This window comes from Plecotus auritus (genome assembly GCF_963455305.1).
Source record: "Plecotus auritus genome assembly, chromosome: 5".
Lineage (NCBI taxonomy): Eukaryota > Metazoa > Chordata > Mammalia > Chiroptera > Vespertilionidae > Plecotus > Plecotus auritus.
This window is the reverse complement of record NC_137776.1, coordinates 35916706-36060884: the sequence shown is the minus strand read 5'-3', so window position 1 is coordinate 36060884 and position 144179 is coordinate 35916706. Positions and strand designations below refer to the sequence as shown.

At 47.3% G+C, this 144179-nt stretch overlaps 2 protein-coding genes across 2 annotated transcripts; both read left to right on the top strand.

Annotated features, from left to right (window-relative positions):
• Window positions 1-25537: 25537 nt before the first annotated feature.
• DRC11 (dynein regulatory complex subunit 11) lies at window positions 25538-136375 on the top strand (the record flags this gene model as incomplete). The annotated part of the gene is made up of 18 exons (XM_080670388.1): window positions 25538-25861; window positions 28842-28961; window positions 32304-32495; window positions 34142-34213; window positions 46223-46428; window positions 72204-72288; window positions 82441-82560; window positions 86362-86437; window positions 92528-92634; window positions 92783-92884; window positions 95235-95290; window positions 96952-97034; window positions 104502-104609; window positions 108658-108857; window positions 119781-119867; window positions 125085-125262; window positions 130928-131166; window positions 136116-136375. 18 exons carry the CDS (start codon window positions 25538-25540, stop codon window positions 136236-136238), a joined length of 2478 nt encoding a protein of 825 aa, XP_080526514.1. The 3' UTR covers window positions 136239-136375.
• LOC308248148 (protein FAM136A-like) lies at window positions 100270-100717 on the top strand (the record flags this gene model as incomplete). Its single annotated transcript, XM_080668171.1, has 1 exon — window positions 100270-100717. Exon 1 carries the CDS (start codon window positions 100301-100303, stop codon window positions 100715-100717), a length of 417 nt encoding a protein of 138 aa, XP_080524297.1. The 5' UTR covers window positions 100270-100300.
• Window positions 136376-144179: the final 7804 nt, after the last annotated feature.

The following is a 144179-nucleotide window of genomic DNA, read 5'->3' as shown; positions in this document are numbered from 1 at the left end:
AAAAAGCTGTTGTACTGAGACTGAGGTCCAACCAGAATTCCCCATCCCCTGCTCGCTGCTGAAGACAAAAGTCTCGATGAGGGGAAGCGAGGGGGCCACCAGGCCCAGCTGAACTTCCTGACCTTGACTGGTTTGAACTGCATTCAAGAGAAAGTGATTGTGTTGGCTTGCCAGCTTCTCTTTCTGACAATTTGCCTGCATTCCTTTCTTCCTGGAATCCTGATATTTTGTCCATCCTCGCTGCCATATCGTGAACGTCCTTCCCGAAGGATTTATTATATGCCTGTGGCACCCTGGCTCCGTGATCAGAGGGGTAAGATGTGTAAAGTAGCCACTTGCCCTCTTTAAGCACAGCACTGAGGGAGGGATCCGGGGACCTGCAGGCGGGTGCACAAATGCTAAAGAAATATCAGATGGGAGCGCTGAGTGTTGGTGTGACCTGAGACGGTGAATAGAGCAGGAAGCATGGACGTATTCTTAGGCAGGGTGACAAGAAGAAGGGCCGTGGGTACCCAGCAGTGTGAGCATGTCAGAGCTGTGAGTGATACCATCAGCCACAGATTCCCAATTCTTGGGATGACAGAGCCCCTGAAGGTCAGTGTGTCTATCTTCTACCCTTCAGAAGCCTTAAAGTAGAAGCCCTCTCAACCTCACTTAAGCTTCCATAAAAGAAGAATGAATAGAAAGAACAGGTGTCCCATGAAACCCAGAGGAAGCAAAGACTGGCATCCTGAGGGACTGTGGTGAACAAGGAACGCCAGCCCCCTGAGATGCCAGGCTTCTTGGGGGTCATGTCCCCCCCACCCTCTGCTCCACCTGGCTCTGCTTTTCCACCACTCTCTGTAGGCCACCTTTGTCATCTTTGGGGTGAAAATCAGTGGCCCCGTTCCCGTCACTATTCTGGTCACTTTCAACCAATAAATATGCCCAGGCCAGTCAGTAATTAAAATGTTGGTGTAAGCATAATGACTTAATCAGTATATGCGATTTCACTTAAAAGCACTCCTCCTCGCCAGCCCATGCCTACTACAGGGTGGGCACCCACTTGGAGGGAGGGGCTTCATCTCTGGTCCTGCACCGTGTAGACTTAGCCATCCACGCCCTGGGGAGGGGTTGGAATGCACAGCACATCTGTAACTCTCCCTCTGCAGCCTCTCTTCTGTAGCCCCATGCGGGGGCTGAGACAGGAGTAATGAAACAGCTTTGTGGTCACCACCTTCGGCACAGTGGCCTCGATCTCCACTTTGGACTGTGACATCCATGTCTTGGGGTGTCAGTTGAAACTGAAACAACGTGCTTCTGCTTTCATACCCCGTTGTATACCATTCCCGAGTGTCCACAACACAGCAGCCCAGTCCCTGGCACCTGCCACTGCTCCAGCTCTGCCCCCTGGGAGCCCCCAAGGGCATGAGACTCTTCCTCCCACCGTCTGAGTAGCCTCCCTCTCCTATCCGCTAAGGCGGCTCCCACTCAGAGTTTTACACTCCAAATAGCACCTCCTCCAGGAAGACTCCCTGATTTCTTTCTAGGTTGAGTAAAGCATTTATCACACAGTTCTGTAATCGTTTATTCTCTCTGTCTCCCACAATCGATGTGTACCCCTAGAGAGCAAGAACTATATTCTCTGTAACGGTGTTTCAGACCTGCATGTTGTAGGCATTGGACAAATAGTCCCTAGTGGATAACTAAATGTCCCCCAAAGGGAACAGAAACCATGACGGGGAGTACTAGAATCGTAACATGCTCTGAGCATATACAAGACACCCCCACTCGCAGGGGGAAATTCCCACTGGATTCTCATGCAGGCGGGGTTTTTAATTCACTTGATTTTTAGGTTCACTTGTTGATAGGTTCACTGCTTTCCTGTAAGGTTTACACTGTGGATAAGAAATGTCACAGACCTGTTCACTTACATGCAAACTTAATTCCAACTGAAATGCAACTCTTCTTGCAATACCACAATGCTGCTCCGAACAAAATCTGAACCACTCCTCCTTAACCCGAAACACATGTAAACAGGATTACAAACTTCTTGCTGCCAATTTGCTCTGATGGCATAAAAGACCCAAGAGATAGTCCAAAGGCTCTGGCGTAATTATTGAACTACAGCTAGTGGGGAACTGTTCCAACACTTCGAGGCAGTGTGCCTCTGCATAATCAGTGCAGGGATTTTGAAAAAGGGACCCTTGTCTTTGGCGAGGGCTGGAGCAAACGAGTGGCGTGCAGGCCGACACCGTGAGGATGCACAGCCCCAGGGTGGCTCTAAGGCTGTTCTGGGGCTGGATTCATCATGGCCTGTCTGGGCCTCCTTCGCCCCGAGCTAGGGTTGTCAGGTTCACAGGACAAAAATACAGGACATTCAGTTAAGTTTCAGATAAACCACAGGGAAATTTTTCATGTCCCATACAATATTTGAGACATGCATGGCACATACATGCATGGAGCATACTTATATACCAGAAGGTATTCATTGTTCATTTGACATGGAAATTTCACTCGGCACCCTGTATTTCATCTGGCAGCCCCACACCGTGGTTTCTTGTCCCCTCTGAGAGAAGGAACAAGAGGTGCACTAGGCCTGGTCTTAACCCACAGCCATTTCCCAGAGAAGAGACAGCGAGGACTGCCTCTCCCAGTATCCCCCAACCCCCGCCGCTTCAATGCTCGGTTCCAATGTTCCCCTTGATTTCTCAAAGTGGGGAGGATGCAGGTCTTGCTGTCCTTCTAAGTTGGGGGGGAAAGTAACCCCATGGAAGGCCCTTGGATTCCCCTAGGAACCTGGAAGGAGCCAGTCCCTGGCTTGAATGGATCCTTTTGACCACATGGTCATTATTTCCAATTGGGAAAATCTGTCATTACTATGTTGCCGTTTCATTCTGGTCATTTGTGTCTGCTTTTCTGTCAGGGGGACATCGAAAGCTCTATTACTGTGCAGACATGCTCAGTCACAGTTCATCAAGTTGAGGATTACAGCCACACCGGCTATTAGCAGGCTTCTGAAAGTCGAGCCCAGGTGTGCCAGCCCCAGTGTGAGCCCCATGCAAGGAAAGGGGAGTGGGATCTGCTTGTGTTGCTCTTCACACTAGTAACAAAAAGGGCCTTTTAATCAGAACCTGTTAAGAGTTGTCTGGGGAATTATTTTTAAAAGAAGCATTTTTTTTATTTTTTTTTAGAATACCTGCTTTGAACATAAATATTTTCTTAATAGGTTTTTTCCTAGCCTGACAACAGAAAGAGGTATAATTTGCAAGTGCTGATTTCCTAAAAGCAGCACATTCACTTGCTTGAAAGAGCATGAATGTGTGTCAGTGAAAGAAAGTAAATTTGATAAGGAAATTATACCTTTTGGGGAAAGTGCAGGGAGCAATGGAGGAGGAGGAGGAAACAGTTTGATCATTAAATTACTCTGCGTTTCCCTCCCTATAGCTCTCCATGGAAAATTACTACTGCTGGCTCATAAATACTAGTAGCAAAGAGACAAAAACGTAAAAATTAAAAGCAGACCACATTTAAAAAAGAAGAAGAAGAAAGCTCGAGGAGTCAAGCCATTCTGAAGGACTGGTGAGCTGGGTCTCACTGCTTCCAGAGCAGCCACAGGGGCCCAGCACTGGTGTGTTTACCTGGGATGGCCCAGCTGAAGTGGTTGGAAAATGTTTGGGTCATGGATCATTAAGACTCTAATACAAATTATGAGCCTGTTCCCAGAAAAGACTCACAACTTTACAGACCATCTCAGGTGGTTCAGACACTGCTCCCTCCCCCGCAGATCTATTCAAGGAGCCCAGGCTAAGAATCCTTGCTGGAAGCAAAACCGAAGTCTTTAAGGTGCCTGCTTTCTCGTGGCTGAGCTCACTTAGAACTGAGGCAGGCTGCCACGGGCTGGGCCTTCCATCCTCCATTCTCCCAATCGCAGCCGGTAGTGTGGGTATCCCACTTCTAGTGTTTCTAGAATCTGGTCATGAGCCCTAGAATGCTCACCAGCTGACACCACGCTTTACCCCAGGGCCCTGGGGAGCGTTTGGGGCAGGATCGCTAAGCTCCTCTGATGTAGAGACAGGCGGGGAGGAGTCCCGCTGCACCCCTTCCCGCTGACCCAGGGGAGGGCCCTTGTCTCTGAGTTTCTGTCTCCCCATCTGTACACGGGGAAAATGAACGGTACCACCGCGGGGCTGCAGTGAGACTCTCTGATGCTATGTGTGTAAAAGTGCCTGACACGCAGCAGGCGTGCAGTGCAGAGCGCCATCTCTTCCAGGTCTCACTTCCCACGCCTCGTCACTGCTTTCTGGGATCGCCTGTCAAGCAACCTACTGGCACGAATTCCTTGTCTCAGGATCTGCCTCGGGAACCAGTCTGGGACAGAGCACAAGGAGAACATTCACTGAAATGGACGCTAGGCCACAGTTCTTGAGTGGCAAAGGCAGAAGTGATAAAACGAGGCAGGCCGGCTCAGGTGCCGCCCCAGGTGCTGGCAGCGGAAGACAAGCGGAAGGATAAATGTTCAAAAGGACATCAGACCTTGGCTTGCAGACCAGCAGGCCAAATATAGGGCTACATCACCTGGTGCGAGACCCCTTCACTGGAGTTGCCTCATGGCACCATCTACCTTTGTGGAGCCCTACCTGTTGACACAGGTGTGGCCATCTGCTCAGCTTTGATGCAGCGCCTGGGGCCCTCGGCCTGGGAAGGTGCTGATTGGTGACAGTGAGAAAGACACTGGTCAACAGACTCTCGGAAGATGACTTTCCATGAGATCAAGGTAGTGTTTACCTTGATGTTTCCTTTCCACTTATATTTAGGACTTAAGCTCCTTTGGTCGGAAGAATGGGGTCCTAGCTGGCGCAGTCCTTGTCCATAGATGGTATCTGGGCGTCTGGACAGAGCTTTGAAGGGTTTAGGAAGGGGCAGGGGGAGGAGGGAAGAAGAGCTCTCAACTTCAAAGAAAGGAGACAGTGACTGTGACGAGGCTCAGTAAGAGGCTGGGATGTGATTTGGGAGTGCTGACAGGTGACTTCTGACCTCCGCCTGGGGCAGCAGCTGGCCCTGCCCATGGTTAACCCTCCTCATGCAGCCAGGGCTGGGACACAGGTTCCTGCCCGGAGCGAATACATCAAATGGTGCAAGGAAGGCTTTTCTCCCGGTCCTATTATCTTTAAAAATGTACCTACGTGGGGAAAGAATGCACATGAGTGACTACAAAGGTTTCAGGTGCCACTATCTATGCCTAAGGGTATGCAATTTATTCTCACGCAAAGTCGACAAGCTGGTCACTAACCCCTGTCTCCCCTTCCACAGGGAATCCCGCGCCCTTTACAGTTCTCCCTGGATCGCCGGGTAGTTGTCCTGTCTTCTAAATGGAGTTCCCACAGCCCCTTTCAGCTGATGTGCCCACACCCACATCATCCTCAGGCCTGTGCCAGGGCTGGTTCCAGGAAGACTGGCCAGATTTCACTCGCTGTCCTCTCTTCTATGGGGGAGGCTTGGGGATGGCATGGTACCTAGGAACCTGGTCAGCTCCGAGCTTCTCATTGGCTTTTGTACTTTCCCTTGAAATCCTAATAGAAATGTCTTCACGTTGCCAATATCTGCAAAACTGACGGTGTGGTGGCTGCGTTAGGGCTGACAGGGCATGTTTCTGGCTGTCTCCTGACCCTGGATGTTGCTTCATTACAGAAGATAATTGGAAGATGGAATTCGTCCTCTTAGGAAATTCCCAAGAGTAAGGAAACACATGCTAATAGCCTAAATCACTTCCTGTAGGAGATGGAGCATCTAATTATGTCCTTCGATTACTCGTGGGAGTGAACATTTTTCCACCTTATTAACTAATTGCAGGTATTCTTGTGAAAATGTTTATTCATCATTCTGCCCAGTTATTCGCCAACTATGTGATGTGTTTCTTATCCATGTGTGTGGATGTCGATGTAATATGGATATGTTCTGTCATTTTTCGTGTCATCCTTCCCCTAGTGTGAGCTGGGATTACTAGGCCTGCCAGACTCTCGCCTTTCAGCTCCTTAGGGATTCATCTTCCTGCTGTGCGTTGCTTAAGAGCAGCCTATGAAGGCCCAAAGCAAGTCAAACCCATCATTTCTCAATTGAGTTCAAATGTCCTTGTCCATAGAATAGAGAAATTTGGGAGATGAAGGCTCCTGAAACTGTCTGTATCACCATCTTCTCAGATGCCCATTTGGGAACTTTCTAAATAATATCAATACTCTTTTATAGCCTTGTTTATATTTACTAATTATATTTCCTTTTAGCAAAAACAAAACAAAACCAAAAAAAAAAAAAAAAAACACATACACACACCCATAATCCACCCATTTTCCATGTGTGGGTTCAATTTAATATTCAGCATTGAGGATCAGTAATTATTCTATATACTAGTAGAAATCCTATACTGAGAAGATTATATTAGAAAAACAAATGAGCTGAGGCTTCTGAATAAAACTCGTGGCAGGCTTCTGAATAAAACTCGTGGCAATCCATATATGAAATTTGGTGTGAAAAATAATGTCACCTTGTTGAAAAATGATTAGGAATTGGAACTTCACACATAATAATCTCCCTTTGTCCAGCCTCGTGTTTTTCTTCAGTGAATAATATACTCCCATGTGAGCTGTGTTTTATCTAGGATGTGTTTAGTACTTGTGAAAAGCAGTGGATTGAGCAGCCAAGGTGAAGATTTGAAGTCTGATCAAAGAGGAGTGAGTGGAGGACAGAACAGGCCTGCGGAGGGAATGGCCCCACACACAGTGAGCTGGGGCGAGAGGGCAGCTTTGTTCCCAAGGTTTTTCTGGAACTCTGGCCCTTCTGAGGTCTAGGTAACCTAGGATTCTGGGTATATCCTGGAATCTTCTTAAGAAATCCCTCTTTTGGGGTAAATTAGTTTGCAGGCAATTCTTTTCCTCTTATCTCGTGGTTCCAGTGGGAACGTGCTATATGACTTTCTTTCTTGTCACATGAGGCACTAGAGTATGAAAGTCTCAGGGTAGGTCCTAGCCCTCTGACCTTGAGAACATTATATGACCTTCATTTACACAATGATAATTTTTTTAAAAAATCTTCCCTCATTGGTGTGAGGACTATATGGGCTATATATGAAAAGTTCTTATCTATACTAATAAAAGCCTAGGTGGCCCTCATGCCCTCACACCCTCGCATGATGCCCTCATGTCATCACAAGATGGCCACCCCCACGTCGTCGCAAGATGGCCACCACAAGGTGGGCGGTTAGGAGCCAGCAATCCCAGATTGTGAGAGGGATGTCCGAGGGGTCCCAGATTGGAGAGGGTGCAGCCAGGCTGAGGGACACACACCCCCGTCCCCCAGCCATGCACGAATTTTGTGCACCGGGCCTCTAGTAAAGTATAAAATGCTATATAAACCATTTGATATTATTTTGTCCTGAATATGACCCTGAGTGTTTTGTAAGGAAAATACTCCCCACCCAGCTATTTTCTGGACGAGGACTCAGGCGCAGAGGCAAGGCCCAGCACTGGTCCAGAGAACAATGTAGTCAGTGAGCATGGCTGAAGGAATCTGGGGCTTTCTTTCTTGAGAAAACACAAAGCTAAAGAGTAAGTTATAGGTGGGGTGCCCAAGGCCCCCATCAGATCGCTATAAGCTGAGGCTGAGACCCAGGGCGTTTCAAAAACATTCCAGTGGGCAACCTGGCCAGGTGTTTCCACTGTGTGCATTTAGTGCATTTACTGACAAGGTTTGAGTGTGCCATCTTGTTCTTTGATTTCTATTTCCTCTATTTCCTCTCTGTTGCTCTTTCCTATCTTCTTGGAGGGGTCTGAAGGTCAAGAGAAGACAATACATGGAGCTGCCACCTGCAGGAGGCCTGTCGGAACATGGGTCAGTGTGAAGGTTGGACGCACCCTCAGATTTTTATGTTTCAAAGACAGAATGCCAACCTTTCCTCCCTTTCCCACTCCAGCTGAGTTCATTGGCTAATGTGGAAGGGGTCTTCTTCACTATAGTAAAAGAATGGTTTTAGTTGAATTGGTGCTGTCAGTTCTAGTTTTCTGCTTGTGTGGAAAAATGTTATTTGGGCAAATTCTTTGAACTCATTTCATCAAACTAAATATTCCTAGAAATTCCACAAAATGAATTCTTTCCTCTTTATAAACTGGAAAGAAGCCGGCGTCCTCACCACAGATCAGATGCTGTACTGAAAACACCATGCCTCTTAAACTTGGAATGAAGCCAACACCGAGGGTTTAAAGCTGAAACCCAGGTTTTACTTGTGTATTTTAGGTTGTTGGTGCCCTTTTGCCCAGTTTGTTGCTGTGCGGTCACCACACTAACGTGTGTTAGGGACATGAGGCACGTGTGCATTGGCGGTGTGGGGGAGTCACAGGTAGAAGGTGAGGCTATTTCCTTCCGGTGAGTCAGCTCAATAAGAGATTAGAACTTTCTCCAAAAGTGCAGCAATAACGTTCAATAACACATGTACATTTGTCCGAGTTACCTACCAGTTAGCATTACTTTCGGTCATTAATATCATAAGTGGTCAGTGCACTTCCTGGGGCCCAGGAAAAATACTCGAGGGGTCAGACCTTCTGATCACATGGGGCAAGAGATGTTCATTTATAGACCGACTAAATACATAAAGTAATCCAAAGGAAAATGCTGTAGGTCTATCACTCTTTAATTATTTGACTTTGGCAGATTGTGGCCTACTTGAGCTGGGCCAGAAGAGCCTTCTATGCCCGCCGGGCCACCAGGCAGGCACTGAGACTGGCCTCGGAGAAAGAGATGTTCGTGCGCAATAGAGGACGTCTGATTGAGTTTGCAGAGACAGTGTTAACCCCCAGGCTTCCAGGTTTAGAAGCCAACAAACATCCCTTTTCCCTAAGCCAATCTGAGGTGGTTTCTCTGCCATTTACAAACCTAATAAAATAAACAACAGCCCTGCAGGAGGTAGGAGGGAGAGATTGCCCTGGGGAGCTGCTAGGAGAGACTGTGGCAAAGGTGGGCTCTTCTGGTCTTTGAAGGTAACAGAAGAATGAGGGACGTGGACAGAGAGGCGTGCAGGGGGAGAGGGAGCTCTCTTGGCTGCAAAACCAGAGGGACTGTGTATGACCCTCGTCCGTAATTTGTCAGTTAGTAAAAGGTCTCTGCTTGGTGAAGAAGAAACGGAACTACAATTTGGCTCTCTAGGAAGAAGACTTCGAGACTGAGCAAGAAAATGTGGCCCGTGCTGGTGCCTGTTTTGGTAAAGCTTTCACGAAGGAGATAAGAAACAGCCCAGGGCTGATAACAGCATAGTTTCCCGTACCCAGGGTGCTGAGAACTCATGGTATACATTTACTCCTAAGCAGGGCATCAAAACCCAACCAAGCGGGAACTTCTCTGAACTGAGAGATGGTTGAAGGCTATTACTGAAAGAATGCCCGGTGTGTTTACATTTCAGTGCAAGGTAGCCCTCTCTGAGCCTGGAGACTGAGAAAGCGATCAATAATGCCCCTTAACTTGCTACAGGTTCACACCAGGTCACCGTGTCACTAATAATTCCCTCATCGGGAGGATTTATGGTGCCCGCCACTGCCATTTGTTTTATGCCAAGAGCAATAGCCTTGCTCTGCTGATGGTATCTTCACCCCACACCCCGTGATGCGGTCAGAAGACACTGCACCGCTAGGTCTACCTGCAAACCAGCTTCCCCTCCCCCGTTTGAGGTCAGAAACTACGGGTGGTGCAGGCCACCCTGGAGGCCACTGAGAACTGTCAGTTTGTGTTCAGTTGCTTTTTCATACAGCAAAGCAAATGTAGTTCCAAATGGTCTCTGTGCCATTATGAAAGCCTCATATTAATGGCTATTCGGAGGGTATTGCTTTGTTTTAACACAGAAGCACTCTAAGAGGCAGAGACCTCGGGGAGGAGCCCACTCGGATGCCGTTTTTCCGGGTTGACCGCAGACACTCAATCAACACCTGATAAAGGGACCGGCCAAATCTGCTCTCAGGACCCTCCAGGACAGCGGCGGCCTCTCCGCTGAGTGGAGACTGCACTCGGCCCTGTCATGTGTTGCACTGAAGCCGGAATTATTTTCACTTTTGGATGACACTGAAGTGGACGCAAACATGATTGAGGTGCTCGCTCTGAATTGGGGGGAAGGGATGTAAAGAACAAGAGAAGCTGCAGGGTAAGTAGAATGCGTCAGGTTCCTTTAGGAAGCAAAGGTGCATCACGAGTGGAAAAGGTGAGGGGCTCACTTGTGGGTGGGGAAGAGGAAGCATGTGATGTGGGGTATTTTACAGCCCTTGCGGACACACACACACACAGACACACAGGCACACAATCATACACAGACACACGCAGACACACAATCACACAGGCACACACAGATACATAAACAGACACACAATCACACAGAAACACACACACCGGGACACACAGACACACACAGAGGCACACACACACAGACACACAGATACACAGGCACACAATCATACACAGACACACAATCACACAGGCACACACAGATACATAAACAGACACACAATCACACAGAAACACACACACAGACACACAGATACACACAGGGACACACTAAGGGACACACAGGCACACTCGCAGATGCATTCTCTAATTTTCTTCCATTGCAGAGCAGGCTCATTTTGCAGGAGCTTTTCGCATGCATGATCCAGTCAGTCTTGCAACAACCCACACAGGACATAGGTTGCGTACAGTTCTCCACTTTATAGAGTCTGGACTTTGAGACCTTTCTCCCCAATAATGTCCATCCATTATTTTCTTTATTAGCCAAAGTGGTTTCTTTAAACCACCTGATTTTATAGCCTATGGCAGGAAGACTTCTAAGAAGGCCCCCAAGACTCCAACGCCTTGATGGGTGGGCCCATATAAACCCCTCTCCTTGAGTGTGGACAGATGGACGGTGCCTGGGATGCGTCAGTGGCTCCTTTGATCAGGTTGCACTCTGTAAGCCTCCATCATCATGCCCATAGAGAGAGGCACTCCAGCTGGTGTGACAGGGCCACGGGGCTGAGACTTCAGGGCAGCTTCCAGGAGCTGCAGGGAAATGAATCCTGTCACCAACCTGGATGAGCATGCAAAGGACCCCGAGCCCCGCAAGGGGACCCAGAGCTCAGCAAAGGACCCGAGCCCCACAAGGGACCCCGAGCCCAGCAAGGGGACCTGAGCCCAGCAAAGGACCCAGAGCCCAGCAAGGAACCCCGAGCCCCACAAGGGATCCCGAGCCCAGCAAGGGACCCTGAGACCCACAAGGGGACCCAGAGCCCAGCAAGGGACCCCGAGCCCAGCAAGGGACCCAGAGCCCAGCAAGGGACCCCGAGCCCAGTAAGGGGGCCCTGAGCCCAGCAAGGGACCCAGAGCCCAGCAAGGGACCCCGAGCCCAGCAAGGGGACCCAGAGCTCAGCAAGGGACCCAGAGCCCAGCAAGGGGACCCCAAGCCCAGCAAGGAACCCAGAGCCCAGCAAGGGACCCCGAGCCCAGCAGGGGACCCCGAGCCCAGCAAGGGACCCAGAGCCCAGCAAGGGACCCCGAGACCCACAAGGGGACCCAGAGCCCAGCAAGGGACCCCGGGCCCAGCAAGGGGACCCTGAGCCCAGCAGGGGACCCCTAGCCCATCAAGGGACCCAGAGCCCAGCAAGGGACCCCGAGCCCAGCAAGAGCCACAGCCCAGCCCACCTCAGCTGGGCTTGTGAGACCCTGAGTAGAGAGCCCAGGTAAGCCAATCTCTGACCCTCTGACTGAAATGCTAACTGGGTGGTGCTTGAAGGCACTGAGTTTGTGATAATTGGTTGCACACAATAGAAAATGAATACAGAGGACATCTTCTATGATTTTGATCCATTTCTCTTTTTTCTTCATATCTAATCATTTGTTTTCAATTCTCCAGGTCAAATCTAGGCATTTCTTGAAACTTGTGCTCATGTCTAGTTTCCTTGTGCAGCAGTTTGGGGTCAAAATATCTAAACTTTCATCCTTTGGCTCCCTACAGAAGGGCTGCCCTTCCTGAGACTCTGGGGGTGGAGCCACCATCCACATTCCTCTAAAAAGGCACCAGGATGAATGAAAGAGCCTCAGAGGCCTGAATCCGGCTGGGACAACAGGAGGCTGGGGCAGGCCAGCAGGGGCCCTGTCTACTGCTGTTATCTCCATGTTGCCAATACAAATCGAGAGACCCACATTTCCCCAGCGGCCAGCAGAGAAGCCTGGTTTCCTCACAGTCAGGCCCAGCACACAGGCCCCATCCCCATGAGTCAGTCTAGGACAAGCATTGGCCAAATCAAATCCTTGACGTTCATCTGTGGGAAAATGCAAGGATCTCTGATGAGGATAAAATTCCATTTTCCAGACACAGAAGTCAAGTGGGCTTGCCTCTATTTCTGCTTGTGTCAAGGCCTGGATGGATTGGCCAGGCTCACCTTCCTTTGTGTGTGTGTGTGTGATTTGGAAGCTGTATTACTATTCAGTAGTACAATGAGTGCAGAATTTGGGCAAAGGCAAATGGGGAAAACAATGCTAGAGCTTAAAAAAGAAATAATTTCAAGTGTCTGATCTGGCTACGGAGCATGGCATGGCGAAATCAACAATTAGCACAATTTTAAAGCATGAAGAGGCCATCAAGAGCGCTGATGTTACTAAGGGTGTTGCTAAGGGTACATTTCATTTCCTTTTTGTTAAATTTTCATTACATAGCATGACCTTTTTGTTTTTACAGTGCTTATTTATAGCTTAAACAGTACATTAGACATGTACTGTATATAAGAAAAGTCAAAACGGAATTATTTGGGGGTCTGTAACAGATTAATTCAATTTACACTGCTTCTAATGGGGATACTAGTAAATGATTTGGTTTCCAATCACATCGCTTCTCAAACAGCCTTCGGAACACATTAAGTTCCAGAACCGAGGTTCTACTTAGCTGCTGAAGTTGAACATATGCTCACCCTCTGACCCAGCAAGGGGCATGCATGCATAGGAAAGTGCGTACAGGATCGATCACAGCCTCATTGCTCATGACAGCCCCAGCCTGGGAGCAGCCGCCCCTCAGCTGCAGAAAGGACAAGTGAACGGCAGTCTCTGAAGACCAGGGAAGACTGCCCAGCAATGAGAACAAATGTCATCTACAAGCAACAGCACCGATGAGTTTCACGCCCGTGAGCTGGCCACAGCTATACCGAAAAGAATACACACTGTGTAGTTCCTTTCCCATAGAGTCTACATGGAAGGTCTTCCTTTCTGGGGGAAAATCATCTTTGGTGTCAGGCAGGCATGATTGCCTTGGGGAAGGAGACACAGGATGAGGCTTGGAAGGTGCAGGAGAGCTTCTGGGATTCTGCTGCTCTTCTGCATCTTGATCCATGTACTTATCCCACAGGTGTTTGCAATTGGAGAACCTTCATTGAGCTGGATGCTTACGAGTTGCACACTTTTCTGCACTTATATGTTAATTAAAAGTATTTTAAAAGTTGACGCTGTCATTTTTTATCTGCATTTTCTATACTAGGACAACTAAAATGTCTGAAACAATGTTTAATGCATAAAAATTATAAGTAAACAACTCCATGGGGATGCATGAGGCAGGCACATGCCCTCAATGACCTAAGGCTCTCCCAGCACCCACAGGCCGCACTGACCATCTGAGCGGTAAGAAGCCGTGGGAAAGTCTACCAACAACCACCGTCCGTCATCTGCTGTGAGGGCCTCGGGTATGCTAGCCCTGCTACAGGGCAACACCACTTCTCAGAGGTACTGCACTTCTAGGACGAGAGTAAGCAGAGGAGGACACGCAGAAAGAAAACTGACAGACAGACAGACAGAGGAAGCCGTGTGCACGTGAAAATTCTTACTGATCTTCTGCCTGCTTTTTTAAAAACCAAGATTATATTTCTGTTATACCTGGCAGTGACCTATGGTAAATTAATAGTTTCAGCAGATATTTTCTCTGCTGTTAAAGTGCATTTTACTGATATACTCAGGGCCATAAGCAATTCAAGTCTCTAAGTAAGTCTCATGAATGTATCACTTTTGTTTCATGAACAATGCAGCTGTTATCAGCATTCTGCCCCTTGAATCAAGGACTATTGTTTTATTAGAAGCACTGTGAAAACAGCAAAAGGGGCGGGAAGTGGTATGACAAAACAACAAAAAACAGAAATTGGACGGACCCGTTAGTTATTCAGAAGTATTATCAAAATATAGGAGACACTCCTTCTCGGTGGGTGGAAGACTGAATTGATCAATGGCTGGTGGAAGCCGTGTTCATTCTGAAAGACAGCAGGTGTTAAAACAATGAGTAGTGACCTCCTTTGCACCTGGCTTACAAAAGCTGCCTCTGTGTTTGTGGAAAAAGGCAGGATAATAATAATCATCGAAAACATCCTGCCTCTGGCCAGTTCCTTTTTATTTTTTTCTCACACTGGGCAGTTTTATTTATAGATAATAAGGCCGCTTCTAAGAAACACACACACACACACACACACACACACACACACACACGCTCATTTCCCAGTGGAAGTGATGTTTATTTGACGTAAAATAGCTTTGGGGTTTGTACAATCTGTTTTCTTTGGAATTCCACCCAGAATGTGATGTACAGCTTGCTCATATCCCTTTAATTCAGTTGACTAGCATTTTCTCAATGAACTCCGTCAAATGAGACTCATTTCCCGGCCCAAGTCCCCTTTGCTGCTATTGTGATGGACTGGAGGGAAGCCAAGCTGTACAGCCACACTCCACCAGGCAGGCAGCTATCAGCTGTTGGAGCTGTTGTTGCTAAGCCGGTATCTGTGTTGTGAGCGTCCAGCTGCACATCCTGCGAGGAGCAGATCTTGGACACCTGGGGTATCTCCCAAGATTTCTCTGAACCCCCAAACTAGGAATCCTGCTAATTGAGATGTGAATTTTGAGCAGACCCCTAGGCAACCTGAGCAGCTTAGGGGACCAGCTGCCACACAATGACATGTGGGCTCTAATTTGTGCCAAGAGCTCTGCATACATTATTCATCTAATCCTATGTCAATCCTTTGAGGTGAGTGGAACTGTCCCTATTACAAATTGTAACCTGTCCTGGACATTGAGGGGTTGGTTAGAAAGACTGTGAATGTTATGTCTTTGAACACCAAAGATCTACCAATGTTCACTTTAATAATGCTGAGTTAATAAAACCCAGGCTTTATTTATTTCCAGTTATGTGTGGAAATGTAAGCAGCAGTATCTCACCCATTTGCTTTTGTAAAGACATTCACCAGACCTAAAAGGCGGGATGTTACAGCAGAGAGCTTCACATCTGGCATTTTAAAGTACACCTCTTATGTAGAGTGGTATTTTTATCCTTAGAAGCCCAGAAAATGCTTCTCACGTGTGAGTTCAGAGGAGAGGGCCTTCAAATTCTATTTGAACTGCATACCTTTTCCCTTTGATCGAGCCTGCCTTCGCTATCCACGGTGCCCCAGGCCTACCGGAGGATGGAGGAGGAACTGGATCAAAGTCCGTGCCACGTCCTTTTCAGCGTGCCTTGAAGTCCCATGAAACCTCAATGGGATCATGGCAGTCACTTCTCAGAGTCCAGTACTCACGCTTGTCAATGACCTTACCACAACCTCGTTACAGGCTAGGTAAACTCATCTTTGGAAGACTCCGCTCCTTACTGCATTCGGGGAGGAATACGAGAAAACTATCAACAGTCCTCAAGCACTGAGTTTCCAGTAAAACATTTCAGAAACTAAATCTCCCGAATACTACATACACAGGGTCATACCCTCCAGGGTTCTAGTACATGGCAACTTAAAAACCAGCCAAGGAGCCACCCCACACTTTGAGTGACAAGCAGGTGCTCTCATTGTGTAGAGATGGACTTAGGTGCAGGCATGTCACTGGAGCTGCTTCTTGTCACACTGTTAGGAAATGCACTGGTTGTCTGACAGTTCCAATCATCTGAAAGTCCATCCCTCCTAATAAAGTATCCAGTTGTTTTCCAGTGAACGACGGGCTTATAATTTGCCTGATTATGATGTAAACTAGTGCAGGGTGGCATCCAGCATCCTAAGACAGCTCCAAAAGATGGAAAGACCATCAAGATTGATGATGTCACTAAGCCACTGAAATAATCAGTTGTGAAACAGCCTCACCTCTATTCTTGCTGTTAAGAGAGATTATGAAACTTCCTTTTGTCTAAGCCCTTGGACACTGGGTTTCCTATTACTTGCATTTGAAAACATGTTGATGTATACATGAGTATTATGTTTCCTGGGGGTTTTTGTACTCTACACTTGTTTGCTTGTTTTGTACTCTAACCTTTCATCTCACTTCTTAGACTCGTGTCTTCTTTTCATCAGAATTATGGGTGAGAATTCTCGGTATTTTGTCTACTTGGTTTCTTTCCCCAGGAGGGATATTCCGGAAGGGGGTGAGATAAATGTCATTCTGTAATGCAGTGCCATTTCTGAAGGCGATGGCATGAAGTTGTACTGAATTTTTTCGTTAGGTCGCTCCTTTATTTTTCGCTGGATTTTACTTTTCTAGTCATTGCATTACTAACTGTGGAGGAGGGGCTCTGTCATCCCGATTCCGTCATTTCTACGTGGATGTTCTCACCACGCTCTTTTGGCTGCATGAGTTCTGAATGTATTCCTGTACGAACTGCAGTGTGTAAAATCTGCAAATAAACCTCTAGTCAGGGGTGGGCAAACTTTTTGATTCGAGGGCCACAATGGGTTCTTAAACTGGACCGGAGGGCCGGAACAAAAGCATGTGTGAACTAATATAAAGTCAAAGTAAAGGAGCGGAGGGGAGAGCAAGAGAACCGGATAGAACAGCCGGATCCGGCCGTGGGCCGTAGTTTGCCCACGGCTGCATCTAGATACTAAAACAGAAGAGCAAAGAAAGCATTCGGAGCGACTTGCTAATAACGAACACCCACGCAGCTTTTCACATTTACAGCGCACCTGCGCCTTCGTTTTCATTAAGCCCCTTTTCATTCAGAAGGACAGCGTCCGCATTTGTCCTGTATCCCCAGCCAAGTCTGCTCTTGGCTCAGAGCAGATGCCCGGTAACGTTCTGAACGAAGGAATGACTGTTACTCTACAGGTGGAAAGACTGAGGCAACAATCATTGGAGGCCTTGTCCAAGGCTACATATCTGAAAGTAGATGAAAACGGGATGACAAGCGAGCGGATGGGACCGCGGCTGGCTCGGATGCACCTCGCTGGGCGGGTCCTCCGCCGGTCGGCTCCTCCCTCCGGCTCCTGCGAGGCTTCGACAGCTTATCCGCTGGCTCCCGCTGGGACTACCTCCGCGTCCTTCGAGCGGTTGCCACGGAAACAGCAGAGGGCGGCGCAGGCGCATAGCGTGCGGGGGGGGGGGGGTGGACGGAAGCGCCAAGCCTAAGAGGAATGGCACTGCGCAGGCGTAGCTTCTCCGTTGCTAGGTTCTGCCTCGCGTCCAGACCGGTGGCCACAGTAAAGTTCCTTCCAGTGGCTCTGGGTCGCAGCAGGATCCATCCAATTCCCCTCTCTGTGGTTGAGCATCCCTGGCTGTCACCTTTCCTTGCCCGAAGTGAGAGGATATTCCCAGGTTCCTGCCCCTCTCTCCGGAAGGACCACCCCCTGAGCGCCTCTGGTCCACACCCCTTCAGCCAGGCCGGCCTTTAGGAGGGCGACTGAAGAGTTTCCCAGCGGGCGAGGGAAAGAGGGAAAGTAGCCAGCCATGTCGAGCGCGTAAGTAATGGGCTGCTGGGCCATAGCCAGAGGGTGGGCTTCTCCAAACCAAAAGGTGGCTTGCTCTGCTTCTTTGCTTTTTTCTTCTCCCACCCTTTCCCTGCCTTCTTTTTACATTGTAGCAAATAAAGGTTCTCCTGGGGCTAGAGTATCAGCTTCTTGTGGACAAGGAATTTCATACACATAGATCTTCCTCCTCCCCTCGCACTACCTCTTCCTGGCCCCCTGGTGTGCCCCCTAGATCCTGCTGGTGTATTTTGTAGGAAGCAGAACCTTCAGAACCTCAGTACATTGCCTGCCTTTTTGATAGTATTTCAAAGTAATATGTGGCTGCTTTGTGGAAACACCCAGGTCCCACTATTAAGTCAGGAAAGATTGTTCCCCTTGGCTTTTCACAAGGACACCAGTCAGGGATCTCTGAAGAGCACCAGCCTCCGGGGTCGCACTGCATCAGCACTTGCTCAGCGGCGACTTCCTTGGTCTTCCTACTGACCACTTCAAACGTGTATTATAGTGCTGACTCTGGGTGCTGTTCTAAATGCTTGAAATAGAATAATTTCCGATTTTCACAATACCCTGTAATGTAGGAGCTGCTACTATTACGTCCATTTCACAGATGAGGAATGTAGGCGCAAAGAGCCTAAGCATTCATATATAGAAAGTAGACCGTGCCAACCCAGGCACTGTAGCCCCAGCCTGTGCTGCTACTAACCCTTTTTCCAGGCATGGAAATAAGAGCAGAGAGATTGAGGGTGGGAGAGATCAGGAGTTCATTTTCGGACATGTTGAGTTTGAAATGCCAATTGAGCATCAAATGGAAATCAAATCGGCAGTTGAATATTTAAGTCTTGAGTTCAGGAGAGAGGTCTATGTGTGAAATATAAACTGACAGCTGTTGGTGTATGGGTGGTCTTTAACGAGGCATGGAGTGAGTGTAGACCAGGGGTGGGCAAACTTTTTGACTCGAGGGCCACAATGGGTTCTTAAACTGGACCGGAGGGCCGGAACAAAAGCATGGATGGAGTGTTTGTGTGAACTAATATAAATACAAAGTAAAGGAGCGGAGGGGAGAGCAAGAGAACCCTCCGCTCTTTCGGCTCCGCGGGCCGGATAGAACAGCCAAACGGGCCGGATGCGGCCCGCGGGCTGTAGTTTGCCCACGGCTGGTAGACAGAAGAGAAAAAGGGTCCAAGGACTAAGCTTGGTTCCTGTGATGGTAAGAGGTTGGGGACAAAAAGAGAAACTGAACACAGGGGTTAAAATCATGCTCAGTGAGGAAGAAGCGAAATCATGGTGCCTGGAAGCCAGGTGAGGGGGAAAATGTTTCCCAGAGGAGGCAGTAACAGACTTTTAAATGCTGCTGAGACAAGTCAGAGGAGAACTGGGAAATGACCATTTATTTGGCAGTGCGGAGTCCAGTGGTGACCTTGACCTTCAGTGGAGCGATGGAACAGAAAGACTCCCTAGAGCAGTAGTCGGCAAACTCATTAGTCAACAGAGCCAAATATCAACAGTACAACAATTGAAATTTCTTTTGAGAGCCAAATTTTTTAAACTTAAACTTCTTCTAATGCCACTTCTTCAAAATAGACTCGCCCAGGCCGTGGTATTTTGTGGAAGAGCCACACTCAAGGGGCCAAAGAGCTGCATTTGGCTCGCGAGCCGCAGTTTGCCGACCACTGCCCTAGAGTGAGTGCAGGAGAGAATAAGAGAAATTGTAGATAGTGAGCACAGCTAAGTTTTTAAGGAATTTTGCTGTAAGTGGGTGGCAGGGAAATAGGACCTGGAGACAGGCCTTTTTTAAAAGATATTTTTTAAAGATAGGAAACAATAGCCTATTTGTTTGTTGGAGGGAATGGCCCAGTGGTCAAGGAAATAGGATGCTATGGGAGGAGGAGGGAGAAGCGGGTGGTGTCCTGTTGGAGGGGGCACAGGACCAATCTAGGCCTTGGCTTCAGATAGAGGAGCGTTTATCATGGGAAAAGGGGCAGGGCGGAGTCTCGGTAAACAAGCAGCTCAGTGGGTGGATGCCCTGGAGGGGGCCTGGAAAGTTGGTGTAGACGGTAGACAACAGCGACACTGAGGGGCAGTGGGCAGTACCTTCTGATGAAATGAGGTTCAAAGCTGGGGAGTGTTGGGGGAGGGAGGGAGAATGGTCTGGAAGGGGCAGTAAGGAGCAAGGAAGGCCTTGACCCAGTTCCTCACCGATGGGGAAAAGGGAACCTCCCCGGGAGGGCCACTGTGTCCTTAGGGGACAGCCAGGCCTCCCTTCCAACAAAAAGCCTCAGGGAATATTCCAGAAAGAGAATTAACAACTAGATAACAGTGGAAGAATTGAAGGCTTGTCATGTGTAATATAACTTGGTGAGAAGTCCCATTTTGCAGTATTTAGATTTTCTATCCAAGTACATGGTATGCCTGAATATTCATGCCTCCTCCGCTCCGCACCCCTACTTCCAGTTTAGGAACATTGCCAGGCTATGGATATTACAATCTGGTCTTTTTCAACTGTCATATTCAGTTTCCTCCACCCGCAGTCCTCCTGACTTCAATATCTGTAACGTTTCTAGGTCATATGCTCAAGCCTGAAACCAATCATGTACTTAAACAATTCTAAGTAGTCTCCTGGATAAAATAATTCCTTCTCTTTACAAGGCGCATTTAAGATTTCCAGAACACTCCCACATCTGTTCTCCCATCCCGCAGTAATCCTTTGGGGGGTCCGGGGCAGGCGTCTGTATCCAGCTTGAGGAAGTCAAGGCAAAGGAGGTTAAGTGACCTGCCTGAGAGCAACTACTCAGGAAGCAGGTTCTGATTTTAAACTTGGAGCGCTTTTGCCTTTAAAAACCACTTTGCCATATCCAAGAGAAATAAAAACACATGTCCACGCAAAAACTGCACAGGAATGCTCATGGCAGCGTCAGTCACAGTAGCCAGAAGGCAGAATGACCCACATGCCCAGCGGCTGATGAACAGATACACAAAATGTGTCATGTCCATGCAGTGGAACATTAGTCAGCAATAAAAAGGAATAAATCACTGACACAGGCTACAGCAGTGGTCGACAAACTCATTAGTCAACAGAGCTGCAGTTTGCTTACCACTGGGCCACAGCATGGATGAACTCTGAAAACACTGTGCCAGGTCAGGCGCCAGTCACAAAGGACCACCTATCATCTGATTCCACTTACGTGTAATGTCCAGAATAGACCAGTAGAGCCAGAAATTAGATGAGTGGTTGTTAGGGGCTGAGGGAGATGGGAATGATGGCAAACAGGGAGTGACTGCTAACGGGTATAGGGTTTCTGTCTGGAGTGATAAAAATGTTCTGAAATGAGGTAAACATGATAGTTGCACGACTCTGGGAATATACTAAAAACCACTGATTTGTACACTTCAAAAGGGTGAATTTATGGTATGTGAATTATCCTATATAATAAAAGTCTAATATGCTAAGTGTCTGGTCGTCCGTTCAACCAATCAAAGCGTAATATACTAATAATATGCTAAGGCCACTCAACTGCTCTCTTTGACGTGCACTGACCACCAGGGGGCAGATGCTCTGACCTGTAGATTAGCTTACTGCTGGGGTCCTACCGATCAGGACTGAGCGAGATGGGCCAGACAGGTCCTGGAACCCTCCTACAGCCCCCTCACCCCCAGTCGGCCCCACCCCCGATGGGTCCCCACTGGGGGCGGGGCCGGCCGGACCCCACCTGTGCATGAATCCGTGCACCAGGCCTCTAGTAGCTCAATAATGCTCTTATTAAAAAGTCATCTCTCTGCATCCCTTATCCAATGTGCTCTTCATTGGTGCTGCCTGGAGGATTCTGCACCTCCGGGCAGCGAGGTGGAGTGAGGCTCAAGCCGGTCTGGGGCTGTGGGGGAAGTGGGGGCTCCATAGGCTGGCCTGGCTGAGGCCCAGTGTTCAAGCCCCTGGCAGACCAGCGAATGGAGGGATTGTGGCCACTGGACACACATGGGAAGCACTGAAGCCAAAGCCAGTCTCCAGGGTAAGGGGGTCGGCGTGCTCAATTAGCTACTTAATATTTCCCCATCAACCAGCAACCTTTGTCTGGTCTCTCCAACAAGGGTCAGTGGACAGACAGTGGGTGAGGAAGAAGGGGCTGCAGCCCAAATAGCAGGACTTGAGGGCTCAAGCCACCAGGACGGTCTTTGGCCAAAAGTTCCAGGAAGGGGTCGGCTCCGCCACGCCCTGGAGGGGTTTCTGCTTCTCTGACCCTGAGTGAATTTGGACAAGGCCCTGGCTGGGTCTGCTCCAAAGAAGCATCTAGGGCAGGCGCTCTTAAATTCTAGGAGTGTTCCATTCTGTTCATTTGGCTGTGGTTCCCCTGGTGGAAGCCTCTTCTACCCAAGATCCCTTGCTGTCGATGGGTTTGGGGCTTTGTGGGGTTCAGGTCACCCCACCAGCTTCCTATGCAGGCAGTATCCTTAGCTATTGCACAACCTTAATGCTTACCAGTGTGTTAAATGCTTTGAAGTCTGATAAGATGCCTTTTATCTTTTATCATCAACTCCACCGCCCCCCGACCCGCAGAAATTATGACTAAAATTATTTATAGAGTTTGCAGTGTATGATTACCCAATTCTTGATCATATGGAATCTGTGTGTCAGGCTCAGGAGTCTGCTTTCTTTTTATTTGGACTCTCAGGCAGGAGCAGACATTGCCTTTTGCCTGCTCTGCACTCTGCAGCTAGCATTCTGGACTATAGTTTCTTCAGCTTTGCTGTGGGTTTTAGCCACATCTTGCTACTTTGCTGTACTAATTGACTTCTTATATTTCGTTACTGATTTCCTTAAATTTTGCAGTTTACAAGCAGTTTTAAGAATCTTTTCTATGAATCCCTTTCCTATATGCCTGTCCTTTTGACTTCTGTTTTTCTGGGTGTGTTTCTCGGCCAAAATCATTTTTGGTCTCTGGACTTCAGCATGTTGACACGGTCATCGTCATCTAGTCTCTGGGGTGTGTAGATAATGCTCTTAATCGGGCGCACATCGTGAATTAAAATTTATTGGGCATCTGTAGGTATCTGTGGAAATCACCTCCGGTTTTTACTGCTCTGTCGCTGCGTTTAGTTCAGCCCTATGTTTAACGCTCCTGAGTTCCTGCGATGACCCCCTCCTTGGTCGCAGGGAATGGTTCTTTTGATCTGGCGCCATGTTCTGTTTAAGTGGAATTTCAGATCCACGTTTAAACATCATTAGCCTGTAATTTCCTTCTATAATGTCCTGACAGGTTTAGGCTCTAAACCCTATTTAGTCCACGGAACGCACGGGGCGGGTTTTCTGTTTTATGTGAACATTTGTTGAGCCCGTTGGAATGCGCAGCCCGTGGCCTCGTCAGGTTGGTGAGTGCCTTGGGCCCGCTGCCCCCTCCCCAGTGCTGGAAGTCTAGGCCTCCTTGGACCCTACACAATTCTATATTCTCCAGGCAGACGTTTGATAAGCCTCTGTTTATTCTGATCCATGATGCATCCAGTCCCTGCTCATTCTGCCTCCTCCCTCCTCTGCTGTTTGCTTGTCTTTTTAAGGCATGACAAGCAGAATTGCCAAGATGTCCCCGATGTTTTGAAGAGGCAGGTGACATGCTGTTGTTGTTACTGTTCTTTGTGGGCTTGTTTCCGGTAAACAGCACTGGTTTCTGGTCACGCGTTATGGGTGGAGTGAAACGTCCTGGGAGAAGGAGATTCTAACTTTCTGACAATCAGCTTCTCTTTCCTGACAAGTTTGCAAAGCAGAGTGCTCTTCCCTGCCATGCTTTTAAAACATTTCTAAGTTTGGAGTAATCAGGCACTTGAACCCTGTGGCGATAGTGCCAGGGGCAATATTCAGTATCCAAGCTCCCTGGGGCAGGGGCAGGGGAGGAACTGTGGGGTGTTTGGGGCCATAAATCTGAGTTTTCGTGGTGTCTGTCCCACCTAGGCAGAAATCACAGCTATGCATTAGTGGTGGCAGTGGCTCACTCATTTCTGGTAGATGCCGAGGTGGGTCACTTTGGATAGTGGTCTGAGCTTACATCACAGGGACCTGTGGTCCAACATTGGCCCCGTCACTCGGGAGCAAGCCATCTCCTTCCCCCGGCCCTGGTGGGAGTGACAGGAGTCCTCTTGGTGGCATGTCGCCAGGATGACCTGTAGGACAGAAGGTGGCATGTGGTCCGAGCTCAGTCAGTGGTGCTCACAACTCCTTACTCATAGGAAAGTGCAGAGCACGTGTGAGGAAGGGCAGTCAGCGGGGCCAGAGCAGAGCAGGTGGAGGGGATGCCTCGCAATGACCTTGGGAAGGTAGAGGGGGGGCCCCCAGTGTAAAAAGTTAGATTGAAGGAGCGTGTTTATCTCCACCTCCTCTCAAATCACCTCCAAAATGCAATAAAATATTTAATAGGCTATAAACGCATGAGGGCCAAGGGGACACTGGAGCATTTGACAAGGGATGTCAGGTCAGTGGAGGAGGAGGGAAAGGAGGCCGGATGAGAAAGGAGAGGCAGGGCAGAGACCGACAGGGACCAGCAACCAGGGAGATAGCAAGCCAGGTCTGGGCAGAGCCCTGGGAAGAGGGGAGGAGGCCGGTCCTTCTCAGCGGGGCTGGGCGGGCGGGGACTGGCTGCAGATCTGTATCAGGGACTTCAACCAGAGCAGCGCTGGGCTGCCCATCAGGCAGAGGAGGCGTGTGCAGGCGCCAGGGGACGCCAGCCATAGGAGAGGCCAGACTGAACGCAAGGCAGAGTGAGAACGCTCAGCCTCCTTGACCCACTTGCTTTGCGGGCAGATAGTCACCTGGACAGACACCAACATTCTTGGGTCCTCCTCTTCCCCAGGAAGTGGCCAGGATCCTGCCCAGCCCTTCACCCCCAGGTGAAGCCCACTGGTTGATAAGCCCCTTCCCAGACATACTGAACTTCAGTCCTGATTCTTAGATATTATAAAAGAGCCCAAATCACCCAAAATGTCTTATAAAACATTTCTGCCATGAATGGCAAAGTACCGACAGGAAGAGAATGACACAATCAGCAGCACAGGGGACTAATGAAGGGACCGGTGACAGAGGTGTGAGCTGAGTCCAGGGAAGCCAACCAGGGATGGTGTGGTGTCTTGGAGTTAGCAACGCCGACGCCCTCACCATCCTGAGCCTTTGGAGGCTCCCAACTGTGTTATCTCAACCAGCTGGAAGCTGAGGCTAGGGGGCTGCTAAGGCAGTCCTTAGAGGTCAGCCTCCAAGCCGTAGTCTGCACTGTGCTTGTCACTCTCCATTATGTTTGCAAGGTTCCTGGTTGGTGCTTACTGGTGTAAGTCACTCAGTTTTCACTGCTGTGTGATCATCTGCTGGTGAATATACTACAGCTTGAGTGCCCGTCTCTTGTTGATGGACACTTGGGTTATCTCCAGGTCTTTGCTATTATAAAGAAATGTTATTGCAGTCATTCTTGATGCAGACTTACAAGAGTTTCTCTGCAGTGTAAGAGGATCCTGAGTTACTTTCCAAAGTGGTTAGTCCAATTTATACACCACCAGCTCTATATATGGACAAATCAGTTAACTAGCTTCAACACTGGCTTTATGGGTATAGCATATTGATAAAAGGCTTCTTAAACTATTTATTTGATGATAATAATAGAAGTGGTCATATCTAAAAATCACACGTACGTCAAAACAGGACATAAATTCTCTGAAGAGCCTTGTGACTATATGCAGTGTTCTGAGCTCACACTTGACGATATTACCTTTTGTTATTCCAGATGTATGCCTGACAAAGTCATTGTTGCTTATTGCATTATCTGGACTCTCTGTCTTTTCTCAGAATGTACAATGAGATGTGGCATCAGACCCAAGAAGCCCTCAATTCTTTGCTTGATAAAGAGTCTCAGAAGACGGTAGAGCCACACAGAAATCAAGTTTTCATCTTCCAAATGTTAGCCACCTTCTACATAAAATATGTTCAGATCTTTAGAAACCTGGAGAATGTCTATGACCAGATCGTTCATCCGCAGAAACGAATACTGATCCGGAAAATACTGGACGGAGTGATGGGTCGCATCCTGGAGTTGAAAAACGAAATGGTTGAACTGGAATTAACCGAGTTTCACTATTTTGATGATATCTTACAGGATCTAAAGTTGGCTCCCGTAAGTACTCAGCTCTCTTTTCATATTAATTTCTTTCGGTTTTAAATAAGATGTGCAGTCCTGTGACCAGTATTCTCCAGGCTGTCTAGACAAATTTACTCGTTGTTTGTGGTGTTGGAAGTTGAAGCACAGCCCTTCAGTTCCACCACACTGCCGTGGGCATGGCTTGAGTTTCCTTCGTTTGGGGCACAGTCTTTGGGTCTGTTGGATACTGAGGTTATTGTCGTCTTGTCATCATGGTGTCTGTCCAGACCTGTTGGAATGGAGCAGGCTGACCCCTTCCCAGATATCCTGTAGTGCAAACCCTCCCAGTGTCCATCAGCAGTGTCTCTACTCTGTTTCCCAAGGAAGTCTCTCTCTGGCTTCTTTTCCATCATCTTCTGGATGAGCAGCCTTGGTTGCTGGTTCCCTATTCCCAGGTGGATGCATCTCCTCCATTGTTTGGGTCATTGGTGACTCAGAGGATGTGTGATTATAGATCTTCAAGCCTCGGGCACCAAAGAAGGGCTCCCTCTCCCTCTCTGAGGCCCTGGAGCTCTCCCACCTGTCACCTGTGGCCACAACGCCTTCCTATGAGCGTTCTGCCCCTGCGACTACCCTCTGACCTTTACTGCTAGATGCCAGGGTCTCTTCTGACACTGTCTGGCTGGGTCTTCCAAGGGCCGGTGGACCCCACACTTCAACTTCATGGTAAGGCTTCAGCTCAGGCTTCATTGTGAAAGGAACGATTTCCCTAAATTTACTTTATGATAAAAGGAGAAAATGTTGCATTTTCTACATGGGGTTTAATGTTTCTTCCTTTTGAAAACATTTGGGCTTCGTTAAAGGTTATGTTTCTTTCTGGGATAGACTTTCCTAGCATTAATAGTGCATTTTATCAGAATGGCCTAAAGACTGAAGATAATAACTGAAATGAATGAAAATGTTGAAGATCATTTGAAAATCTTCATGTTTATTGCATTTATTGGTAAAAGTTTGAATTAAAGCTTTTTTAGGTCATGCACTTTATTCACCCATGTGAAAATATCAAGAACAACTTAGGATAAACATGAAATAGTCATTCAATCATATTCAATGATTGAATTTATCAATTTAATTTTAAGGATATTAAATAAATATTCCTGAATTTAAGTAATAAGAAATTTGTGTAATTTACATGGCAGGTTTGTTCGGTTCATACCCTACTTTTCTTACTACTTCCATCAGTACTCTGCTGCAGCTGGTTTATCTTCTTGAAGGCCATGGCATTAAGAGGGATGCTAGAACCATTGAACATTGAGAGGGATGATGGAGCCACTGAGCATTGAGACAGATGATAGAGCCACTGGGCATTGAGAGAGATGATGGAGCCACTGAGCAGTGAGAGGAATGATGGAGTCGCTGAGCAGTTAGAGGGATGGATGATGGAGCCACTGAGCATTGAGAGAGATGAAGAATAAGTGACATCCTCCTGGAAGCCTTCATAACAGGAAACTATCAACAATGTTTTCTGCCAGTCCTGGAAGATGTGGACTGAGCCATGCGATGACACTGAAATCCAACTGAGTAGAGGGTGCATCCAACATCAGTTGCATGGACTTCATAAACAGTGCCCTGCTCAGAGAGACACACTAACCTCTGGAAATTTCTGTGGGGACTAGTCCTGTATTTCAGGGTTGAAGCCCAGACCAACCAGCATCCTCAGTATTTGGGCTTCAGTGGCTCTGTCACCTGCATAGCCTGCAGGTCCTCTGTGTTTGGGGGGCCAGCTATTTGATGGAACTTGTAGAACCGGGAGACTTTCCTAATAGGTCTCCTAGTGTAGAAAAACATGTGGGAGGGGAGAGAAGGGAGAGAGAGAGAGAGAGAGAGAGAGAGAACGAGAACACAACACTTGAGAAAAGTACAACACTTGAACATGCTTGCTAATAAATAAAATCTCGATAAAAATCACAACATAAAATAAAAATGTAATCATTCTCCCCTGACTTTCTTTTGTCCCTGGACCACACTCACCCACTGGACCCTAGAAATGCATGCTTAATGCACCCCAATACTCCATTAGCCTAAAGGTTTGGTTTTCAAAAACTTTTGCCACCTCCCAGAAATTCTGGGGATTCCATTCCACTAAGTCCTCAAAAAGACACCTTTTATGCTATAATATTTATTTAGGGGAAGGCCTATTCAAAATTCCTGGTTGGGGCAGAGAATGTGAGTTCACATCAGAATAGGGAAAAGGACAGTTAACCCTGAAAATCAGAACCTTAGCTTTCCCCAGCCAACTGGTCTACCAGAAGGCAGCCAGGAGTGTCCAAGAGTATCCAGACAGGGTTTCTCAATGGGGTTGGTCAAGGGCCCACCTAAGTCCTTTAATAATCCTTATACATTCCTGATTATTGAACTCAGACTGCTAAATACTCATGTGACCTCTACTAATTTGAAATATTAGGTAATGTGCATAGTAAAGAATAGAAGTTTATATTTCTTGTATAAAAAACAAGTTTCCTAATAATGCAAATTAATTTTGTAGGTGATTTTTGTAATAGAGTAATTTGGGTAAAAATAAAACAAGTTATTAGAAAAAAAATGTGACCATTATGTCCAAAATTTGATGATGCTAGTGATAAATTACTAGGTTTAACTCAAAGATCTCTACAGCTCAAGATTTTTCTATCCTAATTTGCATTATTATTCTAGGTAGACTGAGATGATATTACATTTCTTTAAATAAATTCATTAGTTAATGGAAGCCTAACTGATGTGAATTACTGAAATCTTACTGTAATGATTAAAACAAGGAATATGGGTACAATTTTTCCTTTTGACTTTATTTGTGTCTCCTTAGCAGTAATGAACTCTCCTCACACACCACCGGCCTCATCGTCTCTGAAATGAGGATGGGAAGTCAAGCCTGTCACGTTCTTACTGTATATTTTACATGGATTTGAGTCCTGGAATTATGACAAAAATGCTCTTTTGCTTATTTTTTCTCTTTCTCTAGCAACAATTAGATATTCCCATACCCAAGTATTTTTTGAAGGAGAAGTTGGAAGTAATAAAAGGAAGAGAGAAAATTCTTGCTCAAATATTAGCCGACACTGGATTAGACATACATGATATGGTTCGTATATCATTTTAACACACATTATTCTGTAATCTACAAAATCTGCTTTTGATGCTCCTAATTGAGAAGCAGTTAGATTATTTTTAGTGTGAGGAGAGCAGTACCTTTCTCTCCTTGTTATTCAGTATAGAAGTTTTTGGTGATTCATAACCATTATTTGTCAAGAACTTAGAAATGGAGACCAAAACATAATATGCTGTTGGTTAAATCAGCACCTCTAAGATTATGTAGATTAGCAACTTGGTTTAATTTTTTCATCTCAAATTCACCTCGCCTAAGTCAGAAGCTGAATGGTGTTCATATAAAATAATGGAGGGCTGAGATAACTTACTCAGAACTCAAAAATGACTACACTTTCTAAAAAGCTGGTTGACCTTTACAACTTCAAGTTCAAAGCCAACCAGATGCTCTTGGCAGCTATGCCACCCCTGCCAGTGCAGACCAGGGTGCCAGGATGGCTTGCATGTGCGGTCTCCCTACACACAGGCCCCGTTCGGTACTGCCAGCCCTACTTCAGGTTCATGCTGAGTGGTGATGGAGCGGGATCGCGTGCTCTGGGCTCACCAGCCTTCTACTGTCTCTCATTTTGAGTAGCTGAGCTTGCTTCCTGGGCAGAGAGGGCTCCCTCTCCTCCCTCTGTCACAGCCTATCCAAATGATACTCATTCCCTCAGGAATTCTTTCCTGACACCCCTAATTGGGGACCGACTCTCCTTCCCGTGCCTGTCCCCTAAGTGACTGACCCTCTTCCACATTGTATATTCCTAGAACTAGGTCCCAAGGCTGACTTGCCTGGGTCACCTAGCCATCCTCACCCCTGGAGCCCTGAGTCTGGCCTTCAGTTCATGCTCAGTCTGCACGAAGCCCTTCATTTAGTCACCCCCACCCCCCACCCTGAGCCCAGAGTACTGGCAAGCGAGCAGAATTGAGGTTGCACAGGGGAGCAGAGAAGGGAGATTACATTGCACATGCTACAGGAAAACCCTAAAAATTCCTCTTTGCTATTTCTCTTCCCCCTCCCCCCAGTTCCTCTTCCTCTGTGTGGGTCAGCAGCAAGGAGGCTCTTCTCTCCCTCAGCATCCAGCCCTGGCACTGCTCAGCTCTGGGTCACAGGTGCTCACTCTCAGCAAGACTCCTGGCTTCTGCCCAGCTGGTGTGGCTCAGTGGTTGAGCGTCACCTATGGACCAGGAGGTCACAGTTCAATTCCCAGTCAAGGCACATGCCCAGGTTGCAGGCTCAATCCCCAGTGTGGGGAGTGCAGGAGGCAGCCGATCAATGATTCTCTCTCATCACTGATGTTTCTATCTCTCTCTCTCTCCCTCTCCCTTCCTCTCTGAAATCAATAAGAATATATTAAAAATAAAAAAGGCTTCTGGCTTCTGGCACCAGCCCTGGGCATCTGACTGATGTCTCCATGCCCTTCGGGGTCTCACTGGACCCCCACTCTCATCTTAAGCTGTTTATTTCCGGAAAATATATGCAATATATACCCCAAGAGGAATTCTGATAAATAACAATGATTGTCCACTCCTACATTTGTAATGCTTAACATTTACTCTCGGAGCCTCTATCTTTGTTGCATCAACTACTCCATCCCTTAGAAGTAGCCAGTAAAGACTGTAATTATCTTCAGAACAACAGACAGTACGGAATCTAAAGGAAATAAATACAATAAGAGCTAATGTTTGCTGGGCACCTGCTATCTGCTTAAGTGCTTTTACATACATCTTCTGACTTACAGCCTGAATAACATTCATTCCACTCTAACGCGCACTCTTTCATTATTGAAAATGTGTGCTTGCTGCAAATGTGAAGGACGAGAGCTCACTGAACACAGAACTCTGCGGGATTATTAAGTGAATTTGCTTCCTAAGGAATCAAGCCCACACTGAGGAGTGGTGACTGCTCAGAGAAAGGAGGGGCCTCTCCTTCAAACTGGCTCCACCCCTTACTAACCAGGGAATGTGTACAAATTACTTTACTTCTTGGAACCCCAGTCTTCTTAACCCTTAAGTGGCCACTGTAACACCCGCCTTGGAGGTTGCTTTGGGGATTTGATGAGGATGTGTATGGAAAGTGTCTGGCATCTGTAGGTTCTCAGTAAATGTCCTTTTGCTCTCTTTCCTGTTCATACTCACACATGTGCACACACATGCACATAAACACCATTACACAGAGAAGTCATGGCCCCGGGGGATGAATTGGAGCAGCCACACTTGGGACCTCAGTGTCTTGCACTGTATCCTGATATCATGGCCATTGGTACCCTGAGGCCTGGACAAGGACTCAGCCTGTGCTTGGGTGTTTTTTATTCTAGTGGCCTCTCCCATCTGCCCCATCCATGTAGGAGGCCCTGCCCACGCCAGACCACATGCACAGCCTTCTCTTCCCTCCCAGGAAAACTGAAGTCCGAGGGCCAAGCCCACGCTGAATACTGTAGGCCTCTGGGTGCCTCTGCAGCCTTGCTCTTACCCCTCTTTCCTCCAAAACATCACATTCCCACATCTGACATTGCCTCCGAAGACAGCATTGTACTGCACAGGCCCATCTTGTCTGAATGTTTTGAAATGCAAACTTGTGGATACTGGAGGACATTTCATATGTAAAGTTAATACTCCTCCAGTAATTCTAGCATTAGTTATATTCACCAGATCATTCTGTAATGGATTTTAAAGTCAGCATTTTACTTCACGTGTATTTTACATATTCAATTCTCAGAGATGTGTTTTTTGTTTGTATTATGTTTTTTAAAATATGTTTTTATTGATTTTAGAGAGAGAGAGGGAGAGAGAAATAGAAACATTGATGAGAGAGAGAGACATCAATTGGCTGCCTCCTGAGCGCCCCCTACTGGAGATCAAGCCTGCAACCTGGGCATATGTCCTGACAGGAATTAAACCCGTGACCTCTTGGTGCACGGGACAATGCTCAACCCCTAAGCCACACCAGCCGAGCTAGAGATGTGTTTTTAATTCATGTTTATACTATTAAGTTAATGAACATTGATAGCCATTTCAAGTTTCATTAAATCAATTTTATTGGCATTCTTAGTATAATTTGCTGCCAACCTAAAATGTGGAGCTAATTAGTATTTTGTTTGGAATGGTAGAGGAAAGCTGAAGGGATGCTTACATGTGGGACCACGGCACCAGTATGGCATATTATCAGAATATACATAAGTCATGGGGAAGGTGGTTAGTAGTGAGCGGATGTCAGACTCCTTATCAGCAGTTTGGCAACTCTGCAGGGTTGGGCTGGCAGTAAGCCTGTGATGTTTCTGGGGTCAGTTGGTATAGTTAGCATGTTTAAATATTGATTGATCTCAAATGTTTTTTGCAGAAATCCTCTATAAAGACTATTTCCGTAGAACAGGCTGTGAAATTAATTCAGATTGCGGAGAGGGCACGGCAAGGTCGCCTGAGAGCACTGTTCATGAAGCAGATCTTCCTTCAAGAATTCAGAGCACGGCAAGCCAGGCTCCTGGGCGAGAAAATGGCAGACGTGGGGGCAGCGGCACTGCAGATCCAAAAGGTGCGATGGGATGGGGAGGGCTCTCGGCCCTAGGGATCCGGTGTCTGACATGCCAGGGATGCGTACCAGGGTGCGGTCCGCTCCGACACTCAGAATTCCAAAATCTTACCTTTAGTACAGCCAGACGAAATTCCAGAAAGATTGATTTTCTTACCCTGGGGAAACCATTAACTAAGCTTGGTCCTGTTTTTTAAATTTTATTATAAATAGGTCTAGGCATTTTCTTCAAATGTTTTTGAAATCATTGATAATTGTTGGAAAGAATGTTGCTGAAAACTCAGTGAGGATGTAAATCCTTAATGAATTTTTAAAATCCACTGACACATGGACTCATAGTGCAGGAGGTGTTGGTGCCCTGCAGCGCGCCGTTCACAGAGTCCCAGCGACCAGCGCCGTGAGAGGGACCTCGGTGCCCTTTTAGAAAGCAGGCCTTGAGGTTTCCTCCCCTCGGTCAGATTTATGCCCCGTCACTTTTCAAATACAGACCACGTTGCTTATAGGAAAATGCAAAACATGGCATGTGACAAGTTAGAAGCAGGCTGGAGAGAAAGGAAGTACAAGGGCATGAGTGGGAGCAGGGAGGTCGGACGCTTGCCCCTTATTGTGTTTGAATGGCAGCGAGGGGCAGGGGAGGGGCAGATAAGAGACCATCTTCTGTCTGGTTTCTATGCAGATATGAAGTTTTAAATAAGCATTTGAGTTCACAGCTGAGTTGTGCAATTCATCGCTGCTGTTATATTTCCCCACGTGACTGCAGAGATTTTCTTTTGAAACTATGAATTAACACCCTTAGATCTAGTCCCATGCTCCTGCAATCTAGAAGTTTCTCTGGAAGAAACCCAAGTAGGGGAATTTCCCTAAGGACAATTATAGACTATTTCTTCCCACCCCAAATACAAATGCGATGTATTTGATATAGAATATTGTGCACATTTTAAGATATATGTCATAATTGGATACACGAATATATTGTAAAACAGTGACCATAGTAAGGTTAATCCACACAGCCATCACCTCACCTAATTGCCATTTTTCCTTATAGTGAGAACATTTAAGAGCAGCCCTTTTAGCAGTTCTTAAGGGTACAATACAGTGTCATTAACTCTAGTCCTCATGCTGTATATTAGATCCCCTGAACTTTCCACTCATCTTATACCTGGAAGTTAGTACCTTTGCCCACCTTTACCCATACCCCCCACCCCAGCCCCTGGCAACTACAAATCTACTCTCTGTTACCATAGGTTCAGTATTTTTAGAACCTACGTGTAAGCAAGATCATAGAGTATTTACCTTTCTCTGTCTGACTTATCTCACTCAGCATAATGCCCTCAAGTTCATCCATGTTGTCTCAAATAGCACGTTTTCTTTCTTTTTATGGCTGAATAATATTTCATTATATTATAAACTACACTAGGGTGGGGGGGGGTGTCCCTCAGCCCAGTCTGTACCCTCTCCAATCTGGGATCCCTCTCACAATCCAGGACTGCTGGCTCCCAACCACTCACCTGCCTGCCTGCCTGATTGCCCCTAACCGCTTCTGCCTGCCAGCCTAATCACCCCCTAACCACTCCCCTGCCAGCCTGATCAACACCTAACTGCTCCCTTTTATATTTTTATATACAAAACAAGTAATTTCTTTGTTTTAGGTTTGGCGAGGTTTCCATCAAAATAAGAAAACCGAAAGAGAGAGAGAAGAGGAGATGGTGTTCCTGGGCATGGTAAGTTTGCTTACACACGCACGCAACCTGTGTCCACTTTTCTGAAAGACAATAGCACCTGTATGGTTTGAGTGTTCCTTAGCCAATCTTCCTTGAGGGGAGAGAGGAAAGAAAAATAAACAACCAGTGATTGACGAAGGTGGAATCACCTGTACTTGATAGACGCCTGCCTGGGTGGAGGGGAGCCAGGGTGTGTCCCCACACCCCACTCTGTTAGAATCTGTGGACTCCCGTAGATGTGGACGCAGATGCTGAGCTGCTAACCATATGCTGTTCCGGCTGATGTCAGCAGTGCACTCGTCTTTATTAGTATTTGTGGTGACCAGGTTGCACTGATATGCTGCCTTTGGGGGATAATGACTGAAGCAGACTTGAAAGGGTGTATTAGTTACCTACTGCTGTGTCACAAATTACCACCAACTGAGCAGCTTTCATACACAGGCGTGTTCTCTCGGTTGCCGTGGGTCAGGAGTCTGTGCTTGGCTGGATTCCTTGCCCAGCGTCTCCCAGGCTGCAGTCAAGGTGTTGGCCCGGTTGGGATCCCCTCTGAGGCTCAACAGGGAAAGGATCTGCTTCGCAGTGTGTGTGGTTGTTGGCAGGACTCAGCCCCTGTGGGCTGTCAGATGGAAGCCTCCGTTTTCCAGCACATGGTTAGCCAGACACAGCCCCGGCTCAGTGCCATGGGGCCCCTGCATGTGAGAACTTGTTCACCAAAGCCAGCAAGGGAGAGATGCTACATCTCCTGCAAACATCACAGAAGTGGCATGCCTCACCTTTTCCCCATTCAGTGGATTAGAAGCAGGTCAAGGGTCACACACACGCAGGCAGAGGGGAGGGCAGGAGGGTGTGAGCACCAGGAGGTGGGGATCATTGGACGTTTTAGAGCCTCTGTCTGTGCTGGGGTGTTTCTTCCTTGATCGGCATCCCCAACAAAGGCCTCTGAGGAGGGCAAGGTGTGTCTGTGTTTCAAGTTATAATTGTTGACAGGAATGTGAGGCAGTGCTCACACGAATACCTGATGTGTTAGAAGATCCATTCGGCCTTTCTGAACGACACTTAGCTAGCTGTGCAAGACCATTAGCATATTTACATCCTTCACCCCCAATTCTATTTCTATCTTAAGGAAGTCATCAGAAATAGAGATTTATGTGCACAGAAGTTTCCTAGTGTTCTTTTTAATAATGAAAATTGGAAATAAACAATTCTGATGTTCAGAGTAGGGATGTAGTTAAATAATTTGCGGTGAACCTACATTCATGTAGTACCATGCCACCATCAGAAACATGTTTACGACTAATTTTTGGTGGCCCAATGCTTAAAGTGAAAATACAGGATTTAGAATTATACACAACAATACAATTTCATCTAAATATATATGCACATCCACACACATGCAAAGAAAGAAAATATACCGAGTTCAGATAATGCTCATTTTTTGGGGGGGGGGGTTGTTTTTCATTAATCCTCACCCCAGGATAGTTTTTCCATTGATTTTTAGAGAGAGTGTAAGAAAGGGGGAGAGACAGAGAGAAACATTGATGTGAGAGAGACACATCGGTTGGTTGCCTCCCACACGCATGCACCAGGACCGGGCCAAGGATCAAGCCTGCAACCGAGGTGTGTGCCCTTGACAGGAATCCAACTGGCGACCCTTCAGTTCACACGGGCTAAAGCTCTAACCACTGAGCAACTGGCTGGGGCTGCTCATTTTTTAATGTGGGGACTTTGGAAGATTTTTTTGTCCATAATTGTATTTTCCAAAGTGTTTGAAATTTGCTTCATTAACTGGAAGAAAAGTACACATTTAAAAATAAAAATAAATGGCCATGGAATATTATCAACTTTTTCTCCTAAGCTCTCCAAATTGTGTGGTGTATGTGGGTAGGTAGATAGGGAATGAGCCGACGTTCCTCTACACCATCCTTGAACAGACACGCAGATATGAGACGTCATAATAAAAACAATAGATACTTCCAATTTCTACTTTAAAAATTAAACTCACAGTGAAGATTTAATCTCAGATTACCTAAGTTGAACATGAAATTTTGTGTTAGCAGCAGTTTTAATTCAACAATTTCCATTTAATTTAACCCAGCCGGCATTTGCTGACCATCTACTGCGTTCATGCACCAGAAACTTAGGGAATGGCCAAACAATATTTTTTTCATCTTGAAGCCTTAATATCTTATATTGATCCCACATAAAGATAGAATTACGTGTCTCTTATGATTTTTTCTGCTTTAGTTTGTCATTTGTATCCGCTTAGCTCAAATAAAAAATGCTTATCAATTTTTCAGCAGTGCAGAGTTTGGACAATATAAAGAGAGTAACTCATCTGTTTTCTATTAAAGGTGACTTTTCCCCCTCTGCGTGTGTGTGTATGTGTGTGTGTGTGTGTGTGTGTGGTACACATGCTTATTGAAATTTTACACCATTGTGAAATATATGGATTCAATTTATTAAGAATGGTATCTTCTCACTAGCTGATAACCATAAAAATCCATTACCCCAAATTGAAGAAATGTTTCCAACTGAATGTATTTTCCACTCTATCACTAATTAAGATACTGCCTGCTTGTTTTAAAATTTCATTTTTCTCTTATTTCACTTTGTGATATTACGCCAGTGAGGAAACCAGTGACTTATCTGATCAAAACTGTATTTGCATCTGTCAGGGAAGCTGGCATGTTTCCAGGGGTGACTATTTAGTAACTGAAACCAGAATTAGAACAAGAAGCATCATTCTGCCATCCTTCCACTCCCGGCCAAATGCTTTTCTTACCATTGTCATATAAATTTTTTTTGATATTGCCATTTTAAATATTTATATTCTAAAATCCACAAAGGAAAATAAATAGCACTCTAAAAACTCATGTGCAGTTATTTTAATTGGCAGAGGCAATGGGGTGGATCAGGTAGAGGGAAACTTAATGAATGTCATACATTTCATTCTGTGGATCCCTTTGAAATAATTGGTCCTACAGTCATGACCATCATATATTCTGTGTTAGCCTGAAGCGATCAGTGTTTGCATTATAATGAACACTGCGGGGGCGCGGAGTAAAGAGAAAGAACTGTCACCGTGAAATGCATCTGTGGGACCCTCAAAGCACCGTCAAGGCCTGCTCACTTTCACATCCTAATGCAAAACAAGCTGGGTGCTAGGTTGTTTTTAGGTCAATGAATTAGACTTATTTCTTATGAAAAAATCACCCCAAGTAGACGCTGGGGCACCCCAGCGCACTCCCTCCAAGGCTTCCTTTGGAAAGGCGGGTACAGCGCCCAGTGCTTCCCCAGCCCTCAGCACCCGTGGGCTCCTTTGTAAAGGGCTGTCAAAGCTGAAATGAGCCAAGAATCAAAATGAAACACTTTCATGGTTGCACGTTAATACCAACCAGAAGCCATGGCGTCCAGCCTGGCCATGTGCATTATGTATTACTAGAGGTCCAGTGTACAGATTCGTGCACCGGTGGGGTCCCTCAGCCTAGCCTATAGACATCCCTGGAGGTGTCCCAGATTGCGAGAGGACGCAGGCCAGGCCGAGGGACCCCACCAGTGCATGATCGGGGCCAGGGAGGGACCGCTGGGGTCCAATCTGCCAGACCCCAGCAGCAAGCTAACTCACCGGTCGGAGCATCTGCCCCCTGGTGGTCAGTGTGCATCATAGTGACTGGTCAAACGGTCAAACGAACAGTCGGACACTTAGCATATTAGGCTTTTATTATATAGGATAGTTGGCTCCAAATGACGTTTGATTGTTTCTAGAAAGAAATTTATTCTTGATGAACGGATATGCCATGATTTATGGGATTTTGTTTTGCTTTGTTTTAGATTTTTTTTAATGTCTTAAATGCAAAAGAACCATTCCCTAAATGTCCTGCGGGGAAGCCAGCATCTTAGAAATGAGTGGCCGTCTCCACCACAGGTGTTGAAGGGTTTGTTCCACCGTGTTGACAAGGAAGCAGGCATCCAGGTGGCCAGCTGGGGGCTTTGAGCGACACCCCTGCCCTCCCTGTGAGCCTCTGTCCCGTCTCCTATAAGAGCAGGACAGAAAAGCTGATGGGGCTTCATGGGGGATGGCAATGACACCCTTCCAGGAGTGGCGGCTGCTCTTGGTCATCGCGGAACATCAGTGTGTTGTCATGATAACAGAACAATGTCTACAGTGCAAAGTACCAAGAAGTGTGATAACTTTTCTGTGTTACAGAACACGAAACACTTCAAAACAAGTTGTTGCATCAAATACGCAGGCCACTGGCTTCAAAATAGGAAATACCTCGGCCTTTGTGATTCAGCCATTTGCAGTGGAGCTGGAGGGGCGCAGGCCCGAGTCTAGCGTGCAGCTGCACATCTGGCTGCCAGGGAGGTTTCCAGGGTCCCTAAGGCAGCAGGTGCCACCACACACACACACACACACACACACACACACACACACACACCCTCCGTGCCCTGTGTGTGCTGCCCGGGAACGGTCCGCAGACCAGGCTGGTGGCGATCCTGGTGCAGGTGTGTGGGTCTCCAACAGGCGGAGCCAGGCAATCAGAGGGTCAGGGGGACCCTGAGTCATCTTTGGGAACTCAAAAGCCCACCTCAAGAGCTTTTAAGAAAGGAGAAGTCACTGTTGTTTTTTCTGTTAAATGGGATTTTACAATCTAGTGACGTGAAAACCTTTAGTCTGACGTTAAGTTGTTTTTATTATTGTTCCTCTGCTCTCCTCTTGCCCGGGTCTCAGGTCATCAGCAATTCAGTGATGAAGGTATTCTCTCCTTCTTGCCTCCTGATCCCAGGATTCCTACAGGCATGTCCTCAAGCAGGACGTTTGCCCTAATCCATCTCCACTTAGGCCCGGCAGATTCCTTTCAAGGAGCATGCAGAGTGGTTGAGGCCGAGAACTCTGGAGCCGGCCCGCCTGGGCTCACATTCTGGCCCCACCACTGACCAGCTGTGTGGACTTGGGTGGTGACCTGGCTTCTCGGTGCCGAGACTTCCGCATATACAAATGGGAAATGGTCCTGGCACCTGCTCATAGGTTTGTGCTATGTACTAAAGACACTGCCCTCTGTAAGGCATTCAGAACAGTCTTGCATGCTGTACACAGTGAGCACTGGGTAAGTGCCAGCTGATGTTTTTCTTCCAGGGGCTTAGAATCATGGGTTTAGATGCTCATATCACTCATGGTTCAAAAGGCTTATTTAAAAATTGCCATTTTGCCCTGGCCGGTGTGGCTTAGTTGATTGGGTGTCGTCCCATGCACTGAGGGGTTGCTGGTTCAATTCCAGGTCATAACACATGCCCAGGTTTCCGGCTTGATCTCCAGTAGGGTGCATACAGGAAGCAGCCGATCAATGTTTCACTCTCACGTCTATGTTTCTCCCTCTCCCTCTCCCTTCCCTTCTCTCTCTAAAAGTCAATTTTTAAAAAATAAAACTAAATCTATTTTTAATTGCTGTTTTTACCTATTGAAGTTAACCTAGATCAGAAAGGTTAATGCCACAATGTTGGCAAGGTCTGAAAACACAGGCTCCATCAAACTGTCATGGGGGGAGGGACATGTCAACCTCTTTACAAGGCAGATCAGCAATAGCTACTGAAATTACAAATGCATGTTTTTTAAAAGGTCTGATTTATAGTATCCATAAAAAATATTTCAGACAAAATGTTTTAAGCTGTAAGAAACCTGTCAGTAGAGAAACACAGCAAAGCATAGAGGCTAAGAACAGAGATTCTAAAAATAGATGCCTTGAGTCAAAGCCCCAGTCTGCCACTTCCTTGCTGTGTGACTCTGGGTAAGTTCCTTGACTTCTCTGTGCTTCAGTTTCTTCATATTTAAAATGAAAATAACAATACTACCTACACATAAGGCTATTATAATAAATAAAATAGTTAATATTGGTCAGCCACTTCAAACAGTGCTTTGCAACCTGTAAGTGCCATTAAAGTGTTTATCTAAAACATTTTTAAAGAAGTAGGACACAAGAAACAGATTAAGCTTCCTCTACTAACCTAGCACAGCTCCTAATTATGCATATTTTAAAACTGCTAAGAAAGTTTTAGAAATCTAAATGGACTAGAAAAATTTTAACCTTTAATAGTTTGGCACCCACTCAAATTGGGGCATCTTCACTTAAAGACATAACATAACTGGACTTGGTGCAGAGGGCAAAGGAAACCACCAGCTCTGGGTCTCCCTGCAGTCCTGTTTCCACACCTGCTGGCTTCGTCATCATGAGAAGGCGCGTTGGTATAAACACAGGTATATAAATACAGACACATTGCTCTAAAATGGGATGATGAAACAAAATGGCTTATTTCCATAAACTAAGGAAATGGAGCAACTGCAGCGCCATTCCCTCCACAGCATGAGGCAGTCATCCCACCGGCAAAGTCAGACGGGGGCGGGGCGCCCCATGGCCCGAGGAGCTGGGCCCCAGAGCTTCCCAACGAGCAGCGCTGCCCGCTGTTCCCAGGAGGCTGGGGGTGGATTCATCTCTGGGTTGGCCACAGCACGAGACCCCACAAAACTGTCATTTGCTTCACGAGATGCCCCCTTCTCCTCACTGCTCTGGCTTCGCCTTCAGGGACAACAAAGCACCATGAAGAAGCGAACCCCCAACACCGTGGGCCTCTCCAGAAGGTTGCCCTCATCCAATCATCTATTTGCAAGTGCATTTGCGACTGATACATTGAACAGATTTTCATTTGGACAAATGTCCATTTTCTCTTACTAATTTGAACACGGATTTTTTAAGACAAAGCCCATGAAACATTAGCTAAGCATTTCAAGTTAATGGACCATGGAGTCCTATTTCCCCACAAACCCAGGAAGCGTCCCCCGATGTCCTGTTTTTACAGCAGCATCAATTATTAATATGCATATTTCTGCTGACGGAGGACCTCGCCATCAACGTAGGTTGCGTTATCCGGTTCCAGGTCATTAACTGTGGAAAGCTTGTAAATATAATGGTTTATTCACATGGGAAGCCTTCATTAAGACGCGTAATTCTACCGCTAATGTATTTCAATACATCGTATGTTATCTTGCTTCCTATTTCCCCTTAATATTCGTAATTTATTTTTAAATGAGTTGCTGTTTATGCAACGATGAGTTCTCGAATTTGAATTCCGTATGACCGGGGTTGCTGAGGAGGAAAAGATGTTTTAGCCCCAAGGAAAAGCTGCTCATTAACATGGGACCCAAAGAGATGACAACCTTTACATTCAGAAGCAACTAGAGAAAGAGGCTGCCCATGACCCCAAGTGTATGTTTGTTGGAGGACATCTATAGGGAGGAACACACCTGGACACACAGGTGAACAGCACTGCGTGGTGTAGCTGGAGGAACTCCTAGCGAAGGAGTCGGAAACCCCATGGCTTCTTCATTAATGCAGAATGACTCGGAACTCACTTAATTCTGAACCTCCGTGTCCTCATAGGTCCAATGGGATGGCCAGGTCCCCATTTCCACCCCAGAGGTGGATGTGAACATGAGTAAAGGACTCCGGTGAATGAACGTGGGGACAGAGTGCAGTCCCAGGGGAGCCGGGAGATTTCCCTGTTCTGCTCAGAGGTTTGGAGCGGGAGGAAGTCTGCCAAGCAGTACATGGAGAGCTATTGACAGGACACGCATCACAGTCACGACTCATCTCTTCGTTTTTAGGGATAAACCGGGAAAAGGCCCAGTTTAAACGACAGTTTGTATATGTACATCTGTGAAAGAAATTTGCCATAAATCACCATAAGAAGGATGTAATTGGGGGGTGAAAGCCATTCGTGTAATTCATTGATTGAGAATCATAACAGTAATGCAAGACTTCAATTTTACACATTCATCACAGACGGAAGAAATTGGGTCCTTTATAGCAGGGATCCATTTTAACATAGTCACAAAAACAATGGATTCTACAACAGTCCTTGGAGAGACGAGAGAAAAATCTGTAGAATTATAAGATGTAGGTACTAGGAATGGGAAACATTACCTGGGAGGTATAAGAATTGGCTACTTCTTTATATGATTAAGGAAAGGGAATTCCTATCTCTTTATATTGACACAAAATGTATCATATAAAGTCCTGCCTTTGAGCACCTGTACAGTGAGGCAATTTAACTTGTTTTTAAGATTGTTGTTCAAAATGGTTCTATAATTTTCGTTCTAGATTTAGATTTAAAGTAGCTTTAGCATTTTTCCTGTCATAACAGTCACACATTCTTATTATACTAAACGTAGACAATTGGCTTATTTCCTTAGACTTCCTGATGCATGTTTTTATAAACTCGTATATGTGTGATTTTCTTTTCATCTTTCTAACTTGATTTTGTGTCATTAAGTGGACGCTGAATTCCAACAACATCTGGATTGTGGTTTCAAGTTGAGAAATCACTCCCAGGGGTTCATAGGTATTTCTTGGAGGTTGTGAAGTGTGTGTGTGTGTGTGTGTGTGTGTGTGTGTGTGTGTGTGTGTACTTGTTACACTTAGCTATTTCATTCATTTGGAATTTATTTTAGTATATGACATGAATTGAGTCTTTAAGATAACCATTTTCCCACAGTAATTGATTTAAATTTATAGTTTTATCCATGGAAACAAGACCTTCAATTTTGTCATATGCGTTTCACAGCTTTCAAAATGGACTTTACTATTTTTCTCCTATCCTGGAAATTTCTCTACAAGGGAGCTTCCTAGCTTCCCTGGGTTCCATGCACTCAATGTTGGTGCCGCCGGTGCAATGACAGCAATCACACTGACCCCACAGTGAACCTGCACCAAGTACCCCCACCCATGCCAGACTCCAGACAGGGCTTTCCAGAGAGGGTCCCATTCAGTCATCACAGCCTAATGCTGCCCCCATCCTAAAGAGGGGGAGACGGAGCCTTCAGAGAGTTGGGGCCTTGTATGAAATCACACAGGTAGCAAGTGGCACAGCCCAGACTTAAACCCAGACATTCTGCCCCAAAATCCCAAATCATGGCTTTGGATCACATAAACTAGGCCTTGTTCCCTGCCTCTGCCATGTGCCAACTGTGTGCATTTGGGAACGCTAACTCGACTTTCCGGTTCCATGTCCTCATATGATAATAGTACCTGCCGGCAGGACTGTGGCAAGGACTACGAGACTGTTTCTGTAGAGGGAGCAAGCGCAGGAGAAGCTCAGGACGTGGTCCTGCTCTGCTGCATTGATCCCTTTTATAAATGTCTCCTCCTTGTCCTCCTCCTCCTCCTCTTCCTTCCTCTTCCTCATCATTTTAGGCTTTGCAGGACATACAGTCTCCGTCACAGCTGTTCAACTAGGACAATCTAAACAACAAAATAATAAAGTGATATTGGGATTATAACCCAAAGTATCAGTGAAATAACCACGAGTCCATATTGATATAAATAAATTATTGAATCATTTAATAAATGTGGGAGAAGAGACCAATCTATTATGCAGAAAAAAATTCAAATAATTTCAGGTTCTCCACCCTCAAGGAAGTGGAATGTAACTCCCACTCCTTAAGTGGGGGCTATGCACAGTGACTTCCTACCAGAGGACAGTGTGGAGGGGGTGGGGGAGGGGGCAGTGGTCTTAGAACGGGAAACCTGGAAGATACCACGTAAGCCAGGGGATCAAGGTGAGCACGTTGATAGTCTGCCCTCTTGATACGACGTGATAAAAATGGCACTTTACCCCTGTGGTCTTCTCTCAGTGACCCAGGACCCCAGTCTTGTCGTTACCAGATAGAGCTGTGTGTCAGTATAATTGGTTTCCTCTATAAATCTGTTTATTTTCTTTTTATTCGTTTGAAAACATTATTCAGAAAGACATCCCTAGGCTTTGCCAGACCAACAGAGGTCTCTGAGGCTCAGACATTGTTAAGAGCCAGTGATGGGTATGACGGATGATTAGAATTGCTAATTCCTGTGCCCCATTCCAGCTCATCTCATTGTGACCCACAGCCATGTTCCCTTCCGCTTCAGTGCCTTGGCTTATGCTGTTCTCTTTTCCAGGAAGAGAGGTTCCTTTTATGCTCTGACTCAACAGAAATCTTTTGAGCTTAGCTTTGCCCTGGATTCTGCAGGCTCTTTGACCGTCCCATACCCTATAGCCTCTTTGGGAAGGAAAGCTCACAGAAGGTGGATGGTGGGTAGGACACAGATGACTGATGAGTGGTGGGAGAACCTTCAGGAACAACGGGGTTCTCATCTTGGATGTGCCCAGTGCTTCACTGGTAACGCTTAACCGTGGCTCTCTGGGAAAAATGTATGCATATATCATTTCATTGATATAAGGTTGGGTCCATACAATTTACTACTAATAATAAAATGTATGCTCCTCTTTGTTGCAAATTTCACCTGGCCATTGATGCTCACAGAACACTTTCCTTGATTGTTACTGAGCTCTTCTGTCTGTTGTCTGGATGATAAGGTGTTGCATCTGATAAGTGAGTGTAGTTCTGATATGGACGTAGATTGTTATCTTCATGTGCCTTAATAAGATGAAAGTGAGACAGCCAAAGGATGCTGCAACTGCACTCAGCCAAAGAAGTGTCCATCATTTTTAGAAGTTGGACCCTCCTTGCTGAATCAGATTACAGTTTTGGGGCTGGAAGAATATTTCCTTAAATTCTTGTGCTAGTCACAATGTAGCTGATACAGACACGGCACATTTTTATGTTTATCTGCGTTGTTATTTTCCTATCACTTAAGTCTAGACAATTCAATCAGAACAATATCCAAAGCCCTGACGTACAGCATTTGCTGATTTCTATAGCCAGCTTCAGGCTCCTACCTGAGTGAACACAGTTGGAAAGGTACACACAGTCACCCACCATCATATGGCACTTTCAACATAGAGAAACGATGAACATGCATAATGTCAAGCACATAGATAAGAGTAAAATCCAGTGAAAACAGCTAAGAAGTGATGAGATTTTTAGTATTGATGACTTTCATTTTTAATATAACTGATTTAATTATAAGTTTATAAAATTTAGCATTCAAAAATGGCGATTTAACAGCTAGCTTGCAAAATTCCTGAAAATGCATCAATTAGATCTCATGAGCCATTATGGGCTGGCTCCAGCTCACCCCTGAATTGGCCCTTCATTTGCTAAGTGACCTGGGCTGAATCTCTGAACTCCTTGGAGCCCAGGATCTCTACCTGTAAAGGATAACTGTGTCCCAGCTCTCCAAGGTGTGATTCCTGGCACCAGGCGCTCCATGCGTGCTTTCCTTCTCCAAGTCCCTTTTAGCTCTTCCCACCCAAACCCACAACGTAGCACTTCCATAGGTTATTGGCCATTGTTCTAGCCTATGTCATGCATCACTCTTATCCCACCAACTGTATTTCTCTAGGGATTTTAAAGAATAGGCGTTAGGTCTAGACATTGTTCTGTATTTTCTCTGACCACACCCTTCAGGATGCTGGACCAGGGCTGAGCACTTGGTTGGTGTTCAGTAGCCAGGCATTTGTTGACTTGCTGATCTGCAGACTTTGGGGGAAGAACATTCTGACAATAAGATATAACATCACAGTGAATGTCTGGGTCAGCAGATAATTTTCTTTTTTTGAGGTCTCTAACAATGGAACAGAGTTTTCAGGGCTAATGTTGGATTTTCTTGAAATCAGAGCACTCACACTCTGTTCACAGTTTTTGGCTTGCTCCAAATACTTTCTTATTCTTCAGTCTTTGTTCTTCCACTAACCAAGAAGATTCAGAAAAAGTTTACTTTCTGCGGTTTGGGTGATTTTTTTTAAGGTTTACTGAATATGCATTTTTTTTTTCAAGCTAACTTACATTTCCCATTGGATTCTGTTTAATGGTATGGAGTGAGCACCATCTTTCCTCCCCAGGGCAGTGAATCACATTGACAAACGTTCCCGCCAAATCTGATTCTTGTGTTCTGCATGTATTTCTATGGGCCTTTGGTAAGACACCATTGAAAATATTGGGATAATTCCCCAGTGTCTAATATTTTCCACCAGCTTTGTAACCTTTATGATCTCAAACCTTTCTGCTTGTGTTTTCAGAATCCACCTCCTCTGTTTAATGAAGTCAGCACTACAGTAATCCAGGCTGAAAAGGTGACCCGCCTGCGGGATGAGCTGCAGGTAAAGCATGAAGAGGACTACAAGAAAGCCATGGACACCATCAAGGACCACCTGCAATTAATAGAAGGTGCAGACATCAAGGAGAACCTCCGAGACCAGATCCGGCACTGGATCATCGAATGCAGGTGAGCGTGCGTGGCGTAGAGACCACGCCTGACTGTCTCTGCCGTAGCAGTTGAGGGTCCTGTATGTTTTCAGCACAGGAGCATGTTGATGTAGATTCACGAGGGTTTTCGGCTTCATTGTAGAAAAGTGAAATGTCAAGGTTACAAATTCAGGAACTAATTTTTTTGTAATGCAATTGCTGCTCTCGTTTTCGTTAAACAGTTTCTATAATGCTTCCCTGACCCCGTGGACTTGAACATCATGTGCCCCCACCCCCATTCCTCATCCAGGCAGTGTGGAGCCTTGCTTTGGGAGAAATAGCTGAGTGACCTGTGTGGTTAGCTTCTCTGTGGGTCAGTTTCCTCATTTGGAACAGGAGGACAAGACTCATACCACATCATGAAATGCATGAGCACTTAGACCTCTCCATGTAGATCATTGTTATACTATTATATTGTGACCACCTGCTTATTCACACATCTGGCCTGAGAACGGAATGGTACATACAAGCCAGGTATTTGCAGTGAATGGTGTGGGCTACAATGTCAGTCTTTCATTCTTATCCAATTACATAATGGTGTCTGGAGGAAATAATCTTAGGATGACTTGTGGGATCATGAAAATTTAGGGAGAAAGGCATTGTTTCAAATGAATTGTCTTCCGATTAAATCTTGTGGGATTATCATTAAAACCCTCATTTTTATAGTTAATGAGGATGACATGACCAATGTTCATGAACTTCTGCCATCAGGAACTCTCCTCCCTTCTCTCGGGACTTCAGAGAATAGGTGTCCACAGAAATGTTTTCTATCAATGACATGATGCTTTACTTTTATTTAGACATTTTTTAAATTTAGCTTTCTTGTTGAAAGTATTACAGATGTCCTCCTTTCCCCCCCCCCATTGACCCTCCTCCTTCCCACTTCCTTCCCCTCCCCAGGCCTTCATCCCACTATTGTCTGTGTCCATGGGTTATTCATTTATGCATATAAGTTCTTTGGTTGATCTCTTCCCTCCCCCTCCCCATTCCCTCTGAGGATCCTCAGTCTATTGCACACTTCTATGTCTCTAGATCAATTTTGTTTGTCAGTTTATTTGTTCATTGGATTCCACATATTACTTGTCTTTCTCTGAGCAACTTATTTCACTTCGCATGATACTCTCCAGGTCCCTTCAGGCTGTCTCAAAGGGTAAAAGATCCTTCTCTCCTTTTTTTTTTTTTTTTTTTTTATAGTAGTGTAGTATTCCATTGTGTAAATGTACCACAGTTTTTTTTTTTATCTACTCATATACTGGTGGGCACTTGGGCTGTCTCCAGACCTTAGCTATTGTAAATAACACTGCTATAAACATAGGGTTTCATATACACTGAGTGGCCAGATTATTATGATCTCTGAACGCATAATAATCTGGCCACTCAGTGTATATCCTATATAATAAAAGGCTAATATGCAAATTGTCCCCTCGACCAGGAGTTCGACCAGCAGGCAGGCCGGCCAACCGCCCATGTCCCCTCACCCTGGCCAGGCTGGCCGGACCCCACCCATGCACGAATTCATGCTCTGGGCCTCTAATCATATATATAAAATACACACACACACACACACACACACACACACACACACACACACACACTGAGTGGCCAGATTATTATGCATTCAGAGATAATAATAATCTGGCCACTCGGTGTATATTCTTCCTGACTGGTTGCTTCAGGCTTCTTAGGATATATTCTTAGAAGTGGAATCACGGAATCAAATGGCAGTTTCATTTTTAATTTTTTAAGGAAACTTCACACTGTTTTCCATAATGGCTGTACCAGTCTGCAACCAGCAGTGTACTAGGGTTCCTTTTATTAACATCCTCGCCAGCACTTGTTTGTTGATTTATTGATGGTATCCATTCTGGCAGGTGTGAGGTGGTATCTCATTGTCATTTTAATTTGCATCTCTCTGATGATTTGAGCATTTTTTCATATGTCTCTTGGCCTTTTGTATGTCCTCTTTGGAGAAGTGTCTTTGTCTTCTGCTCATTTTTTGATTGGGTTGTTTGTCTTCCTTTTGTTGAGTTGTATGAGTTGTATGAGTACTTCATATATTTTGGATGTTAACCCTTTATCAGATGTATCACAACCAGCATCATACTCAATGGGCAAAAACTAAAACCATTTCCCCTAAAAACAGGAACAAGACAGGGTTTCCCGCTTTTACCACTTTTATCCAACATAGTACTGGAAGTTCTAGCCACAGTGACCAGACAAGAAGAAAAAAATAAAAGGCATCCAAATCGGAAAGGAGGATGTAAAACTGTCATTATTCGCAGATGACATGATATTGTACACACAAAACCCTAAAAACTCCACCAAAAAAAAACTATTAGATTTAATAAATGAAATTTTGGCAATGTAGCAGGATACAAAATTAACACCTAGAAATCACTGGCATTTTTATACAGCAATAATGAACTCTCAGAGAAACTAAACAATTCCATTTTCCATTGCAGCAACAAAAACTAAGATACTTAGGAATAAACTTAACCAAGGAGGTAAAAGACTTGTACTCAGAAAACTATAGAATGTTGAAAAAAAGAGATAAAAGAAGATATAGACAAGTGGAAGAATATACCGTGTTCATGGATTGGTAGAATCAACATCATTAAACTGTCCATACTACCCAAAGCAATCTATAGATTCAATGCAATCCCTATTAAAATACCAATGGCATATCTCATAGATCTAGAACAAACACTCCAAAAATTTATATGGAACCCAAAAAGAGCCTGGATTGCCTGCAGCAATCTTGAAAAAGAAGAACTAAGTTAGAGGAATCACAATACCAGATATCAAGCTATCAAAACAGCTGGTATTGGCACAAGAACAGGCATTTAGATGAATGGAACAGAATAGCGAACCCAGAAATCGACCCAATCCATTATGCTCAATTAATCTTTGATAAAGGAGGCAAGAGCATACAATGGAGTAAGGACAGTTTCCCAAGTGTTGGGGTAATTGGACAGGTACATGTGAAAAAATGAAACTAGACCACCAACTTACACCATACACAAAAATAAACTAAAAATTAATAAAAGATTTAAATGTAAATCATGAAAACCCTTGAAGAAAACATAGGTAGCAAAATATCAGACATCTCATGTAGCAAAATTTTTGCTGATACAACACCTAGGGCAAAAGAAACAAAGGGAAAAAATAAACAAATGGGACTACATCGAAATAAAAAGTTTCTGCAGAGCAAAAGAAACCCACATCAAAATGAAAATGGAACCACTGTATGGGAGAACATATTTACCAATGATATATAGACATTTTAAAATTAAATTTATTGTTAGTTGACAAAACAAAGTAGAAAGCACTATGTACAATTATAACCCCAAATAAGCTAAAATACATTAATATATACATATATATATTCATACACACGTTTAACTTATTAATTATATGTTTGTATGTGCATGGAAATTTTCTGGAAGGATACGCTAGAAACTGTTAGCGTGGCTACCTCTGGAAACTAGAGCAGTGATGTTGGCCTTTATTTTATATTCTTATGTGCTTTTGAAGTCTTTTTCAATAAGCACTATTTTTATAATAAAAAGCCTAGTTAAAAATATATTAGAAGAAAGACAAGCAATGAGTTGGGCATAATCCAAAATAAACATTTAAATGTTAAAACACTCTAATGTTTCAAAAGTGATGAATGCAGTACCTGCCTGGCACGGTTGGAAATCATCTTTTGATTAAAGACTAGGGAGGCAAGAGTTGCTTCGACCTGAGGTCTGGGAGGGTCATGGGAGACTTCTGCAGGCCCTGATGTCACCCAGGAGCCGCCCTCCTGACAGTGCAGCGGCTCTAGGCTCCCTTTGAAGATCCAGCCCTGGCTAGCCAGCCCCTTGAGAATGTTCATCCTGGGGTCACTGACCTGACAGTCTGAGGCCAAGTCAGAGCAGCTCCCAGGGCTCTACTGCGTGTAATTCACAAAGATGTAGAGGTTCCTCTTTTGGAGGAATGTAAGGTCGAGGGTGCGTTTATCTTCTTAATCGGATTACATTGATCTGATTGACTTTGATAAAATCCTTTTCCTTGCTCTTTTAAATCAAAGACACATAAAAAGCAAATATTGTCTTTTGAAACATGAAACATGATCAACCCTCAGGCTAAATTCCAATAGGCCACACGATGGCCACTTAGGGAATTAACTAGAAGTTACAATTCATATACACTCCCACAATTTTATTTTATTTTTTTTCACTCCCACAATTTTAAATACTTATTCTTAGCTCATCTATTTAATACTTACAGTTGCCAAAAAGGGTTATACCCAGATTTTTTTAAGTCAATTTTTAAATTATTTTAAAGGAAGTCTTTTTTTCCAAAGTTAAAAGTAATACATGATCATTGCAGAAAATTCATAAGACAGAGGAGTTTAAAGAAGAACATTAAAAGCATATATAATCTTTGTATACAAAGGTTGCTAACTGTAAAATTTTGGGTAAATTTTCTTCCAGTCTTTGCCTCTTGCATATATATTTTAATTGCAGTTTGATGGATTCTTTTTCTAATTTTTAAAATTTTTTAAATTGGTTTTTCTCATGTCCTTAAATATTTTTCAAAAGATGTTTTTAATGATTACTTAACAGCCTAGCCCAGTGGTCGGCAAACTCATTAGTCAACAGAGCCAAATATCAACAGTACAACTATTGAAATTTCTTTTGAGAGCCAAATTTTTTAAACTTAAACTTCTTCTAATGCCACTTCTTCAAAATAGACTCGCCCAGGCCGTGGTATTTTGTGGAAGAGCCACACTCAAGGGGCCAAAGAGCCACAAGTGGCTCACGAGCCGCAGTTTGCCGACCACTGGCCTAGTGCATGGATGCCCTAGTTAATGAATTATTGTCTTTTTAATCTTTTGTCAATTGAAAAGAGAAGATACTATCTCAGTAAACTCTTCCCTGTCGTTTCTCTGCTTCTTCTTGTGATGCCTTTTTAAGTGATCTCTAAAATATAATTATATATATGTGTGTGTGTGTATATATATATATATATATATATATATATATATATATATATATATTACTGATACCAAAGCTTTATTGACATATCATTGCAATGACTTTCCAGTTGTCATTTGCCTTTTATTTTTAAACTGGCCGCTAGGAAAGCTAGAGAGAGAAAGACACAGAAAAGGAGAAATAAACAGTCCTCAAGAGCCCGCTGCCCAGTGTCTAGGACTCACTGCGGCCGGGCTGGCCCTGCGCCCTGGGCGTCCCTGCTCGGAGCCTCGGCAACAGTACCTGCTGCCAGGTTGTTGTGGGATTGAATGAGATGCTGCAAATAAAAACTCGGGCCCCATAAGCTTCCTGTTGAGGTTATGAACTTTATAGGTGTTTTTCCTGTTTTAGATGAGATTTTCTCCAAATACTATTTTCTATTATTATTGGTTATATATTTTTTATACAATTTGCTCCACCACCTAACCGAACTCTCCAGTGGGTTTGAATGGGTTTCTAGTGGAGGCTCTGGGACTTTCTTGGATGTATGGTCCTAGGAGAGCATGGCTGATACTTTCTCCTGTGCCAGCAGTCACATTCTTAGGTCTCCTTCCCGCCAGTGGAGCAGGCTCTCAGCTGCGGTCACTTCCAGGGTGCTTCACACTAATGCTCCAGGGACATTTGAGCTCACTGTCCTGTCTACAGGCTTACCTATTGAAATAACTGTTTTTGTCAAATATTGCAATCTTGGAAACATGGTTTCGGTTGGAGAGCACTTCAGTTCATCAAGCAAATGCCAGCTTCCTCTCCTTAACCTTCTGTCCCTCCTCATCCTCCCACAGTTGGACTCAAATGTGGGGGTTTACCACCTGTAACTCACCCCTGGACTCCCTTGTCATTAAAACCATTCTGGTGATTGGCTATATTAGGTGTGTGTTAATTTAAAATGATAATAATAATAACATTTATTGGGTACTTATTGTGTACCAGGAATTCTACGTGCTTAACACATTAACTAATTTAACCCTTGTATTAATTTGCTACTGTCACTGTTATGAATTACCACAAACTTAGTAGCTTAAACCAATAGAAATTCATTTTCTCCCAGTTCTGGAAGTCGGAAGTCTGAAATCAAATTGAGGTATCAGCAGGACTGCATTCCCCCAAGGAGCTCTAGAGGAATGTCTATTCCTCGTCTCTTCCAGCTCCAAGAGGCTGCCAGCATTCCTTGGCTTGTGGCCACACCACTCTAGTCTCTGCCTCTGGGGTCACATTGCCTTCTCCTCTCCTGTGTGTCTCTATCTCACTCTGTACCACTCTTAGGAAGACACCTATGATGCCATTTAGGACCCACCAGATAACCCAGAATAATCTCCCTGTCTCATGACCCTTAATTTAATCATCTGCAAAGACCCTTTCTCCATATAAAATAACATTGATAGGTTCCAGGGATTAGGACCCAATATTTTGGAGGCTCTTATTCAGCCTAATTCTCCTCTCAACAACTCTGTGAGATAAGCACTGATCTCCCCTTCATGCATTGATCCATAATGAAGAACCACACTACAGAGTTTGTTTTACACTCTAGACCAGCGCTGCCCTGGTTGGACTTTCTGAGGTGGTGGAAATGGTCTAGAGTCACACTTTGCAGTGTGGTAGCCATGAGCCACATATGGCTGTTGAACACTGAAAAGGCGGTTAAGGACACTGAAGATCTGACTTTTTTAATTTCAATTTATTTAAGTTTAAGTGTAGACAGGCACATGCCATCATGGATACCATATTGGACAGCACAGTCATGGGACACTTCGTTTTGAGAAACATCTGCTGCAGTTGCTATTTCTCTTGGCTTAGGTCCTGTTATAAACCGTCATTTCAGTTTAAAAATCCATCAATAAGCTTCATTTTAAAGTATCATCACAGACAACAGAATGGTGGTTACGAGAATGGAAGGGGGTGAGGGGGAGGATGAAGAGAGTAAAAGGGGTCGAAGGAAGGAGACTAGCGTTCGGGTGCAGAGCACACAAGGCAATATACAGATGCTGTATTAGAGAATGTTATTAACCAATGTTACCCCAATAAAGTAATATGGATTTAAAAATAGATGGACAGATAGAGAAAAGGTAAAGAAATAACATTAAAAAGGAAGCAATAAAGTGTCATCAAGAAGTGACTTCCTCCCACCCCTTAGGTGACAAAGGAGAACCCGCAGCCCAGGGAGCTGCCTGCCCTCAGCCGGGCCGTGGGACTGTGGGCTCTTGTCTCTGAAGAGGTTCTAGGCTCCTCCTTGGTTCCCTCATAGGGAGCAGAGCCACCGGGTGGCCATCAGCTCTGAAAACCGGGGTTGGTCCTAGACTGCCGGGTCTGCTGTGGGGCGTTGCCGTTCTCCCAGCTGCATCTGCTACTTCACTTGTTGGACCCATGCCTGACATCACCCTTCAGTCCAGAGAGAGTGACATCCCCAGATAGGGCGATAGCTCTGGGATGGCCCCGTGCCAGTCCTTCTTCAGCAGGTCCCTTTCCATCTGTGTGATCTTAAGGAATCTGAAAGTGATGGAAATTAAGTAGCCTTATTCCACTTTTAAAGCCAACACACCATCAGAAGTGATGGTTAAGAGGAACGGCTCTGGGGTCCTCAGGAGGTGAGCCTGGCTGGGAATTGAAATGCCACTGCCTTTTAATCTCATGATGTAATGGTATCTATTTGTTATCCGTAATTTTAAAAATACATTATAAATATTTCTCTCTCTCTCTCTCTCTCTCTCTCTCTCTCTCTCTCTCTCTCTCTCTCTCACACACACACACACACACACACACACACAGGTCTTAGAGCCAGGCTGCCTGGGTTCAAATTCCAGCTCTAGCATTTGCTGTGTGACCTTGAACCAGTTACTTAACCCACCTGTGCCTCCATCTCCTCATCTTGAAGTGAGGGTGTTAGTATTACTAGCTCCCACCTCAAGGTAGGGTGATGGAGATTAATACTTCTAAAGCCTTTGAACAATGTTCAGCACACGCTGCATCTTCAGTAAGGATGTTCCATGTGTAGGAAGGCGTTCCTTCTCAGACACACAATTTGCAGTTCATCCGGGTCTGCAGCCCTCCTATTCACTGTTCACAACTGTGTCTTTTCAGAACGCTGCGTTGTTGCCAATCTCTGGGAGGAGGTTGGGGTGAGAAAGTGAGGAGTGGGGGGGTGGGGGTGAGAAGGGGATAAAGCTGAGGGGATAATAACATAGCAGGCAAACAAAATATAGACAGCCAGGAATGTGCTTCAAGTCCCCAGGGCAGGGGTGTGACATGTCTAAGATCACCCACAAATGGACATTCTTTCTGGAAGAGGTCTTGGAATGATTTGTGTGTTTTTTCCATTTTCAAAATCAAGATATAATTTAAGTGCAAAGTTACCCTTTACATACAGTTCTGCAAGTCAAGGTTTGTTATTTTAAGGCAGGTGGGCCTGGGGGCCTATAGACTCCTGTCTCACCCCGCCCCCCAGGTTGTGGCAATTTGGGCCCAAATTCCTAGAGGGACTGCAGAACTGATGGCAGCTGGGGAGTGCTCCCGGCCCAGCAGGTGCTGGGCAAGCACATGAATGGGCTGGAATGAGTGGTGTGTTTAGCGTGAGGGAGGATGTCAGGTTTCCTGTTTTTCTGGAGAAGTGTGTGTCTCCTGCACACGTGGGAGTGCATGTCTCCTGTACATGTGGGAGGCTGTTTCCTGCACACGTGGGAGTGCATGTCTCCTGCACATGTGGGAGGCTGTCTCCTGCACATGTGGGAGGCTGTCTCCTGCACATGTGGGAGGCTGTCTCCTGCACACATGGAAGGCTGTCTCCTGCACACATGGGAGGCTGTCTCCTGCACACGTGGGAGTGCATGTCTCCTGCACACGTGGAAATGCATGTCTCCTGCACACGTGGGAGGCTATCTCCTGCATACATGGGAGTGCATGTCTCCTATACACGTGGGAGTGCATGTCTCTTGTACACGTGGGAGGCTGTCTCCTGCACACGTGGGAGGCTGTCTCCTGTACATGTGGGAGGCTGTCTCCTGCACACATGGGAGGCTGTCTCCTGCACACATGGGAGGCTGTCTCCTACACACGTAGGAGGCTGTCTCCTGCACACGTGGGAGGCTGTCTCCTGCACACGTGGGAGGCTGTCTCCTGCACACGTGGGAGGCTGTCTCCTGCACACGTGAGAGGCTGTCTCCTGCACACGTGGGAGGCTGTCTCCTGCACACATGGGAGGCTGTCTCCTGCACACGTGGGAGGCTGTCTCCTGCACACGTGGGAGGCTGTCTCCTGTACACGTGGGAGGCTGTCTCCTACACACATGGAAGGCTGTCTCCTGCACACGTGGGAGGCTGTCTCCTGCACACGTGGGAGGCTGTCTCCTGAATACATGGGAGTGCATGTCTCCTGTACACATGGGAGTGCATGTCTCCTGTACATGTGGGAGGCTGCCTCCTACACATGTGGGAGGCTACGTGGGTCTCTGCTAGACTACGGCCTACCTGGCTTCCATTGCTGTTCACCCCTGTGGACACTGACAAAAAATTCTCTTTTGATGCCGCGGGTCTCTCCACTGCTCGTACACGAGGGATTGTGCCGGGTGGCTCCCACGGTTGTCCTTATGGGACTCCAAGGCTTAGAAAGGTTGAGTAAGGTTTTTTGGGGCTCAAGGCTCATGAGAGACAGGGCTCGATTCTAAAAGCCACGATGCCCCCAAAGCACATTCGTTCTGAGCGCTCCAGCAGCAGAAGCCCTGTCCGTGGGCCCCGACTCGGCCGCCACCGGGCGGAGTGCGCTGTGACTGTCATTTTGTGGGAAGGATGGCGGTGGCCAAGGCTGCGGGGCTCGTTAGCTACAACCTGTAAACCCGGGGCTCCCCTTGTTTCTGACCCCTTCTCTTTCTCCTGCTTCCAAGCTCCTCCACACGGAGCTGGGGTCGGTTCTGCGCAGAGAGAAGGAAGGGAGAGGGGCATGCTGGGATGTGAGCAGCCGGCTTGCCCAATTATTTTATAGACGACAAAGTGGGCTTAGGGAAGTCAGGGAACTTGGCTAAAAACTTGGGTAGTTACCGGCAGAATAAAGTCCTTTGGGTGAGGGAAGATATCCTGAATCATGGGCTTTGTGTGAAACCGGAATTGGGTCTCGAGGGCGGCTCCGAGCTGTTCCTCTGAGGACTTGTAAGACATCAGAAAAAACCACCAGAATGTTGACAATGGATGCCTTTGGGTAGGGGGACCATTGCTTTGTTTGTTTTTCCCTTTACATTCCAAGTTCTCCACATTGAGTGTGAGTGACTTTCAGGATGAAAATAGAAGTCTCAGAGGAGGGTGGGAGAGGGGTGGGCACGCATAGGGAGGTGTGTGAGGGGCTCATTATTTCCCATTCCTCCTGCAATATGTTTTCAGTAAATTCTCAGAAGCATCTGGTCCTTCGGTGGAGATGTGAACAGGTGCAGGATACTCAGATGAGAAGGCGAATAACATTTTTCTGCCAGTTGCTTTGGTGGAAAATGAATGGGGGCCATAAGGAGAGGAGGGATGGGAACTGAAGGTCCCAGCATTCCCACCAAGGCCTTGGGACAGGTGCATCCCCCATGAAATCGCCTATCTTGATGTCAGTTATCACAGTAAATCAGATTAAGAACACGCAGCAGCTATACTAGCAGGTTCTTGTGGTTTCTCCAGGCGCCAGCTTGTTAAAGACAGGCCCAGGGCTCATGTGCAAATGCAATGGACACACTCGCTTTCTGCGGCCCACAGTCTATTCCAGGTGATACTGCTGGCCACTGCTGCTCCCTGCAGTGTGCCTCTCCTCCCCTCTGGATGGCAAGCCTTCGGGGGGGGGGGGGCAGGGCTGTGATGCCTTCGCCCCATCTTCCCTGACCCTGCACAGGGCCAGGGGCGTCAGCAGATGCAGAAGATCTCGATAATACTGTCCTAAATGTTGAGCCAGACTGTGGTGCTTATACACTGGGGCACAAATCAGAATCAGCCGAAAGCTTGTTAAACACCAAGTTCTGGGCCCAGCCCCGAAGTTCATTGTCCGTGGGTCTCAGGTGGGACCTGAGAGGCTGCATTTTTAAACTCACCTCCCACGCCCTTTATTAATTTGCCCTTTTGTGTGTGTCATAAGAACACTTAACATAGAATTTATCCTTTCAGCTAATTTGTTCACTCACACTACACTTTTATTGACTATGGGCTCCATGCTGGGTAGCGGGTCTCCAGGGCTCCCTCATCTGTAGGACTGACACTTGTACCCTTTGACTAGCACTTCCTCTTTCCCCTCCCCTCTCGCCCCTGTCAACAGCCATTCTCCTCTCTGCTCCTATGAGTCTGAGTATTTTAGGTTCTTCATGTAAGTGTATCATACAGTGTTTGTCCTGTGCCTGGCTTAGTTCACTTAATGTCCTCCAGGTTCATCCCTGGGGGAGCAAATTGCAAGATTTTTCTCCTTTTTTAAAAAATATATTTTTTTAAATTGATTTCAGGGAGGAAGGGAGAGGGAGAAAGGGATAGAAACATCAATGATGAGAGAGAATCATTGACTGGCTGCCTCCTACACATCCCCTACTGGTGATTGAGCCTGCAACCTAGTCATGTGCCTTGACTGGAAATCGAACCATGACCTCTTGGTTCGTAGGTCGATGATCAACCACTGAACCACACCAGCCGGGCAGATTTTCTCCTTTTTGATGGCTGAATAACATTTCATTGTATGTATATACCACATTTTCCTTACCCATATATCCGCCAGTGGATATTTAGGGTTTTTCCATCTCTTGGCTGCTGCAGTGAACATGGGGGTGTGTGTGAAAGAAAGAACCCACTCTTTTTTTTTTCTTCTTTCCCTACACACTACTGTCACACTCACACATCAAGCAATTCCTGTGACACTGCCCTATAAAAGCCAACAAGTTGAGAGCTCAGTCCCACAAAACTGCCCCCCAACTTCAGATGCCAGACACCAATTCCCGGATGTCACCCATACTACTGATTGATTGGCTATAAATCAGGGTTTCTACAAAAACCCCCTTGGGTTTGATAATTTGCTAAATGGCTCACAGAACTCAGGGAAACACTTATATTCACTGGTTACTATAAAAGGATGTGATAAAGGACGAAGACGAACAGCTGGATGGAAGAGATGTGTAGGGTGAGGCACGTGAGAAGGAGCGGAGCTCCCACACCCTGTCCTACAGGAAATAAAATCAGATCTTGAAGAGTTGAATGCAGACTGTAAAATAACAGAAAAATCATATATTAGTCTCTGCTCCCGTTCCTGGCACAGAGCTCCTGGAACCCTGGTCATTTCCTAAGTGATAAGAACACAAGGAGCGAATATTTGGACTCTGACCCTGGTTCCTGACACAGGGGTCCTAAATCCCCTGGAATTTCCGGGTGACCGAAGTGTCTTTTGCTCACCAGCCCAGAAGCTCTCTAAACCGCACTTTTGGGATTTCATGGAGGGTTCCTCATGTAATAATGATAGATCACTAACTCAATTTCCATCCCCTCTCGCCTCTCTGGAGAGTAGAGAGTGAGGTTGAAATGTCCTAGCTTCTAATCACCGCTCAGTCTTCCTGGTGGCCAGTCCCAACCAAACATTGCCTCATTAGAGCAAAAGACACTTCGGTCACCCGGAAATTCCAGGGGATTTAGGACCCCTGTGTCAGGAACCAGGGTCAGAGTCCAAATATTCGCTCCTTGTGTTCTTATCACTTAGGAAATGACCAGGGTTCCAGGAGCTCTGTGCCAGGAACGGGAGCAGAGACTAATATATGATTTTTCTGTTATTTTACAGTCTGCATTCAACTCTTCAAGATCTGATTTTATTTCCTGTAGGTAGATACCCAGAAGTGGGGCTGCTGGATCGTATAGTAGTTCTGTGATTAATTTTTTGAGGAGCCTCCATACTGTTTTCCATAGTGGCTACACCAATGCACATTCCCACCAACAGTACACACGGTCTCTTCTCCATACCCTCACCAACACTGATCTTCCGTCTCTCCGATGGCAGCCATCCTAACAGTGTGAGGTGACATCTCACTGTGCTTTTGATTTGCATTTCCCTGATGATCAGTGAGACTGAATAACTTTTCTTGTACCTGTTGGCCAATTGTATGTCTTCTTTGGAGAAATGTCTGTTCAGGTTGCTTTGCCCATTTTTAAAAAACGTGTTACTATTTTGTTTTTGCAATCAAGTTGTGGGAGTTGCTTATATATTTTGGATGCTAACCCTTTATTGTATATAATGGCTTGCAAATATTTTCTCCCGCTCTGTAGATTGCCTTTTATTTTGCTGTTTCCTTTGCTACTGAGAAGCTTTTGAGTTTGATTAAGTCCCACTGGTTCATGTTTGCTTTTGTCACTTGTGTTATTTGGAATAGAGTTTGAGTTTCTAATGAGCTTCGGGGAGATGCTAATGACCCTGGTCCTGGGACTGTACTTTGAGTGGCCTTGGGCTGGAGGTACTGCCACCCTATACACACCTTCCAGGGAGCAGGCAAGTGTAGGGAGTCCCCCTGAGGAAGGCAGAACACCACGGAAAAGATTAAAGCCATGCTTTCCTGAGGATGTGAGAGCCCAAATCGGCTGTCTCTACTGAAGTCACTGGAACTGGGAGTCAGGTGACCTTGGAGCCGTCACCTCCAAGGTACTGATACGCCTTGACAGAGGGCACTCTTCTTGGCATATAGGATGCTCTTAATTCCTGTGTCACATGGTGACCTATGTCAACATGCTGCTTCAGACAGAAATTGTGCCTTTGTGTTTCATAACTGTGTGTTTGTCACTTGATTGAATGAGGATCTTCTGAATTACCCATTATGTGATGAAACCGCCCTTTTCTGTAAGTCACTCTGTTGCTGTATACTAGAGGCCCGGTGCATGAATTCATACATAGGTTGGGTCTAGCTGGCCTGCCCTGATCAGGGCCAATGGGGCCGGGCCGGCCGGGGATGTGGGGGGGGGGGGGGAGAGAGGGAGGAGCCCCAGGCAGTTAGTGGGCTGGCCCTGCCCCCTGTTCAAACTCCTGGTCAAGGGGACAATTTGCATATTATCCTTTTATTATATAGGATTGTTTATTTTTTTAAGTAGCACATGAGACATGAGTCTAAAACATACATATCTGAACATTTTGCTAGTGGGCCCTTTTCCTCCTCTTTCCTAAGCTTCCTGGATTCTTGAGTTAGAGAGGGGAATGACTCCTTCCTTAAACTGAGAAGGTTGGTGGGTGAGCAATGCCTGGGGTTTTGAACTGAGTCTGTGCAGAGAGATGAATGGCAGCCTATTTAATGGGAAAATCTTTCCATTCCTTCCTAAAGGGATGCTCTTGCCCGGGTGTTAGTTTTTCTGTACACATAGGTATTTAAGACAGAGAGGTGAAATTAAAGTGGCTGTCTCATTTTCTCAACAGAAGGGTAACCCAAATCACAATAGTGAACTGTGTAATCAGTAATATATTGTCCGTTCTAATAAGATAAAAGTGGGCAGGGGTTGGGCAGGGAGGTTCCTGTAGGATTCGAGCGGGCGCAAAGATAACACCTTCAGATCAAGACGGAGGCTTCTGTGGTGAGTGATAGCTGCTTGTGATGCCCGCTAATATGTAGAAACATCAGGGAATAAATCAGATTGTGTAATGGGCCACTAAGAAACTGCCATGCTCTGCACACTCCTTCTTCCTCCTCTCCTTTGAGGGATGGAGGACCGTGGTAACTAAGTCCATGTGCAGCCAATTGCCTTTATTGAGTGTCAGTGAATTTATAGGCAGCGAGTGACACTTCTGGGGGCTTCTGTGCAGTGGCACAAGCTGCTCTCTTTAGAACGCAGGAGGAATTTATGAGCCTGCTGACATGAATAGAGGTGACGGGATGGCTTGGGGGGTACCGGCCGGAAACCCCTCCATCCATATATTTTTCATACTTGATGAAACACAGATAAATCTCTGTCCTGCGTGTCTGAAACCATAGGTCCCGCTGAAGCTTGGTGTCAGGCCTCAGGGGGAAAATGTATCACATTAGTGGTCCTGCTTTCTAAATCACCGCCAACTCTGGAGCCGGTCATTCTCACATTTGTGCAAAAATTTTTGACAATATGCATAAATTTTTAATAGGCCCCCACTTTACCAAATGTTCTCCACCTCGGATTTGCTCACTGAAAGTTACAGGGCACGGGTGTTTTTCTCCTCAAGATGCTTCAGCAAAAGAACAGACAGGCAGATGGCTGTGTTGAATGCATTTTTATAAGAAAGTAACATGAATCATTGAGTGGATTCTGTGAGAAATTAACATCTCCCTTCCCCCACCAGCCTTTGTCACATGCAAATCCTAGAGTTTCCAGAGCTGAAAGGAACTTTGGAAATTGGCTAATAGGCACACAATACTTATTGTTTAATAACTGAATGAATCAACCTTATTGCACTGCACCACGTGGCGGAGAGGGAAGCCGGCCAGGTTCCCACTGCAGTGGAGCTGTTGGCTCAAATCACGTCGCTAATTAGTGGCAGGAGCCCCAGGTTTCTTCATTTCCAGGAAAATACTATTTTCATTACACGTCTAGCCTCCCTAGTGCTTCTATCTCACATCTAAGGCCTTATTTTAGGGTTTTATTGCTGGAACCCAGTGGTATATGCTTTCCATGGCCATGAGCTTGTCCGTGCCCTTGAGTCCCGGGTAAAGTGCTAGGCGGTGTAGCTGAGCCTGCAGGTTCTTGAGCTGCTCAGAGCTTGGCTCTGCTTGGACACGACTCTCAGACTTGCTCAGGTCTTGCCTCCTCATCTGCTTACCTTCTCTGTCCCCGTGGTAATCTCATTGAGGCCCACGGCCTTCAATTCCATCATACTGTTGACTCCCCAAGGCAAATCTCCCGTCCAGATCGCTCTCTTAAATTCTAGATGTGGAGACCCAGCTGTCCAGTTAGTGTCCCCACTAAGGTGTACAGGGACAGCACAGCCTCCACGTGTCCAGAACTATGCTGGCATCTCACCCTCCAATGGCTCCACACACAGCCTTTCCCTCCACAGTGTACGTGAACCCACCCTCCCAATCTCAGCCCAACACCCAGTCCTTCAGAAAATAGCATTGGCTCTACTTTCAAAATATTCCCAAACCCACCCACTTTGCAGAACCCCGTCTTCACTGACAGCTGGGTCAGGTTCAGCCTTGCCCACCCTGGCCTGGACCCCAGGAGCCTCCTAACTCATCGCCCTGCTCCGACCCTATTCTCATCATTTGTTTCAGTGTGATGGCTGAATATTCACCATCTATTGCTGAGTAACAATATGACCACCAAGTTAGTGGCTTCACACAACACCCACTGATGACCGCACAGTTCCCGTGGGCACCACTGAGCTGGGTCCTCTGCTCAGGGTCCCACCGGCTGTACCAGGTGTCGCCCGGGGCTGGGGTCTCCTCTGCTTCCATGCTCACGCAGCTCATAGCAGCGTTCAGAATTAGCCCAGCCGTGAGCAAACTACGGCCTGCGGGCCGGATCCGGCCCGTTCGGCTGTTCTATCCGGCCCGCGGAGCCGAAAGAGCAGAGGGTTCTCTTGCTCTCCCCTCCGCTCCTTTACTTTGAATTTATATTAGTTCACACAAACACTCCATCCATGCTTTTGTTCCGGCCCTCCGGTCCAGTTTAAGAACCCATTGTGGCCCTCGAGTCAAAAAGTTTGCCCACCCCTGGACTAGGGCCTCAGCTCCCTGCTGGCTGTTGGCCGGAGGGCACCCCAACCCCTTACCAGGTGGGCTCTCACTATGGCAGCTGGCTTCATCAAAGCCAGCAGGAGGGTGGGGGAGCAGGTGGAAGTTACCACAGTATAGAACACACACACTCAGGGAAGGGGCAGCCCTTAGTCCTGCTGTGTTCTCCTTCACTCCAGCACGGCGAGTCCGGGCTCACTCTCCTGTGGCCACAGACAGCTGGGCTCTCAGATGCTCTGATCAGCTCAGGGACATCTCCCAGCTCAGGGCAGGAACTGGGACCCCGCCCCAGATGCCCCATCCACGGGAATCCCAGCTCTGGGGAGACCGGCCTCCATGGCTCTGCTCCCGGGACTGTCCCTCTCGGGGAGCTGGGAGAAGCGAGGCTGGAGGCTGCTTGCTCTCTGGCTCCGTCGTCATGTACTCCATCAGACGGTGCTTGGAGACTGCCAGTGGGACACAATCAGACCTCAAGTAACTGTTCCAAGAAACATAAATAGCTCAGTGGTAGAAAAATGCAATATTTTATACATCAGTAAAAGCAGTATGACCGTTTTGGTTCATGCAGAAAAAACCATTTGATAAAATCAAATACCCAGTTCTTATTTAAAAAACTTAAAACCAGAAAGACAAGGGTTGATTCTTAGCATAATAAGAATCAGTACCCACCACATAGTAGACACTCAATAAATATATTTTAAATGAGAAAATGGATGAATGAATGAAACATTTATTTTTTAAAACAAAAGAGAGCTACATACTTAATGAGAAAATACTAGATTCTTTCCCATAAAAGAAAAGAACAATATGAATGGGCTTTGCCCCTAATAACAGTTAGTGCCACAATATAAATTATTGTTAAAATGTTGACATTTTAGCAAATAAGAGGAATAAATATTTTTAAGTGTTCAAAAATGTTTTTTAAATCAATGATAGAATTACTATGAAAAAGAAACACATGAACCCGTACAAAGCCTATAAATGTTAACAGGAAGAAGTGACGAACCTCTTCAATAACTGGCAGGCCCTGCCGTGTTTCTGGTTAAGGGGAAGATGACACGTCTGCTCTGGGAAATTTACAGAGAGAACACAGTTTCAATTAAAATCCCAACAGGATTAGTTATTGAACTTGAAAACATACTTATTAAAGTCATTGGGATTAAAAGAAAAACAATAAGGAAGGACAAATGGCACTGTATTTTCAAGTATATCATAAAGAAAAGTGAGGCGAATGCATGATACTAATGTACAGGCACACACATAGATCAGCGAAACAAAGCAGAGAGCCCAGGAGCTGACAACAGAGATGGAAGCCGACGGCACGTGGTAAGTTAAGTAAAACAGTAATAAGGGTGGGGAAAATATGGTTGCAGTAAGTAGGTTGCTTAATTGTTAAAGCCCACAGGTAATCGAAAGCAGAATGGAGAGTGTAACCCCCTGGAGGGAAGTCAGAATTTTCTAACTGTAGAAAAAAAATTTTTCTAAGAAAAATACACGAAGGCATAAAAGGAACTGGATGCACAGAAATTCAAGGTTCCAAAGCCATTAGTCTGGATAGTGGGACGACCCCATCACCTAGGAGACTGGTTCTCTGCCAGGGAGGTGCCTGGGGCGCCTGGGGCTCGTCTCCTACAATACTGCAGACGTCATCTGGACCTGAGAGAGAGCAGTGCCGTTCAGTTTTGAAACATGTTAAGCAGTGTCTAACATTTTCTAGATAATAAAGTCCGTATTCAGTGTTCATATTGAAATGTTTCTAAATACTTCTTAGGGAATAGATTTAATGGCTAACTTAAAGTCTATCTTTGGAAATTATACTTTTTAATACAAATTAAATATTGTTCCAAAAGTCTGAATTCTTGCTTTAAAAAGATGTGATCCCCTGAGATGTGCTGGCACTCGCCTATGGGTGACTAAATGCAGACTGAGTTCAGGATACTGACACATCCACAGTCTTACCAGGCTCTATACCCAGTTCTCAAACCTTGTGTTCTTGGGTGGCTTTCAAGGTCTTGCTTCTCCTTTCCTGTCTCGTTCTGTAGATTCGGGTGAAGCCAGAGCCTTCACACACACCCTCAGGTTACCTCCCTGCAGCCACGCGGCAGGGCCCAGGTTCTACACCACTGGTCCCAGCGCCAGGTTCCGGCGCCCAGTGAAGAGCCTGCATTGGCCTCGCCTGTTGCAGGACATGAAGGCGATAGAAGCCGGGCGGGGGGGATGACGTGCCAGCACAGGCTGCGTGCTACCTTTGTAAGTCAGCAAAACGATGCAAGTTCAAAGATAATCAAATGGCTTGGGAATTAAGATTCAAAGAATAATCGAGGGAAAGCCATGATTTAAATCATGTATAGGCACAGAGGCAGCAGCATAGTTAACAGTAATTCTGCAGAGGATTTTTGTGCATCTATGAAAGCACTTTCCAAGCTGCAAAGAGACACAGCAGCAACCATCTAAAAGCAGCTGACCATCCCCCTCTGCCACACCCCGAGTGTGCCCACCGCAGCGAGACCTTGGGCTGTGGGGTAAGAGAAACCTAGTCTATTTGGTCAAAAACTTATTTTATACAAGATAGTCAGGGAAGACCTCTCTGATGCAATGGTATTTGAGTAAGTGAAGGACACACTGGCTGTAGCATTTTACCTCTGAGACTGAGCCTCTCTCTAAGGAGGGAGTGCCCAGGGGTCCAGGTGGATGGAGGAGCAGCGGGAACCAGGTGAGCAGAGAGGAAGTGGCGGGGGTGGGGGGTGGGGGGTGGGGGGGGAGGGCGGGGGTGGGTAAGCCGGGTGCAGGGGAATACCACGTGGAGGCCATGTTAAGGGGGGATCCATACAGTGCAACCCGGGACACCTTTAGGAACGAAGCGGGTGCTGTTATGAATGGTGTATAAACTGGGACGTGGGTTAACAACTAGGTGGCATTGGTTTCATTCTGAATTGGTGAGAAATAGCATGATGTGACTTACGTGTAAAAGGACCCCTGTAGCCGGATGTGGAGGGAGACGGAAGGCGGAAGGCGGGCAGCTCAGAGACTGCTAACCACACAAGCACAAGCCCGAGGCAGTGGCGTAGGTGCAGGCCGTGAGAAGGGGGCGGGTTCTGGGTGGATTTGGAAGGTGGAGCCACAAGGCTGCTGATGTTGAACACAGTGTGAGAGAAAGAGAGGACTCGGATGATTGGATGATTCCGGTTCTGCCTTTGGAGCACCCGGAAAAGGGGTCTCCACTTTCTGAAATGGGGACAGTGCGGGAAGAGGAGGTTTGGTGTGAAAGTGGGAACAGGCCTGAGCTGGGACATTGCAGTTTGAGGTCCTTCCTGCCCTTCTGGAGGGACATGTTGGGAAGGCGGCTGGGTGTCCGCGTCTGCAGTTCAGGGGAGAGGCGGATGCAGGGGGAACCGTCAGGAGAGGTGAAGGTTGCATTTAAAGCCATGAACCCAGAGAGCATAAGGGGGAGCAAAGAGGAGAACAACCGGGGGCCGAGTCCTGGCCCCCGGCACCTGCAGGGGGGGAGATGAGGTTCCAAGGAGAAGGCCCGGTGGTGGCAATGGGAACAGGAGAACAGAGGGGCCGGATCAGCAAATGGTTTCAGGGAGAGGGAAGCCCAGGACTCGGTGCTGCTCACAGGTCCGGCAGTGTGGACTTTTATCTGAGGCAGAGGAGCAGGCGCCTGAGAGACGGGGTGCTGAGAGGCAGAGGAGGTGGCGGGGAGGGGCGCCGAGCCCAGAGGCCCCGGAAAGAGAAGCTGTCACAGAAGAGGACTCGGCCATCCGTATGACCTTCCTCAGTATGACCGCCCCTGAGCTAACTGCTTTCGCAGTGACCTTGTCTTCAAATAACTCACATTCTGAGGTCCTGGAGGCTGCGACTTCTAATTTGAATTTGGGGGCAGATTTCTGCCCTAACAGCTTATGAGAACTGTTTCCATGGAGATGAATGTGAGGAACTCTTGAAGAGCTGAGGGTGAATGAGAGCAGAGAGGTACATGAGGAGCTGCGGGAGAGGGAAAAGCTCACGGGCGGGTGTTTTCTAGAGGAGAGAGACCTGAGCATCTTAGATGCAGGGCAGCATCCCTCTGGGACGGGCCGCTGGGGAGAGAGGCCCTGAGGAGTGAGGGAGAAGGCAGAGCCATGTGAGAGTGAGGGAGAAGGCCCGAGTCATGGGGGCAGGGTCCCTCCACCAATGAAAATGGGAGAGCTGGTCAGGCCTGGGACAGCCCAGGTGTCCCTGTAAGATGGCAGCTTGACTCCCCCGGGTCATATCTGGGCATCTGGTGGCAGAGCCTGGGATGTGGGGAGGGGTGGGGGGGGTCCCTTCAGAGAGCCCATCCTTCTATAGTTTCTGTTGCTGGAAGAAGTCCACGTTCACACAATGTGTCAGTCCTGGCACACGGCAGGTGGTCTGGGCAGGGCCTGGGACGCGCACCTCGGCGTCCGTCACTACGGGTGGCGAAGGTGCACCTGTCAGTGTCCCTGTGGAAGAGAAAGGACAGCCTCTGCCCCTTAGTGACCCTGGGACTCGGGGAAGCAAACACTAGTGCAGGAATGACATGCCTGGGGTGGAGGGGGCAGATGGATGGGGGTCCACCAGAAACGGCACTGTCTCTACTTTTGATTTTTCCTGACACCACATAATTTGAAGTCCTCAGTTACTTTCCTGAAAGTCCCCCGATGGGCTGTCACCTGCAGGGATGCTGTCAGCCCCCAGCAGCCAGTGCCAGAAACACCGTGGGAGCCAAAATAACGTTTCCATTCGCTCACGTCTGAGTGTACGCGTCTCTCCCCGGAGGTTTCACACCTTCTCAGTGCTCTGCGCCCCGAGCACTGAAACACTTCGTCAGCTGCAGCTGCCTTATGATGAGCAGTGATGGATCAATTGTGTCTTAGTCCTGAGCACCCAGACTGCCGAGGGGGAAGGCAGCACCCCCATCCTAACCAGAGCCCCCATCTCAGCCAGACCACACACTGAAAACGTGGGGTGACACCCAGCAGCCAAGAAAATACAATAACTGTTTACTCTTAGCATCCTCTAAGTGACCAAGTCACAGGGTCAGAGTCCCAGCCAGGGTGCCCTCAGCATGTCACCAAGCAGGGTGCCGCTGCTGTGGGAGCCGAGGTCCCCTTGCCACGGAGGGACAGACTGGAGTGGCATGAGCACAAGAAAGCGTGTGTGTGTGTGTGTGTGTGTGTGTGTGTGTGTGTGTGTGTTCCCATGTGCCTGAGCACAAGATGAAGAGCTATCAGTTTATACTGTTATTTTCTGGATGTGAATTTTAAAATTTATCTTTTAAATGTGTGCCCTGCAACAGTTTTTACATTCTTTCAAGATAAGACTAATTCCATTTCAGGTTATTAATTGTTTAAACTATTGTAACTAAGAAGAACTAAATGTCTTTACTTACCTACTAAAGTAAATATGTTTAATATTACTTTTGAGAGAAGTGCTATGAAAAATGTATGTTATTAAGTCTTACTGTGACAATTGGTGTGGGACACAGTTGAGAATTCTACTGTGAAAAATGGAACATGTAAATTCTATTAGTTTTAGTTTATATAAACAGCTACGTCTGCTATGAGTCCTCACAACCATTCGAGCTTTAAATGTGGAAATAAAATTATACAGTGGAGTTGCTTGTAAAAGTGATATCAAAGGAATCAGGGGACTGGGTATGAAGAGAGAGAACGCTCTAATTTGTAGGCTCAGTGCATTCAGAGTTTTTATCCAGGAACCATCTGGACTAAGTGATTTACAGATCGAGACAAAACATGGTCAAGCAAGTTAAGGAGGTTTGAGCTATGAATCTTGTGGGTAAGTAGCATCTGAGGTCAAACATATGCATCAGCCAAATATTGTGCCATGTGATGTGGAATGTGAGCTGCATGAGGGCAAGGTCAGCATCTCTTAATGTTCAATCACTGTCTCCCTCATTGCAACTAGAATCGAGTTTGGTACTAACCAGGTATTTATTGATTGACTATACAAATAAATGGATTTATGAAAAAATGGGTGGGTGGATGAATGGGTGGAGGATGGATGGATGGGTGGATGGATAAATGGATGGGTAGGTAAGTGGATGGATGGATGGATGGGCGGATGGATGGATGGATGGTGGATGAGTGTGTGAAGACACCAAAGTAGTTGTGATGATGGTAGCTCAATAGACAGAATGTCACACACACTGTGTGATCACCCACCATCCTCAGTGTTAGTGCATTTGTCCAGAGACTGCCCCCCCCCACACACACACACCCACACACACACTGCATTGTGTTCAGTTCCTTTCAAAGCAATGCTGAGGAACTGAGTCACATTCCCACGAAATGAGCCCAATAGGAAAGATTCAAGAGACCTGAGCCGTTTCAACCAGACAATGACATAACTGTCTTAAAATGTTTGACTAGCAATTATGTGGAAGAGAAAGAATCAAATTCTGTGTGTCCCCAGAAGGGCAAACAAGGAGTCAGGTTGCAGTTGGTCCAGTGTCAGAAAGAACTTCGTAACAGCTGAGGTCTGGAAATGGAGGGGCTGCCTGTCGGGGAGGGAGCCGACCGCCATGGGGGCATCTGAGCAGTGGCTCAGGGAGATGTTCTGGAGCGGCGGTTCTCAAAGTGTGTGACCTGAGCTCTCCAAGAACTTTTCGGGATCTAAAAGTCAAACTCTTTCCATATGACTCATTTGCAATGGTGCCTGACACTCGCACCAAAACACAGTGGTGGGGGGAGCAGCAGAGAGCCAGGCAGAGACCCCCATTTCTTGTCACCCTGGTCCTCCTCATTACCCACCGGCCTTGGAAATGGTTTCATTTAACGACCTCTGAGGGTGCAGTAAGAGATAACTAAGTTAGTAAGACTTGACCCTTGAATACACAGCTTTTTAATATTCGGGGAGACAGAGTCAGGAGTGCCCAGCATGCCTTCCGCTGCACACCAAGTGTGACCACCGTCACAAGCTGAACTAGCCCCTTTATACGGACGTCACTTTTATTTAAAAAACAACTGATGAACTCTGGTGATTCAGAGCTGGGTTTGGGACAGAAATTTTCTCAAAAATGAACCAAATGAGCCTAAAGGAAAACAACCAAGGGTATCTGTTGCCAACAGTAAAATTTGAGCTCTCTAGAGAAAATTGAAAAATTCGGAACCCTGTGGTATCTCCATGAGTTTGAGAGCTTCTAATTACTTAGTGTTTTTGTTAGAAGGTTGTTGACAAATGTGATTTTGATGTGAGGAAACGTATCGACATTGGGAAGATCCGCGTAATGCGGTGCACCCAATGACCAATACCTGGTGTTACAAAATCGTGCGTGGGCAAAAGACATATCCAGCATTGGAGATGGGCGGATGGAGTTTCACATGATGGAGAAAGCAAGTTCACTGATGTGGTTTCAGATTCCACATCACAGCCAGCCTTTAGGAAGCTACCACTTTCTGAGTCGTGTAGAATCCAAGCGGAGTATTCTGTTATCTAAAAGGCTATTAAAATCGTCCTCTCTTGCTCTGGCCAGTGGTGCTCAGTGGATAGAGTGTCAGCCCAAGCACTGAAGGGTCTTGGGTTCAATTCCCAGTCAAGGGGACGTACCTGGGTTGCAGGTTCATTTCCTGGCCCCAGTGGGGGTGCGTGCAGTAGGCAACCAATCAATGTGTCTTTCTCACATCAATATTTTCTCTCCCTCCCTTCCACTCTATCTAAAAATCAATGGGGAAAAATATCCTCAGGTGAGGATTAACACACACAAAATTGCTTTCTCTTCTCCAATTGTTCATATACATGAGACCAGGTTCTCTTACTAAGCTTCAACCAAAACAACGTATGGCAACAGAGTCAACATAGGAGCAGATAGGAGCATCCAGCTAACGTCCATTAAGCCAAACCTTAAAGTGACTTCAAAGATGCAAATCAGTAACATTCTTCTCACTAAACTTTTTTATTGGGGAAATATGTTATTCATTAAACAGGACATTTATGTTAACATGTAACAGGTTTATTATTATAATTTTTAAATTAATTAAAAATACATATTTTAGAAATGTCTCGGTTTTACTATAAAATTCCGTAAATATCAATAGCAATAACACATTTTCAGAAAGCTCTTTGGGATACTGAAAAGCTGTCTGAGTGTAAAAGGGCCCTGGCTAGTATCTCTCAGTGGTTAGAGCATTGGCCTGTGCACAGAAGGGGTGCAGGTTCGATTCCCAGTCAAGGGCATGTATCCAGGTCGCGGGTTTGCTCCCACCTCTGATCCGAGTACATGCAGGAGGCAACCGATCGATGAGTCTCACATTGATTTTTCTCTCTCTTTACCCCTCTCCCTCCCTCCCACTCTCTCTGAAAAGCAATGGAAAAAATATCTTCTGGTGAGGATTAAGAATGTAAAGGGTTCCTAGGACCAAAAGTCTGAGAACCACTGCTGTAGAGTCATTTAAAACATGGTTGTCTCCTTGGACCCGTGGGTTCTATATTGATGGAACTAACTTGGTTCTATATGCTGAGTAAACATAACATTTGTGTCAGAGTCAGTTCCTTTAGAAATATTAACTGCACATTCCTTCTGAAATTCCTCCACATTAAATTACAAAGCCTGCTTTTTAAAATGTAGGAAATTATATGGTTACAGCAAAAGTAAATTACTACTTGGCACCCATAAAATATAGACTTTAGACTTACTAAAGCCTAAAGCATGCGTGTGTATTTCATGCACTATTACTACATTTGTAACTGTAACACCTCCATCCTTCTGTTTAGTTTCAAACTCCTGTGTTTATCCTAAACTTTAAACAGGAAGAAATGATTTGTGCTTCTGTCTTGATTCTTAACTCAAGCACAGAGTATCTCAATAATTTAAAGGGGAAAAAAAGAAAACGAAGCGTCCAGTCTGCCTGAGAGAGAGAGAGTAACAGCTCCTGCAGGAGGGAAGCCCGCTCCTGTGGGTGGGTCCCAGAATCCTCCCGCTCCCACGGACAGTCAGGGTGGCCCCATCCGAATAACTAGCACTTATTTAAATGAGCATCAGCAGAGCCAGCTAAGGGGGAATATAACAGAGCACTGCAATCCTTTCTATTAAATTTGCCTTTTCTTCCTCCTCAGGAACTTAACTGGCACCTTCCCCGAATACCCTAAAGCAGAAGAAGGAGGTTCCGCTATCATTTTTTCAAACAAGACCCCACAACAGGTATAAATATGCTTGAGAAATAAAATGTAAATGTACCGTGATTGTATTTCCTTAAAGTTTGGAGTTGATAGGTTTGTCATTATTAGGTCTTGGTTATTTTTTTACTATGTTTTTTTTTAATTTATTTCAGAGAGGAAGGGAAAGAGGGAGAGAGATAGAAACATCAATGATGAGAGAGAATCATGGATCACCTGCCTCCTGTATGCCCTCTACTGGGGATTGAGCCTGAAACCTCTGAATGTGCCACGACTGGGAATCAAACCATGACCTCCTGGTTCACAGGCTGATGCTCACCCACTGGGCCACATCAGCTGGGCAGATCTTGGTTATTTTTCAACTTTGTTGCTCGTCAATTGTCACAATAAGACTTAATGACATGCATTTTTCATAGTACTTTTTGCAAAAATATTAAATATATTTAATAGATAAGTGAAGATATTTAGTTCATACCCAGTCTCCTAATTCTTTTGATGCCCCCTTTACAAGCAACTTCACTGCAAAGATGAAACATGTAAATTACTAGGTCTGCTATGAGTTCATCAATGCATGTACTTTCAAATTTACTTGAGGATGAACTTATCTTTCTCCCCTCTTCCCTTTGAATGAGATGCAACAACATGTGGTGCTCAAATTAGTAAATTCTGAGCGGCTTGATTTCAGGAGCCCTTTATGGTCATGTCCCTGCTCACCTCAGTCTCGTCTCCTCCTCCATCATCACCACAGTCACTACCACACCCACTCACCTTCCTCCTCACCCTCGGGCTGCTGCACCTGAAATGCCCTTGTACATGTCAGACCCATCCCTCCCTCCACGGTGCCTGTCCACCCACCTTCCTCTGCTCAGGTCCTTCTCACCCATCAAGACTCCACTGTTTGCTACATCGATGTTCTTCCAGAGAAATGCTATTTGGTCATCTCCCTGGCATCTGATTAAACTGACATGGAAAGCTAGTTTTAGAAATGTCTTAATAAACTAGAGATAGGGAAAATGTTCTTACTCTAAGAGCACCATAGAAACCAAGAAAAGACTTGCATGATTCTCATCAGTGAAGCTTTAGAGGCATTGCCCTCAAAAGTGAAACTCGGGGGGAAAATGGTTGCTGTAAGAAGTATTAGTTAATATTTTCCTGTAAGTTCTTACTACCTAATGCAATAAGATAAGAAAAAGAAAAACAGTTATAACTATTTTAGAGTGATAATTTTATCATTGTTTTTAGATTATCTGATCATCTTCCTAGAAAACACAATAAACTTAAAAATTGTATTGACATATTATACAAAATGATATTTATAAAAATTACACTAAAGAAATTGAAAGAAGACTTGAACCTATAAACTGGTGGATTATTTCCCTGGAAAGACTCAATAAAGTACAAGTACATGTTATCCTTCCATTGTTCTATACAGTCAATGCAATTCCAATCAAATCAAAACAATTTTATTGACAAAATTATTCTCCAGTTTACATGAAAGAATAAACACGTGACAATGTGTGAAAAGTTTTTGAAAAGGGGCTATAACCACAGGGAACGTGCCCCACTTGATATAAATCAAATTATAAAGTAATTAAAATATCACAGTAATGGGAAAAGAATAGACCAGGCATCCTCAAACTACAGCCCGCGGGTCACATGCAACCTGCCGAGGACATTTATCCGGCCCGCCGGGTGCCGCTGCCTGTCCTGCTTAGCAGCCGACTTGTCCCGGGCCCGCAGTGCGCATAGGAATTTGTTCATAGTTTTTTTTTTTTAAACTATAGTCCGGCCCTCCAACGGTCTGAGGGACAGTGAACTGGCCCCCTGTTTAAAAAGTTTGAGGACCCCTGGAATAGACTGATAACATGTGACGATAAATATCTCTCATATATAAAGAGTTCTTAGAAAAGACGACAAAGAGTACAAACAGAAATTTAATAGAAGAAATTTTACAAGTCACTAACAAAGAAATTTAAATATGAAAATGTTACTGTATCTTTTTTCACATATAGGATTGGTAAAAATTTGAAATCATGATAATAACTGGAGTTTCTAAGCATGTGGGGGGAAAAAACACTCCCATACATTGCTGCTGGATACATAAATGAGCATAACATTTTTAAAGGGAAATGGACTAAGTAAATATCAAAAATTTTAATCTATATATCCTTTGACCCATAAATACTATTGAAGGAATTGATACTAAGGAAATAATAAGACAAGCTTCCATGGATCAACAAATGTTTTCCATAAAGGGACAAAGGTAGTAAATATTTGAGTCTGTGAACCTACATTGTCTACCACAACTACTCAACTTTGCCATTATAGTGTGAAAGCAAAAACGGACAGTATGTGAATGGATGAACATGGCTGTGTTCCAATAAAACTTTATTTATAAACATGTGCATCAGGCCAGATTTGGCCCAGGCACTGTAATTCACTGATCCCTGCCACAGACATTGAAAAAGCTGTTAATGTTTGCCTTGTTTATAGCACTGACAAAGCAGGAAACAGGCTACTGGTCTTCAGTAGGGACTGTGCAGCTGTGGAGGACTCCAGTCATCTTGGCTGTCCCCTCTGCACCCCTGAGGGAACTCTCAGAGTCAAGCACACAGGTCTCCCCCCAGTTCCCTATAAAAGCCAACTCAGCTTCCAGTGCCTTCCCTCCACCTCCAGAGGACGCCCATCTTTCTCCTCTGAACTCTGAGGACACTTAATACCCACCCCCTTGTTTGGCAGGTCACCAAGCCCTACCTGAGTGACTGTGGTTTAGACTGTTGTTATTTCACTCATTATGTTTAGGTCTTGTCCCTCCGGCTAAATCATCAGGCACAAGTCCTGTCTTGAAAGTCCATGGCAAGCAGCCAAACACATTGCATGTTAGTTTAGAAAGGTAACAATTATAGGATTATGAATGTCGGTGGAATGTCTAAATTGTACAGGAGGAACATCTAAAAGTAGAGTTAACATCTAGTCAAACTAAAAACAAGAGAGACCTGAGGATGCCTGGTTAATAATTAAAATAACACAAAGGGGCCACAGAGCAGACGATTGAGGAATCGGGCTGGTGTGGTGAAGTCACAGTCCCCCACATGCTAGGTCTGCAGCCTGAGGCCAGCTAGTCCCCCTGCATCTCTGTTTTCTCATCTGCACATGGACACCCAAGCAGTGCCTACCACCTGGGTCTGATGCACGGATTAGAGGGGATGATACTTGTACTGAAAACAGAACTGGGCATGCGGAAAGCTTTCGGGAAGCTTTAGCCGATGTTACAAATGTTAGTTGTAGTAGGATGAAGAGGTAGACCAAGCCTAATCATTCTAATGATGCATGTAGTCAAGTTTATATTTGTAAAAAATAAAAACAGTACAAATACTTTTTAATGAAAAGAGCATAATCACATTGATACTAAGCCACCAAAAGATTGAGTACAAATCGCACCACAGATCAGTCTTCCTTATGAGTATCAGTGCAAAAATTTCAACTGAAATATTTGCAAACTAAAACCCAGCAGCACTTTAAATAAGCAACACACCGCAATCAAGCAAGCACGGTTATTCCAGAATGCAAGAATAGTTCAATCTCAGGATGTATATGAATACACTGTGTCATATAAACAGAGCCAAACATGGAAACCATAAGCTCTTCACGGTGGATGCTGAAAGGTCATTTGGCAAATTCAACATCCATTCCTGATATCCTATATAATAAAGATGTAATATGCAAATGGTCATTATGCCATGAAGCGTAACGACCAACCAAGTCACACATCAGCAGAAGGGTGGGGCAGCGAGCTACAAGCAGGCAGCAGAGAGCTACAGGAGGGAGCAGGGCAGCAAGCTATGGTGGGGGTGAGGGTAGGAGAGGGGGGAGTTACAGGAGGATGGGGCAGCAGGTGGAGAGCTACTGGAGGGCAGCAGTGAGCTACTGGCGAGCTACTCGCACATGGATTCATGCGCAGGGCTACTAGTTAAAAAATAAAAACATTGGGAATATACAGATACTTCTTTAACATGACAAAATATTTCCATCTTAGTTCAAAAGCCAATGTCATGCTTAGTGAAATTCACTAGAAACATTTTCAATGTCAAGAAAAATACAAGGGTGGCCTTTGTCATCATTCTCCCATCTGATCTATTGATTACTGTCAGACAAAAAAAAAAAAAAAAAGAACAAAGAGATGTAGAGATTGGAATGGAACAGGCAAAATGATCACCCTTTGAACCTATGTTCTATACTTACAAAAGCACAGAGAATAAACTGAAAAACTAACATATATGAGAAATCAGATGAGGGAGTTATAAAATTAATGTACAGAAAGCAGTAGCTTTTGTGGGTACAAACAGCAGCTAGATAGGAAATATAATAAAAGGGCCCATTTACAACAGCAACAACACAAACATAAAATACCCAGGAGTAAACTTAAATATGTGTTTATGTGAAGAAGAGTTTAAAATATTCTGAGGGATACAAACAAAAAGATGGGAAAGCCCTAGCTGGTTTGGCTCAGTGGATAGAGTATAGGCCTGTGGACTGAAGGGTCCCAGGTTCGATTCCGGTCAAAGGCACATGCTCAGGTTGCGGACTCAATCCCCCGTAGGGGGCGTGCAGGAGGCAGCCGATCAATGATTCTCTCATCATTGATGTTTCTCTCTCTTTCTCCCTCTTCCTTCCTCTCTGAAATCAATAAAAATATATTAGAAAAATAATCTTTAAAAAAAAGATGGGAAAGCATACGGTGTTCTTAGGTAGAAACACTCAACATCATAAATACTTCAGCTCTCCCCAGCATCATCTATAAATGTCATTGACCCAATAAAAATACCAAGAGCATTATGTTGGAGCATGGGCGGGAGGGGGCACAGGGAGGGTGACCAACCCAATTCTAAACTTCAGGTAGAAAGTAAATAACCAAGAACAACCAGTAAAATTCAGAAAATAAAGTGTAACAGGGAGTAATGAGCCCCGCTGGGTATGAAAGCATGTCATTAGAGGACCATTGGTATAAGCAAATGACTAGAAAGCACATCAGAGGAAACGAATGGAAACTCAAGAAATATACCCAAGTACATATGGAAAGATAGTTATGTAATAAATGTGGCACCTCACCTTTCTTGTATAAGAAAAAAAGACTATCCTATATAATAAAAGACTAATGTGCAAATTGTCCCCTCCACCAGAAGTTTGACCAGGAGTTCAATCAGGGGGTGGGGCTGGCCGGCCAACCTCCCAAGTCCCCTCCCCCCGGCTGGCCCAGCCCAATCGGCCCCAATCTGGGGTGGGCCGGCGAGACCCCACCCATGCACAAATTCATGCACTGGACCTCTAGTTTAATATATGGTATTAGAATAACCAGGTTGTCATCTGAAAAAGAAGAAATTTAAATCATCATCTCTTTATCCCAAAATGGTTTCAAATGGATCAAAGATTTAAATGTCAAACAAAACAAAAACACAAAAGGACTTGAAGAAGCCAAGGAAGAAATATGTCATAACCTCATGGTGAGAAAGACCTTTCTACTGCTGTTGCACAACCCCAGGGTTATAGAAGAAAAAATGATAAATTCAACTACACACAAAAAATAGTTTTAACCTGCATGGCAGAACTAACCCCAAGTCAAGTCAAATGGCAGAGGACTCACTGGGAGGATTATTTGTAATAAGTATCATAGAGAGAGATCATTTTTCTAATATATAAAGAGCTCCCATGGCTCTATAAGAACATCAATAACCCAACATAAAAAACAGCTAAGACATATGAACAGACAGTTCTCAGAACAGAAAACCTAAATGGATTTGAAACATAATAAAAGGTGTTCAGCATATGAAAAGATGAACACCCTCACTCATATAAGAGAAATGCAAATTAAAGCTACACTGCAGACAAAATTGATCAATTGAACCTCATCAAAATTCAAAACTTTTGCACTTCAAAAGACATTAAGAAAATGCAAAGACAAGAGCAGACTGGGAGAAGATATTTGAAAACATACACCTGATAAAGGACTTGTATCCAGAATATACAAAGAACTCTTACACATCTCAATGATGAGAAGATAAATAAGGCAATGGAAAACTTGGCAAAAGACTTGAATAGACAATTCACAGCTAATAAACACATGAAAAGATGCTCAACATCACTAGTCATTAGGAAAATGAAATTCAAACCACAAAGAGATACCATTTCATACCCACTAGGATGGCCATTATCAACAAGATTCTTGCCTCCTGGAATAATTGCCACTGTCAGCAAATGTTGAGGATGTGGAGAAAAAGGAGCCCTCATTCATTACTGGTGGGAATGTAAAATGTTGCAGCCAATTTGGAAAACCAGTTTGTCACTTTCTTAATAGTTAAGCATAAATTTATCAAATGACCCAACAGTTCCACACTTAGGACTCTATCCAAAAGAAATGAAAACATATGACTACACACAAAAAAAATTATACATGAACTAGAGGCCCGGTGCACGAATTTGTGCATGGGTGAGGTCCCTCGGCCTGGCCAGCAATTGAGGCCTATCGGGGGTTTGGCCGGCTGGGGGAGGAGCCACGGGAGGTTGGCCAGCTGGCTCCCCCATCAGAGCTGATGTGGGGGCTGGTTGGCCAGGGGAGGGGTCATGGGAGGTTGGCTGGCCACGGGAGGTTGGCTTTGGGAGCATACTGACCACCATGGGGCAGCTCTTGCGTTGAGTGTCTGCCCCCTGGTGGTCAGTGCACGTCATAGCGACTGGTCGACCTGTTGTTCCAGTCATTCGGTCATAACGGTCACTTAGGCTTTTACATATATAGGTATTCGTAGCAGCATTATTCACAATAGCCAAAAATTTGAAACAACTTAAATGCCCATCACCTGGTAAATGGAGAGAGGAAATGTGGTCAATCCATGCAATAGAGTATTACTCAGACATAAATAAAGGAACAAACATATGGTATACACTACAACATGGGTGACCTCAAAGACATGCTAAGTGAAGGAAGCCAGACACTGAAGACTACATGTTCTATGATTTCATTTATATGAAATGTCCAGAAACATTAAATCTTTAGAGGCAGAAAGTAGACTAGTGCTGGCCCGGGAAGGAGGAGAGGGGAGAGAGAAGGGATTAGCAATGAATGGACACCAGGGAATCTTATTGGGATCTTGGAAACGTTCTAAAATTGATTTATGGAGATGGTTGCACAGCAAATATATGCTTATAATGCATGTATGTATGTGTACATATGTGTGCACTTCGGAGGATTTTGCTTTAGTTGAAGAGCATGAGCAAAATAAATTCAGTGTTGGTTTAAAAGATGGACCACCACAATCACATACCATTTTTCAAGGACATGATTGGCAAACAATGTTAGTGTGCTTTCTGTACATGGGTGTGTGCACACACACATGTTTACATGTATCTATTTGCAATGGCTCTGGAAACATTTCTAAGGTATGAGTTGGCTTTCAAAAGTGGATCTTGTTGGCTGGCTCACAGCATGGGAAGAAATGTTTCACTACATGCTCTTTTGTTATTTTTTAATTCTGAGCCATGCAAATGTATTATCTATTCAAAAACTAAATGAACAAACAACACAACTGATAAGACTTTAAAAGATACGCTGAATTGTATGCTCCACAAATAACGATTTCATCCTTTTTTCAACTGTTCACATTTTTTATGTCTTTTTAAAAGTCTTTGCATTTCTAAAAGTTTCTAAATGTCCAAGAACCAAAAACTGTCCATGCCCCACAGTACTTCAGAATACAACATTCATGGGCAGCCATGATTTGGTTCTATGAGTTGAGGTGAACTCGATCCCCAAGGAAAACATTGCTATTTTGACAAATGACTTTTAATCCTATCCAAAGACACCCTTTTTATTACCAAAAAATACACATAACACATACGTCACCTCTCACCTTCCCAATGCCCTTCTCAGGGCCTCACCCCACCACAGTCTCCTAGAATGCAAGCTCACATGACTATAGTTTTGTTTAGGGTTTTTTTAAGACCAGATGGTGCCAGAATGGCTGTTCTGTTCATGATAAAGCTGCTTTTCATACTTTTAAAGGTGTGAATTAAACTTGCAAGAGCAACATAGGTAATAAACATCAAAAATATAATACTAGAGTGGCCAGTGTGGCTCAGTGGTTGAGTGTCCACCTATGAACGAGGAGATCAGGGTTCAATTCCAAGTCAGGGCACAAGCCTGGATTGTGGACTTGATCCCCAGTAGGGGACGTGCAGGAGGCAGCAATCAGTGATTTTCTCTCATCATTCATGTTTCTATCTCTCTCTCCCTCTTCCTCTCCCTTTCTCTCTGAAATCAATAAAAATGTATTTTAAATATATACATATATAAAATACATTTTTATTGATACATTTATATATATATATATATATATATATATATATATATATATATATATATGAAAGCCTAAGCAACCGTTATGACCAAACAACTGACGACCGTTCGACCAGTTGCTGTGATGTGCACTGACCACCAGGGGGCAGGCGCTCAACGCAGGAGCTGCCCCCTGGTGGTCAGTGCACTCCCACAGTGGGAGCGCCGCTCAGCCGAGCCGAACGAGTGGCGGCAGCAGGTGCAGCGAGGCTAGAATGAGCGGCAGCAGAACTGTGCCCAGCCCTGGCTGGAGCTCCTCCCTGGCCGCCTGCCACTTCTGCACTGCTACATCCCTCGAGAGGATGTTGGACCCAGCAGTCCAACATCCCCTGAGGGGGGCCCAGATTGAGAGAGGGCTCAGGCCAGGCTGAGGGACTCCCACCCGTGCATGAATCTGTGCACTGGGCCTCTAGTATGTGTGTGTGTGTGTGTGTGTGTGTGTGTGTGTGTGTGTGTGTATTACTAGAGAATAAATGAGCATTTGGGTAAATACTAATAAGACATAATCAGGTGGCCTTGCTCCCAGGAGGATGGGTTAGCACAGCACGTTAGAGCGGAGGTGTCAGCCCTTTGGAACTGCCTACTGTGCTCTGCACAAGAGGGTGTTTGTCATTCCTTTCTGTTTCTTTACGCTTAGACTACACATGCATGTATCCTGAAGCTGCAGAGCATTATTCTTAACTATATGCATGTCATACTATAGGATGAGTTTACACATACCCTTTCTCATCTCACCTCCTCTCTCCAACATGATGAAGTGCATCCTGGTGAGCACCGGTTTAATCCCAGCTCCGCCACTCACTAGCTGTGTGTCCTTGACCAGGTTACTGAACTCTGTGCCTTAGATCCTTCATCAGTAAAATGGGTGATAACAGCTCCACTCAGGGCTGAGTCTAGAAGTAAAGGAGTTAGTCGGTGGAGCTCGCAGAACCAGGCCTGGCATATCGCCAGTGCTATGGATGGATGTGTTAACTTCCTTTTAGAGCTGAGGAAACTGAGTCTCAGATCAGGTATGTCGCACATCTCAGTCCCATGGCCAGTGATGAGCAGAGCCTGAGGGTCACACAGGATGTGTGTCCTCTCATCCTCAACCTCCTAGCTCCCAGAATCCATAGCTGTCTGTCCCAGCGAGTGAGAGCTCCTCAAACATCTGTTGTATTGAACCGAATTGTATGGCATTTTAGAAGCCTTTACTGATTCTTCGATGATGCTGGTCCTGTATCATCTAGGAGTAAATTTAACAAATGTTTTAATTGTGGAGGAGTGAACGGGTTTGGTCACTGTGGGAAATATAAATTAAACCACAGCTGGAAGAAACCAGCTACTGAGAAGAGACGCGTGATCATTTACGGGAACGTGACATTGTTGCAAGAGCAGCTGTCACCATCGGAGTCCAGGCAGGAAACAGGGTGTCCCCAACTAGGATTTGGGGAAGAGGTGTGGCCAGGCCTGGCACTGAGGCCGTGACTCGGGTGTGGAGGAAGCCTCGATCCCCTGATCCTCTTGTGTGGTGGAGCTGCTGGGAGTTGAGCAGCTCTGCCTTAGAGAGGAGCTGGGCTCAGAATGCCCCACCTCTTTCTCCATCTGTTCTCAGAGGCCCGACTGCTGCCTCCCACTGATGAACCCGCCCAAAGGCAGGCGAGAGCCCTGTGATATCCCCGAGGAGCCACCCTCCGGGCCCAGAGCAGGCAGAGACCCGAGATAACCAGCAAACACTTCCATCCAGACAAGAAAAACAGTCCTTCTCTTGATAGGGCTCCATTAAAATGCTATCGTTTTGTTTTTTACCAGGTTATTGAAGATATTATTGCAAGCCAAGAAGAGGAGGAAAAAAAAAGGAAGGAGAAGAAAAAGGAAAAAAAGCCAGTCAAAAAAGTTAAGGAAAAGAAAGTACCGAAAGAAAAAAATAAGGTAAGGAATCTGGAATTTTAGAAAGTTGAGTTTTTTGCTCTTTTGCTTTGAGCCAATGGGATCATCTCAGATCTGCTGAGATGGCAGTCATTCCTTTCCTAGGAAACCATGCCGTCAACCAGTGGTTTTGCCATCTTGTTTATGCTGATCGACAGTCGGTTGCCATCCTTTCTGTGCTGAGGTGGGCCCCTTGGGCGTCCCCTTTTGGACCCAGGCACTCAGTCCCCAACTGCCCAGAATGTTCTGACCTCCGGGTCTAAAGGAGCTGATCCACGTGAGGTTACCATCCCCCACCCCCAGGGCAGCTGCATCCAAGGACAGTCATGTTAGAGTACAAAGCCCAGCCCCCTCACCTCACTGGGACAACTCTGAAGGGTTCTCCCAGCTCCTGGGCTTTCTGTGGGATCAGCTGAGAGCTCCTTGTCATTGCATAACAGCCAGCGTCTCCCTGTGCCCCGATTTGCGGCTCCCTTCCCTGCCTCTCAGTGGGTGCTGTTCCCAGTAAACCCTCTCAGCTATTCCCAGTAAACCTCTGAGTATCTCCAGGGAACCCAGCTCTTGAGACCACCTGTTGCCCTGCTAATCTGCCTGCACCCCAAAAGTTATAAACTGTTCCCTCATCTCCCCGCAAAAAAATGACGGCTCACACTATAACGCTGGTTTAATAACCCTCCTCTCCCTTGGAAAGAGAGTTTTAAGCAGTCCCCAAGAGTAAGAACAATTCGGAAGAGTTTCAGTGTTATTCTTAGCATCTCTTCTCTCAGTATGCTTGAGGGCATCTGCCATTTGCAGATTGAAAATTCACTGTTAGTGAAGCTTGTTTCATAAAAATCTGAAAGTACCAGCTACGCAGTCTGGTCTGTGTTGAGTGATGGTGTTTTATTAACTAGCTATTCGAGAGTCACCTAAGGCCTGGCCAGTGTGGCTCAGTGATTGAGCATCAACCCATGCACCAAGAGGTGGCCGGTTCGATTCCCGGCTGGGGTACATGCCTGGGTTGCGGGCTCAATCCCAAGAATGGGGCTTGCAGGAGGCAGCCGTTCGATGATGTTCCTCTCTCATCGATGTTTCCATCTCTTTTTCCCTCTCCCTTCCTCTTTCTCTAAAATCAATAAAAACTTTTTTTAAGGAGTCACTTAACAATGAACAGTTTGGAACAAAAAACAAAGTTGAGTACATCAGTATATATGATGTAGTTGCAAATGATGGGCGACACCCTGCAGAATCACTTAGAAATGAATATAGTCCTGAAAAGTACAGGTCTCCAAAGTGACAATGTTATTATTAAAAGAATAAATGGTCATTGCTAATAAAAATTGGTATATTTAAAATTATGGGGGTATGCTTCTTAGAGATCAGATTATCTTTCCCATTGACTTTTAAAAGTCAACCCTCAAGTGTCCAGAAGCATTCCTGAGACCAGCCAGTCAAACCCGTGTGTGAGAGTTGGTATTCTGACCTGTAGAAAAATGACATCTGTTACTCATTCTGGTGGAAGGGTAAGGCCTGGAGAGAGGAAATAGTTCTGTTGAACGTGCACAGACACTGACTCACGCGGCCTGTGTCCGGGGCAGAGCTGTGACTATGCTCTGGTATCTCATAACTCATAACAGAACTTATCCGCCGCCAGCCACATATAAGTAATCAGAAAACTAGGAAAGACCTCGTAATTTTAAAAAGCTGATAGGATTATCTGAATATTTCCACTAACCTCTATAAACAGAAAATACTCTTCAAAATATCACACAGGTAGAAGATGGAAAGCTTTGTATGTTCCTGAGATGTTACAAATGAGCATAGGTAGCAGAGTGGCTATTGAGAGGGACCTGGAGGACAAGTATTGGAGGCAGGATGAGGGGTTCCAGGCAATCTCCAAGCCAAAGAACCGGAGGACAGCTTCAGAGAGGGATGTGTGACGTGTGGGGCCTGCCAAGGTGCAGCGAATGATGGGCTGGGGGGCTGCAGAGCCTCGTGCCTCCAGAGAGGAGTCAGCTCTGGGCAGTGACTTGAGCAGCTCGGAGTTCAGTGGGTTGTAATCTGAGATCTGTGCTGCACGGCCATGTTGTGGGGTGGACTGTGGGGAAGGAAGTGACCGAGGCAGGGAGGCCAAGAGAGCACGTAAGACGTGAATAGCCAGTAATCTGTACAGAGGAACAGATGCCAGGATGCCAGACCGTCCTGCTGAGCAAGGGGAAAGTCACATCTGCCTGGGGGAATCCAGGACGGCCTCACAGAGGAGGGGACATTTGCCTCAGATCTAACAGGAATTTTCCACTCCTGCTCTCCCTCCTCCTCCTACCCCTCCTCTCCTCCTCCCTCTCCTTCTCCTCCTCCTCCTTCCCCATAAAGGCAATATTCACACCTATAGGGGCCCCCAGAGGCTAAATAGGACAATCTGAGTATCCAAAACAAAAATGGCAATAATGGCTAGCAACACATTGACTAAAAAATGTCAAAGACCCATGAGTCCTCAGTGACGCCAGAAGAGAGAGAGATGAATAGTACCTCAGAGAACACTAATTGCAGTTACTTTAAATTCCCCAGGTGGCCATACATTAGCTCTTTCCTCCAAGGACATGCTTTATCCAACACTGGTCTTCGTGCTGATCTTGCAGGTTTTTCTCAAATGACTGGATGTGGGGTAGCCAGGAGCGGCAGTGGCCAGCCCTGGGCACTGGGGGGATGGGATAGGGGAGGGAGGTATTTTCACAGTGATCTCGGGTCTCATGTGGGTCCTGGAAGGTGGGGCAGCAGCTCCCTGAACTCTGAGCCCCTGGTGTTTCTGGGTTCAAGTTCTCCCCCAGGTGCTGCAAGGCAGGTGGTCTCCCTCCTGGGCTGCAGCAGCCCCGCACGATTTGTGAGCCTTGGTTTCAGGCAGGCCCTCCATGAATGAGCCCCCAGCACCCCGACCTCCTCCTCGTAGCTCCTCGCTCTGTGAGCTCCGTTCACCCGTCTCCCCTCCTGCCCTGGGTGCATGGTGTCCAGAAAGGAGGGACACGCCCATGCCCTCCAGAAGCCGCCAGGGAAGGTGCTCATCGTCTGGTGGCCGCGCTGCCTCTCAGCTGTGGAGGGAATACCCGCGGGCCCAGGAAAACGCCTCATGGACATAACGTCCACCACATTATTCCCCTGCCCTCTGTGGGGTGACAACAGCCACGGGAGTGTCTGTAGGCACCTGGCATTCGAACGGTATAAATAAAGATTATTGCTCAGAAACATCAGATAAGGGTTTGCCAGCCGGGCTGTCACAGCAGGAGCAGCGAGGCCCTGGTGCTGCGGGGCAGAGGGGACTTCTCCAGGGGTGAGGGCTCAGCCTCACCTGCAGGTGGTGCAGGGGCCCAGGATCGCGTGGTCAGCAGGTGCTCAGCTCTCTGCCCTGGAGCCCGGGTGGGGTTTGGATGGCTTCTTGGCTGAGGAAGGGGACAGGCGAGCAGCAGGGAGGGGCAGCCAGGTGCTCATACAGGTGCAGAGATGGCGCTTGGCAGAGCAGAGCACAGATGGAGGCAGCCTCAAAGCGGGGTCACAGACATGGTGAAAGGAGGGGACAGGACCAAACTCAGGGCATGCGGACTGCAGGGAGGCGACCTGTGTGGACAGCGGCATCAGGGCGCCTCATGAGCCAGCAACGGACCTACATCTCCAGAACCATCCAGACCCATGTCCGGCTGGCCCGCAGGGGTGCCCAGGGAGGAGTCTGTGTGGGGACCGTGGGGACAGGAGTCACGGTAGATGCGCCTTTTCTATCTGGTCTCGGCAGATGCACTGTGCCTGCGAGTCACAAATATCGTTATGCTTTAACAGGAAGAAGACCAGCCGTGGAAAATGTCACCCAGTGTTTTCCTTCAAACGATGGAGGAAGGAAGTAACATATACAAAGGTCAGTTTTGGAGAATAGAGCAACACTGAGGTGTCACTCTGTCCGCCCAGTAGGCGCCTGACCCCAGCACCCAGCACCCAGTCAGGAGAGGCTGTGAGCATGCAGCACGGAACCAAGACCTGCCCCTCTCTATTTATCGATTCCTTTGAGTACCTTCAAGGCAGATAGTGGATAGGAAAGAAGGCAGATAGTGGGTAGGAAAGAAGGCAGATAGTGGGTAGGAAAGAAGGCAGATAGTGGGTAGGAAAGAAGGCAGATAGTGGGTAGGAAAGAAGGCAGATAGTGGGTAGGAAAGAAGGCAGATAGTGGGTAGGAAAGAAGGCAGATAGTGGGTAGGAAAGAAGGCAGATAGTGAGTAGGAAAGAAGGCAGATAGTGGGTAGGAGAGAAGGCAGATAGGGGGTAGGATAGACGGCAGATAGGGGGTAGGATAGACGGCAGATAGTGGGTAGGAGAGAAGGCAGATAGTGGGTAGGATAGACGGCAGATAGTGGGTAGGATAGACGGCAGATAGTGGGTAGGAGAGAAGGCAGATAGTGGGTAGGAAAGAAGGCAGATAGTGGGTAGGAAAGAAGGCAGATAGTGGGTAGGAAAGAAGGCAGATAGTGGGGAGGAAAGAAGGCAGATAGTGGGGAGGAAAGAAGGCAGATAGTGGGTAGGATAGACGGCAGATAGGGGGTAGGATAGACGGCAGATAGGGGGTAGGATAGACGGCAGATAGTGGGTAGGAGAGAAGGCAGATAGTGGGTAGGAAAGAAGGCAGATAGTGGGTAGGAAAGAAGGCAGATAGTGGGGAGGAAAGAAGGCAGATAGTGGGGAGGAAAGAAGGCAGATAGTGGGTAGGATAGACGGCAGATAGGGGGTAGGATAGACGGCAGATAGGGGGTAGGATAGAAGGCAGATAGTGGGTAGGAAAGAAGGCAGATAGTGGGTAGGAAAGAAGGCAGATAGTGGGTAGGAAAGAAGGCAGATAGTGGGTAGGAAAGAAGGCAGATAGTGGGTAAGAAAGAAGGCAGATAGTGGGTAGGAAAGAAGGCAGATAGTGGGTAGGAAAGAAGGCAGATAGTGGGTAGGAAAGAAGGCAGATAGTGGGTAGGAAAGAAGGCAGATAGGGGGTAGGAAAGAAGGCAGATAGTGGGTAGGATAGACGGCAGATAGTGGGTAGGAAAGAAGGCAGATAGGGGGTAGGAAAGAAGGCAGATAGTGGGTAGGATAGACGGCAGATAGTGGGTAGGAAAGAAGGCAGATAGGGGGTAGGAAAGAAGGCAGATAGGGGGTAGGAAAAAAGGCAGATAGTGGGTAGGATAGACGGCAGATAGTGGGTAGGAAAGAAGGCAGATAGGGGGTAGGAAAGAAGGCAGATAGTGAGTAGGAAAGAAGGCAGATAGGGGGTAGGAAAGAAGGCAGATAGGGGGTAGGAAAGAAGGCAGATAGGGGGTAGGAAAGAAGGCAGATAGGGGGTAGGAAAGAAGGCAGATAGGAGGTAGGATAGACGGCAGATAGGGGGTAAGAAAATAGGATGAGAACATAATCAAAACTTCCATTCTGTGTTTGGACCCCTAACCCTTCATAGCTTCTGGCTGTAATGAAAGGGCAGGGAGCCGTGTCCTGGATGGTTTGATAAGCCTCTACTATACGTACAGCAAAAGGTTTTAGCCCTGTGAGACCTGTGCCGGATATGACACCGTTCTTTGTCCCCTATCTCTTAATTAACCCAGCCACATCCACCGAGAGCTGCAGTGTGTGGATCGGCCTTTCAGATGTTTCCACGAAGATTTACAAGAACAATTGTCCAGTGCCTTTGGTCCACTCCACCCTCAGGATAAACCCCAGCACAGAATGACTGGCCACGGGGACTGTGGTCGTTGGTGCTAGGTGGTGGTTGTTGGGAATTCCTCAGAAATGCAACAAGGGTGTGAAGTGGAGTTTTCCCCAGCAGCAGTCACGTGTGGGCCTCCTTCTGACTCTGGTCCTGTCTGGACAGCACCTGTGCTGGTAGTTACATAACATATTATTAAACCGACTCATGGCTTTACCCCAATAAATGGAGCCTCATCCTCAGCTACAAGCACAGAGTCCTTACAGGTCTCATATACCAGTTATCCAAAGAAAGAGTATCGTGTACCCCTAAAATTTTTTCACAAAGCACTAGAGTGAGGGTCTTGCTCTATGTGAAAGGCTGGCCTGCGGGAGAAGTCCAGAGGAGGGGACAGCGTTGGCAGGATCGGGTGCCGCTCTAACTGGGGAGGAAGGCAGAGGGTGGGTAACTGTATACTTATTAGGGGCCCAAGACATGCAAAGCTTAGTGTTTCCCATGCTGACTTCAGTTCTTCACAACGACAGGTGAGCGTCACTGCCCCGTTGGCAGGTGCTGATAGACCTGCCATCACGCAGGTTTGAGAGTTCATCCACTCTTTTTTTTTTTTTAAATATATTTTATTGATTTTTTACAGAGAGGAAGGGAGAGGGATAGAGAGTTAGAAACATCGATGAGAGAGAGACATCGATCAGCTGCCTCCTGCACACCCCCCACTGGGGATGTGCCTGCAACCAAGGTACATGCCCTTGACCGGAATCGAACCTGGGACCCTTCAGTCCGCAGACTGACGCTCTATCCACTGAGCCAAACCGGTCAGGGCTCATCCACTCTTTAACCAACAACAGAGCGGAGCGGTCACTATCAAAAACATCCATTCAACACCATTAGCTGTCTCCCGTGTGCCTGGCACTGTGCCAACCTGGAGATACAGAGTTGTACATGCCAGCAACATGCCTACTGGATGGTGGCGGTGGGTGGGGTGGGGACAGTGCCCTACATTGGGGATCTTGTGTAAGTTAAACCCTCACTTGTTTCATATTCTCTCGGACCTTCGAGCTCATTTTTCCTGCCTTCCAACAGATTAGGTAACTGACCAATTCATCCTCTTCAGAAGCCCTTGCTCCCAGGGCCCAGTCACCTCATCCTCGGGCCTGCCTTTGCCTCTCCTGGCAGCCACCCCCTCATCCTCTCATTACTCCCTCATTGAGGTGGTGCCCTGTACATCTAGGCATTGTCCTGCACGCACATGGGCAACAGTTCCCCAGCATTTGGAAGGCCTGGCTCTCTTCTCCTCTGAAAACAAGGGAGAAAGAGAAAAAGTGGGAGAGAGCAATCCTCCTCTACCATCATAAGAAGTCAGGAGCTCATGGCTAAAATTGGTAAATCCACAGGTAGCATGTTATTAGACACCGGGAGAAGACCAGAGAAACAGCTAAAGCTCATGTGAAAATACATCACTTCACACCCTGCTCCACTGGGCTACTCTGCTCTTCCGCCCTCACACTTCCACCTCAGGGCCCTCGTCCCTTCTGTTCCCCTTGCCTGGAATGCTTGTCCCTGCAGGTCTTCCCCGCCTGACCCTGTGCCCACCCTGACCCAGCTTGACTTGCCCGCATCTGAATTTAATGTGTGTGTTCACTGTCTTCCTGCAGCGGGAAGCCAGGGCATGGAAAAAGGGCCTGCTGCTCTGGGCCACTCCGAGGGCAGTGCCTGGCTGGTAATGAGGTTCCATAAAGTCATGAATTTAACAGTTTGTGAATACAGTATTTATAAATTGCATAGCATATGAATAAGTCAGATTTATAAATACATCTGAATTTATTCAGGGCATTTTCTAATGAATGAATGAACGTGGGAATGAGTGCCAACCGGCAATGTCCTGGAGGCGGAAAGGCAGTTTTTCATTATAATCTGTGAATGCTCTTGGACTTCGTTTAAGACAATGTGCATTCATTGTTTTGATAAAAGGAAAAATTAATTTGGGGAAAATCTTACGTTTCCTGGAGAAGCCAAATCTTTTAACCGAGGAAAAGCTCCAGGAAAGCTCTCGAGACCATCCATGCCTTTTGTGTAATATCTGTTTCCATGCCGTCTAAAAAAAAGACAAAACAACAGCCAGAGCAGGCCCAGTGGTCCTTCCGGAGCAGGACTCGCTGTCGCTCCCTGGGCGGGCGGTGTGGCATTTCGTGTGTTATCTGCCAGGTCTTTGGTAACTTAAAGGAATGAAGTGTCCTGTCTTAGACCTCTTTTCTTAAAAATCAAAGGTTTTCCTTTTCAGAGCAACCATTAGCATTTTAATCGCTGAGATGAAGCCCCCTCCCTCGTCACCCCCTAACGTGTGAAAGTGCGCGGCCTGCTTTTCAGCCTCAGATAAAGGCTCATTCTCTGCTGGAGGGGGGAGCAGGGCAGGGGTTGCCCTTGGAGGGCCGTGAATGGCTGCCTGCGTTTACAAATGTCCGTGACATTCTTGAAGGGATTGAGAAGTGCCCTGTGCAGAAGTGTCATGAGAAAGGCAAAGTCTCGGTGGAAAACGAGGCCTGTGTGAAAGGTGTGGAGGTGCGGTGGGCGGGCTGCATTGGTGTGATACAGTTACAGCACCAGGGACTGGCCACGGTGGGGTGGGGGGGTGGGAGGGTGCAGGGCGGCTGCTGTTACATCAATAACCACATCATGGTTTCCTTTCTGTGCAAGTCTGTGTGCCTTTCTGCTTTTTTTATTTTTTAATGTTTTTTCCACCTGGCACCCTACATAGCTATTGCAATATTATTGACTACATTCCCAATGCTATACTTTACCTCCCCATGACTTTTTGTCACTACCAATTTATGCTTCTTACTCCCTTCACCTCTTTCAGCCAGTCCCCAACCCCCTTCCCCCCCACCCTCTCCCCACAACCAGCAGTCTGTTTTCTGTGTCTATGACTCTGTTTCTATTTTGTTTGTTCACTTATGTTGTTCTTTAGATTCCACATGTAAGTGAAATCCTATGGTATTTGTCTTTCTCTGGTTGACTTATGTCACTTAGCACAATACCCTCTGTGTCCATCCATGCTGTCTTGTCGTAAATAGTAAGATTTCGTACTTTTTTATGGCCAAGTAATATTCCATTGTGTATAGGTACCACCACTTTTTATCCACTTGTCTATTGATGGGCACTTGGGTTGCTTCCATAGCTTGGCTATTGTAAATAATGCTGCAATGAACATAGGGGTGCATATATTCTTTTGAATTAGTGTTTTGGATTTCTTTGGATATATACCCAGAAGTGTAATCGCTAAGTCATAAGGCAGATGCATTTTTAACTTCTTTTTGGGGACCCTCTCTACTGTTTTCCATAGCAACTGCGCCTCCTGCATCCCCACCAACAGTGCACAAGGGTTCCCTCCTCCCCGCATCCTTGCCAGCACGTGCTGTTTCTTGATGTGTTCTTTTCATTATTAAATGCATTGCTTCCCGATTTGGGTAAAACTAGTATCTAAGTGAAAAGCAAAGTTAATAAGTAACAAAGCAGTTTTGCTTTATTGAAACGTTTATAAATCACTATTGGAGATTTAGTCATCATATAAGTTAGAAAAGAGTTGTTATAACTAGATAGTACATTCTCATGTTATTGTTATTAGTTAATCGTATATTTACTGTTAATAAATAGGACACATTTAAACCTTTTATAGTATTTTCAAGGGGGGCAGCTTACAACTTTAAACACATAAGAAGAAGCATGCTATTACTCCTCCATCTCAAATGTCCCTCATTTAAGCTTATGTACATTTCAGCACACCAGCTGAGCTTTTGGTGCACACACCCAACACGCTAACCGCAAATGCACCTTCCGGAGGGCTCGGGGCGAAGATTACATTCATTTATTCATGACTTCAGGCGTTTTTCACACCAATGGGATGATATAGACATCTTACACCAGGTGTTGTCCTCATGCTCTGACTCTGGAAACGGGGGAGGCCTCTCTGGCCTCTCCCACTTGTGGGAATGGTTATTTCAAATAATAAAAACTCAGCCCCGCTTTCAGCCCCTTCCTTATGCCTACTCCTGCCACACGGGCCCATGTCAGCCTTTGAGGTCTTCTACCATTGCCAGACCTGGATCCAGACTGGCTGTGCCCGGCCAGCTTTCCTCCTGAGTCACTGGTCTCCGCAGTGAGGTGGGCCCACCTGACCTGTGTGTAGAAATTAAACGTGTGTTTTCTGTTGCAGGAGCTGCTTATCTGTCTTCATGCTGAAATGTTCATTTTCCTTTTCTTTGTCCTTCTGGAGCATAGACATGTGGAAGAACAAAGACGAGTCGTTGAATTTCTCCCAGGACTACGATCCAGAAATGATCAAAGAGGAGAAACGGAAGGAGCTGGAGTCAGAGATCCGAGTTCAGGTAGAGCCACAGTGCTGGTGTGCTGACACCACGCCACTCCTGGCAGCGCCGGTGTCGAGTGTCAGGTCCTCCTCATGACCAACCCGGAACCGAGGACACACAAGGCCTGCAAAGTCACCTGAAAGAGGTGTGTTTTGTATTCACCTAGGTTGATGAGCTGATGAGACAGGAACTAAAAAACATCAAACTAGCTGTGAACAGAGAAAAGGAACTTCTGGTCAAAACAGGAAAGAAGAAAGGAGGTAAAAATGTGAGTAGTGAATGAGTGTGGGAGTCATGAGGCCGAGGGCAGATTCCAGCCGTGACAAGGAGCCTCTTGCCCAGGCTCCAGTGGCATGGCCAGGATGCTGCTGGCCCACCTGGCTGTCCCCTCTGCTTCACAGGGGAACATGCCTTCCCTCCCTGAATCTGCCTTGTTTCACCGCTTAGCCCTCGGGTTGTGGGGATAAAGTCAACCCCTCACCATTGTGGTTTCTGATTGCCCAGGCCCCAACCATCAGAGGGGAACTAGAGGAGCCAGGGCACGTGCCTCACATGCCCACCCATCCCTCCCTGTAGGTAGATCTGTGAGGGTGGGGGGCCGATGGCAGTGAGCAGCTTCTTGGGGTAGGGGCAGATCAGATGAATTGCATTTTAAATTGCCACGGATCCTTCTCACAGTGGTTTGGAGTAGCCAGTTGGATCCCAATAATTAAAGTTTCCTTCCTAGGGCCCTGTGCGGTCATAGAAAATATATATATTGGTCTCTGCCTGCTTGTGTCAAAGAACTTCGGAAACCCTTGTAAATTTCTAAGTGATAGGAGCACTTGGAACATCTTGTTCTGATGGGCAGCTCTGGGCAGGCTCCTGGATGGTTCGGGATGGGAGGTGGTCCCCAGGAAGAGCATCCATGACGAGGAGCCTGGAACTCTCAGCTCCACCTCCATTCTCTAGAGGAGGGAGACTGGCCGGAAAGGGGGAGGATCATTGACCGTGCCAACGTGAAGAGGCCTCCATAAAAACCCCAGTGCAGGGTTCGGAGAGTGTTCAGGATGGTGAACAAATCACATGCCAGGGGCATGATGCACCCCAACTTTACCGGGATTCTGAACTCAGGACTCTCCCAGACCTCGCCCCGTGTATCTCTCCACCTGGCTATTGGTCTGTATCCTTTACAATACCCTTTAATAGACATGTGTCCCTGAATTTTGTGAGCCATTCCAACAAATGGAACCCAAGCAGGGCATTGTGGGAAGCTCGGATTTATAGCCGGTTGGTCTGCAGCATTCTCACCAAGCAACCTCATAAGAAGTTATTATAGTTCTGCCCTAACCAGTTTGGCTCAGTGGATAGAGCATCAGCCTGTGGACTGAAGGGTCCCAGGTTCGATTCCAGTCAAGGGCATGTACCTGGGTTGCAGGCACATCCCCAGTAGGGGGCGTGCAGGAGGCAGAGATGTCTCTCTCTCATCGATGTTTCTAACTTTCTATCCCTCTCTCTTCCACTCTGTAAAAAATCAATAAAATATATTTTTTAAAAAAAGAAAAGAAAATATGGTCATCTGAATAAATTCCTTTAAAAAAAAAAGTTATTATAGTTCCATGTTGATTTTCTGGCAAGGGGGACATCTACAGGGTCCATTTCCCTGGACAATTGTATTTCTTATTGTAAATTAATCGATTTACATTCATCAGTTGGCAGCCCCTGGATGACATCACTGGCCCTGCCTCTCAGGGCCATCTCTCTCTCTCTCTCCTCTCTCTCTCTCTCTCTCTCTCTCTCTCTCTCTCTCTCTCTCTCTCGTTCCTCTCTTGTTGTAGCACAAAACCTTTTAGGTCATCAGAGTTCTGGAGAAGCCATGGGTATAAGTTATTGTACATAAATTATACTGCAATAAAAATAATGAGTGAATGAATGAGGAAACAGGGAGGAGAGAAAGAGTAGAGCGTTAAGAAAGGGCCCATGGTCAGTCCTGTGTGGCACGGATCATGGGTCGCCTGAGGAGGCCTGAGATAGAAGGTGAAGCAGGAAAGGAGGAGAGAGGCCAGGCTGGAAACACTGTGCCTGAGCTGAGGCGCCGTAACCTGCTCCTGGGGGCGGGGTGTTCTCCTCAGAATGGAGAGGCGATGGGCCTGTTATAAAGATCATGTTCTCGGCACCTCCCCCGCTGTCCCGAGTCTCTGAAGGCAGAGCCCTTTGGGAACCAGAGGTGGACAGTTGCCCGGCCCTGTGGGCTCCTGGTTTCAGCCTGGATGCTAACAGAGAGGTGACTGGGTACCAAAGACACGTGTGGCTTGCTCGCCTGTGTGCACGGCCCTCTCCCGTGTCAGAGCCCAGAGAAACAGAATCACAACGCCCAGGGCCTGATGGGAATGCGGCCCGTGCGGATTCACGGTGCTGACCTCCCTTTCTGTCCACCCAGGGACGGGTCCACTGGGCAACATGCAGTCTTCGGGGCCAGCTCCTACATTCATGGAGTCAGACTTCTATCTGCTCCGTGTTTCCCTACCACAGCCGCTTCTCCCTCAGCCTCCCACCCGCCGCCAGAAACCAGCTCCCTTAGCAGATTTCTAGAGTTACTTGTTTTTCCTAACCTGTTGGATATTTCCATTGTCTTCCAGAAAAATAAGGGGAAGAAAGGGAGAAGGGGGAAGGATAAAGATCTGACGGCTGACAGGTAAGGAAGGCCCTGTTTTGTTGTAAAGCACGAGGAGGGGAGGGTGCGGGTGCGGGGGGGACACCCACAGGGGGATGGGGCACACCTGAGGCCTCAGCCTCCATCTGGCAAAGGGGCCCCTGCTGGCTCCCCACACCCTACGGGTGTCACGGGCACAGTGGGACCTCCGCACCCTATACAAGGAGCAGCACCTACTGGGAGGTGCACCAGGAAGATGGGCTCGGAAGGCACATGTGGGCCGTTGCCTCTGAGCTCACGTGACCTTTTTTACATTTTAAAATTCATGGGGTTCTTAGAAATTGTTTAAACGATAGCATCCTGATCCAACTTTTGAGGAAATACGGAGACGTTCTAAGAAATGTCTGTTTCATCAAGTTAATGGAAACCTTAATCCAGTATTTTTATAATAGTTTAAGGCAGTTTTGAAGTTGAAAATGTATTCTATAACAAAAATCTATTTCACTGGCAATATTCAAATACAGGTTTGTGTTCTTAATATAGAGTTTCGGTTATTTTAGAGAATCTTTAATTTCACGTTAATATTTTGTGCATGGTATATGCTTATATTAAATAAGGCATTCAAGCTAAACTGCTACAGTTGATATTTCCTTAACATAGGTCAGATACTGTTATCCAAAATTCCATCACAATTAAAACCTCCGTCGTTCTCAGCTGAGGGCACACTGTTTTAAATATATTTGGTGGAATAAAATTCCAGTCAATCAAAGGCTGGGGTCATTGGATTAACATTCATCCCCCTGGTATTTGGCTTGAACCTGATATTCTGAAGTCTTTAACCTGAATCCACGCTAACCTGGGTCCTAGAGCAGCCACGGAGCTGTTTACATATCGTCACATTTACAGCTCCTCCAACTAAAGAAAGAGTAAGGCCCCTGGGAAAGAAAAGGGAAAAGACAAAACACCTCCAAGGATTATGCCAAACAATATTTGAACTTGACCTATCTGAATTCCTGCAAGTCAGGCCCCAGTTAATTTCATTGGGGAGTCTCATTCATCAAGGGGCATAGTACCTCTGTGTTTTCCCTCAATTAGTATAAATTACCCGTGTGCTGGCTGTATGCCCAAGGACCTCTTAGGGAAGTGGTTTTGACATCTGTAAACACTATGGAAAAGTATAATATCCTCCTGAAAGATCATCACACTCAGAACTTTAGACTGGAATCATTTCCCCTGTAAGTCTTTTGTTCTTTATACATATTTCCTGTAAACTATTATGCTGTTCGCTTCAAAGGAAACATCAATTTCGTGGAGGATTAATGATCTACCACGGCTTGCCGATGCTAACTGAATATATGATTATGGTCCATTGTGTTACTATTTTTGGGTAATTTCTCATTCACATTTGTGCCATCATGAAGACCGATGGAAGGACAGACAGCAGGAGTTATAGCTGGTCCCAGATACCATTCGTGTTCCTGGGAAACGTCTGCTATATACATGGATGTGTGAACGTATTGTTTTTTAAAAAGTCTAATTTATCCCAAAGTTGTAGAAATGCCTCAAAAACCCATTTATTTGCACGTATACAAACGTCCTTTGAAATAGATCTGGTTAAAGTTCCCTGCAGATGTGATGATTAGTGGAAGTACTGCTGCCTCTGCGTATGTGCTCATGAAACCGACAGTCTGCTCCCTTCCCAGAACCATCGAGTCTCTGTACAAGGAACTGGTGGAAGAAGGGCTCCTGGTCCAGACTCTGAAAGTCAACCTCTCCGACTATATCGGTAAAGTGCACGGCGTGGAATGCACGCATGCGGCCCCTAGATCATCCCTTGGGTGTTGAGTCCCCAAGAGCTGAAAGTATGTTCCATTTGTGTTTTTGTCCAACTCCCGACCTGGCCCACTGTGGCTCGCAGTGTTTGTTGGATTTGAATTGATTTGAATTCACTCCACTGTGAACTAATGGGTCCAGCTCTCGCCCCTGACGTGGCAGAGGCAGGTTTTCAAACCTAGTGGCGAGGTTCCGTGGGGCATTCTTTCTGGTAGAAGCTGAATCGAGGACATGAGGACATGGAGACTTGTGTTCATGCATTCATGGCTAAACAAGTGCTGAGGGGACAGCACCTGGTGCTTCCACACTCAGTCCTTCCGGGAGGACCCTTCCAGAGGGGCCACTACAGGCAGAGTCGGGAGGAAGGTGGGGGGACATTTGCCATCACCAATTCAACTACTGTTTTTTCCTTAATTTTAAAAATCGTGATGACCTGAAAACAAAGTAAAAGCTTAAAGACTGTACGCCATCCCACCCCCTGGTGCAGACGTCACTTTCAGTGTCAGGTGTCCACAGCAGACGAGGAAATTCTCCTACATAACCACAGACAGATGGTCACGCCCAGAAAATTTAGCATTGCGCTGGCCAGTGAGGCTGGGTGGTTAGAGAATCGGCCCGAGCTCCAAAGGGTCTGGCTTTGATGCTGTTCAAGGGCTTGTACCTCAGTTGCAGGATCAGTCCCCAGCCCTGGTTGGGGGGCGTGTGGGAGGCAGCCAATAAATGTGTCTCTCTTACATCGATGTTTCTCTCTCTGTCTCTCCCTTCCTACCTTTCACTCTCGAAAATCAATGGAAAAAATATCTTCAGGTGAGGATTAACAAAAAAAATTAACATGAATATGATACTGTCAGTTAATATCTAGTTACTAATCCATTTCACCAGCAGTCCCACAATGTCCTGTAGACTTGTCTGTCTTTTTCAGTCCAAACTCCAGTCCAGGATCAGGGACGTGCTGGTCCTCCCTTTTCAGTCTCCTTTCACTCCTTCAACCCAGGACAATTTCCAGCATTTTCCAGTCTTTCACTGAATTACCTTTTTAAACAGTCGGAACTGTTTCGCAGACTGTCCTTCTACTGAGTTGGTTTGATGTTTTCTTAGGACTTGATTCACGTGAGACACGTGTAACAGGAAAGCTGCCCAGGTGACGCTGTGACCTTCTCGGCAGTTCACATCGGGAACACACGGTGACACTTTGTCCCTCCCTGGTGATAAGTGTAATCACTGGCCAATGAGCTGTTCCCCAGGTTTCCCCCTGTACAGCTTCATGTGCCACTTTTTCACTGATGGATAATTGGGGGGTGGCTACGTTGAGGCTGTGGAGATTCTGTTCCTCCCCGTCTTTAAGGTGTCTGCATCTACTGTAGAGTTCCGCTGCATCGGCTGTTGCCATGGTGGCTGTCAGGAGGCGGTGTTCTGTGTCTAGCACCCCTTCTACGTTTATTAGGTACTGTTCTTCTAGGAAGAAACCTCTTTGTAAAGTTGTGGTATCCATGTAGACACATGGATTCTCTCTTTTTTAAATAGTGTTAGAATTCAATTCTGTCTTATTCATTCTTATGTTTCCAATGGCCCAAGTGGGTCTGTGGGAGCAAGAAGGCTGATGTTGCCCTTTGATAAAAAAAAAAAAAAAAAAAAAAAAAAATGATCACTTTAATCCCCTTGAAAGAAAGTCACATTTCCTTCCTGAGGCCGTGAAGGAGCCTCCATAGTTCCTAATAGTGTAAGAATTTCACCAGGGTATATTGGAATACGTATTGGGTTTCTGTTTATGTTATGTGTTTCTTGTTCAAGTCCTATAGGGTTTTTTGCCAGACTCCCTTGATGATGTTAATTCTGTGCCTATGAAAAAAATGACATTTTTAAAATATATTTTAATTGATTTCAGAGAGGGAGGGAGAGAGAGATAGAACCATCAATGATGAGAGAGAATCATTGATCGGCTACCTCCTGCATGCCCCCTACTGGGGATCAAGCCTGCAACCTGGGCATGTGCCCTTGACTGGAATTGAACCTGGGACCCTTCAGTCTGCAGGCCGGCACTCTATCCACGGAGCCAAACCAGCTAGGGCAAAAAATGATATTTTTAACAGAACTCTGGACTTGAGGTTGGGATCTCTGAGTCCTCTCCTCCTTGCCTGCTTCCTCCTTCACATCACATCTGTTTTGTTCTCCACTGAATTCCTAGTGTTTGGTACAGTGCCTGGCACACGGTAGAGTCTCAGAAAAATAGTGGACCTGTTTCTCATCTTCTTACTAATTTCTTACCTGTTGGACTTTTTCAGTGATCTCTGTCCACTTCCAGGCAGCATCCTTCAGATGCCCAAGGTCAGAGTGAAGGGGGTCAGCCACTGAGGAGTGGCCTCCAATGAAAATGACCCAGGCTGACAAAGTTCTTCAAATTGCTACCAGGGCTGTCTCCCTGTGGTCTTTTCCACATTTTCCTTACTTTTTTTCCAGTTAAGACCCTTAGCTTGAAAGATGGCAGAGGATCTTCCCTAATCCCCTCATAAAAATAGACACGGCAACTGGATCACAAAAATAAAAACCTGTGGGCAACATTTACACTGAAACTAAATGCCAAGGTTTCCCCTCAGATCTCAAAGTACAAGCCATCGGGGACAGGGAACAGAAGGACTCCAAATTAAAGGCAAGCTCTCACTGGAACGCACAGCAGGAGTGGGGAGGGTTTTACCCACCTCAATAGCAGATGAGTGCAAAGGAGTAAAATAGGAGAGAACATAGCGGCTAGAGCAAGCATGTCAAACTCACAGCCCACGGGCCGCATGCCTCATTTATTTGGCACATGTTATCCTTTGAGTTTGACATGCTTGGGCTAGAGTAATCCAACCTCTATTCACTCTGTACCTGGTATGTTTGTTAGAATGTCTTTAAAAGTGACCTACCACAGCTCCCTTCCAAGATGGCCTTATACTGACAAGAAACTCTTGGGACTAGAATTACAATTGAACAGGACCAGGCCAATAGAGATAAAAGAGAAGGTCCAGAAAATTTGGGGGAGGGGCACAGGACAAGGACATCTGAAAAAGCAAGCCACCATACTTCTAACATAAATGAAAACAGCAGAAAGGGAGACTCTGTGAAACATTAAAAGCTACCCTGAACTCCCTTTTAATCATATATTTAAGCAATGGAAAATGTTCACAATAAAAGCTTATGCGGTGTGGGCGCCGGCGCAGCGCAGTGTAGCGCGGGGTCGCCATGGCGGACATGCAGCAGCTTCGGGTGCAGAGGGCGGTGGACACCATGGTGAAGAGTCTGGAGAGAGAGAATATCCGGAAGCTGCAGTGCCTCACGTTCCGGTGCAGCTCTGGCTGTTGTGAGGACAGCCAGGCGTCCATGCAGCAGGTGCACCAGTGCATTGAGCGCTGCCACGCACCTCTGGCTCAAGCCCAGGCCCTGGTTACCAGCGAGTTGGAGAAGTTCCAGGACCGCCTGGCCCGGTGCACCATGCATTGCAACGACAAAGCCAAAGACTCAATAGATGCAGGGAGTAAAGAGCGTCAGGTGAAGCAGCAGCTGGAGAGTTGTGTGACCAAGTGTGTGGATGACCATATGAACCTCATTCCAGCCATGACCAAGAAGATGAAGGAGTCTCTCTCATCCATTCAGAAATAGAAGTCTTTGCCATTGGCCATGGAGGCTGAGGGCAGGAATCTATTTAAAATGAAGAATGCGAATTTTGGTCTTTGAAGCTGTTTATGGGTGGATGAAGAAATTAAGGATGGCAGCAAGTTTAAGGCATGTGTCACTTGCCTCTGGACACCGGTTCTTTTATCTTTTAATCCTAGAATGTGAAATGGCAAAAAAAACTGGTGCTAAAGTTTGGGTCAGAGAGTTTTTGAGAGCCTAAATTTTATGTGGCAAATGCTTATCCTGGCAGCAGGCATTTCCCTCAAACCAAGCCAGAGCCCTCTGAGGTACCAACAAGCTGACAGGGTCCTCTAACCTGCCAGTGGTCTGGTGGAAGACGAGAAGAGGTGTTTCTGTTTGTTGCCAACCTCCTGTTTACCAGAAGCATTACCACACCATTTTTCATAAGCTGTGAAACAAAATCCATGAGGTCACTAATTTAGAAGTGGAAAAACGGTTTCTGAGTATTTGGTTTGGTTTGGTTTGGTTTTATATACAAGGGCATAAAGTTCATTTAAGATGGGGAGTTGGGAGAGGTAGTTTGGATAAGAACTTGAGAAGGTTCCTTTGGATATCCGTTTCTGTCCTAGATATGGATATGCATTTTCATACTCACACATTACACCTTTCAGCTCAGAAACCCTACAAAAACATGAGAGGCAGTGTCACACTGGATATGGAAGCAGACCTTCCTTCTCACTGGCTGCTGTGATGGGTCCTAAGCCTGTCTACAGCAGAATGACAGGACAATCTTGCCATGGTACTCTACCTTGAAGGGAAAGAAGTTTTGATTGTGCTGTATACCAATATCCCAGAATACACAGCGAGAGAGGAACTGTTGCTGCTTCATTAAGAGTTATGAAGTACTGGATTTGGGAAAAACCTGGTTTTCAGGAATGAAACCTAAATCCAGTATTGCTTACTTCGCCCACTCAAATAACAGAGCCCTAACGAGACAATCTTTTGGCAACAGGAAGGTCAAGGGAGAAAAAAGAGGGGCAGCCCCCCACTACCAAATACCACTTTTGTCGGGCCCTTTGCAACAAAGTGTTCCTACCCCAGCTCTGGAACTTTACTTTTTTGATAAGGAGCTTGTCTTTTTACCAACTTATTACTTGAAATGATAAAATAGCTTGTCTGTTTGCTGTTTCAAGACTGTGATATATTTTCCTAGTGGTCTGTTTTTAAAAAATAAGGTTTCATTTTCCTCTAAAAAAAAAAAAAAAGCTTATGCAACCTTTCTATAAAAAAGAAAGAACAGAAACAAATTTATATCACAAAAAGACAGATCGATAAAGTAGACATATCTGGCACCTACTCTTTCAAACCAAGTGAATTTAGAAATTAAGAAAATTATAGATGATATGTAAGAATATATAAAATGAGTTGACAAAACTCAAGGAATATTAATGATAAAGGGAAAGTTTGTTTTAGAAAAACACTAAATTATAATGGATAAAGTCAACAAATAATGTTTAAGAGAAATAAAGTGTGAAAGACAAAAATTTTTTTGAAAATTGGAAATGAAGAGCAAGATTAAAAGTGTTCAAAAGAAAGTAACAAATACTAAAGATAGGCAAAGAAGATCCAACATACGGATAATGACGTCCTGAAAAAGAAAGCTAGAATGAAGGAACAGAACAAATGCCAAGGGTTATTATTCATGAAAAGCTTCCTAAAACAGAAATGCAAGCCACATAGTGAAGTATCTCACTGTGTACCTGAGAATATCAACTCCCATTGACCAACACCAAAACATTCTAACAAACGTACCAGGATCACAGTTCTGGAGGCCAAGATTAAGGTGTCAGCAGGGTTGGTTCCTTCTGCAGACGCTGAGGCAGAACCAGCTCCTGTGCTGCAGCCCCCTCCTCTCACCTGCTACCTGGCCCCATCGGTCCTCCAGTCTGGATGCCCCACTGCCCCTGGGCTCCGCAGCCTGAATGACCGACCCCATCAGTTCATCCCTCCTCTGGTCCCTGTTGGTGTGCTGGCAGTCCTTGGTGTTGCTTGGCTTCTGCTGTATCATCTGATCTCTGTGGCCCTCCTCATGTAGACTTCTCCTGTCTGCTAAACCAGTCAGGTTGGATTAGGACCCACCTTCCTGACCTCATTTAACTAGTTACACCTGCAACTACCCTACTTCAAATGAGGTGACCTTTGAGATGCTGGGGGTTAGGACTTCAACCTAGGAATGTTAAGGGGACACAATTTAACCCATCCTAGAGTCCCTGTTTCTCCTAGGTCTCCTTGCCCTTTTCATGCCCTCTACTTTAAGTACCTCCTCACCTCCATTTCCTTCTCCTCCCCATGGAGGAGCTGGCATCTGAGTCCTGGCTGAGCAGGTGACACAGGCGTGTGGCTCCCATGCTGGGTGACTGCAAATGTGGTCATATACTTTCAGAATGTGTCTCATCACTTGGCAGATGGCCCCAACTTGTTGTGTCCTCCACTCTGTCAGAACCCAGAGCCACTAATTCAGCCTAAATGAATTATCTGTCTAAATGAAATCTGTTTATGCTAGAAAACATGGTGCATTGGATATTAGTGTGGATTTACTTAAGCAGGGACATGGGGGTCACTTTCACGTCACCTTTCATGTCATGTTTATAGTAATGAGGACTGGACTTAATGCTGGCTGCAGGCTCTCTCCCAATCCCAGTGGCGACTAAATTAACCACTGTTCTGTTTATTACCTGCTCATTAAAAGGCACGGGGTCAGAAGCAGAAACTTTCGTTATCGCTCATCTTCCCACCGGCACACCCATCCTTGTGTCTTTACCAAGGACTTTATTTTTTCATGTGGAGGCTTTGCCAGGCTGCCCTCCACAACAAAATAGCAAGCATCATCTGGTGTTTGACTCCATTCTCTTAGCAATGGAAAATGCTTTAAATGTTTTGATATTTTCAATATTTCATATGCACACAAGCACATTTTTTTCAGTATTTTTCTATACACACATAAATGTATACTTGTCGTACATATATAATATTGAAAGCGAGGCGAGATCTGAAATTGGTACAGAAAGACTCAGAAGAAATGATCATGTAGTGTTTTTACTTCAGATTCCGCTACAAATCAAGACTCTATGAGCATGTCAGGGTCCGTCCTCCACAAATGAGACCGCCAAGCTCATTTTCGTGGTGACCTTCTCTAGATTAGTTGGAAAATAACACTTCAGATTTATGACTCGTCACAATTAAGCCCTTTGATGCCTTCTAATTAAATCTGTAAAGATTTATTTCGATCTTATTCCTTTGGCGATCCTTTAAAAATGTAAATGAATATTACCCTCAAAAAGAGATGTTTCTGTTTATCCTCACTTAGACTCGTGTCCTTCCTTTCAAATGAGTGTGTTTCAGAATCAGATTTGCACCACTCCAGTACGGATTTCACCTGGCGATCTGTGTGTGCAGACATCAGAATCTCCTGGAGTATAAATTAAACAAAACCTACATCTTTTAGTCTCCTGTGTACATCCCTCATTTTAGAGCGTTGTTCCTCTTCACAAGCCCAATATTCAGAGGTTATTTTTTTTAAATATGAAGAGTTTAGTGTCACAGTCAACACATAGCTCAGTTACTACCCCAGTGTGCTTTCGCAGCTAGACAATACTTCTTCGAGCCTTTCTCTGAGAAAACATGTCCTTCAGACTGACCCTCCATTGTGGATTGTTTTTGCTCAGAAACATTAGATTTGCATTAAGTGCTAAAATCACCGGGTCAGACCAGCAGTTCCCACTCATTTGTCCTCTGTTTCTTTCCCCAGGTGAGTACAGCTACCTGGGGGCCACTCTTCGCCGGGTCTCCATAGAGCCCATGCCTTCCCTCCTGGATGTCAGACAGCTCATCGCACTGTATGGGATCCTGCCACTAGGTAAAGACCCCACAAGGCTGTTGGGACTGTTCTAGAGGCCGACGCACCACCTGCTGGCTTTGACCATATCTCCCGTTGTCATCACCATGCACTGAGACTTCACTCTTCCGCCTGAGTTCTGAGTGAGGATAATTCCATCGCGCTGGTGTATCCCAGGGCACCCTGAAAGGCACTCCCGGGAAGGTCTTGTGGGCGATCATCTGGGGAGATAACAGCCAAAGCAGGCAACTGCAATTAAAGTGCCTCGGGTTAGGCAAAGGGCCCAGGTTCCGCTTGCCTTACACACAGGCTTCTGTGAGTAGGTCCTTACGAGAGTCGGTCACGGTGTGTTGCGTGAATCCAAGGGACAAGGCTCTGCCAGGTGTCACTGCTGAGTGGGACTCAGTCACGGCTGTTCAGACACAGGGACCTGAGTTCTACAGTGTGTGCAGAGGTGTCCGAAAGGCAGGGCTCCCTGTGACAGAAAGATATGTTCTTCACTGCTGTTTTTATTTTTTTTTTTTTTACTTTAATATGTGTATGGCCTGAGTTGACGGGGGGGCAGTGGCAGGGACCCCGCTAGGCTGTTCTCCCACCACCACTCTGAAATAGAGATCACTTCTTGATTGTTTAATTTGTTTTATTTTTTATACTAGAGGCCCGGTGCATGGATTCGTGCACCAGTGGGCTCCCTCAGCCTGGCCTGTGGCTCTCTGACATCCGCCGAGGGGTCCCAGATTGGGATTGTGAAAGGGTGCAGGCCAGGCCGAGGGACCCCATCATTGCACAATCAGGGCCAGGGAGGGACCACAGGAGGGCTCCAGGGAGTGTCCAGCCCATCTCACTCAGTCCCGATCGGCCAGACCCCAGCAGCAAGCTAACCTACCGGTCAGAGCGTCTGCTCCCTGATAGTCAGTGCGTGTCATAGTTACCAGTCAAATGGTTGAACAGTCGAACGGTCGCTTAAGCTTTTATATAGAGAGATATTTTTATTGATTTCTGAGAGGAAGAGAGGCAAGAGAGAGAGAAACATCAATGATGAGAGAGAATCATTGGTTGGCTGCCTCCTGCACACCCCCTACCAGGGATCGATCCTGCAACCCAGCATGTGTCCTGACTGGAATCGAACAGTGATACTCTAGGTCGACGCTCAACCACTGAACCACATCGGCCAGGCAATTTGCTTTAAAATGAGATGAGAGTGGGTGGAGCACTTAGAATATTGTTCTACTTTGACTTACATAAGAACTTAAACCTATAGGCAAGAAATAGTGCATTTCTCTTTTAACTGAATGTCAGAAGTAGTAAATGGAATTTGGGGTTGACACAGATAAAATACACATAACATAAACAAGCAGACAATACCTGGGATCAGCACAGTAAGGACATAATATCTGTGGGTCCTTGTAAGTGAAATAAATACATTAGTCCTCAGACGTCATCACAGTGTCACGGAAGGCACTGGAGCTGAGAGCCAGGAGCTGAGCTGGCAGGCTTTTAAGGAAACTTCTAACAAAGGGGTCGAGGGTGTGTTTGCATCCTCAGCTCCTGGTGCAGGTGACAGGCGTTGTCAGTGAGGAACTGACGCCCCTTCAGGCTGCTGACCTCACCGGGCCCAAGGCTGGCCGACGTCTTTCTCATGACGGGTGTGTGTGCGCGTGCGCATGCGCTTATGCATGTGTATGCAGTGCACAACCAAGGCCAACAGAGAAATGTGTTCACGTCTGCCTTCCCAGTGCTTCACCTAAATTCCAGCATCTAAAATAGTGTCAAGTCATAAAAAGGAATGTGTTTGTTGGCCCGGACCCTTCAGGTCACCACTGCCAGGACTGACCAACCCGGCCACTGGGCAGAGGGCACTGGACCCAGGTCGAGGCCACTGTCCACGTCTGGCCTCCAGCACCGGCTCTGGTGGCCTCCGGACGGGGTTCCCGGGACCAGGTCTGAGCTTTCAGCCTCCCACTCAGGACGCACCTGCCCTGCATCCACCCTCCCTCCTGGAAATGTCACCTTCCCGGAGCAGGAGAGGAAGAGGAAGGGAAGAGGGCGCCCTCGGAGCAGGAGCAGCCGCACAGCCTGCGGAAGTTCACGGGAATTGAGTCGCTTCCCAGCAGGAGCGTCAGGTGGCCGTGGCGGTGGGCCTGCTTTTCCAGTCCGGCCACCAGGAGTTCAGCATCAGGAAGCAGCAGAGCTGGCTCACCCCGTGTCTCCAATCCTCCGAAAACCGAAAAGCCTGGAAATCCACTCTGCCTCTCTATCATTCTCCGTATTTTTTTAAAATTGCCACTGAAAGTTGAGATGGGCAGGAGGAGCCATGGACACTGTGGCAGGTGTGTCCCTGCCCCCTCCCGGCCAGTCAGCGGTTCCGAGGTCAGCGAGGCCCCAGGTGCAGAGGCCTTCCTGGACCCCCCTCCTTCCCTCTCTGAGCGACCTTGGTGCCCACCCCCTCCTCCTGGAAAGTCCGTGTCCTGGAGTAAGTGCACACCTCCTCCTAGGTCTCCCACACCATGCCCCCTCCCTCCCTCAGCACTCTTCCGCCACCCCTCCCAGGACCCCTCCCGCCCCACCTCAGCCAGCACCCTTGGCTAACCTGCAACCCCGACCACCTTCCAGGGCCCCGGCAGCTGGCATCTGTCTCCCTCCCCACCTCCTCGCTGCCCTGCACGGCACCAGTCAGAATTATCCGCTGCTCCCCCAGTACCCGCCTGACTCCCACGCCAGGCCTGCGTCCCCCTCACTCAGAATCTTCCCACCTGTCCCCTTCACTACGAGTTCCAGTTCTACCTGTGCTTCAGAGGCCAGCTCAGACGCTACCTCCTCCTGGAAGTCCACCTGAGCCACCCCATCCAGCCACCCAGCCACCCCCAAGTTAAATGTTTTCTTCTCTGAACTTTCTGTGGCTCTCAGGGATCTTAGCACCCTTTGCCTTCCATTCTAGTCATGTCCGCTCAGCTTTACTACGTTTTTTACAGCAATTTCTGACTCTTTTCACATTGGAACCCCACAGGCTGCCAGCTGGGACCAGGGCCCAAGCAGCCCTCAATGCCCAGCTGCTGAGAAGACCCCACGAATGGGCGCGCTCTCCTGTGGTGGAAAGCAGGGTCGCCGCCCCTCACAGATAAAGGATGCCTGTTTAATGTCATTTTAAAGAGAGCTTCTCAAAACGACACCCTAGTTTATGTGCAGTGTGTTAGGTAACCACAAAAACTGTCTCCAATGAGCTGGTACATTCACAATACCTTCTCAATTACACAAAAAAAAAGAAAAAAAGGAACAGCACAATAATAATTATAATACTGATACATTTATAGCTGCTCAGAAAGTGCCCAGTGGTTGAGCAAAAGCAAACCAGAGTGACAGCTGTCTGCACCACAGCCCTTCCCCAGACGCAGATCCGCTCACTGTGGAAGTCACTACTCAGTGCCCGGGCCCTCCCCTGGCGCTCAGGACAGTGGGGGATACTCGAGTCTGAGTGCTGTCTGGGCTCGCAGGAGATGGACAGTGTGATGAGAGCTTGAGGCACGGATGGACCTCCGAGTGAAGCACAGTTATTTGACAGGTGGGAAACCGGCAGAAGAAAGAAGTCCGGCTCCGACCACAGCATCCTTGGTTCCCCCTTGGTCTCCTCAGAATCGCTAACGGACACTCGTCAGTCCTCCCTCCATCCCCCACCCCCCACCCATCCCACATCCTCTTCCCAAGCTTTCAAAGGACGCCATACTGCTGCTGACAAGCAGAGGAACCCCATCCCCTCCCCACCCCTCATCCCCTGAAAAAATGCCAGATGCAAGTTATTGCAGCAGAATGTTCTTAAAAATTATGAGTCTGGGGGGAAGTAGGATGAGGGATGGAGGAGAAACCACATGTCGAATACCCAAGGAGACCCCACAGCTCTACCTCGACTACAAATCTAAGTGTCTCGGACACAGCAGAGGCGGAAATGCTGTGGGCGCAGTCATCACAGTCACAAAAACTGGGATCGTGTGTGGGGCCATGGCCTCGAGGAAGCCTAGTCTGAGAGCCTCTGGCTTCCTGGCGGGATTTAGAGCTTGGCCTCTGCCTCTTGCAGGTTCCGCAGAAGTGCACCAGAACGCACCTTTGGTGAAGTCGCTGCTGCTGGCCGGGCCGTCGGGGGTCGGGAAGAAAATGCTGGTCCACGCCATCTGCAGCGAGACGGGCGCCAACCTTTTCAACTTGTCGGCGGAGAACATTGCCGGGAAGTACCCGGGCAAAAGTGGCCTGCAGATGATGATACACGTGGTCCTCAAGGTACTCAGCGCTTCTCATTTCTCGGGCTCCCATTCTCCCTGTAGTTCGTCCCCTTAAACCGACTAGCACAGGCCCTGGCAGGTCATTTCCTCAGGTTGACGTGAACATCCCTCTCCAACGTCCCTCCTGCATCCTTTTGCACATTTCTTAGTTATTGCACCTGGCTGAGCATCCAACCATTATCAACAGCGTCTTCCTTTGCATAAACACTCCACTGTGCCCCAGGTCACCTCCTTGTGCCACAGGAACCCTCTCTGAAGTGCTCGCACCTCTGGTTGGAAATTAAATCCACAGTTTCTTTTTTCAGCCCACCTCCCTCCAGTAATGGCATCTACATTTGCATTTGGGGTCCTTTCTCACACGCATAAGTTGCCAAGTCCAGTACCTTCGGAACGTCAGCTCCTCACACAGGTAGTAAGGGGAGCCCGCAGGAAGCCAAGCCGACCACAATAATGTCCATGCTCAGTTACATCGTAGGTCAGTGGGTAGGGAAGCCCGCCTGAGCCCCCCCACCCAGCCACCCAGCACCCACTAGAACAGCAGTTGCCAACCGGTGGTCCGCGGACCACTGGTGGTCCGTGAGGTCCGAAAGGTTGGCGACTGCTGCACTAGAAGGTCCGTGCACCACCCACTTCTGCGATCTTAGATAAGCTCTGCACCGCCCTGAGCCTCCAGTTCATCATCCCGCAATGACTGAGCCACACCGAACGGTGCGAGGTGCTCTGCCAGCCCTGAAAGCGATGATTCTCTGATATAGTTTGTCTGTAGATGATGGTGATAGGTAGATAGGTAGAGAGACGCTTGTTAGATAGAGTGATAGATGATAAATGATAAATAGATGATTTGGTAAGTAGGTAGATATATAAATTGATAAACAACATATATAAGACAAGGATTACCAAGTTTTAAAGCCCTTTGATACAGAATATGTATATATAATATTGAAACTTCACAGAATTTCATTTTTATTTGGTTGAATAGTGCAAGTTTAACTTTATGCTATTCAATGCCTTTTTAGTGGCTAGAATAAGGCAGCTTTACCATATCAATGCAGATGCGTTACCATATCGATGCACAGATGTTGGCTGTGCATCGGTGTTCGAGGGGCCCTGAGGCAATGGTTATCATCAACAGTGGCTCACAGGAATAGTTCCTTCTCCCTGTCAGCCCAGTGGCCACAGTAAGGAAGTGAGGGCAGTGGGGTTTCCTCCCTTGCCACATGGACCCAACCCTGTGGTGAGGTAGTAGGACGTTCCCCGCTCTCCTCCCCTCCTTTGCTGGTCCAAAAGGCATCCATGGAGAGAGAATTTGAAGAGCTAGGAGGCAGGAGAAGAGGAAGGTGGGTAGGGAATAAAGAAAGATCATTGAGTTATTTAACAGCGCCTCGAACAAGGTAGGTGTTCCACATCTTTGTATTGTTATGTGAGGGGGTTCATCCTTATCCCCGTTTTACAGAGAGAGAAACTGGGGTTCTGAGAGGTGATGCACCTTGTCCAAGGCGACCAAGGTCAAGTGGCCAAGCTGGGATTCAAACCTCTGTCCCTCTTTATCTCCTGCACTATTTTTTATCAAGGTAAAATTTACATGCAGTAAAATGCACAGATCTTAAGTATGCATTTTAAGTATGAGCTTTGAAAAATATACGCAGCTGTGTAACCATAATTTTCATGTGCTCTCTGGCCCCTTCTATGACTTATTTTTTAAAATGTTCAAGTAATTTGCCAGTTTTCATGGGACTGTTGGTCTTGTGATTAGTTAGAGTTCTTTATATAGTCTGGATACAAGTTCTTTGTTGGACATAACATATTGCAAATTTTCTCTGTGGTTTGCTTTTTCGCTTTCTCATTTTTCTTGTTGTTATTTGTCCTGTCAACTCTGAAAGAGGGTGTTAAAGCTCCAACTAGGATTGTGGGATTCTCTATCTCTCCCTGTAGCTGTCGGGTTTTGCCCCGTGGATGTTGTAGCCCTGTCATGAGAGGCACCACATTCAGAACTGTTCCGTCTTCCTGATCAGTCATTTCATCGTTAGGAGCTGTCCCCTTTGTCTCTAGTAATACTCCTTGTCTTGAAGTATACCTGGTCTGATCTGAACAGAGCCTCATCAGCTTCCTTGACCCCCTTTCATTTTCAATGTCGTTATAGTGAAAGTGCATTTCTTACGGGTATGGTTGAGTCTTGCTTTCTTATTCAGTCTAACAATATATACCATTTAATAGCACGTTTGCAGCATTTACATTAAATGCAGTTATTCATCCGGTTGGGTTAGGTCTACCATTTTGCTGTTTGTTCTCCATTTATCCCATTTCCATTTTTTCTCTTCTTTTTCTTTTTCCTGCCTTCTTTTGGTTAATGTAGTACTCTCTAGTATTTTATTTGAATTTCTCTGTTGTCTTTTTAGCAATGCCACTTTCTTATTTTTTAATTTTATTTTTCAATTACAGTTTGCATTCAACATTATTTTGTGTTAGTTTCGGGTATACAGCACAGTGGTTAAACAATCATATACTTTAGCAATACCTCTTTCTTATTTTTTAGTGATTGTTCTACAGATTATTTTAGCCTTTTTTAATTTAGCATAGTCTACAAAGGGTGAATATTGTACTATTTTACATAAAATGTCAAATCCTACAACAATATAATCCTATATGTTTTTATCATATGTTTTATATCTAGAAATGTTATAAGCACTACCATAGGGTGTTACTATTTTTGCATTAGTCATTTGTCTTTTAAAGAATTCAAGAGGGAAAAATTAGTACTTTACCCTTAGTCACATATTTCCCAGTACTCTATTCCTTTCTGTTGATACAACTTTCCATTTGTTGTAATTTTCTTTGTAGCTGCAAAACTTCCTTTCATATTTATTTTAGTGCAGGTCTTCTGGAAAGTTAGTTTTCATTTTATTTTTCAAAATATCTTTATATTACCTCCATTGTTTGAAGGGTGGTTTTGCTAGATATAGAATTCTGGGCTGACATCTGTTTTCCTCAGCCCTTTAAAGATGTTATTCCATGGTCTGAGGCACAGAGCATTTAAGTCGCTTTCCTAGGTTACAGTGTTGCCACATGAGCCCACAGTCTGCATCCAGAGCCTCCAGGTTTAACAAGTGCCTCATCCAGCCTCTCACTGAAGTGGGAGTAAGCCTGTCTCCTCACACGCACTAGATGGCTCAGTGCTCCCGGTGTGGTTCTAGGACAGAGCCCATGGCATGATCATGATGTCCTAATGCTCAGGAAATTGTTTCTGCTGCTGAGAGGTTTTTTCCCTTGCTATCCAATAAGCTATGCTGGCATTTCTTAGAATCGTTGCAAACTGATATTATGCAGACCACAAAATGCTATGTGTCAAATTTTCAAAATGTGGAATGGCACACTTACCCACCGAGGCTACTCCATGTCAGAGTCCCTGGCACACACCTCATTAAGCTTCACCTCTGCTGTGTGTATAACTGATTAATGAAAGACCTAGAGGCCAGGTGTAGGAGTCATTCAATTACAAGCCATGTGCCGTGAGGACACTGCCTCCCGGCATGAGTGACAGACCAGCTATCTGCACTGTGGAGAGGTATTTGCTTTTAATTAAGCGAAAGAAAGCTGGTAAATCTCGGGCAGGTGCTGTGCGTGCATTCCTGTGTCCCTTGAGCCATGGCCTGGGGGCTGAGGCTTGAGGGCAGCCAGTATGGATCTGTGGCATCTGCAGGAGAAGGTGAAATAACAGAAGGCCTGGCGACTCACCATGTCTTCTGGTAAAGAGCTCCTGTGACTGAATTAATCTCTGCAGAGGAGAGATGGCAGCAGTGAGGAAGCCGTTCATAAGGTCACTTCGGGCCAGCGGCCTTGCGTCGCGCCAGCACCCTGCACACGTGAAAACACACTGGGAAGACAAGTATCTGATTAGTTTCATAACCACAGATTCAAATCCATTTTGTTTTCAGTATTTCTGGAGGGTTCCTTTATTTCACACACAATAGCTTTAATGGATTAACAAGCTGGGTTCCTTTAAGAAATGTGGTTACTGTTATTTAAAAATCTCTCTTCTGCTGCTAAAGCTATCTGTGGAAAAGAATATACATCTCTTTAGTGGGAAAATATTAGAAATATTGTCATCTAACCAGTTGAGAAATGTGATGAATAATATTTAAGAAGTATTTCATGTACAAAAGGCAAGGCCATCACTCAGCCAGCCTCGGCCTCCTTGGGTTTTCACAGCAGTAAATCGAGCAGGAAGGACTGACCTTGACCTCTGGCCACACACTAAGGAGTTTTCACACACTCGTTTTTCATGGGACCAAACCCTTGGTGGGGTAGGGATTAATGTTTCCATTTGCAAACAAGAAAACTAGCTCAGAGTGCTTAATTTGACCAAAAACTACGGTACAAAGGAACGTAGGGGCTGGCATCTGGACTTAAGCCCAGGTCTGTTCCCACCGCCAATCCCTGGACCTCAGCTGCCTCCAGGCACTGAGGGCCCCCGGAGCCCTGCCCTGGGCGCTGAGTCCCGGTGACAGTCCTGGGTTAAAGTGGCAGCCGTGGGCATTTTAGCGTGAGAGGGGAAGGAACTGGAAGCCATGCGTCCTGTTGGCGCGCTCCACCAGGACCCCACTTCTTCCTGAGCCCCCTCGCCATCACTCCTCCCTTGCCCTCTAGGCCGCCCCCGTGATGGCCGGGGCAGACCAGTGGAGCCCAGGGAAAGAGGCTGGAGCAGGGACTTCTGATCCTGCGTTTGGGACCTGGGAGGTGTTCTCTCTGCCCAGTGGTTCCTGTGTCCTCCTTGGGAGGATGGGCTAAGGAGGCCCCCAAGCCAGTGTCGGATCCAGGCCACGAGGCCTGGGAGTCTGGACGAAGGGAGGCTAGGGTGCTGCTCCTGCCTCGGTGCCACCCCACCCCCACCCCCCAGGCTCCTCGCTGGGCTCTCGGCCAGCAGCCATGGCAGCGCGCCAAGGGGTCTCGCCCAGATGTGCTGGTGTCAACCCTGGGCCAGGAGTCGGGCATGGAGACTTCTACTCCAGGCTAATAACCCAAACAAAGGCGGTGTTGCTATTCGTGGTTGAAGTTTTAAACACACACACACAGATGTGTAATAAATGTGTTAGCCCTGCCTTTACAAGGTGAAATTCAATAAGGGTAAAGCAGAGACCTACACCTGACCCAAAAGCCAGAGCTGCCCAAGTGAGAGAGGGAGAGAGGAGCAGGGGGGAGGAGCAGGGTTGCCCGCTGTGGTGCAGCATCAGGTGTGAAAATAAAGGGGGGAGGGCTGGCGACGCAGGTCCTGAGTGGGTCTGCGGCCAGAAAGCCTGCTCACCTTGCACTGTGTCGTGCAGTTTCAGGTTGAGGCAGGGAGCCATGTGGGCATCAGACCTCGGGGTTTTTTACATAGACATGATATCTTAGGGCAGTTTTAGGTTCATAGCAGAGCTGAGCAGCAGTACAGGGTGGGCTGGCAGGTGGTGGGTGCCGGGGCGCGGTCTCTCGGGCAGGCCTGGGAGAGCCCTCTGTGGGCTGTAAGTCACCATCGGTACTGGGCGTGTTCACTCCTGCTGTGTGCCGGGGTCATGGGAATGAGCCTGGGACCGGGGTCGATGCCACAGTCATTAAAGAATTTTTAACCAATTTGGAAACACTCGAGGCAGGGGCAGCATCATGGCCTCCCTTTGTCCAGACTCACGGGTCACATGGCCTGGACCCAACACTGGCGTGGTGGCCTCCTTAACTGAGGCTAGGGTGCCGGGAGGTGTTGAGTATGGCCTTCACACAGGCGTGAACCCTGTGCTTCTCCACGTCGGCATCAGTGTGGGGAGGGGGCTGGGAAGGAGAGGGGTTCAGAGGAAAACCGATGCTGTGTGAGCCTGGTGCCTGTCACCCTCCACACGCCTTCTCCTCGAATGCAGCCCAGATGTCAGCAATAGCACTAGCCTGTTTCCGTTACTAGTCTAGTTCCCCGCGTCACCTGCATCCCCAGCCCCCTCCTCTCCTCGGCCTCGGTTTACCTTCTTTCCATACAGGGTCAGCCCAGCCGAGCTGCTGGCTCTTAGTCATTTGCAGTTGATCCTAGCTGACACCCAGTCAGGACTTAAGGGAACTCCCACAATCTCATAGAAGGTAATGCAGGAAAGAGAAATTTAAAACATCATTTTAAAATCGTGGGAATTCAGAAAGCCCCACATATTAGTATTTAAACAGAATCCCAGTGACTGCAGTCCAAGAAAGTGAGCCCCCTCCCCTACTCCCCGCACGGTAGCACCTCCCTGGCGGTGGCCTGTGCCCTGCCACTCCCGTGAGGAGACAGGAAGCTCCACACTCTGCAGGCAGCGACCATGTCTGCCTGGTCCCAGACATCCCTGCCTCCCACCACGGAACCTGCCCCTCACAGATGCTCAGCAGATAAGTGTGGGATGGTGGGTGGGTGGGTGGGTGTGTGGATGGGTGGGTGGGTGGTTGGATGGGTGAGTGGATGGGTAGATGGGTGGGTGAGTGGGTGGATGGATGGATGGGTGAGTGGATGGGTAGATGGGTGGGTGAGTGGATGGGTAGATGGGTGGGTGGGTGGATGGATGGGTGGGTGGGTGGGTGGGTGGTTGGGTGGGTGAGTGGATGGGTAGATGGGTGGGTAAGTGGGTGGATGGATGGATGGGTGAATGGATGGGTAGATGGGTGGGTGAGTGGTCTGTCCTTTTCAGTTTGGTAAACTGATACACAACCACTTCTTCCAAAGAGTAGCCAGCTTCTTCCTAGGTTCTCCATGGCAAGCAAAATAGGACCCTTTCAGAAAGAACCTCCAAAGCGTCCAAGGGTCGTTTGGGCAGATCCTATTAACTGAACACAAACAGGCTTTCATTGCTGAGCCATTGCATCCTGGGATCTCATTCTGATGCCCGGCATTGGGTAGTGTTGCTTTGGAGAACACAAAAGGTCAAACCCATAAAACTGGCACAGATGGGGAAGTCTTTAGTTCTTTAATTGAACTTTCCAGAATTGGGAAGGGCCCATGTTGGTGGAAACTGGTGTTTATCCCCGAATGGACACAAAACTGAAACCTGCGGTGTATTTGGTAGGACTGAAGAGCCCTCTAGTGGCAGTGGAAGTACACGATCCCACGTAACTTCAGAAAAGTTCAATTGGGCATTAATTACATTTAATTATCCATGACCTCAAACTATCTGTGGGTAATTTCAATGAAGCCTTGTCATTGCTAAATGAAAATTAAAAGAGCAAAGAAAGCCATTTGTCATTTAATAAATAGGTAAAGAGTTTTTTGTTGTTAATACTCATTGAGGAGAAAAGTGGAAAAACAGACCCACATTCTTAGGGCTGGAGAGTAAACGGAACCTCAGGCGGCACGTTGGCGACATGTGTGGGAGCGTGAAGAATGCATGAGCCCTCGGACCCAGCAGCACCATCATGCTAAGGACAAGACCGCTTGTGCCCAAAGCGCTCTTCTCTAAGCACTGTTTGATTTATTTTTTAAATTCCTTTTATTATTGTTGACAGTATTATAGATGTCTTTCTCCTCCCTCCCTACCCCCCTCCACTAGCACTGTTTGATTTAATAAGAAGGGGAAACCATCCAAATGTTCAAAAACACAGGGTTAGATCAATACATTATGGGGCAGCGTGTTAAAGTGATGTTGAACAAATACATTTTGTATTAAGTGAACAAGAATACAAAGCAGCGTAGGCAGGACCATCTCATTTTTGCAATCCAGTGTCGGGAGGGTCTGTAAGGATGGGAAATGCGGAATGACTGGTTCTCCGTGAGAGGGTGTGGGTGGTTGACAGCAGTCTGAAAGTGCACTCTGAAGTTTTGACTAATGAACACAGCTTTTGCAATCACAGTAAGAAAGGACAGGGTTGCCGAAACCGGTTTGGCTCAATGGATAGAGCGTCGGCCTGCGGACTGAAAGGTCCCGGGTTCGATTCCGGTCAAGGGCATGTACCTTGGCTGCGGGCACATCCTCAGTGGGAGGTGTGCAGGAGGCAGCTGATCGATGTTTCTCTCTCATCGATGTTTCTAGCTTTCTATCCCTCTCCCTTCCTTTCTGTGAAATATCAATAAAATATATTTAAAAAAAAAAAAGAAAGGACAGGGTTTCTGGCAGATGTGTTTCAGAGCTCAGCCTGTCTGCCTGCTGCTTCTGCAGGCATCCCCTGTCCCTTGCCTGAGTCAGCAGCCCTCTGTCCCTCCCACATCCGTCCTTGGACAAGGAAGATGAGCCCTTCTCCCTCCAAGGTCACCTTCCTGGGGGAGGTTTCCAGTGGTACATGCCTCTCCTCTCTGCCCAGCACCCAGCACGTCACAGGCATCCTGCAGCCAGCTCACCACTGAGGAAGGTCAGGGAAACCAGGCCCTCCGGCTCGGGAGGACACGGCAGTGTGGTTTCAGAGCTCTGCTGCCGGGATGAATGAAAGGTGGCGAGAGGACACGGGTTGAGGGTAACCGGGTACTATGGAGCAGACATCTGCCTACCGCGGGACGTGGCAGGGTGCTGTGGGTCAGGGCGCCGGCCTGGGGGGTGCCAGGCAGACCCGGGTCTCGCTCCAGGCTCCACTGCGTCTCCAGTGCTGGTGGGCACATGGCTTACCCCTCTCTCTGCCTCAGTGGCCTCATCTGTGAGAGGGGACAAGGCATGGACATGCTTGGCGTGGCATGTGGCATGTGGCATGTGGCGAGTGAGGGGTGTCCTGGACATGGAGCCATTTGGCAAAGGGCCGTTCCCTGTATTGTTATCCTCAAAGGACTCGATGGGGAAATGTTTTCTGTTTCATTTGATAATAATCGAAGGTTTCCAAACCACGTCACCTGCGCTGCCCTCCACACAGCGCTGTGTGCCCCAGAGCAGGTGCGGCTGGTGCACAGGAAGCGTGGCATCGCCCTCGGGCTCGGGGAGAGCAGGCAGTTCAGGGAGCAATCGGTCACTTTCGCGTTCAATGGAATGCTGTGGCCAGGATTTGAACCCCACTGTGAACCGGAGGCTAGAAATAAGACCCACGGCTTCGAGATTATCCCGAGCTACTAAGACTCCTGCGTCCCCAGTCCATCCATGTGGCTCACTGTGTGAAAAGCAGAAAGAGGACAGTTTCACTGAAATCCTTGGTACTCACATCTGCTGTTCCCATTAAGAAAAGCTGGGCTGAGAGACTAGGACCTCACAAATAAAAACGGCGGAAAATCCAGCGCTCACCAAATGGACAGGAGAGGAGTGAGCACGAGTTAGCCCGAGACAGGAGACGACTGTTTATGTGAAAATTGCTTTTCCATGGGTTTCAGATCTAAAACTGATACTTTTCAGAGGGACTGAAAAGAATAAGATGTTGCCTCTGTCATCATAAAGTACCTTTTTTCTGTGAAGCTTGAAGCCTCTCCCTCACTGTATCTCATTTTCTTCTTTTCCTTGGAGGCTGTGGTTAGGGAAGCTTTTAACAAACTCAGAATAGCTTCCAGGGAACAAGGGTCCCTTCGGGCTGCCCTTGGGACACTGACTGGGACCCTGACCAGCGGGCAGGCCACCCTGGTTAGGAGCCAAGAGAATGAACAAATGATGGAGCTGAAGGAGGTTAGGGACTGGGCAGGCTTTGGGATTGTTGGATGTGGGGAGGCGAGGCAAGGTGGGTACTCAGGTGTGTGGCTCGAGTACATGAGGGGCCCGTGGTGTGGCCGCCATCAGCACAGACCCGGCTGCCAACTGCAGGCCCTGCCTCCAGCTTCTGTCACTTTCTAGCCCTGTGACCTTGGACAGGTCACTTGACATCTGAGCCTCAGCTTCCCCATCTGTAAACAGGGTTGGTAGTACTGGTACCTGTTTCACCTGGTAGCAGGGAGGGTGAAGGAGTTATTGCAGGAGGACATGTGGGGTCCATCTGGCCCTGACCATGCATGTGAGGCCATGTGCCACGTGTGTGGCCCAGGCCTAGCACATGGCTGCCCCAGAGCTGCCACTGTTTGCACAGCACGTGCCACGGCCTTGGGACTGGATTAAAACGTACCATTTGGAATTTTTAAACTCTCTGGCTCTGGTTCTAAAAAATAACACCTAGCAAAGAGTGGTTGGCTAGTACTGTTTCCTCTCAGAATGTCCTGTGTGGGGGCCTGTGAACTGGGCCAGCCGGGACCCAGTGAAACCCACCTGGTGTTTGAAAGTGCACGGTCCGCTCCCCTTGGTCCACGGTGCCGGGGAGACAGACCTGCCAGTGTTCCCGGCTCTTTTTCCATCGTTGATTAAACACCTGCCTTGGTCTAAAATCACACCTGCTGCCTTAATGATGCTTAAAGAAATATAAAAATAGGAGTGCGTAACACCACTCACGGGGGCTGCAGGCGGCTTTTATCCGCCGCCGTTCAGCACAAAGCACAAATGGTTGCAAAAATACCCAGACGTTGCTATCACAGGGGCACTTTGAAGCGATGGTTGGGTGTGTGGCAGTTATTCTACCAGCCCAGGAAGCCCCAGCCCGTCTAGAGGGCACCTTCCCGGCGAAACCTCAGCCACAGCGATGCAGCCAAACGAGACGAGCCAATGGCATCGCGGGGCCCTGGCGCTGAAACGGCTTTTCCCACCCTGAGCACCCCTGAATGAGCCTGGGTCCGCCGGGCAGGCTGGAATTAACACTCAAGGCTCGGTTTCCCGTTTGTTGGCGGCAGAAAACTATTTATTGGCTTATTTCAAGCCAGACGGAGAGAGGCCTGGGGACCCTGAGCAGAATGTGCCGAAGTCAAGTGTGTCCTGCCCGTAAGGTGGGGCGGGACCCTCGCGATATCGCCATCCTGCAGTGAAGGGGGGTACGGTCGTGCGGGCAGTGGCGTCCGCGAGACCCCGACATCCCCCAAGAGCCCACATAGGGAGCCCTCCCATCCTGCTGTCCCCGGAGATCAAGCGTGCACCCAAGACAGAATAGCATTTTCAACCGAGGCTTTTCCTTCTCTTGGCAGGTGGCCCGACAGCTCCAGCCGTCCGTGGTGTGGATCGGAGACACAGAGAAAACCTTCTACAAGAGAGTACCCAACGCCGAGAAGATGGTGAGGGCTCCTCTGGTGTGGCTTAGTCTGGGCTCTGCTTTTCTCCGAGGGGGCCGCTCGCCATGCTCCCACTCCTTCTCAAGAAGGTCTTGCTTTTCCAAGGGAGGAAGGAAACGGAGTGGGGAGGCCCAGCCCTCTCCCTGGGCCCTAAGTACTTGTCGGTGTCTGAAAGGACGCAGTGGGCTGGTTTTATGAGGCATCATTTAGAAGCAAATGAAGGGCTTTGTGGGAGGAGGGAGAGGGGAGCTAAAGCCCCATCACCTGCGTCAGAGGTAGGGAGCGATTTAGGGAACTCGGCTCCATTAGAGCAAACAGCACACACAGAGGTTATTATTAGGACTTCCTATTGTTCATAATAATAAAGAGCAGAGGACCTGAAACTTATGAACAAAGACCATCAATGGAACTGTGAGAGCAGCGCCCGGGGCCTCCGGGGAGCCCTCTTTCAATTGTTTCCTTCCTTCTTTTCTCTCCTTTCAATGGCCCCCACCCCCGCACTTCCCCCCACAGATCACCGCAGATTTCCCACACGTTAAAAAAAATGTGCAGATATACATGATTGTTATTCCACATCAATTTGCTCCAAAGCAAATAGTGGTTAACTGCGAATTCCTGATTAAATTCGTAAGGATTTTAATCACTTTGGATCCTTATGTATTATGCATCCCTGTTAGCAGGTAGGGATGATTTGGATGAAGAATGAAAGCTCAATCTTTCCTTCCCCACAGGGGCCTTGATTGGCCTGTCATTTTAGAAACTCTTAAGAGGACTCGGTTAGTATTTAGTCTGCGAACCTGGTAGTTAGCTCCCTCTGCTGGCGAAGTTGTACATGTGAAAAAAAATCCACGTAGAGGTGACCTGGAAGGCTGGGCTTACTAGGAACCAGACTGTCAATCTGAAGAGAAATGCCGGACGGTGTTTAACCCACGCTGCCACACACCTGATGCCATCGGAAGCTTTGTCGCACTCATGGGCAAGGGCTACTCGACGTTCCACTGGACAGCCGCCTGGGGAGCAGGAAGACTCAGGAAACAAGGCTTCCTGGCCTGCTCTGTGTTCACCTTAGCTGGTGTGTGTCCTTAGCAAGAAACTTAACCTCTGCATTGGAAGAGGCTGTCGTGGCAGGAATTCACTGCACTGACAGCCATGGATCGTGCCCTGGGGGGAACCCTAGACCGCCGGATGAACACAGCAGAAGGGTTTCCTGAGCCCCATCATCACAAGGCCAGCCAGGGCCTGAGCCTTCCCCAGCACAGTGGGGCCCAGCCCCAGCGCCCCACCCCCCCACTCCCTCACCCCCAGTAGAGCCCAGGAATCCTGGGCCTGCCGCTCGGAGAGCAGGGCTGAGAGGTTCCTGTCACCTTCCTGGGACTCAGGGCCAGGGCTGGGCCAGCTCTGCTCTCCAGGCCCCCAGCTCTGATTTCTGCCCTCAGCCAAGTCCCTGGGCCCAGGGCAGCCATGAGCATGGCCAGCCACGTTCTGAAGGTGACCACCGAATGCCGAGCTGCATCCACAGAGGAGAGCCACCACCAACCACGAGGCATCACTCGGCTCCTCACAGAATCACTCGGCGACCTCAGGAATCCACCCGTCCCGGCCTCTGCCCCACAGGCTCCCCTGATCCCAAAGGCACTGAGGCCCGGAGGAGAATTCCACCTGCCAAGAAACCGGAGGTGGCCGTGCTTCCCCACCCCACCCCCAGCCACAACACAAACAGCACCCGGCGCTGCCCCTGGATTGGAGGGATTCCCGAATCACACTTGGAAAAAATCTCACCGGCAGTGACTGTCCCCCGGATGCCTCGACCACAGTGAAGGTCACTCAGTGGTCAAATGCATGAGTCTCTCTGAGCCCTAGGCAGGGAGGCAAGGAGGAGAGCCAGGCAGCCTGCGGCTCCGGAGCTCCAGGCCTGGGGACCCACCAGGACTGCTGAAGCGGCCGCAGAGGCCCCGGGCACAGCGTCTGTGTCAGGGAAGGGCCCTTCTGTCTTGCAGATGAGCCGAAGGCTCTAAGGTAGTGGTCGGCAAACTCATTAGTCAACAGAGCAGCAAACCGCGGCTCGCGAGCCGCATGTGACTTGCGAGCCGCAGTTTGCCAACCACTGCTCTAAGGGGCGCACAGCTGGCTGGGGTCACCCTGGGACCCAGACACAGATCTTCTGTTTGGATGCAGAGGCCACACCTTTTCTCCCCACCGGGACCACACCTGAGCACCAGCACCTGGTTTTCCATCTGTCCACCCGCCACCCCTCCTCATCCCCGGGGCCACTAGACCACATCCTGAAAACCGCCATGGGGCCCTCTCGTCTTAGAGCCAGAAGTGCGGGGTTCCAGAATCCCCACATTCCCAACGACACCCCTGTCCTCCACACCCGGGAGAAGCCCTTCCACGCCGCTGCCCTTCCAGTTCCTCATACACCGCACCCCTGCTCAGCGGGCCTGCCCAGGGCCCTGCCCTCCTCCTCTGCTAGGAGCAGAGCCATCCTCCACCCTCTGCGGCTCCTGCGCAGCAGGTCAGCGGTGTGTTTGAGGCAAAGGCGGTGAGGAATGAGGCACTGTCTGGGCTGCATTTTCTGCACCATTACCCTTCCTTCCTTCATCTCACAGCAGCCTTCCCAGCATCGCAGTGGGGCCTCCGAGAGGGACTGGCTGGCCTTGGAGCTGGCTGTGCCATGGTTTTGAGGAGCTGACTGCAGAAAAGCACACTGCCATTGCTGCGGGGATGCTGGGCGCTCCTTTAAAATTTCCCACAATACCAGGTTTGCAGGCTGCAGGCTAGCGGCAGAGGCACAGCGATGGAGTTTGCACTGGGATGTTGGACTGGGATGCTGGCTAGTGTGATGGATGAGCATGAGGACCTCGTGCATACTGGATGCGGCTCTGAACCAGAACAGGGGTGGCCCGAGTGCAGGGGAGCGCTGACTGAATGGACTCACCTTTCACTCCGCCCTCCCAATGGGACTGCGTCTCACCACCAGCAGGAATGTCACTCTGGACACAGCCCAGGATCAACATTTGTTATCTAAACAGGCTAATGAAGTTCAGATGTCCCCGCCATTTCAGTACTGATAGCAGTATCATCTTCTGCCCTAGAACAGGCAAAACTGCCCCATCGTCACCATGGCAACTAGGCTGCTAGTAGAAAGGGGCTCAGACCGTGCAAGTGGGTCTCTATACCCACAAAGTGTAAGTCTCCACCCTCGCCAGGACCCTGGGATCAGTTCTCCCACCAGTCTCTGGGAAGCTCCCATTGGCCCATCTCAGATATGACACCAAAAGCTTAAGCAACAAAAGAAAAATTAAATAGTATCTCGTCAAAACTAAAAAAATGTTTGTTGTAAAGCACATCACTGAGAAAGTGCAAAGACAACTCACAGAATGGGAGAAAATATTTACAACATCATATGCGGCTAAGTGGCTTGTAGCTGGAATACATAAAAAACTCTTACAACTCAATAATAAAAAGGCAAGTAACTTAAGGAAAAAGTGGGGAAACGATCTCAGTACACATTTTCCCCAAGAAGATATGCAAATGGCCAATACACACATGAAAAGATGCTGAACTTCATTAGCCATCAGAGATACTAACCAAAATCACAGTGAGACACCCCTTCCCACCCACAAGGGTCGTCAGGGTTACGTGAGAGAGCCCACACCGAGCACTAAGAGAAGCACCTGCAGTCGGCACTCCGTGGAGGCTGCACACCAGTATTATTAGTATCATTACCCTTGGAGACTGACAGCTGACGGGCAGAATGGGTGAGTGCAGGGGAGATGTTGGGAGAACTGAGTCCCTGTGCTGTCCTTGGAGCGCCCCAGGTGTCTGCAGCCTCCGTCGGACTTCCCCCAATGGCCCCTCCACCTGGGTCCTGCTCTTCCTGCCCAGGCTCTCCCTGCACGTGGGCAACCAGACCGAGAACTTGGCCTTCTCCCTGGCCAAGCAGGAAGGAAGAAGGTGAACAACCATGCGGCCGCTGCGTGGCCGCCAGCCTCACAACGGAAGTGGACACCTGTGCCCAGAGCCCAGTCCAGCCGCCCACCCAGGGCGCCCCGCCTTCCCTGGAAGGACTCCTCCCTCCCCTCTCTGCCCCGCTCCCCTGCCCTCCATGGTGCACTGTCGCTGTGCAGAGCAGCTTGACCACCTGGGCCTGACTCCCAGCTCTGCGGGGCCGGACTCGGAGAGAGACTGGGCCGCCCCGTGGGCCTGCCGTGGAACAGGGTTCCAGAGCCCAGCAGTGTCCGGCCCCAAAGGCCCCACAAATCGAGCACAGCACTTCCCCCCGCCCAATCCCCTGTACCAGCTCTGTCACCCCACCTGCCCTTCACTTTTCCTCCTGAGAGTGGCATTTATCAAACTCCCACTCCCTTCCCTGGGTGCCCGGCCTTTCCTGCGGGCAGGGCTCTCTCTGCCAGGTGTGTGTGCGGGCACACGGGGCCAGACACCCGGTGTGGTCTCTGCCGGGGGTCCACAGGCCGCTTCCCTAGCTCAACATTCACACTGTAATTCGCTCCATTGCCCCTGAACCAACTGAGAGCAAAACTGGTCAGGACTGAGCCTGGGTGTCCTGTGGCAGACTGCTCACCCCGCGTCCTCCTCCTCCCAGCTTCCCCTGGTCCCTGTGCCTGGCCAGGTTCACTTAGAGCCGTGGTTCCATGGCGACCTGGCCACAGCTGACCCCTGGGGTGGAGGTCGTCCTCCCTGGGCCGAGTCTTGCTTCTCTCCCAGGTTAGCGCTGAGATGCCACTAAAACCGCAGGTTCACACTGCTTCCAAACTGCCTCAGAGGCAGCAGCTTCACCCTCACATAACCAGGCGCTTTCAGACGTGAGATCCAGGACCTCATCCCTCCTGTCCCTGTGGCCAGCAGAGGAAAGCTCGGGGTCCCCTTTGGAACAGCTCAGGGGAACATGGCAGACTGTCAATCCCAGCCAGCTCCCCTGCGCTGGGAAACCCACCACTGTTTCCCGTTCTCAGGGCCAAGGTGCTAGCATGCTCCGCAGGTGCTTCCTTCCTGCCCCTTCCAAATCCGAATTCCAGAGGCTGAGGACAGGAAGCGCCTGCTGTCAGGGCACCCAGACCAGGGAGCAGGTGCCTGCAGCCCAGGCCAGGCTAGGGAGGCGGTGCTCAGAGAGCTGGCGTCACCTACCTAGGCTGCAGGGGCTTCTGCTTAACCCTTTTCTCTGCACGTGGCTCATTGTCTCCCCTCTCTTGCCCCCAGAACGAACCCAAACGCCTGAAAAAACAGCTGCCCAAAATCCTGAAGCTCCTGAAACCCAATGACAGGATTCTGATTGTGGGGACCACACGCCGCCCTTTCGATGCCGAAATTCAGTCTTTCTGCAGAGTCTACCAGAAAATCATCCTGGTTCCCAGACCAGACTATGCGTCCAGATACGGCAAGTACCCCGGCCATGCCCCTGAGCAGCGACTGAGGCTGGACTGTCAGGTGCTGGGAGGGTGGCCCAGGCACCCAGTCATCGCCAGGTGATGTCCCTAGAGGGGCGTGTGCACCGATGTCAGCGGAGCTCGGTGCCACGAATGTACTAGTAAACCGCTGGGTCACAGGAGCAGAACGTGCATCTCTGCTCCATTGTTAACACACTTCTTTTTACCCAAGAGCTAAGGACACGAGGCGGGATTAACATTTTGGGCCCTGAACGTGACAAAGCCCTCGTGGGTGCAAATGTTTCTTATGAAGGGTAGAGTGGGGTCACTCGTCTCCTGTTGTGCCCACAGTGACGGTGTCTTTCTCGTATAAAACCATTTCTTTTCACCCGGTCACTCTTGTTATTTTTTTTCAGTCTTAAAGAGTGAGTCTAGGAACATGTTGATTCACTTAAAATAAACACTAACTACAACAGAAGCTTACTTTTTCAATTTTTTTATTCTTGAAAAGATAGGTTCAAATTCCACTTCTTTTGAAACGTTTTTGATGGGAACAATAGGAGGAAGAGACCCTGAGGGCAGTGGGGCAAGACTGGGAAGAACCAGGACGGGGGCTCAGACAGGGAACAGCTGGGTGACCTTGACACCTCAGTTGATTTTTGAGACACCATGTTCACCTCTGCAGAGCAGGAGAACGGTTACGTCTCAGGGCAATTGTGGCCCTGGCCAGAGGTGGTATGCAGAATGCCTAGCTCCAAATCAGCCCCCAGAAGAGCATGGACTTGGAGATGGAGAGGGAGGAAGGCAAGCTGTGGGGTTGAGGAGGGGGCTCTCTGCAGTTGTAAGTAACGGGCTGAAAACAACACTATCGGCTCTCGTGGTTCTGAGGCCCACCAGGCTCAGCTGGGGAGTTCTCCCTGAGCTTTTCAGCGCTTTGCTGTCAGATATCAGGTGGGGCTCTGCTCATCGGGAGACTGCACAGGCTAGACCTACGAGGTGTCAGTCCTGTGACGGAGTTGATGCTGGCCATCGCTGGTTCAGCTGTCAACTGGACAGCCATCACCCGGACAGCCTCTACCTATCCTCTGCGTGTGGCTTTGCACAGCACAGCCTCTGGTCCCAGGGGGAGCATTTTAAGAGCAACATTTTGAGAGGTTCAGGCAGATGTGGAAGGATTCCTGTGGCCTGGTATCGGAAGTCACACAGTCACTTTACTGCCTTGGACTGGTCAAAAGCCACTCGCAGGGCCAGCCCACATTCACGAGCAGTAGGTACACAGGTGTGAATACCACACGTGTGGCTCATTGAGGGGTCACCTTCACCTCCCACAGTGGTGGTGGTGGTGGTGGATTCGGTGTTGAGATGGTGATGGGGTGGCAGTGTGGCTCTAATGGAGATGATGGGGGTCACAGTGGCAGTAGAGGTGGAGGAGACGGTGGCCATGGTGACATGGTAGTGGTGTTTAGTATTCATGATAATTATAAAAATGACTAGGTCAGACTTAGTTTCTATTCATCCTTAGCCAGTCACAGTAGCACCATCAAAATAGAGGGATATGTGGTCCTTTCTGGTTGGTCTTGAACTCCTGGTCAGCTAAAAGCACAACTCTCTCCTCCCCACCTATTATAAACTCCCAGCTTAGCCACCCCATTGGCAATGTGCGCTCATTTCTGTCTTGGTAAGTTACAGTCCTGGTTTCATAAATCCATGTTATACAAAAAGCACAGGAGGACTCAGGTCCCAGTTTTTTCTCCATCAATCTAGTGACTTCTTCATCTTCTAGGACCTCCAAGCCCTCCACTCAGTCCTTTGCATCCAACCAGCATCAAAGGAAAGAGAGACAGTATGGACGGTCTCAAAGGAGATTTTAGGGACCGGACCCAGAAGGCCAACTGTTCTTCCGCCCATATTACATTGGCCAGAATGAGTCACATGCCCCACCAAGGTTCAAGGGGGAGGGGTGTGTAGTCCAGTCAAGGAAGGAGGCAGCACAGAAATGGGTGAGCACAGCCGTGTCAGCCCACTGAGTCAGTGTGGATTCCTCACTCCCCTCCTTGGCCCGGTGTCCTTTCTTGTTCCTTCTTCTTTTCCTTCTCCTTCTCCTTCTCCTTCTCCTCCGCCTCCTCCTCCTTTTTCTTCCTCCTCCTCCTCCTCTTTCTCTTCCTCTTCTTCCCCCTGCGCCTCTCTCTCTCTCTCTCTCTCTCTCTCTCTCTCTCTCTCTCTCTCTCCCCCCCCTCTCTCTCTCCATATATATATATCACTCTTAATGTTATCTTAGTGGAATAAAATAGGGTATTATCCTTCACTTTGGATTGAATAGTTTCTATTGTTTGACAAAACATGGGCTCTTTCAAAGTGAAGCTATTGATGTACAACAAAGACAATTGTGTTATTTTAATAAAATGCCAGTCACTTCTAAGGACTAGATCTGCAGATTCCCACCGGAGTCTCCTCAAGGCAGCGTCATAGGAGAGGAAGGAGAGACCGTTCCGCACCTATGGGCAGGTGGCCATCCTGCACACAGCTGAGCTCTATCCACTACAGCACACGCTTCTCATGTATTTCCTTCTTGGGGGTGATTTGTTCAGGCCGCCATTTTGGGGGCATCATAAATTCTGCCCAACATTTCCTCCAGTGGCCGCAGAGTATTCCTAGCCACCGTGGCTGGGACATCCATCTCACAGAAAGACTATTCCTGTTTCTGCAGTGATCAAAAATGGTCTCTTCCAGCCCATAAAGCACAGGCTGCAAATCCATAATGGGGGCCTTTGCTCAGCCATCCATCTCCCGGCCCAGAGCCAAAGGGGTAAGGAGCAGTCACAGTCCCACCTGTCACATCCTTGAGGCAGCATCAAGGAGTGACGAGGCCGAGAACAGAAGGGTGGGTCAGCCCAAGGAAACACAGTCCTTAAGGTTTACCAGATCTAATTCTATATCTACCTTCTTGCCCCAAATCAAGGTACTTCCTCCCAAATGTCTCTGCAAAGAAAACCTGCCCCAAGGTTGATTAATGCCTGTCTGGTCCCCAGAAATCCCTTCGGGCTTCCTTCTCTCCACTTTCCTAATGCTGCTCCTCTTGCCTCTCTTCCCTGGGTCTGTTTTGCTAATAACTCAGTTCATCACAGGCCCCCATCCTGGACCCAGTGTCTGCTCGGGTGAGTCCTACCCACATCTTCTCATTTTCCTGGAATTCTAGGCTGCAAAGCCAGAAGCTCACCCATAGTATATTACTTATCCCTCATGCTTCTGCAAAATCCCAAATAAACAGAACTTTAAGTTACTGTGTCATGGAGCACTAGCCAGGGTGGAATCAGTTTGGATGCCGAAGCAGAGCAGGAGACCCAAAGTCCCAATCCTTCCAGTCCAGGGAGGGGAGGATGTCCATTAACGTGAGAACTGAAGTGCCTTTTGTATCTGGGAGAGGAAAGTAAATAATACATCGCTCTGTCAGAAGGGCCCCTCTGCTGCCTTCAGCCCTCCCATCCTCAATTCCCTGGCCCCAGTCCTCACAGCCACACCCATTGTTGGCCCTGGGCCTGCCCTGCTCTTGTGTTCTCCATGGGCTAAAGACTCAGCAGCCTGCTGGTGGCTCCCGCGCCTCCATGTGCCCACCAGGCTGTGACTCACTCTCCTCGGCCCCCTCGCAGCCCCACAGCAGCTAGTTAAGGTCAAGAATAGCCGGTGGCTTTGTCAAAGCAGCCGAGGCTGTTCTTTTAAAGGCTGATCCATCCATTCCATCTAACACATCAAGCCTGGTTGCCTTTCCCATTCTCTGGATCTGGGATCTAAGTATAGAGGTGGCTCTAGGCTAGTGGGCAGGTCCCACAGTAACCGCGATGCATCCCCAGAGCCCCTTGCTGCGCCTCTATTAAACACTGGTGAGCTTTGAAGTAACCAATCTTGAGGAATCTTGATCAAAGTTCTACACGAGTACCAAGAATCATACACTTATATGGTCAATGTTGTGTTTACACATACATGCCAGACCAGAGTACGTGTAGGTCTTTGCTCCACAGTTCATGAATCTTTACTTGTAGACCTTCCTTATGTTGGAAGGGGGATGGCAGGGTCTGTTGTAGATTAATGGTTGGCAGGGGGAGTGCGGAGTATTTGCTGTTGGTGCCCTTGGCCAGTCCACTCTGTGCTGCAGGTAGGCATTTGGCCCATGGGTGCCCACAGTGAAGTTGTTCTGGGTTCCCAGCCTGGGGTATCCACCGGTCCTCAGCTTTAGGGACTACCCCTGGGACTCGCCCATAAAACGCGTTCCCTTCTCGGCGTCCAGTCACCACTCCAAGCTGCTGCACTTTTTCTGATGCCATGAATTTGGGCAGGAGATGGACCAGATCCCTGGGGCGATGCTGTCTGTCTGTGGTGGTTTATTTTGACCACAGGCTGTGGCTTCTGGTGTCTCACCCTCCAGCAGTCATATTCTGATAAGGGCACTTCCCACCTCTGCAATCTGTCTTTACACAGTAGCTTTGAAATAGCCTTCAGTGTATTTTGCGTGATTTCCTATAATTGACATCATAATGAGCAGTAGGGAACTTAGGCACAAACCGGAATGACTAATAATTATTATTATTACTTAAACAACACTGGCGCAGCTACCGAAAACAACGTGCTGCCCTGCGCGAGAACAGCGGTCTCCCAGGTGCTCTGCAGAAATTCTGGTTTCTCACGCAGCCTTTCCCCTCCCATGTTCCAGGGAACCCTGAGGCAGGCTCACGCTCAAACACACCCTCCACGGCAGCAGACCCGGGGAGTGAGATGTTGCTGTAGGGGCCAATTTGAGGTCCTTGGAGCCCTGTCTGGACTCCTTGCCCTAACTCTCCACCCTTGAAGCCTAACCTTCCACACGTTGGAGACACCGGCAGGCCCCGTGGCAGAGTGTCCCTTCCCAGCACCTCAGCTCACCACAGGCCCAAGGACCCCTCCGCCAAGGAGGACAGTGGAGGGGAATTGTTGGAGTAACTCATGGCCTCAAAGCCAGGCTCCGATGAGGTCACAGTGACCTTGCCCAACATTTCATGCCTTGGCGGTAGTTAGAACTTCGCGTTTCACTGAGCTTTTTTGAATCCATGTGATTGGATGACGTGGTCACTTCATAGACCCAACAGTACTCAGAGCAGGTGGCAATGGCCACCTTTTAAAAAAGTTTTAAATATTCCTCCAGGAAGGTCGAAATGCTTTAGACATTTGAGCAGATCTTCCCGGCTCAGAGACAGGTGGCCTTGCCGACGGCCTCCCGTCTGCCTGCGGGTGCAGTTACCATGAACCTCATGCACGCCCTATCTTTCCAGAATGGTGTGGTTCTCTGAGTGTAGCGTTATCTCCAATGGAGCGTGGCGTCCATTCTGTCTCTCAGGTTAAGTAAACCTCAAGAGTCACTTCAAAATTCATGTTCACAACAACACCCTGTATCCTGAGATCTCTCGGTTGTCCCAGGTCCCACTCACCCAGAGATCAGCCGGGCACCCGTCTGGTAGGTCAGTCAAGCTGCGTGTATCCACAGTTGTTGGGAGCAGAGAATAAGGGTCAAGTTGCTTGATTTAATACAAGGTGTCTCACACCCACAGGGACCTGAGCTCACCCAGGCATTGCAGCTTTGTGCAGAGAACCGGATTAATCCTGCCTTCTCTGTTCTCTCTGTCTTTCCCACCGTCTCTGAAACAACAGTTTTGTGGCAGCAGATCATTCAGCGCCATGGAGGGGTCATTACGAATGCCTTGAACATAAGTTGCCTGGCAAAGGTCACCGATGGCTTCACCCAGGGACACATCGTCCGGGTGGTGAGAGCGGTGCTCACTGACCGGAGACTCCGGCAGCAGCTGCATAAGCCGCTCATCGCCGTGGAGTTCATTGCGGCTCTCAGCAGCATGGACCCCATATACCAAGAGGAAGAAGACAGCTTTAAGGTAAATGGAGTTTGTACGGTCTCAGCAGCAAACCCGCCCTGAATTTCAGGAATTTGAACTCTGCCATATGCAATGAAATTTGTGGATCACAAAATCCTTCCATCCTTAGCAGTAAAACATGTATCTTCCAAATTTTAAGAACATCATGGTCCGTGATCTTATAAATTAGCAGCCAGATTACAGAATTGAGTAGCAGCATCAATACTATGGGATTCATACACACACACACACACACACACACACACACACATGCACACATGCATGCACACATGCACCTGCACACACACATACACGCACACACACACATGCACACATGCCCTGTCTTGTTTCTCACTGGTTTTTACTTCATATTTCAGGCTATGGAACAAGTCTTGCATAGAGAAGACCATTCCCTATATTACAAACCAATGCTGTTTTTGTCCCATACTTGCCATCGTCCACTTGAATTTTCAGGCACCAGCAATAGGAAATCACACCTACTAAGAGAACACACCAAAATTTAGTTTTCTAATGTTTGAATACATTTTGAGATGTTCAGAAGTTCCTAGATCTGGAGGAAACTTGGAGAACCAACTCTTCCAAACCTGTCTTCTATAGGAGGAAAAGGAATTACAGAGGCTCTGTCCCTCCTTATCCAAGCACATTAGCAGCCTGACCCCTGAAGCCCAGGCAGTGGGCACTCCTCAAAGTCCTTTTAATCCAAAGGACTGCAGTGTGTCCTCTTTCTGGACCTGCACATAGTTCTTGCCCGACTGGGAAGATAGGGAGGAAAATGATATCCATGCAGTGTTGCCCACCCCAATATCAGCCATGCAACCATTAGAGAGAGGATCTGAATTCTCCTTCACCTAGGCCTCTGGAAGCCTGCTTGAGGTTAGGAAAAGTCCCTCTACACTGTAACCTTGTCCCACCCACTCGAAAACTGTGTTTCCCTCCTGCTTTGCCACGAATGCTTCAAGGGAAGGTAGGAAATAGCCACAATGCTGACCCCCTGGAGGATGACCTGGCACAGCGGCTGGCAAACTTTTCCCGTACAGGGCCAGACAGCAGCTATTTTAGGCTTTGAGAGCTACGCAGTCCCTGTTACAACTGTCTGACTTTGCATCATGGCGCAAAAGCATTCACCCACAGTAGGTAAATGATGGACATGGCTGGGTTCCAATAAAACTTTATTTGCATAGACAGACAGCAGGCCAGATCAGGCTCATGGGCCATAGTTTGCTGAGCCACACTCCAGCAAAACTGGAAAAAAATATTTCCACTCCAAGCTGAGTTTTTGCCAGTCATTTGCATTCCTATTCTTGTTAATGATTCAAGCCTTGCTAGTATTAATGGTAAATATTTACCCTCTTCAAGGGATATATCATATTTTTCTCTGAAATTCCAAATTTTCTTCTCCTTTTTTCTAAAATAACATTTTCTTCCTTATTTGGAGGAGCAAAGTTTAGGGTGATAAAATACCTATGCTTTATCTGAGCCGTGTTTTCCACTTTGCAAAATGATGTCTTGGTTCCTGGGGTCCAGTAACTACCATTTAACTGATCATACAATTCAAGAGAAGTAACTGCTACCATTTCATACCCTGGGATGAGAACACATAGGCTTCTCACATTCGTTCTTGGCATATCTGATCACTTCATTATTTAAGGAAACTATATCATTTTACCACCATCTTCCTCCCCCACAAATTCACTGCTGCTGCCCATTCGTAGCTGCAGGGCTGGGCACAGAGCCTGCCCCATCTGCCTGTTCAATAAACTTGTTTAGGGGCAAGTTTCCTGAGCAGATAGATAGAAGGAGTGGCCCTGTCACACTCTTGAATAATGTGACACTGTGGCTGTAGCTGCTTGTAATCAGCCAGTCACTTCTGTCCTGAGAAACCTGACCTGTGCTCTGACCACGTGTCAGACTGAGGTCTCACGGAGCCTCCAAACATGTTGTCCCTGCTCCGTGGATGTGATGGAGGACATATTGAGTGATAACAGTGTGATAATCAGAATACTGTTAACTCAAACATACTGACTACTTATGTGCCAGACACCCTATTAACTCATTTAGCCCCCTATTTTACAAATGAGGAAACTGAGTTATGGAGATATGTGCGAGGCGGAATAATGGCCCCCCAAATAGATCTATATCCTAGTCCCTGAAACATGTGAATATGTGAGTTTACATGCATAAGGGAGATTCAGGGAGCAGGTCAAATTAAGGTTGCTAAGTAGTGGACCCTAAAATGGGAAGGCTATCCTGGCTTATCCCTGGGAGTCCACTGTGATCATCAGAAGTAAGAGGAAGGGATCAGAAGAAAGAACCAGAGCGAGAGCAACAGGAAAAAGACTTGGGTACCCAATGTCACCAGCTTGAGGACGGAGGGGGGCCCACAAGCCAAGAAAGTGGGTGGTCTCTGAAAACTGCAGAGGGCGAGGGAGTTGCCCTCCCCTGGACCCTTCAGGAGGGAGCACAGCCTGCAGACCCCTTGATGTCAGCCCAGGGAGACCCATTTTGGGCGTCTGACCTGCAGAAATAGAAGATAATGTTCTGTTTTAAACCATGAAGTTTGTGGTACTTTGCTACAGACGAAAAAAAATAAGCAAGAGTCAAAGGGACTTTTGTTCCAGGTCACACAGCTAGAAAGGAGGAGACTGAAATTCAAACCTTCTTCCAAAACTAAAAGCCAATTCCATTACCCATATTCTCTACTGTGTCTCAATAAATCATCACCTAAGTACTTGGCCACCTCACCTTACATGTTAGCCAAAGCTCAAAGAAGGATGAGAAGATCCCCAAGTGCCAGAAACCAAGAAAAGTCTCCAGTGCAGCAACAGTCATAAGCCTGGTGTGCAGCAAAGAGAGAAACGAGGCACAGAACACAAAACGAGATTGAGTCGTGGAAGAAGTCGTGGCAGCCCTGCTGCTTCTGTGACTGGCTCTCTGATCTCCCCACATCACCCAGGAGGATCCACTTCCAGACACCACCAGCATCATTCTAAACTCTGCATCTGGGCTTAGAGGCCTGGGTAGGAGCAACTGCAATTCTGCTAGGGAGGGAGGAGTAACGAGAGAGGAAGAGACCAGAGCAAACCCTCTTACTCAAAATGTGTCTAAAAATCAAAATTCCAAACATTTTAGGAAATCTAATTCTAAATATAATCTGAAAAAAAGTTGAAATTTATATAATGCAGATGTTCAAGAAAATAAATGAAGGCATAACTTTCCATTAGAGGTATACACAAAGTTTTGAAACAAAGATGGAGAAATAGAATAAGAAGAGATCATTATGAAAACAATTGCAAAAATAAAGTGTAGAAATTAAAAATATAGTCACTACCATAAATGGAGGAAATAAAAGAGGGATGAACTCTAGCATAGACATGGTCAAAAAGCAAATTAGTGATCTGGGGGGTGGTCCTGGGTCTACCCAGAAGGCAGCACAGAGAAACAGGAAGCTAACGCCTATGAAATATAATCAAGAACCTTTAAAGATATTACTTCCAACTAAGAGAAGATTTTTGAAGAAAGGAAGAGAAGAAATAATTTGAGGAACAATTTTGAAGAAATACTTGCTGAGAATTTTTCTGAATTAAAGGCATGAGTTTCAGATTAAAAATATACTCCAAGGGACCAGCAGAACATATAAAAATAAATCTACTCCTACATCCATTATTGGAAACCTGAGAACAAGACCACAGACCAGTCTTAAAAGATACCAGATTACCTACAAAGAAACAACATTTAGGAAATCAGACAGCTCTCTGACCACAATAGATACCAGAAAACACTGAGGTCATTTCTGCAAAGTGCTGAGGAAAAATAACTGTCAACCTAAAATTATATCCAGCCAAGAGACAGGAGAAAATAACATCTCAAGACATACAGAGACTGAGATAGTTTCCCACTCACAGCCACTTCAGAGAGCAGTTTGAGCATAGTAACTAAAATTAAAGATGCTCATGACCTACAACCCCAGGAATCCTATTTCTATGTATATGCCCTAGAGAAGTTTTCTCATGTGTATAAGGAGATATGTAAAAGTTGTGAATTTCAACATCATTCATATTAATAAAAAATTGGAAATGACCTATATGTCAGCAACTAGAGCATTGATAAATAATGTATAGCATAGTCATTCAGTGAAATATTATTACTGCAGCCCAGCGGCATGGCTCAGTGGTTGAGCATCAACCTATGAACCAGAAGGTCATGGTTCGATTCCTGGTCAGGGCACATGCCCAGATTGCAGGCTCAGTCCCCATGGTGGGACCTGCAGGAGGCAACCGATCATTGATTCTCTCTCATCATTGATGTTCTCTCTCTCTCTCTCTCTCTCTCTCTCTCTCTCTCTCTCTCTCTCTCTCTTCCCCCCGCCCCCCGAAATCAATAAAAATATATTTTAAAAAAAGAAAGAAATAGTACTACTACAAAGTTTATAAACCAAAATGTTTCTCAGGTTTGAAATAAAATGTGAAGGCTAAGGAAAATGCCATCACAGGCCCAAGTGCAATTACTTAACTGCTTTGTTGATATTTTTGGCGTCAATGTTTCTGCCATATTTTCAGTGGTCTCCCTTAGAGTGTTCGTCTGATCTCCCATGGTGCACACAGGGCCACCAGTCCAGCTTCTAGCAGCTTCTGTGCACCAGAGGGGCCATTCACATTAGCAAGAAAACCCACACCCTTGGGATAGAGTAAGACCCCTGGGAGACAGGTGGCTTCATCGGGAAGCGCTGTTGGTTAGATTCAGCCTGTAGTTCTCTGAAACTGTTAACTCCTTTCTATTCCACTGGTATAGAAATACCAGTGACAAAGAATTTGTATTAAATATACATGAAATGCCCAAAGTTTAATGGCAGCCTGCCCCTTCCATCTTAGCAAGATCTTCTCTATTTTTAAGAGTATTCCAGTGAATTCATGTCATTTTTGACATTTTCCTAAATATTTGTTTTGTTTCAGAACTGGTATGCCAAAACCCCTATGGGTAAAAAGCGTGCCTTGGCATTGATGGGAGGGAACACAGGAAATGCAAAGGATAAAGGACAAAAGAAGGGGAAAAAGGAGAAAAAGAAGAAAAAGTAATGCCTTTCTGAGGAGCCATCCTTGAGTCTCTCTCGGGGATGACGGTGGCCCCGACTCTCCAGTCTGAAGAAGACCCACGCTCATGCCGCAAGCTCCTCAGCCTCTGACTCGCTCGGCTAGACCTTTGCTGGGCTGTACACCAGGCCAGCTGTCCGTGGCGTTTCTAGAGCTTGTAATTGTTCCTTAGCCCATGTAAAGTTTGTACATAACCAAAACTCACTCTGCACACTCCATGACGTGTTCAAGTTGGATACTTCATCTCATCAGTACGAGTTGCCAAATTTAAAATTTGATAGTTAGGAAATACTCTAATTTGACAACTAGTAAGTAACTAGAATCTATTATGAGAACACTAGCTTTTTATTAATCCATATATAATGTATATTCTCTTGCACATATTTTAATAAATTAATTCTTTGCTCTATTAATAGACTTTTTATAATGGAATAAAATTCTATTGTCCTTTAACTGACTCAGTAATTTGGTTGCTTGAGCTAAAAACATCCCCCCAAAAAAACAAAACTTTAAATTTAGCTGTGTCAATCTTCTGACTTTGAAGATGGAGAAACTAAGGCCCAGGATCATACAGAAATAGAATAAGAAGAGATAATTATGAAAAAAATCATGAAAAGAAAGCTTAGAAGTTAAAAATATAGTAATTTATATAAAATGAAAAAAATAAAAGCGGCATGAACTCTAACTAGACATGGTCAAAGAGCAAATTAGTGAACTGGAAGACAGTCCTGGGGGAATTAGCCCAGAAGACAGCACAGAAAAATAAAAAGATAAAATCTATAAACTACAGTTAAGAACCTTTAAAGACATTGACACCCAACTAACAGAATTCCTAGAAGAAAAGAAGAAATATCAGAGAAACAATAATTTGAAGAAGAACTTGCTGAGAATTTTCCTGAAGTAAAAACATGAGTTCTTCTAAGACTTTTAGAACATTGGGACTGAAGTAATTGCCCTTTAATTCCCTGTCTGCTGCTATTGCAAAGCACCAGAACAGTGGCAGGCCATTGCTAGATGAAAACTATGACATAAAAATAGGATAAATGTGGAGAAGAGAAAACCTAAATGAATAAGAAAAAAACTGAATAAGAAACCAAATAAAGAATAGAAAAACAAGGATTCAAAGAGAAATTAGAATTTTATATGAATATGAAAAGAGTGGAAGAAAGTCACCCATTTCTCAATTGTGGTGAGAACACAGGAAGGAGACTCACATCGAGGGGGGATGAATTTAATTTGAGATTTATGACTACCCTAGCTGACAGTTTTTAGTTCTACCACAGAATGTGGTACAGTCCCCTCCTCTATAGACCACAGTAGATGTCACGGTTTTCCTGGATTCCCAGGAGGTTGGGATTCAGTGCTCAGAACCATCACTGGTCCCAGGTATCTCCTGGCCACCAGCACATGCCCCTCGGCTGTGTCTGTGCAGGAGACCAATGCCATGTAGGACAGAGGGAGACAGTCGCAGGCCCCCATGCTCTGACACATCTCAGCGCACCAGGACACCGTCCCGAGTCTGTCTCTGGAACAAGCTCTGCTTTCCCAGTGCCCTGCCATGGACTTGCCTTCTCATACCAGAGGACCCCCAATTTCAGGATGGTGGGCCTGACCTCCCTTGCCCACTTCATACTGTATCTGGCCAAGGCCCAGAGTGACCCAAAAGATAGACAGACTTTCCACCCTTACCTCAGAGAGAAGTTTGGTCTCTCCTGGGCAGTTGCACCAAGACCCTTCCCATCATACATCATGGGAATCAGATCCAGGGTTATGACCCAAGAAGAGAACTTCAAGACTCTAGGATTTGATATTCTTTGCAAAATAATAGGATCTGGATAATAAAAATTGAGTATTATGATAAGGAAATGGACATTATTAAAATGTTAAAAAGTAGACCATTGAACTTGGTCTCAGTTTAATAACAAGTATACTTTATCAGAACGCATAAAATCTGCTAGAGCTTAATAAGCAGTCATTACTGACAAAATTTTAACCAAGGCCTGGGCTCTGGGGCAGCCCCAGCCAATAGGATTCCTGCAGTGGGGAAGTGGTCTGGATCTGTGCTGTCCCTTGGGGGTAGCCAACAGTCACACGTGGCTATTCAGCACTTGCATTGTGGCTGCTGCAACTGGATTTATTTTTTAAGTTTAATGATAATTTGCATTTAAATCGCTACATATGGCTAGTGTGACTGGTGTATTCAAACAGTGTAGCTTTAGAGTAACTTGAGTCTTAAACATTGAAAAGATGGCCCAAGTATGGCCCCGGCATGCTTCCTCTCTCAGGGAACACTCATATTGAGCGGTAATCACCACTGGTAGCTCTGTCTTCTCCCAGCTGTGACCCCGGGCGCTTTCTATTGCTAAGTTTTCTCGCCAGGTCCACGGGGCTCGAATTAGCCAGCACCACCCTCTGGTTTCCAAGGACCATGATGTTGCCTCCCTCCCCAGCAGGCTTTGCCCCCTTCTCCCCCTGCCAACAGATGCCACCTACTCTGTGCTGAGCAGACCCCCTTGTATGTCAGTACAAACTCCACAAGATTCCGACAGGCCATAACCCAGCACCTATGGCATGTACACCACGGCCTCCTACATTGTGAGGGTGGCAGGGATGTGTAGATATGTGGACATAGACAGTCACAGAGACATACACAGTCACAGAGACATATATTCCACTTTTTATACATAAATGTAACCTGTTCCACCCCCTTGCTCTTTTCACTCAATAGTATATCTTGAGGGTTGTTTTGTATCAGCGCACATAGATTGGCCTCGATTTATCTGAGCTGCACAATCCCCCCTCTATGAAAAGCGCATAATCGATTCGGCCAGACCCCTCCTGGCAGACATTTAGGTTGTGCCCACCCTCTGGCTCTCCTATCAATGCCACAATGAATTCCTTTCGGCATCCTTTTTTGTGGGCATGTACAGGGAGGGGGGTCTGCAGAATAAATCCCTAGAAGCAATGTTACTGGGTCAAATTACCTGTGGATTTTTAATTTTGGCAGCTCTGGCCAGAGTGCCCTCCGAAGAGGTGCTCATCACAGCCTCACACAGGAGGACAGGTGCCCCTTCCCTCTCCACCCATGGGGCAGGGTCCCTGGGAGGGTGATGCAACAATGACTACAGCTCCGTGGCACTGACACAGAGACAGGAGAAGCGGCAGCTCTGATGTGAGAGGAGAGAAGGGAGGAGCTAGTGTGGCGTGGGGGGGTAGGCGGGGGGGGACTGGAACCAAGAAGGGGAGACGCGCTCTTCCTGGAGTTCTACCTGAGTCCGAGCTATTCCCCTTGTGTGACAATTAGCGCCTCTCGAGCACGTTCTTAAGTGAAGAGGACAGTAATTAACGTCATTAACCTCATTAATGGAGCATTTGGTGGAATGAAACCTGATGAGACTGGAATTAGAACTGGGGGTAGGGTCTGCACTCCCTGCCCGGGGACCAGCTGGCTCCAGGTCCCAGACCCTTCGTGGCATCATGCTCCTGAAGAGGTGTCCCGAGACCCTCAGGCTTGAACACATCCACCCAGAACTGGCAAGGGCAGATCACCCGAAGCTGAGGAATCTACGTTGGAGACTCTTCCCGATCATACGCTCAGCTTGCCGCAGAGGCAGTCCCTGTGGTAGGTGTCCCTGGCTCTGTCACAGGACTGACACGGGAACCCAAACCACCGAGGGGCGTGGCCTCTCATGTCCTGAAGGAGGTGCCGTCACAGCTGTCGTGCCCCTTACGTCATCACCCACAGGGCAGGGCATCGGCTCAGCAATGAAAGTGAAGATTCTGATTGGAGAGAGGCACGGGCTAGTGCTAACAAAAGCAGAGGAAAGAGTGGCAGATGAGCTGGCAGCCACCTAAATGGTGAGATCCAGAAAACTAAAGGGACGTGTCCCAAACCTGTGTCTCTAAGCACCGGAACCTTCCCCATGAGCATCAGGCATCCGACACACGGTCTGTCAGTGGACTCCACAGGTGCAGTGCAGGGCGACAGACGGTCTCCTCCAAGGAGCCCCCGTCCCCGCCCAGTGGCAAGCAGGCTCTTTCTTTTGGCCTCAGGACGTAGCCTCTTAGAAATTAAGTCTAGTGTTTAAGCAGAGCCCAGTCTCACCACCACTCTCACCCTGGCCGGCTCTGCACACACCACGTTTTCTACGCTCATGCATTCAGCCTCTGCCGCCCTGGCTGCTGTGAGGAGGAAACGCAGCCAGGACCCAAGCCTTCAGCACAGTGCCTGGCCCAAGCTCTCGGCAGCCCTGCCCAGGGGCAGGTGCTGTAAGGGTGGTCTCTGTTGTCATGAAAGGCCCTTGCAGTGCTGCGATGAACAAGGGCCAGGAGGGGAGCTCCTGCCTCCTCAGGGCCTGGGCAAAGGGTCCCTTGAGAAGCAGGTGAAGCCCTACACAAGCTGGGGCCTCTCTGTGGGGTCCCCCCACCACTCTCCATCTCCAACCCTTTCACTCGGCTCTGTTTCCCTGTAGGGACCTGGAGCCCCTAGCTGGCCTTGCTGCACCCTGTCCTCAGGCCTCACCCCAGGCTGACTGGGAAGGGAGACCAGCCAAGGAGCTGGAAAGAGAGCCCTAGAGTCCTGGAAACCTTGTGACTTTGGACCAGTGCAGTCACACACATGAACACACCTGCATACACATGTACACATGTATGCATATGTGTGTACATAGTACACATGCACAATGCAAACACATGCATAACATACACAAAACATACAAACATGCATACATATACCTGCATGTGCACATACACACATGCAATGCATGCACACTACATGTAAATGGGGACACACACAGATACAGGTATACACACATCCCGCTCGTATGAACACACACACACCCTACACAAACACACATATGTAACAAACACACACATTCACATGCATACACACACTCTACACATGCTGCACACATGCCTCCCACAGCCCATTTCCTCAATAGAGCTGACAGCATATGCCGTGGCCCAGCGTCCCTGAGCCTCAGGCCCACCTGGGGCCAGGGGACCAGAGCAGCAAACAGGGAGGATGCTCAGCAAGTGCTTCTGGGCCCCAGAGCACGGGGGGTGGGGGGGGCGGTGTTTACTGTCTACACCTAGCGAGTGTGCGCTGAAAACATCCGCTTCCTGCTCCTTGGGGAGTCGGGGAGACCCAGCTGCAGCAGGAAAGGCTGACGCAGACCCCACTGTCCCAGCTGCATGGGGGTGGGAGCCAGGAAGGGCCGATGCCGCTGCCCTGGAGAGCAGCCGAAGTGCCTCTCCACCAGAAACCAAAACCACTATCCCCACTTACACGCAGGGCCCAGAGAGGCCAGGGGCCTGCTCAGAGTCACACAGCTGCTCTGACACCACAGAACACGCACAAGATTTGGAGGAAGGAGCAAGAAGGAGTCTGCGTACCTGGTGATCCGGGGCTGGTCCTGTGGTCCCCAGGGAGCCATGTGTAAAAGATGGGGTGAACTCCATAAAGATCCTCCAAGCTCCAAGTTCCTGTGGCCCCGAGGACAGACGCTTCCCAGAGATGACAGATCTGAACATCCTTACCCCCTACTGTGACCATGACCAAGGTCATCATTTGTGATACGGGAGCCGCGGCCGGGCTCACCACACCTCCCAAACCACTGGGCTCCAATACATCCTGGAGGGGGCTCCCAGGAACGCCGGGCAAAGTCCTTCACATGCCACCAAACGTGCAGCCCGCACACAGCAATGGAGCCAGCGTGGCCAGAGCTTTCTCCTGCAAGAGGCAAGACCTGGTGCTTCTGGGGAAGGTAAGCAGCAGGGCTCAGAACTGGGGTGCCTCGCCTTATTTCACATCCCAGAGTTACAGCCCTGACGCTGGAGCCCTGTCTGGTCAGAGGTCGCCTCATCTTGGAGGGCAGGGGCCACATGTGTCCATGACACACTGACTGGTAGAGCCCCTGGGGGCCCCGCGGAGGGGCTGCCACCGGCCTCCAGGAGGCGCAGGCTCTTCGCTCCAGCCTCGCCTCTTGCTGGCGCTGCACAAAACATTTTTTAAAACTATGACAAGCCAGTGCAGATTCAAAGAGAGGAAATCGCCATCTGCAAATGGAGGCTGGGCCATGATAGCGCCACGTGTGAAAGGCTGCTGGCGAGACAATGGCTTTAGATATTCCTCGGATTTAAAAGATGTAGCAAAGCAAATTCTATAGCATCTCCGTCTGCTGCCAATTTTAACGTTAATTTTTGTACTAAAACTTTAATCTCTGCATGTCCTCAGAGAGCTTATCTGGAGTCCTAGGGTGAGTTTTTAAAAAGTGGATAACATGGTAAACAATGAAAAATGTGACTATGAAGGAATCGAGCGATGATGAAAAATGTAGGAAGCAAGCACGTTTTACCCAGCTCAACAAAGGTCCAGAAAAGGACATGATCACCCTAACATATCCGGAGACCAGACACTCAGAGGAGAAACAGGAGGAGAGGCCACCTTGTTTAATCACTGGACACCCACCTCAGCCCCGCCGGCAGCCACTGCCCCCTGCAGGCCTGGCTGGGCATCGTGTCACACTCCAGGCCTACGATTGGGTGTCCACGTGAAAGCTTGCATCATAGAAGAGACCCAGGGAGATAAATGGGGTCCCTAATAACTGCCTCCCCCCCCCACATTCCTGCCCAGCTGCCTATCCCACAGTCTGGTTGGTGCCAATTACACATCCTTTGCATGGTCCTGATTCTGAGCCCAGGTCTGCTTAACCACAACCATCTCCTTCTGCCACAGCAGCCCTCACGCCTGCAGGACCCCCCTGCAGTGGAAAGATTGGATGCAGAGCAAGGCCACTTGAAGACATGGGACCAGCAGGATGTGATGATGGAGGGCCAGCTGGGAGGTGGGAGCGCCAGGCAGGGCCCCACCCCAACCCCCACTCTGAGGCCTGCGATAGGGACAAAGCTGTGGACCCGGACTCCAGGCAGTCCCTACACCCACCGTGATTTCGCAGAACCACCCCTTGCAACACTTGTCCACTGGGTGTGGAGCAGCAGGGCCACCTCCAGTGCCATCCACCAGGGGCATGTGACGTATTACCAGTGTTTACGAGGCTCAGAGGGTGGGGACACCTCACTGTGTGGTGGGCGCTCCAGCAGGACTGACCTGAGCAGGAGCTGATACCAACCCGGAACCTGGAGCTCCCAGGCTCACAGCAGGGCTGTGCTCAGCGGCCCTGACCTCAGGGGGCCCGGCTCCCCCTGCTCACGGAGCACGCACGAGAGCAGGGTGCCTGCCTCCACAGCCAAAGCAGGATGGCATCCCACCTCTTGAAAGACAGATTTTACTCCAAGTGGAAATTAATTGATTCTGCCTCAGCAACTTTCCCAATTTGCGAGAATTCTACCACTGACAGACCAGCTGATGGGGAGTGTTGCCTTTATTATCAGACAGTTAGCCACAGACTTCAAAGGCTTCTCGAAGGCAAATTTAATTACATCCTCCCCAACAAGACATCCCAAATACCCTCACTTAGCTTTTGTGTGTGTATTTATACTAAGCACAATGCCCACGTCCTGCGACATTAGTATTTCTCTTCACATCATCGAAAATATGAGTACTTTGCAACTGGTTGGAGCAAATTATAATGAACCCAGCCAGGGCCCTTTGTTCCGGGGTCCTTCAAAGGGGGTGCCTTCCTGGCCCTCTGAAAGCCGTGGGACGACTGGGGTTCATTTGAGAACACTCTACCCCAAGTTGGTCTTGCAAATTATTTCTGCCCTATGCAGAGAGCCTTTTTATTTTCCTCACGCATCAAGTGACTTTGAATCTTGCATAATGCATACTCAGGCACACGCGGGGACGGATTACCGTGGTGCTAGGATGAAATGATACTCATGGTAACGAGCAATGGAAAATGGAATGATCGAGGTTTTGTGTCTGTCCCGGGAGCCCAGTGGTGCCATGTTCCCCGGGGAAAGAAC